This window comes from Lissotriton helveticus, chromosome 3_2, assembly GCF_964261635.1.
Source record: "Lissotriton helveticus chromosome 3_2, aLisHel1.1, whole genome shotgun sequence".
NCBI lineage: Eukaryota > Metazoa > Chordata > Amphibia > Caudata > Salamandridae > Lissotriton > Lissotriton helveticus.
Window position 1 is genome coordinate 225513036 of NC_136062.1, and position 144179 is coordinate 225657214.

Consider the following 144179-nt stretch of genomic DNA (forward strand, 5'->3'; position numbering starts at 1 on the left):
CCAACGAAACAAACATGACATTGCCACTCCTTCTGTTAGCATGAATTCTAGAACTGCCGAAAAGGACTCTGGTCCAAACTGCCAGTAATAGGAAACATTTCCCCCTGATGCTGCTTCCGGACTGAGCCGGCCCCGCCCAAAATGGCGCTGGTATCAATCGGAACTTACGAACACCTCGTGGTGTTCCTTCGCACTAATATAAACTTGATGTTCTGAGATTTTATATGATCCTTTGTACACTTGGCTAGGAAAGACAAGGAGAACTCACTCGACGAACAGTATGAAAGGATCCCCGTTACAAATGTTGATTACAAATGTACAATGTATTATATTTTTATAACTGATGTAAACCTCATTTATGACGCACACGTACGGTATGCATATAGGAAATCTGATTACAACTATTATGATTATGCTTCTAAATTATGAAAATAAATGCCCCCGAACCCCCAGCCAATTAATAGACGTTTTAGTTTCTTACAAATGAATGAGTAAAACTTTCCGATGTTTTTATTGCTGCAAACGACACCCCCCACTGTACGCACTTTAGCCATTGCCACGACCGGCCAAATACGACCGCACCCTCATAATCCTCATACTGAAATGATTTTGCAAAATAAAGTTTTTGAAATTATAGACGGGTATTGCATGCTTTATTTTAAAAATGTGGGATCGGTGGGAAAGTTCTTTTCTGTGCACCCTACTCTGCTCTCTCTTTAAGGTTAAAAGAAGATGGTTGCCCAGCCCTGGAGGACGGATCGGATCGACAACACGACACTCCGCCTTCAAAGTACGCGACTGACCCATGAACTCTCGCGCAGAGGAAGACCTTGACTTCCAAGGATGGGTAAAACGAACGGTGTAAATGAGGGAATGTAAAAGGAGGGTGAAATGAAATAATGTAAATGTTATAAAGTACAACGTTCCAAAGTATCAGGGAACGGAGCTGACCCAAGAACCGAAGAACCTTAGAATGTCACAGCGTTGAAGGAGGTTTAAGGATCCCGATAGTGAGATACATCTTTCGACTAGATACCTCGCACTAGGCACCTCTGGTTTCCTTTTTACGTTTCCCCGCACACGACCTATATGGACACACTGCCCCCCCCCCGACTCCAGAAACCATATCCCCGGGGACTCTGCCCCGAGGAGGAAAGACGAGTAAGAGGTAAGTAAAGAACTTATGAATCCATGTATTTGAATATGCGCGAATGCTGTCTCCCCCACCCCCCTTTTTCCCTCCCTCTGCAGGTTACATCAGAGATTACAGCCGAGGTGTGGCGAAGATCTGAAGCCTTGCCATGTCTAATACACGAAGCGGACTAGCGCCGCAAGGTGGTGTCTAAGCACGCCTGCAAACTACTCACGTATCGAACAAACCCGGAAAATTAGCACAACCTGATAAAAAGTGATCACCCTTAAACCAGACCGGACGAATGAACCCATGTCACGTATGATGCGAAACTATGAGGGAATGTGTGTGTGTGACTGAGGCGTTGACCCAACTGGTCGAAGGACCGAGAATGCGAGAAAGTGCGACAAAATGGTACCTCCTTTCTTCTTTCCTTTTTCTCAAGGCACGTCCCCTCTACCCTGTCTAATGCTCAAACTGCATGATTACAAGATTCTAACGCAGACCCGTGAATGCCCTTTACTGTGTAATGCACTAAATAGCCTTTCTTGAATACACTGCCACCCTCTCTGTTGCACGTGTACTATTTAGCCTGCCGTTGCGCTCTCTCTCTCTCTCTCTCTCTCTCTCTCTCTCTCTCTCTCTCTCTCTCTCTCTCTCTCTCTCTCTCTCTCTCCCTCTATTTTTGCACTCCCACTCTTCCGAGTGATTAGCCCCGAAATTGGCAGACTGCCACCCCTAGCACACCACCTAATTGGCTTCAAATACCGTCAGTATTTGCACAAAAACTTGTCTTTAATACAATCACCCTGAGGCCGCGTCATTACCTCTCCTTTTTCCGCTAGAAGTCAATGAACCGAGGTTGGGCCGTAAGGGAAAGGACAGGTAAGACGACAGAGGTTCCCTAATCTGACCCGAAATAAGGGAACTACATGTCAACGGCTCCTATGGTATAAAACAAGGACCTCAGAATACGCGACCCTCCCCTCCCCGAATTGTCGCAATACCCAAACCGAAAAAATGACCACCCCTGTTACCTCCCCTGTATCAGCCGCCCAAAAACTGGAATTATGAAACTACCCCTCATTTCCGGTTGTGAGAGATGGGTCGATTTATGCCCTTACCACAAGTTTCCTATGTCCCTGGTTGTTTCCCATAAAACCCCTGTCCTTCCTAATTAAGTAATCGGGCTGTAAAAGGTTACGTAGGATCCAGAATGATGTTTTACAAGGTTAACAGACTAGTCCAGGGTAAAGAAATCATCGAAATAAACCCCGTAGTAGTTGAAAAGCAGGATGCATCGATAGAAAGGAAATGTTTAGCCATGTTCATCTCTCAGCAAAATACCTGTGTAGTACCATGTTGACGACTCACAGTACCCTTTGTAAACGTAAAACTCTAGAGAACGGCATATCTTTGCCAGGTTCGTCTCACGAAGGTGGGTCACCATCAGATGAACTGTCGTGACTGTAATAAATAATTGTAAAGGAAAGTCATAGTAAATCCAACAGGCCCGTCACCGGTCATTCATATGCCAGTTGTGAACACTAATATAACGGGCATTTTTCATTCTTTGCCTGGAGCTGGGAGAGAAATAGACTTTTTGATTATCTTCATCTGCAAATTCTCTAAAGACTGTCTTTTCAAACTTGTTTAAGGGTACTGCTGTTGGAGGAGAGAAGGACCGGATGTGGGAGCACGAGGCCTGACTGCAGACTAAGGAACACCTGCGACATTAGCCAAGGCGAGACCACGACAGAAAAGAGCTGCAGGACGAGGCACTGTTTTCGACAACATGAGAAGAAAGGGTCGACCTGATGCCCCTGCTCGATGTCCAGTGTCTGTCGACAAGTCCCCGCTCTCTGAATTCGGTCACACGCCCGCCTATTTGAAGTCTCTCGTTCCCCTAGTTTGTTCCTAATTTGGCCTTGCTCCATCCCCCTTTTTCCTCTGACCTACCCTATGGACTGTTTTGTACGCTCTTCTTCCATCTGAACTTTCTGACAATCACCTCAAAGGACACAGGGCGAAAGGGACCTTTCCGACCAGAAACGCGAGGAAAGGGTCGTGCCCTGCAACGCAGAACTTAGAACAGAGCTGGACTTGTAGCTCCACCGCCGGTGCTCAACAGCGCCAACGAAAGGCAACAAAGAATGATGAGAACTCGTTAAACTTCGAACATTTGACATCCCCAATCGCCGTTTCTACTAGACCTCATTTCTCTCCCAGCCGCCATTGTATTGATCATGCTCCAATCCGAACCTGATATATATGTAATTATTGCATTCCTATGACTTTCCTGCTAAACAAATTGATCAAAGTTTATCAAATAGGCTCACCTCCTAAAAACTAGAAATGTTAAAATGTATTGTTGACAACTCTTTTCATCTAGGGTTCCTACCATTTTCCTTCTCATGCCCACCACAATAGAGAAAATGAACCAGCAAGATGTCTTGAATATGTTAAAGGGAGGACTGTTGAAAATTAGTACGTTTTGGTGAACATTATCTGCGCCATCTTGCCTCTTCCCCTGATGCCACACTTTTGTCGTGCGCGCCCGCCATTTCTTTAAGATGCCCCGATCAGAACGAACCCTTTTGCATACCGCTGGCCCCTGACATAGCCCTTCGCTTTCACTAAGCCTGCACGCTGACCACCCCCTGCTTGCACCTGCCTTGAGTCATAAACCCCTCTTCGGCGCTGCTCTGCCCCAGGCCCTCATCCTGTTCCCAGCGCGACACCCCCCTGCTTCCCTTTCATGATCTCCGGCCCTTAGATGCAAACCCCCTTCTTCCCCGTGTGCCCGTTTTGTCTTCCCCGTTCCCAGGCCGACACCCAGCTCTGCCGATACCATTTCTTGCCCCTCCCCGTACAATAGAAAGTTTCCCCCATCAAAGGATCCCCGGGTTGATCAAAGCCCCCACTCCATGAGATCCGATCAAACCCCCCACATTCCGTGAATCGGCGGAATATCCAGCTGCGTGATACTCATCACCTGTTATGACTAGGGTGGGGACTTCAACTGTAAATGTGTGTGGGAACGGGCCCAAAGGGGATTTCCGGGAATGTCTTTTCCATACATCAAAGCTTTAACATGAATGTGTAATCTACAATAAAGTCATAAACCAGTGTATAAGAGGCCAGGCCTCAGAAATGTATCTAGAGCACCTCAGAACGATACCTTCTGTCCGTTTCGTTGTGTTCTCCTCCGGAGAGAATAAAAACCTTGTTTCCTGCTTTCCAGTCTCCAGCGCCTGCCTCTTCATTGATTAAATAACTAGAGGGTCACAGAGGCAATACCGCCGGGCAAATATCGATTGTCCCCGACCCACCACAGGTTTTAACAGAAACCCAAGACGACCTTCAAGCCAAAGGAAAACTAGCAGCACCACCTGTTGGAGGAGTTGAACAGGTGGATGCGTTACTAACGAAAACTCCAGAGGAACATAGAGTGCCTAACACCTTACAGTCGGCGCACCTCATCTAATCCTGTCCATGGAAATAAGGTTTAGAAACATAGTATTGACTGGTGTCTCTGTGATGATCGATTTGGGCGCAACCGGAACTTATGTGATCTGAAGTTCGCAGACAAGGTCGGAATCCAATTGATTAAAAAATCTAAAAGTGAACCAGTCAGAGCTGTAGACGGTCCCAACCTATCTTCGGGTCCAATAGTGAGTCACACGGAAATGATTAATCTTATTTCAAGTGATGGACATGAAGAGAAGATCCAGTTCAACCTGATTGACGCACCTCAGTTTGAATTGATTTTGGGACTGCTGTGGCTCACTGAGCATAACCCGAAGATTAATTGGAGCACCAGAACGATTCAAATGAGCTCAAATTACTGTTTGGAAAATTGCTTTGGAAACCACAAGGGAATTCAAGAATTAAGTCCAGCCTATTCCTTGTGCCAGACGGGAGTGTCCATATGTGTCATTAATGCTCAAGGAATACCGGAAGAATACAAGGATTTTGAGGAAGTATTTAATGAAATGGAAGCTGAGCAACTCCCTCCTCATCGAGTTTATGATTGTAAAATAGAGATTGAACCAGGTTCAAATTTACCCTGCAGTAGAGTTTACGCTCTAACAGAAAAGGAAAAACAATACCTGAAGGAGTATCTGGACAAGTATCTAGCCAACGGGTTTATGCGACCTTCCCAATCCCCTGTCTCATCGCCGTTGTTTTTCGTGCCGAAGAAGGAAGGGGATTTGAGGACGTGCATCGACTACCATGCCATCAATAGAATCACCAAGAAGAATCGATACCCATTGCCCCTTATTTCAGTCTTGCTAGATCAGGTGAGCGGAGCCAAAATATTCACCAAACTCGATCTTAGAGGAGCCTACCGTCTGGTTAGAATGCGGGAAGGCGACGAATGAAAGACAGCCTTTCGAACAAGATTCGGATTATTCAAATATTAGGTCATGCCCTATGGACTCTGCAATGCCCCGCAGCCTTCCAGCACTTTATAAATGACGTCCTGAAGGAGTACATCGATCAATGTGCTATAGTATACATTGATGATATTCTTGTCAATTCCTCAAATACGGAAGAACATCAAGAGCAAGTCAAAGGAATTTTGAAAAAATTAAAAGAGAATCGATTGTTTGTGAAATTAGAAAAATGTGCATTCAGTGTTACACAAGTAGAGTTCCTGGGCTTCGTGATTTCCCCAAATGGAATTCTAATGGACAAGAAAAAGATTGAAGCAGTCTTCGATTGGAAGTCTTCAACAAGTGTCAAGGAGGTGCAGAGTTTCATTGGCTTTGCGAATTTCTACCGACGATTCATCAGCGAATTCTCGAGAAAGATTTTACCGCTCACCAAGTTATTAAAGAAAGGGATTCAATTTGAATGGTCAAGAGAAGCTGAAGAAGCCTTTGACGCCCTGAAGCGAGATTTCACTTCAGCCCCCATCCTACAACATCCGGACACCATGGAACCTTTTTATGTGGAGACGGACGCCTCGGACCAAGCGGTTGGAGGAGTCTTGTCTCAAAGAAATAAAATAACCGGGCAATTACACCCAGTTGCCATCGATCCAGAAAACTGACTCCTGCGGAAATCAATTATACCATTACTGAGAAGGAACTTTTGGCCATCAAGGATACCTTTAAAGAATGGCATCACTATCTCATGGGGGCACAGCACCAAGTGACGGTGTTCACAGATCATCGAAATCTAAAATTTTTGAAGACCGTCAGAACTCTTACCCCTAGGCAGCTGAGATGGTCCCTGTATTTTGCGGACTACGACTTTGTGATTACCTACAGACCCGGTGCTCAAAATGGTAAAGCAGACGCCTTATCCAGAATAGATACAGAGAATCAAAAGACCCCCCTGGAGAATCAATCGATCATACCTAAGGACAAGATAGTTGGAGCCACTTCAGTAGTCAATCTAGAAAAAGAAATCTCGGAGGTTATGGATTTCGAAGCCATGCAGGAATGGGTGAAGGAAGGAGATGATAGACGAATCATTCACCACCTACCTTACTTTCAGGATGCCATGTATGTACCCACCAAAGAGTTACAATTACAAGTCATGCAAGAATGTCACAATGCCAAATTAGCCGGACACAAAGGAGAAGCGAAGACTAAAGAATTGATCAAGAGACATTATTGGTGGCCTGGAATGTCCAAAGATGTAGAAGAGTATGTCAAGACGTGCGAGATTTGTGCTCTGGGAAAATCTGAACGGCAGGCCCGGAAAGGGCTTCTTCAGCCCTTGCCTACTCCACCCTACCCCTGGCATACAGTCACTTTAGACCTTATTACTGATCTTCCACTTAGTCAGGGTTACAACACAATATTAGTAGTAGTTGATTCATTCACCAAGATGACCCATTTCACTGCCTTAAAAGGAATTCCTAGTGCCAAACAATTAGCAACACATTTCATTACCCAAATTGTAAAAATACACGGGATCCCCAAAATCATAATCTCAGATAGGGGAGCCCAATTCATTTCCCATTTTTGGAGGTCATTTATGGAGAGCCTGGGAACCGAAGTGAGATATTCTACAAGCTACCACCCAGAGACTGATGGCCAGACTGAGAGGGTGAATCAAGAATTAGAGCAATACTTGAGACTGTTCCTTTTGAAACAGGAAGGAAATTGGCCAGATTATCTGTGGGCAGCTGAGTTTGCCCATAATAATGCCAAGAATGTGTCCACCGGTTACTCTCCGTTTTATATGAATTATGGCAGACACCCAAACTCCACCATCAGACAGACTGAGATATCCGTCCCAGCAGTAGCAGAAATTGTGTCCCATCTAGAGCAGGTTCATCAGAGCGCAAGGGAAAACCTGAATTTAGCTAAGGAAAAGTATAAGGTTTATGCAGATAGGAAAAGACGAGAAGGCCCCCTAATTGAAATTGGAGATAGGGTTTGGCTAAATACTAAGAATCTGAGACTAAAAGGAAACCGAAAATTCCAGCCGAGATTCATAGGACCCTACCTAGTAGAAGAAAAGGTAAATCAAGTAAATTATCGAATTACCTTGCCACCAAAACTAAAGGTCCATCCAGTTTTCCATGTTTCCTTGTTGAAAAAAGCGCCAACCAACCTGCGAAAGACTCTACCTCCCAAACCGGTGCAGGTGGAAACTGGACTTGAGTTTGAGGTCAAGGAAATTTTAGATTCCAAAAGGTCAAAGGGTCAGTTGTATTACTTAATAGACTGGAGAGGATATGGGCCAGAGGAACGATCCTGGGAGAAAGTGGAAGATGTTCATGCTCCCAGGTTAATAAAATTGTTCCATCTACGATTCCCTACTAAGCCAAGAGAGAAGGAGCCTGCTTTGTTGGGGGGGTACTGTCAGAACGCTCATACCTCAAGTGTCCACAGTCACGCATTATAGGTCACAGAAGAGAAGCGCTCAACAAGGAAGAGATTCTTGGTCCGCTTTAATGCGATTTCGGCTCTCTAAGATGGCCGCCGAAGTCGCGCTGCGTTTGGTAGTCTAGTCTTTCTCTGTCTTGGCCACCGCAACTCAGGTGAGGGGCTCGCTCTATTCGAGCTGCACACTTCACCGAGGATTTTGGCCAAAGCGGATCGTGAAGGAACGTGAGAAGTGAATCCTGAGGCGAACGAGCTTTGAACTTTAGTTTAGAGTCCCAAAAGATTTCTCCTGAATATTACCATAGAGACATTATTCCGGATTTCTGTTGCAAAGCACAGGAAAAACGCTTTTGAATTCTTGAAGCTGAGTAGTGAGGTAGAGGCTCGCTTTGAAACCGCAACTCTGAGGAACACGACAAACTGAGTAAATCCGGTCCTGAGCACCTGAGAAAGAAGACGTCGAGTAATCAGATGAGTGACGATAAAAACGTGTAATTTCAAAAGAGAAAAAGACAATTTAATGACAATAAGAACATTGAGAATAATATACTTACCAAGGTATCGGCAGTAATAGCGCTTGTTCTAGAAGATAGAAGAAGACTTAATTTAGTTCTAAACTTCAGAAAAGATTTATAAGAGAAGAAAGAAACACAAGGTTATTCTTTAAAAAGACTTCAGTGAGAATACATAAGTAAGTAGCTAGTATACATACACTAATTAGTTAAGGACTAGAGTAGGCTAAGACACTAACTCTGTGTTGTTTAATTATACAGGAATAGATTAAAAGACGAGTGAGAGAAGGTGTAGAATTACATTCAAGTCAAAACCAGCTACGCAGAAGAGAAGCTAGTTCCAGAAAAGCTATAGGTAGGTTAGTAATAATAATAATAGAGGAAATAGGGAGTAGAGCAGGAGAAGGCAAGCATTGATCATCTTTTTCCTCTTCAGGTTCCAACTACTAAATAGTCTGCAGGTCGGACACGAGGAATGGAACCAACCGGAACAGTCTCTTCGCTCTCTCTCTCTGTTATTATTTTATCCAATATCCCCCTTCCCCCCCCAGGACAATAATCGGGAGTCTCGTGTATATTGAGCTCCGAGTTGTTGTTCAGCGCGGATTTTGGAATCGGCATCTCTGTTCCTGTGCAGTCAATGCTACAGAGTTTTCTCAAGATTCCTGACACCCTGTGACGATGCCCGTGGAGTAGCCAACCCACCTCACCTGCCTCCCTGGGCTCTGTATGGCTGCATTCACCACCCCCACCTGGGTTCCAGAATTCGCACTGCTTGAATCCCCTTTTGGCCCCTCTGGAACGCATGCGCCTGCCCCTGGGCCCCCTACACGCCATCCGATCATCGCTTTCGCTCTCTATCATGCTGCTCTCATCGCTGCTGGGCTTTGTCTGTGAGGAACCCCCTGTTCTCCTGTGTCCTTTGCTCCTTGGTAACTCTGTACTTGCCACCTTCTTTGTTTTCATTTTTATGCCCTTGGGAGTCCGTTTTCTTCCCCTCTTGTCAGGGGGGGCTGACACTCTGGCTGAAAATCTCCCCCTTCTTGGCTCATTCTTTGCATCCTCTTTACCTCCTGTGCTCCGGGGCTGGGTGACCTGCGCTGGCCGGGGCATCTTCGCTGGCACTCCCTGCAGTTGTGCCATCGCTTGCTGGCTTACCCACTGGCGCCCCTTGCTGGCCAATAGCTAGAGTGCTTTTGCCAGCATCACCTCGAGGTCATCATCCAACTCAAGGTCCCCACCTCTGCCCTCTAGCTCTCTTTTGGCCGGGCCAGGACGTTTCCTTGCTGCCCCTTACTTAATGCTACATAATTAGCAGGCCGGTGGAGGTCCCGCGGCTCCCTGCCTTTTCCTGGCATTGCCGGTAACTGCTTTGGATGGCCCTGTGTAGGCTGGGCCCTGTGGGGACCGAAGTGGAGGGGCTTCAAAATGCCTTCGATGCTGCTCATCACCACGAGCAATGCTGGTGAGACCTAGGAACAACAGCGCCTTTGAAATTAAATTAAATGAAAACAGGATTTCTAAAGCCAACTAATACCTGCATGTGTCTACGCGCTGATGCTCCATGAAGAGGAGAAGCAGGCAGCGAACCCCCGACAGCAGTGAGGCTACCGAATAATGGAGGAACATGTTTGACCTAATTATTAACAAGCATTGGCATAGCCAATAGGTCTCGCCTTTGGGACCTTATAAGTGTTTAGTTATCCAGCACAATATCCTTGGTGCAACAACATCAACTGTTGCATGGCTGAACACTTATAAGGTCCCAAAGGCGAGACCTATTGGCTATACCAATGCTTGTTTCATCAGTTCTCACCTCTCGCATTCTCTTTTTAACTTAAGCATGTAACAAGGTTGTCATATTAAGTCCATCTTTCATCCAAGGCCTTCCTGGTCCGATGGTAGCCCTAACTTTTGATTCATAATACGTTTATGGTGCAGCTTGACAAACAGATGTACTTAACAAATTCCATTAATGGAGTGCCCATTCTTTACCACCGCCCAAACCGGCACAGCCAAGGATACCGGTTTTCTTCTAACTTTTGCCTCAAGGTGGTCGAGTGTCAGACTCGGGTCTTTCTGCCACAAGCTCAGTTAATAAGGCTTGGGTGACTTACATGATGTCGCAATGCTGCATTCAACCAGGACAAAAGCCAGATCAAAACCCTTCTCGCTTGGCTGTGGGTAATCAAGGGCTGCAAGATGGCCAATGGTCCTCCCAGTTCTGGCCCAATGCATGTATTAGGACATTTTATATATACATTTTATATGATGAATTGACCTGGTCCAACTAATGCTCGTCCTCACTGTTTTGTATTGTGCAAAGCATCCTGTGTACTGAAAGGTCGTCCAGTGTCGTGGTCCGAGCTTCTAGCCAGGGCCTTTTGTCTAGGGGTGGGCGTTTAACTGCGCTCCGTTGGAGGAGTACACAGAGTTTTAGCGCACAAAAAGAACTCTGCCAATCTCCAAGGAGCAGAGTTTACTGGTGCCGCCTCCCAACCTAATGCCGCATGTCTGCTGCCACCCACTGTCCAGGCCGGGAGGCAGATGTTGCTTCTAGTTCTAAGCTTCGATATTCGTATGTGTTTTTTCCCTCTCTAATGCAGAAATGCATTCATCCTGCTGCAGCTTCATTTAGACCTCAAAGTGCATGCGAGTCACTTTCTGTGCAAACATGCATTATTTGTAAGTGGAAGCCTTCTCTGTGCACTTGCTTCCACGGCGTCTTCATGCTTTCGAGTGTGGCCTCCTGATTACTATAGGCCACACATTATAAGGCACGGACTTCTGCAGATGCTGCAATGAAACTGACGAGTAATCAGGGACGACGCGTTTTGCCTGGGTTAGTTTTGCCTGGGTTAGTGGCTCGTTAGGCACCTGATGGCCAGCATTATCTATTCTGCAACAGTTGCTTTTAAAAAAAATAAGCCAGGGTGACGGCGCCACGCATTTGCTAGGGCAGTCCTCCCTTTTCAGCACCTGTTCTGGGCTCCAGCAAATTTCAGAACATTTAGTACAGACCCAGTTTTCCGAGAGCCCTTTGCACGTGCCGTAGTGCAGAATGAATTAGCAGCCGCTAGCAGTGTGTGTAAAAGGTGCAATGGATTGCCCGCCCACGGTCTGCGTTCTCTCTGACGATGAGCGCTGTCAATCATGCCACCGTGGGCCCCTGGGCGATGCCAAATTACAGCCGTGCATTTCTGTGAGAGAAATGTCTCGGTTTTTGGTTCTCAGAACCTGCGCCTCCTCACACTAGCCCTGCGCCGACTCCGACAATACTGCGGATCAAAGGAGAGGTCGGAACCAGAACAGACAGACGGAAAGGTTAAAACACAAAGTAAAAGAAACCGGCTCTTTGGACTACTGCATGAGACCGGAGGACGCGGCACCCAAGTGCACAACTGAGCGAACAGCTGCGCTGACCGGATCAGCCGGGCTCGGATAAGAGTGCATTAAGCAGGAGCCGCGGAGTTCATTTGACTTGTCAACTTAACCCTTGCAGTCCCCCTCCCCCCAGGCACGGCGCCAGCAGAGGCGCGGCTCCTTACGTCAGAGCTGGAATGACGTGGTCACGGCATGGAAGAGGAACCGGGGAGTCCCCTAGCTGACGAGCCTTCGGTTTCTGATGTTACAATGACGTAAAAGTGGCCTACACTGCTCCCAGAAGAAGGGGTGCGAGTGCGACAGCATTTTTGTTTTTAAGTCCGTCCTCTGTGACTGTTTAGCCCGGTGAGTTTGGGAGGGGGGGAGTGTGCGTGCGTGCGTGCGTCTGTCTGTGCGTGTGTTGTGTGCGCCTGCGTGTGTGCCTGCCTGTGCCTGCGTGTGTGCCTGCCTGTGTGCCTGCCTGCGTGTGTGCCTGCCTGTGCCTGCGTGTGTGCCTGCCTGTGTGTGTGCGTACCTGCCTGTGCTTGCGTGTGCATGTGTGCATGTGTTGTGAACAGCCGGCCGGGATCGGAGCGCGTGACCTGATCCGATCCCGGCCGGCTGCGTGCTCGTGACAGTCTGTTGTCTCTGCCTAGTCCTTGAACGGGAAAAGGACTGAAATGATAACAATAGATCGCTTTGCGACAGCAGGGGCTTTCGCCCCTGCATTCGCAGGCGCGACCTAAAAAGCCAGGTTTTTAGCACTTTGAGAAAGGTAAGCAGATTGTTTGAGGTTTTGAGAGTAAGTGGCCTAGTATTCCAGAGTTTAGCAGTTGTGACTGCAAAACTCTTTCCTCCCCCGGTAGCCCTCCTACACTTGGGGACAACCAGATTAGCCTGGGAGGCCGATCTTAAATTTCTGGCCAGGATATAGTGATGGAAGACTTGCCTAATGGAGACTGGTCCCTTGGAGTGGAGGGCTGTGAAGGCTAAGCACAAGGATTTGAACACAACCCTTTTCTTAATTAGGAGCCAGTGAAGTGTTGGAAGAGATTTTGATTCTGACTGATGTTTTTGGATCCCTAATAGCAGCCTGGCTGCCGGGTTCTGGACCAATTGTAGTTTGTCTAAGGCTTTCTTGTGGGCCGTCAGGAAGATCACGTTGTAATAGTCTATTTTAGCAAAGACTAGAGTGGTAAACACTGCTTCCCCCAGGTTCAGAGGAATGCAAGGAAAAATCTTGCTGAGAGATTTGAAGATGAAAATACAAGATGAGGTGATAGCATTAGCATGTCCCACAAAGGAAAGTTTTTCATCAAACTGAATTCCCAGATTGTCCACCTTTGGCAAGGGAATAGGGAGTGGACCCATTTTCTGAGGCCACCAACTGGGACCCAAAATGATGGATTGTTGCCAAACAATAGCACGTCCATTTTATTAGCGTTTAGTTTCAAACTGTTGGTAGACATCCATTTCCCAATCTGCAGCATACAATTGTGGAAACAGTTAGCTGTGTTGTTGGCGTTTTCTGTGATTGACACCACAATCTAGGTGTGGTTAGTGTAGGAGACAACCGAAAAGCCAAGGCCTTTGATCAATGAGGCCAGAGGTGTAACGTACAAATTAAAAAGAGTAGGACCTAATGAAGACCCTTGTGGAAAAGCACAGGGAAGGGTGAAAGAAGTAGATCTGTGGTTGTTACATTCCATGTAATGTGTTCTGTCAGAGTGTCGGAGAGAAAAGAGCTGAGGAGACTAAGTGCAGTACCTCCTACACCTATCTCGAACAACCGGTTGATCAGGAGTTGATGGTTTACAGTATCAAACACTGCCGACAGATCAAGTAAAATTAGGGCAGCTTTCCCTTGTTTGTCTGAGGTTGCTCTTACATATTCTGTGGCTGTCATGAAAGCTGTCTCAGTGCTATGTTGGCCTCTAAAGCCAAACTGTGAAGAGTCCAGTAGATCGTGTTCCTGGATGTAGAGAAAGCTCAGTGTTTATAGCTTTCGCTATCAGTTTGTCCGGAAAGGGGAATCGAGATATTGGCTTATAGTTGTTAGGGATGTCAGTGTTCAATTTAACCTTTTTTAAAAGAGGGAGCATTTATGCGACTTTCCAGTTTTTGGGGAAGTAGCCTGATTGAAGCTTTGAAAATTGCCTGCACCGCCCATAGATACAGAGCCCCCTCTGTTTCCCCTCCTGTGCTGCTGGATGCCCTCTCATGCTCATGGGGGGTGGCCTTGAGGTAAGCGGGGGCTAACTGCACCACCTCTTGCTTGGGCGGTGGGGAATGTCCTACTGTTTTTTGGCATGCCGCCTGTGCCCTCAGCCCCACCGCTTCAGAGCTTGCCTCTGGCTCACCTTCGTGGACTATGCCACTCCTTCGCCTCTTCCTCTCCGTCGCTGCTCCATGTTTCCTGCCACTGTTCCCTTATTAGCGATAATGGGATTTGCTGACGCCTCAGGAGAGCCTGAAGCCCTAATCCTGCGGCTTAGCCTGCTCGGCCCCACTCCATACACTCGGCTGCAGGTCACTTTGGCTGCGGCCTACACCAACATCGGGTGGTCAAGATTTTGTTTTCTTGAGCTTGAGGGGGTAAGCCAGCCTTTCTTTATCTCCCTTTGCCTGCGCCGAACCCCTTGGTTTGATTTGAGGGGGTTCAAACCCTGCTGACCAATTGCCATCCCCCTTGTTTCTAGGCTCCAGGCTCTTTTCGCAGGTCTTTTTTGTTGCTCAGTGAGGCCTCACCCTCGGGAGACATATTTCCTGGGCCTCCAAGGGATCTAGCTTCGCTTTGCCGGCCATATACGTTCAGTAGTTCTTGAGATTTTATTATTATTTTTTTTAAACTTTCTTTATCAAAAAAACATTTCCCCCCATTTTTCTCCCATGACATCAGCACATGTTCACTTCAAAATAAAACAACAGGGATGCAGGGATTAGTCGAGGAAAACATCAGAAACAAGACAATACATTAAATTAAAAGGGTTTGTAAGTCCATCTGCTAGGATAGAGACAAAAAATAAGAAAAAAATACAATTATAATATTAAGGAGAAACACAGAAAATTGCGTTAACACACATCTCGTTTTCAAATGATATTCGCCAGTTTAAATCAGGCTTATCCCACTTCTATTAGTTTCAATGAAACTGCTGCCTTGCATCTTATAAGAGGAGCCCAGATTTGCTGCCCCAGAAATTTCACTTTCTTTCCCTTCCTTTCATATATCGCTCTCTCCAACATAAATGTAGAGCAATTGAGCCAACCATTGCTGAAATGTGGGGGGGGGAAAGGATCTAGCCAGGAAGACGCAATATTAATCCTTAGCACTGCCATGGATACAAAGAGAAAGCGATAGGCAGCCTCTGTCTCACTCATACTACTTATCCCTAACAAATTTAATTCAGGAGTTAACACAACTTTTTCCCCGAGAGAGCGGTCTAAATATTCCGTGATTGATTCCAGAATTCCCTATAGCCGCGGACACGAAGCAAACATATGAACCAGATCTGCCTCCAGCCCATCACATCTGGGACATGTGATTCCAGACACTCCACCCCGTTGTGCAATTCTGGCCGGAGTATAATATAAGGAGAAGACAGTTCTAAAATGTTGAGCCTGAAGACTAGCAGAGCATAAAACCAACTGGGCTAACTCTAAAGATTTCAAAACTGCATTGGGAGCGGCACCCACCCGCTCTGCCCATTTAGCCTCATGTTTAGGCAAATCATCCGGTTTTAAATTGATCAATTCTCCATATATCACCTTGATAGCCCCCTTGGTCCAGCCTTTAATGGTGTCAATTATTATACTACTACCAAAACCGCTCGCCCCACCGCTTTTTTTTGCCAAAAAAGCTACGTAACTGTAAATATTTGAAAAAATTGACCCTTTCTAACCCAAACTCTATCTGCAAATCGCTAAATTAGCGAAACCCTACATTATTAATTAGATCACCAATCTTTCGAATTCTCTTCCTAGTCCACCCTGCCATTATCTCATCTGAGAAGATTCCTGAGAGTGTGGGATTCATATATAGGACCGTACAGTAGTTGAGTCTCCCCAAGCCGATCTTCCTTTAACCCCCCCCCCCCCAGATTTTGAAAGCAGCAATCATGGTCTTAAATGTTGTTCTCTTGTAATAACTTGGCTATATAAACTTAAAAAATCAATTCTCTGCATTATCTCCCAGTAACAATTTATAGACATCTGGAAGATCAGTTTGACCTTCCACATCCATATCCCCTGAGCTTGATCCAACCAGTATCCCCATATATTGTAAGACGGCTGCCCAATAATAACTTCGAAAATCAGGAACCGAGAAACCCTCTTTTTCTCGTGGTAAATTCATATATCTAAGTGCCCGCCTAGTTTTCCCATGTGCCCACATAAATTGATTAGCTAAACTCTCCAAAATAACAAACCAAGATCTCTGGAATTCTAATGGGATTGCCCTAAAGAGAAACAATATCTTTGGTAAAAACAGCATTTTAATGATGTTGCATCTACCGACGAGGGACAGATGGAGGTTGTTCAATCTATCAAAATCCCCTCTTGCTTTCTTAACCACTGGTTCCATATTTTTATCCACCAATTTCTCCAGATCTGCTGTAATCCGTATACCAAGGTATACTGCTGAGTCAACCACACGAGAGTCTTTGCAGCTTATCCACTGGTTCTTTATTATTTGGGTCTTAGAGCTGTTAAGTGCGTAGCCTGAGAACGTACCATACTCTGTGGTGATAGACTCAACCGATTCCAGTGCCATAAGTGGGTCAGCAGTGGTAATGACCACGTCATCCGCATAAGCATGGACTTTCGTTTCAAGGCCCTGACTTACGACCGGACAAATTCCATTATTAGCCATGAGTAGCCGTAAAAAGGGATCCATGTATATAGCAAATAACAAAGGGGAAGAAGGGCATCCCTGCCACGTCCCCCTCTGTATATTGAAAGAAAGTGTATAGTTGCCATTGAGTTTTAATCGAGCAGTGGGGGCCCGATATAACACCTGGATTTATTTAATATATTTATTAAAGTTCTTGAGATTTTAAAAGGTAAGCAAATTTGTATATCTAGAGATGCAGATCCCCTCGGTTTTGTGAATCCATGCGCCAACAGCAATGCCCTGATTGGCTGACTATCAGAAAACCAAAAAGGGGGAGTGAAGAGGTGGTGCTCCAAGAGCATAAGAGGTAGATATGTCCTTCTCTAGTCAATTTATGTTTAAACAAATGGATCCACCCTTATACAGATGAGAAAGGAAGTCCTTCCAGAAATCGTGTGTCTCCTACGTTCAAGGAAAGCACACAACTTTGTTAAAATACCCCTTACCCACCAAAAGGGCCCTTGGTGGCATGCTTCATCTGATGGATGACTGACTGCCTGCCACCTGTGAGAAATGTTGCAATCACCATTTTGTTGAACGGGACTAGGTTCACAGTGGTGAAAATAAAGTAAATAGAAGGGATCAGAGTAGACGTACCCTGACTCCACGTGACTAACAGAGGGGTTTGTGAGGGACCTTTTATGGGCAAGAAAGTTTCCTAAAACCTTGTTTTTTCCCTACCTTGCAAAGATCTGCAGATCCTCCCGGATCCTTAAAAATGTGGGTGGATTCTGGTGCCTACGTGTATCCAGACCCCAATTTAAAAAACCATGCACTTGCTCACAGATCCACACACCTACTCATATACCCAGTTAAACACCCACACAACCAATCACACACCCTTGCAGCCACTCACACACCCACTCACAGACCCTCAAAACCACTCACACCCACTCACAGACCCACACAGCTTTCACACACCCACTCACACACACCCACTTGCATACCCACAAAGTCACTCACACACCCATACAGCCACTAACACACCCACCCACAGACCCACAATGCCACTCACACACCCACACAGCCACACCCACACCCACTCACAGACCCACATAGCCAGTCACACATGCACTCACACACCCCCTCAATCACCGAGGTTGCATGGAAGTTATAGTTAGGAAATAGCATTAAAAACCATAGAAATTCACTGAAAAAACCCAAGATTACAGGGATATTATAGTTAGGAAATAAAATTTTAAAAAACTTAGAAATTCACTGAAAAAAACATAGGTTACAAGGACGTTATAGTTACGTTTCAGATTTTACACACACAAAACCATAGAAATTCAGCAGCTGTAGTTATAGTTATCTCAAGAAACTATTACTCATGCCCTGAGGTACCTATACCACACACTCTCGCCATGCGCTGCTAATTACCCCACATATTACATCACTCATGACATCTTCTATGACATCATTGATAATATCACTGCAACATTTGCAGTGAAATTATTGATGAGAAAACTGTGCATGGTGGGGGTGTGAGGTATAGTTGCCTAAGGGCACTAGTTATAACTACTTAAGATACTTTTCCAGGGAAATTCCCATATCCATGCCCATGCTGCAATTAAATATCAGAAGGTCGTGTCTTGGGGCTTGTGGGTCCGCTGACTCACAGGCCAGTGGAGTGCGGACTGCAGCCTGTGAGGAAACCTACCCTGCGTAACCTAGAAGGGCCTATGTTGACTAAGCTGCGCCATGGATCGGAGTAAGGGCTCTGGGGCTCGAAGCCTCGAGGCGACGCAAACTAACAAACTAGACCACTACACTGTTTTCAAAGACTCCCAATCGAGCCGACTATCCGGCGGGGCCCCCCCAGGCTGGCGTTGGTGAGGAGGAACAGGAACTGTCACTAAAAGATGTCATGGATGCTATCACTGGAGTCAAAACCTCCCTTGAATACAAACTGAACACTATCGCCATCAACGTGAATCTCATCAGGGCAGATCTGGGGAAAGTAAGCGAGAAGGTCAAGCAGGTGGAGATCACCGCCGCGAGTCTTGTCGGAGATGTCACGCAACTCCAGGGAGAGGTTCGCGATTTACAATTCTTCCGCAAATTCACAGATTAAAGCTTGATGATTATGAAGGCCGCCTGCAGTGCAACAATCTCCGTATCCTGGGTGTTCCATAGAAATCGGAGGGGCAATCCCCTGACCTGTTTGTCGAGGACCTCATCCTGAAGCATCTCTGGCCCAAAGGCCTCAGTAAGTTCTTTGTCATCGAGCGGGCACATAGGGTCTCAGGCGGCCGTCCCAAACAAGGCACTTCCCTGCGGCCGATGCTAGCCAGAGTTCTGAACTTTAGGGACCGAGACGTCATCGTCCAAAGTGCCTGGGGCGGGGCACCCCTCCACTATGAGAACGCGGACATAACCTTCTTCCCGTACTTCACGCAGAGGGTGCAAAAACTGAGGAGGTTGTTCCTATCTGTGAAACGAGTGCTGAGTGACAGAGGGCTGAAATATTCGATGCTGTTTCCACTGCGTCTTCTCGTCGAAGCGGACGGAAGGGCCTGGTTTTTTGAGCACCCTGACGAAGTGGTGGACTGGATTGAACATCGTGGACAGAGAAGCCCAGGTGGCCACGTCAGAAGGGAAATCGAGGGCAAATGCCCGGCCTGAGGAAAGTGCCGTATTGACATTTATTTCCAGATTGAGTAGGTTGGGCCCGGTGCGGGGTGGGTGTTGGGTGGGAATTTCTTTATCTGATCCTTCACGGGGGTGGGCTCTTTTAAACCTGATACCATTAGCTAAACGAGGATGTACACTTGACTTGCTGGGGACAGGGAGGTGGAGCGCTCTATTTTCCCCTTTTCCTCTACCTTTAGTTCTTTTAGGGTGACAGGCACTCTGCAAGTTTACAAGGGGCAGTTCAAGGCCCAGAGTGCAGGGAGCGGCGTGGTGGGTTGTTGGGTGGGGGTGTTTTGTTTGGTTTTGGTTATGTTCACAGCATCAGCGATACTTATAGTAATTACTGGGGAGGAGGTCGACGTCCATGTTGGGAGGAGAGCGGTCTCCTAATCAGTCATAGCTACGCAAAGAGACATAGGAATTAAATTATTAAGCTGGAATGTCAATGGGTTAGGGGACAAGATCAAGCGCATTATTGTTCTTCAGTACATCAAGCGTCAGGTCCCCGATATCATATTGCTTCAAGAAACCCATCTCATTGGCAATAGAGGCAAAGCCCTACATAGAGTGGGCTACATAATGTTGGCACATGCAGGATTCACCTCCAGTTCGCGAAGGGTGGGTATTATGATGAAGAAATACCTTCCTCTTGTCGTGCAGGTGACCTGGGTAGATGCCCGGTCTGGCTTGTGGGAGGGACGCTCCATTGCATTCTTTTCGGTATATGTACCGCCTGGCCTGCAGGCCACCACCTTTAAGGATTTATGGACTATATTATTGGCTATTCCGGAGAGTGTGTTGATACTGGGAGTGGACTTCAACTCAGTAGTTTCAGGTGAGCTGGATCGACATCCCCCCCAAGTAGTGAGCCCCACTTCATGTTGGCATCCTGACATTCTGGAGACCATGGGGCTGGTGGATAGCTGGCGGACTTACCACCCAAATACAGTGCAACACACCTTCCACTCTGGGGCACACGGGAGCCTCTCATGTATAGATTATTTTTTGGTCCCTGCATCTCAGGTGGCTTATATCCACGAAGTTAAACATCTGGCTAGGGGAATCTCCCACCACTCGCCAGTCTGGCTTCGGGTGTTTTTTCATTATAAACAGGTGGAAAGGGTGGCCCCCATCCACCCGTGGTATTTCAGAGATCCTAAAATCCATACAGCGCTACTCACTGCAATAGATAACTACTTTAATGAGAATGAGGGAACCGTGGACTCGCCGCAGGTACTATGGGAAGCCTTTAAGACGGTGATTCAGGGTCAAGCCTAATCTCAGGCAAGAAGAAAGACCACGACAAAGAGATAGAGGCCATTGAGGTAGAACATAGCCAATTAGAAACTGACCTGGAATCGAAGGTCACGTCAGACAAACTCCACTATATTAAGCTCGACAGCATGAATATAAAACATTGGCACTGATCAGGCAAAAGGTCTTGGGAAGAGCTGTGCAGGGACGGCTATGTGAGGTGGGAGACAAGGCTGGGAAATAACTAGCGTGGTTGGACAAGAAGGAGTAGGCAATCTGTCTAGTACCGGAACTCCATGGGAAGGGAGGTATCCCCGTTACTGAACCACAAGAAATTGTTGACCAGTTTGCTGCACACTTTAGCACTGTCTACTCATCGGCAGCTTCCTATTCCGTAGGAGACTCCCGCCTGATGCTAGCGGACATAGTGCTCCCCCAGATCTTAGTAGAGGACCGTGACTTTTTGACAGTAACATATCTAATGAAGAAATAGCGACGGCGATAAGATCCATCAGATCGGGAAAGGCCTCTGGCCCTAACGGGCTTCCGGTCGAGCAATACAAACTCAAACCGGACAGGCTGGCTCCGTATCTCAAGGGTATGTATGAGGACTCCAGGGAAAGGGGGTTCGAACCAATAGATCACTATTCACAAGGAAGGGAAACCTAGAACTGACTGTGGGTCGTACAGACCGATTTCCCTCCTGAATGCAGAGCCCAAGATTCTGGCTAAGCTCCTGGCCAACCGTCGGATTACGGTGATTGAAACTCTAGTACACTCAGACCAATCTGGTTTTGTTCCGCATCGTAATACGGCGCTTAACGTGCGTAGGGTGCATGGGGTACTGGGCAGAGCGGCCTCCATCTTGGAGTCAGCCCTAATATTTTCCCTACATGCCACCATGGCCTTCGACACTGTTGAATGGCCGTATCTTTGGGCAGTTCTTGAGAAGTTGGAGTTTGGCCCAAGATACATTCAATGGGTGCAGCTTCTGTATGCTACATCACTAGCGCAAGTTGTAGTTAATAACAAAAAATCAGCCACCTTTGAGTTGGGTCGGGGGACCCGGCAAGGATGTCCCCTGTCCCCCCTCCTGTTTGCCCTTGCCCTGGAACTGCTTGCTGCCTGGATTTGCAGAGACCCGATAATTCAGGGCATGCGTTGGTCTCCAGAATGGGAGGATCGCATTTCGCTCTACGCGGATGATATCCTACTGTATTTGACTTTTCCGAGGAGGTCCCTGGTCATTGTCCTAGATATTCTTTCTATTTTCTGTAGGTTCTCCAGGTACTCTGTTAATTGGAGTAAATCCTTATGGTTCATTTTGGCTGGAGAGCCACCCAACCCGCCGAGGGGAAGGCCCATACAAATCTGCACAGAAGGTTTCAAATACCTGGGGGTTTTTCTCTCCCTGAACCCGCTACTCCCAGAACATACTTCCTTCCCCCCTTGACTAGGCTGCATAAGGACATAACCAACTGGAAATCACTCCCGCTCTCCCTGCCTGAAGAAGCGGCGCTATTTAAAATGATGTAGTTGCCTCGATTTTTATATGCCCCACAAAATTCTTTAGACCCGGTCCCAGCGTCCTACTTCCGGGAGGTGGAGGATCTCCAACGGGACTTGTTGTGGAGTGGAAATCCGCATATCGCCCTTAGTAAGCTCACCTTGAATTGGTATGACGGAGGCATTAGCCTCCCCGATATCAAAAAGTATTACTGGGCGACCCATCAGGCTGCCATTAACCATGGCACCAACATGCGTACCGGGTATCCAGGCTATGACATGGTTAGGTGGCTCCTTTCGGGCGGTAACTAAAATAGAGCCTTTTATTCCAAACCACGTTGCTTTGCTCTCACAGGTCCTACCAAGCACTCAGTCCATGTTTGGCACTCGGCCACTAAATGCCTGGGATGGAGTTGCAGGCTTATTCTTGCGACCCCGCTATGGGACTCCGAACAATTGGGCAGCCTGTGGAACAGCAAAGGGTTTGACAAAGGGGACCTTATAGGTCTCTCGCACATAGGTGATCTTTGGGACAAAACTAATGTTAAATCATTTGCCACCTTGCAACAGCAATTCAAGTTGGCTAACTTTGAATTTTTCTGATACATACAGATCAGATACGCTTTGCGCACCCTCCTGCAGCGCGGTACCACCCTTCCTGAATCTTCCCCATTGGAAGACAGAGTCCTGGACGGTCAGGTCCCAGGTAACACAATCTGACTGATATATAAAAAATTGATAAACAATATGCCAGACCCTCTCCCGTCGCTACGGTAGAAATGGTCCAGTGATGGAATCGAGATGGACGACGAGGAATGGCAGGAGGCCGTGTCCTCGCCTAGGGTCGTGGCAATACCAGCATGTCTCCGATTAGTCCAACTCAAAATACTTCATATGACCTATTTTACTGGACCCCAGCTAGTATGGATGGGGAGAGCAGAAGCGGGGGACTGTAGACAGGGATGTGGCCAGGTGGGTTCTTTTATGCATATAATTTGGGAATGTGACAATATCCAGCCCTACTGGTGCAAAGTACAGGACATCATCAACACAGTATTATCTATGCAACTTAGCCTAGAAGCTCGTAGATGTCTACTGAATATTTGGGAACCAATAGATTTGAATGATTGCCTTACACAATGGGTTACCTTGGGGCTCATGCTCACCAAGAGAAATATAGCGCAGCAGTGGGGAGCGTCTCAACCTCCTGAGGTGGGTGACTGGGAGAAAGATCTGCACTGGTCAATGTTCAGGGAAAAAACAGTATATGTGGCCCGGGGTTGCCCTAAAAAGTGGACGCATGTGTGGGGCAGGTGGAACTCTTTTCGTGGGGATATATGTCAGCCGCCCCTCTCCCCTAACAGGGTTGAACCCTCCTCGCCATAGACCTTCCAATTGATATCTTGTACAGATTGATTTATTGTCATCTTGTAATTGCCTAATTGCTCCTCTGTACTGTATTCGATAAACTGATGTGGATTAACAAACATTTTTAAAAAGTTTAAAAAAAAAAAATATATATCAGAAGGTCGGCGGATGTGGTATCACCCCGCCCCCAGGGATATACAAAAACATTGGCCTTGGCGTAGATTATATTTTTCACCTGCATAGGAAGAAAGGCTAATCTTTTCTAAACCTTCTATGTTAAAGCAAATATCTATGCACATGCCCTAAAACTTTACATCAATTAAACCCTAGTAGGCGAATGCAGGGGTTGTCATGTTGCCAAAGCCACTAAACAGGAAAGGGGGGTGGGGGGCATAGTCTATCTCTAGCCTCCGATAGTGAATCTCGAATCTCGAGACCTCGAATTGCATAAACAAATATGCACAAGTGGGTGAAGGTCAGTGTTCCCACATTTCTGAAAAATAGCCAGCAAACTAAATAGATGAAAAGAAAAGAATCTGTTCGATACCCCATTACATTCTAAATGAGGTAGAAAAAAGATACGTAAATGGGCTACATAAATTTGGCTCTTTTGCGTTTCTTATCCGAATTTCGGCACCTGGAGCTCTTACAATGTAAAAGGACAAAAAATACAGTGAAAATCATAATATGGTTACTTTTAAAATAAACAAACCTAACACGCTAGGTGTTGGACCCGGCCTCGTGGCGCGGTCCCGCCCTCCCCGCATGGCGGACCCAGGACAGCCATGACCCCTGTCCTCCCCGACGAAACTACCCTTCACGTGAGCCGCCACGCCTGGCGACCCCCGGCTCTCCCCCCTCCGGAACACGGCGATGCCTGTTCGCCCCACTCTACTGGTCCAGACCCTACCCGGGCCACCCTCGCAGGCCCCGACTCCCTCTTGGACCCTCCACGTCCTGACCACATGGCCTCGGCCCGTCCCCGGCCGCAACCCCAGTGAAGCCCCGACATCGAGGCACCAAGATCCGACCAGGTGGTAAAGCGGCCACTTGATGGATCACAGAGGATGGGAGTTTCGATGGCCCTCCAGCCGTCCCCAGACGCCTGGTTTCGATCGCCAGCTGGCTCCACCCCCCTGCTGGGTGTCTGGACGCTCTCATCCCGGCCCCTCTGACCCCCAGGCGCGAGGGTCCGGACATCAAAGGGTCCCAGACCTATATCTGGGGCAGCTATGGAATGGGTCGGGAGTTGTATCCTGGAGTCGAGAGCCCTGCTGGCGCTGCCGCGGCCCAATCTCGCTGAAACCATCTTGGAGTCCTGCTGATGCTGCCGTGGCCCAATCTCGCTGAAACCATCTTGGAGTCCTGCTGGCGCTGCCGCGGCCCAATCTCGCTGAAACCATCTTGGAGTCCTGCTGGCGCCGCCGCGGCCCGACCTTGCTGATCTCAAGACTGTCCCGCTACCCCTTTCCCTCCATTACCGAGACTTTAAGGATCCCTCGATCCGTTTGTACATATCCCCGAGAGGACCAATCGATATTGCTGATAAAATTCCTAAGAAGTTATCCTTGTGTGGTGTCCCTTTGTAGTGGTGTGATTGCTCTGCTATTACGATTCTAGGAGAGGAACCTCACCCAGGAGGTCTCTCGACGGTGGTCGGCCAACTCCCTACGGAGAGGTAGGTCCCGGGAGGGGGCAGTCAGACCTCTTCTGCCTCTCCAAGGACCGCCTTTCTAACATTGGTGGCAGGCGGTGCGATCCGAGCCGACGCAAATCGTACAGAGAGTGACTCACCCACTACTGACAGAAACACACCGCGACCATGACGACCAAAGAAACCGGACCGACCACGGAGTTCCAGAAGGAACGATTAGAGGACTACAATCTTAAAGAATTGAAAAATTCTGCAAAGACCTGGGCATCGCTACCACTGGACTAAGCACCAAGGAGGATTTCAAGCAGGCCCTACAAGCATGGGTGGAGGCAGGAGCAACGCCACCCCAGAGCGAAGACAACACAGTTCCGAACATGCACCCGGAGACCGACGCAACCCCAGCGGGGGAAAGACCTACAAACATAGACACGGGCCTCTCCCACGAAGATGCCCGAGAGCGAGAAAGGAGCCGGCTCCACGAATTGGAGCTCGCCCGACTCAGCCTGGACGGAGAACTAAAACTAGCCGAAAAAAAATAGCCCTGGAGCAACTACGACTGCAAGGAGACCTCGAGGAGAAACGAAGGCAAAGAGACTTAGAGGAGAAGAAAATCACGTTCGAGCACGAGCGGGGCTTGAAAGAGCTTGAGATCAAGGCCAAAAATGGGGAGGCCAGCGCCACCGAGAACCGGGGCCCGCCTCCCCCTACAGACAATAAGGTCCACATTCCCAAAGATGTCGTCAAAGAATATTACAAAAACGACGACATCCAACAATGGTTTAAGGCTTACGAAGTAGCAATGATCTCCCATTGAGTACCCGTCAAAGACTGGGGCGCCGGCTTGTGGGGGAAGTTCGTCAACGAAGGGAGAGATGCCCTGCTCGAGCTCCCCGACGCCGAAATGACATCTTATGAACACATGAAAGCTGCCCTCCTTACCCGCTATGGACTCACCCCTGAGATGTACCGGCAGTGATTCCGGGACCGTAAGAAGCTCCCCGGTACTACATGGGTGGAGTACATGAACTTCTATAGTAGAGCCCTAGAAGGGTGGATCAAGGGCAGCCAGGTCACCACATACGAGCAGCTGTTCGACCTCATTGTATGGGAGCACCTCTCCAACAACTGCTTTATCGAATTCCGACAACATCTCCTCGACAGCAAACTGACCGAGCCACGGAAACTCGCCGTCGAGGCCGATCGATGGGTGAGCACCCGGGTCCCCAGGAGCCCAATGGGAGATTACGGTTGAGGTCCCCCGGGGAACCACCGGCCGCGGGGCGGCAGAGGAGGTCAGAACCGGACCAGGGACTTCCCCGCGGGGCTGCCCCCGACCCCCACTGCACCGTCCCTGGCCGGAAGGGGGACCCCCCCAGCACGGCCGGGGCCCTGCCCAAACGTTACCTGTCACAGATGCCAGCGGCCTGGTCACTATGCTAATGACCCCCTCTGCCCAATGAACCAACGACCCGGCTCCACCGGCCCTCCAAACCGCCAGATCGCTGCCGCCGCCCTGGGGGAAGAGAGGGGCGAAGAAGAGACCTACGACCCCGACCAGACCGAGTGGGAGCCCGCCGCTATGTCCCTAGTATGCCTAGGAGAAAGGGACATGATTCCCCAGGCCCCGATCCCGGGCAACACCCAGAAGTACCGCCAATGGGTCACCATTAATGGACACCGGGCGGAAGCCCTCCGCGACACCGGAGCCAGTGTAACGGCCGTCCGTTGCCACTTGGTGACCCCCGACCAAATCCTGCCCAATGTGTTGTGCCCAGTACGGTCGGCGGACAACTCCGAGAGCCTGTGCCAAATGGCCCGTATTCCCTTCGAGTGGGGAGGGGTGTTGGGCATGCTAAAAGTGACTGTCCGGGATGATGCCCCCGTGGACTGCCTCCTCGGGAACGACCTAGAAAGTTCCCCCTGGGCCCACGTCGAGCAGAGAGAGCATCCGGGGATGCTAGGCCTTCCCGAGTGGGTCTGTGCAACCACCCGCTCCATGTTCACCCAAGCCTCCGCCCCGACGGAGGACGCCCCGACTGAGGAACCAGAGTGGCCCGCACCTCCGCCGCCCGCAGTAGCAGAGGACGCCGAGCCAGACCCCGAGCCCCTGGGGCCCCCCGGGGAGAAATCGCTGAACTCGGCAACCTCCCAGAACTGGCCCAATGGCGCCAAGAAGGTGGCCCCACCCGAGAACAGTTCCGGCAGGAGCAGAAAACCTGTCCCTCCCTCGAGGGAATCCGACAACAAGCTGCCACCCAAGCCGCCGGAGACCCATCGGGGGCCCACTGGGTCTATTGGGACCACGATCTCCTCTACAGCGAACAAAAGATTGCCGAATTAGGGGCCGGCCGGGTGCTGGTAGTTCCCCTCCGATTCAGAGACTTCCTCCTGAACCTGGCACACGATGTACCCCTCGCTGGGCACCTGGGGCAGGACAAGACATACAGCCGCCTGGTGACCCATTTTTACTGGCCAAAGATGAAGAACGATGTGAGCAATCATTGCCGGACTTGCCCCACCTGCCAAGCCAGCGGGAAGAGTGGAGGGAAACACAAGGCCCCCCTCCAACCCTTCCCAGTCGTCAACACCCCCTTCGAGCGGGTGGGAATAGACATTGTGGGGTCTCTGGAGCCTCGCACCTCCCAAGGACACCGGTTTATTCTCGTCCTGGTGGACCATGCCACCCGCTATCCAGAAGCCATCCATCTCTGAACTGTGATGGCCCCCGTGGTGGGTCGGGCGCTGATGGGGATCTTCTCCAGGGTGGGCTTCCCTCGAGAGGTCGTAAGTGACCGGGGTACGAACTTTATTTCTCGATACATGAAGTCCCTGTGGCAACAGTGCGGGGTCACATATAAGTTTACGACCCCCTATCACCCCCAAGGGAATGGATTGGTAGAACGCTTCAATAGAACTATTAAGGGGATGATCATGGGCCTAGAAGAGCCCCTGCGACGCCAGTGGGACGTGCTGCTGCCCTGCCTCCTCTTGGCCTACCGGGAAGTCCCTCAGAAGTCCCTGGGGTTCAGCCCCTTCGAACTATTGTACGGACACCCCGTCCGGGGTTCCCTCAGCCTGGTCAAGGAGGGCTGGGAGGCTGCAGTCCGAGATGCTCCCCCCGATGTCTACAGATACCTCCTGACCCTCCGAAATCAGACTCGGAAGTTCCGAGCATTGCCCGAAGCCAACCTTGAGGCCAGCCAGGAGGAGATGAAACGCTGGTATGACCAAAACGCCTCTTCCATTGAGTTTGAGCCGGGCCAACAGGTCTGGGTCATGTCCCCGGTCGAACCATGTGCCCTCCAGGACAAGTGGACGGGGCCCTTCAAGGTGGTGGAGCGCAAGAGCCCTGTTACTTACCTGGTGGACATGGAATCCCCCAGGAACCCCCTCCGGGTTCACCACTCCAACCAGCTCAAGCCTCACTTTGTCCGCACGGAGCTTAGCCTGCTGATGGCAACGGATGGGGGGCCGAAGACGACTCGGAGCCCCTACCAGACCTCCTGAGCACCTCCGAGAAAGACGGCTCCGTCGAGGGGGTCACCCTCTCCTCCACCCTGAGCCCGGAACAGCCCCAGGACTGCCGCAACTTGTTGGGACAATTCGCAGACTTATTTTCCCTCACCCCCGGAGTCACCCAGTGGTGCGTACACGATGTCGACACCGGGGACAGCCCACCTGTGCGACACCGGGCCTACAGAGTTCCCGACCGAGTTCGGACCTGCATCCAATCCGAGGTCTCCAAGATGCTGGCCCTGGGGGTAGTCGAACCATCTGTCGTCCTGGTCCCCAAGGCCGCCGCCCCTGGCGCCACCCCTGAACTGAGGTTTTATGTCGACTACCGGGGATTGAACGCCGTCACCCAGACGGATGCCCATCCCATTCCCCGGGCCGATGAACTGATCGACCGTCTGGGGGCGGCCCGCTACCTGAGCACCTTCGACCTAACCGCCGGCTACTGGCAGATCGGGCTCACACCGGGCGCCCAGGAGCGCTCCGCCTTCTCGACCCCCGATGGCCACTACCACTTCAGAGTGATGCCCTTCGGGATGAAGAACCCCCCGCAACGTTCCAGCGGCTGGTGAATAAGGTGCTGGCAGGGTTAGAAGAGTTCAGCGCCGCCTACCTGGACGATATTGCGGTGTACAGCCTCCACTGGGCCGAACACCTCAAGCACCTCTGGGAGGTCCTGGCGGCCCTCCGACGGGCCGGACTGACAATAAAAGCCAGCAAGTGCCAGATCAGCCAAGGGTCCGTGACCTATCTAGGACACCAAGTGGGGAGCGGCCAGGTGGCTCCCCTCCAACCCAAGATCGACGTCATCATGGCCTGGGAGCCCCCGGCCACCCAGACAGCAGTCCGAGCCTTCCTGGGGCTCACTGGGTATTACCGGCGCTTCGTGATAAACTATGGGAGCATTGTGGGCCCCCTCACCGAACTCATCTCAAAAAGACAGCCCCAGAAGGTGCACTGGACACCCGAGTGTCAGGCCGCATTTGAGACACTAAAGACAGCGATCTGTACCGCCCCCGTGCTCCGAGCCCCCGACTACAGCCGGGAATTCATAGTACAGACAGATGCCTCGGAGCACGGTGTCGGGGCGGTCCTTTCCCAACGCAACGCCGATGGGGTTGATCAACCTGTGGCCTTTCTCAGTCGAGGTCTGCTGGCCCGAGAACAACGCTGGAGCACTATTGAGCGAGAGGCCTTCGCCGTGGTGTGGGCCCTCAAGAAACTCCGGCCCTATCTCTTCGGCACCCACTTCCGGGTGCAGACTTACCACCGGCCCTTGCGGTGGTTGATGCAGATGCGAGGGGAGAACCCCAAGTTGCTGCGATGGTCCATCTCCCTCCAAGGAATGGACTTCACTGTGGAGCATCGCCCCGGCAACGACCACGCCGACGGCCTGTCCCGCTTCTTCCGCCTCGACGAGGAGAACCCCCAAGTAGATGGGTGACTCTCCCAGCCTTCAGCTGGAAGGGACGCGTGTTGGACCCGGCCTCGTGGCACGGTCCCGCCCTCCCCGCATGGCGGGCCCAGGACAGCCATGACCCCTGTCCTCCCCGACGAAACTACCCTTCACGAGAGCCGCCACGCCTGGCGACCCCCGGCTCTCCCCCCTCCGGAACACGGCGACCCCTGATCGCCCCACTCTACTGGTCCAGACCCTACCCGGGCGACCCTCGCAGGCCCCGACTCCCTCTTGGACCCTCCACGTCCTGACCATGTGGCCTCGGCCCGTCCCCGGCCGCAACCCCAGCAAAGCCCCGACTACGAGGAACCAAGATCCGACCAGGTGGTAAAGCGGCCACTTGACGGATCACAGAGGAGGGGAGTTTCGATGGCCCTCCAGCCGTCCCCAGACGCCTGGTTTCGATCGCCCGCCAGCCTACCTGGGCGCTGGCTCCACCCCCCTGCTGGGTGTCTGGACGCTCTCATCCCGGCCCCTCTGACCCCCAGGCGCGAGGGTCCGGACATCAAAGGGCCCCAGACTTATATCTGGGGCAGCTCTGGAATGGGTCGGGAGTTGTATCCTGGAGTCGAGAGCCCTGCTGGCGCTGCCGCGGCCCAATCTCGCTGAAACCATCTTGGAGTCCTGCTGGCGCTGCCGCGGCCCAATCTCGCTGAAACCATCTTGGAGTCCTGCTGGCGCTGCAGCGGCCCAATCTCGCTGAAACCATCTTGGAGTCCTGCTGGCACTGCCGGGGCCCAATCTCGCTGAAACCATCTTGGAGTCCTGCTGGCGCCGCCGCGGCCCGACCTTGCTGATCTCAAGACTGTCCCGCTACCCCTTTCCCTCCATTACCGAGACTTTAAGGATCCCTCGATCCGTTTGTACATATCCCCGAGAGGACCAATCGATATTGCTGATAAAATTCCTAAGAAGTTATCCTTGTGTGGTGTCTCTTTGTAGTGGTGTGATTGCTCTGCTGTTACGATTCTAGGAGAGGAACCTCACCCAGGAGGTCTCTCGACAGTGCTCGGCCAACTCCCTACGGAGAGGTAGGTCCCGGGAGGGGGCAGTCAGACCTCTTCTGCCTCTCCAAGGACCGCCTTTCTAACACTAGGGAACAAGAGAATATGAGAGAAATAAGAAAGATGAAAAGGCACTTTTAAAATGTCTTTAAAACCTATGAGACCTATACATCGCATGAATGATAGCAACTGGTAGTGCCCGTAACAATAGAGGATACTTTAAATCAACTAGGGTGGACTGACAACTCTTCATTCAGATGCAATCCACCCTAGTGAAGGGTACCATATCCAATACTGAATCTTGATTCAAGTCTCCTTAATTTCTGTACTCTATTGCCCCCTCTTTCCTAAATTGGAATTCTGTCTAACACACCGAATTGTAAGTGGATGCTGTTCTTTTCATGTTTCAGCTTAAAATGTGTTTTCATTGGGTACTGTTTGTCTTCATTAGTGGTTGCCCTTTATGTTCTAGCACTCTCTTTTTAGCTCTATGGATTTTACTCCCAATGTAATACTTATTACCAGGACAGCATAACGCATACACACAAAAATATGATTTGCTTGTGAGATGTTTGGTTATTTTGTATGGTCGATGATCCGCTGAGAGTTGAACCATTTTAAAATTCTTGCTATATTTGCGGACTTTGCATGCTCCACATGTGAAGAAACCCTGTAGGTTGCTAGCACCACCCACAGACTTAACTAGGCTGTGGCTAAAAGTATCTTTAAGGAACCTACTTCTTCTAAAGGTGACGTGCGTTATCACCAAATTTATTGACAAGGCCGTCATCCGCTTTCAGTACCTGCCAGAATTTTATAAAGCTGTGTTTGACTTCACATGCCTGGCTGTGGAAGGAGATAATGAATCTTACTGGTTGTGTGTTTTTAGTGTTCCTGGTTCTTGGTGTCAGTAACTCTTCTCTGTCAACCTCTGTTGCCTAATCACAAGCCTTTTCTATTATTTTTAGGGTAATACCTTCTTTCTAAAAATATATGTTTAATGATTTTCATTTCTTTTTGAAAGGCCAATTCAGAACTTCAATTCATTATATTTGGCTCCGCCAGAGAACTATAACAGGTCAGAGAAGACATTGAATGATAATTAATCACTTTCTTGGTAAAGGAATCACTAAAAGATATGAATGCACTTCCAATAGTGTGTATGATCCTAACCCTCAAACTCCATTAAAATGAGGACTTTTATTAAGCATGCACTTTATAAAAGTTAGCCATCCAACACAGATTGTAATTTTTAACCCCTCGGCTGCTGGGGCCATTCCCCTGCCGTGCTGAGGGGAGGGGGGGCGCGCACAGCGTTCGTCATGACCACACCCGTTTCATTAGAACGCTCGCACAGCAGGGGAATTTGCCCAGCGTGCAAGCGTTCTAACGGTCATGACGACCTCAGCTCGTCATGAGCAATTGAGAACCGTGGCTCATGATGAGCTCAACTCGTCATGAGCGTGGGAGGGGTTAATGAATTTTCTTTGTTTAGTCTTGTGTACTGTTTACTACATGTTGTATAGCACTTCTCGGGAATGTTCTACTAAACATAAAACACATAACACAAAACCAAGAACATACGATGAATAATTTAATCAAAAGGGCTTCAAGGTACATTAAGAAATTAATATTATCAATTTATCAAAAATCTCTACAAGAGCATCAGTTCTTAGCTGTTTCCTAATGTATAGGATGGATGAGCAAAAATAGTTTGCCTTTAGCCCCTAAATACATTTGTGTGGCCTTGACTCTGATAGAAACAAAGGGGCATATTATCAAGCAGGGTGTTAAAAATGATTGCCGTTTTAGCTGCAGAAAACTGCCGCTAAAGCGGCGATAATGGGCTTGATAATATGGCCTTGTGAATTCCCATAGAAGCCCATGTTCTGGTGTGAACATGGGCTTCTATGGGAATTCACAAGGCCATATTATCAAGCCCATTATCGCCACTGTAGCTGCAGAAAACTGCAGCTAAAACAGCGATAATTTTAACTTCCTGCTTGATAATATGCCCCAAAGTGTGTAAGAAATTGGGTTATTAGTTGTGCAGGATATGAGTCCTGCACAAGTAATAGGTCCACAATTGTCTCCTTACTGGGAACCAAGTATCCCATTGTAGCACTTGACTCTCTCAGGGTAGTGAAGCAGAGCAGTCAAGGGCTACTCAAGGTAGATGTTATGGACTAATAATTTCTGTCCGCTGGCACGCAGTAACAGCACTCAATAACTGATTGTTCAGTCAGTGTTTTCTCTTTAAAACAAAGAAAAATAAATTTATTACATAACATACTACCAAGTACTATGCATTAATTTACAAATAGATACATGTTGTAATTAAAGTTCAGAAGCTGTAGTGTAGATTATACGTAGGTTTATTAGCTCTCAGTTTTAAGTAGATCAGTAGAAAGCTAAACCCCACCAGGAGCAGCATCCTGCTGCTCAGCCCATATCTCCAACTAACACTCCAATCTCACAAACACTCTCTACATTCTAGATGACCTCACAAACTGGCTAAGCAGTAGGGACCAGGAACACTGGGGAGAATGCATTAAGATACAACAATATATCAGGCAGATGGAATTACCTTTGGTGCCATTCTGAAATTCCATTTGAGCCCTAGTGGGTTATGACCCCTGAAATCACAGTACCGCCTCATCTATACCAGATAGAACATCACAATACAAAGGGGATATCATTTTGAATAAAGCACGCCTATTGGCTTTGTAACGGAGTTACCACATCCATATATAAGGCTAGCCTGTAGGTTTTTGTCAAGGGGCCACCATAGTAAAAGATAAGCCAAGCCCATTGGCTTTATCAAAGGGCCATCACATTATAAGTGCAATAACCACATTTTAAAAATCACCAACATACCAAACGAATCTGTAACCATGTTTACTTTAAATGTAATCATTGATGTTACTAAATACATTGCGATCTTTACTACATATCATTGTCAGGAATATACTTTAAGTAAAGCATTGAAAATCAGCATAACTTGAGTCTTTGTTTTACACATAGAAGCCACATAAACGGCAGTCATAAGACCAACCAATAGGGGCCCCACACTTCCAAGGTGCAGGGCTTTACCCACCAACTCCAGGAATGCTTAAAAATGTACTTGTCAGTGGGTCATAATTTCTGTGACCCCCCTAAAATTGGATCATTTTTAAAAATTACTTAGGGGCAAGGGCTTCTGGAATTTCTGCAGACCACCAACACTCCTTTGGTCTGTTGGTGGTGCCCCTGTCCAGATCGGGGCACCACAGAGCAGGGAACATAGGCAAATGAATCTTGCTGGGGCATTATGAGGCCCACCCTGTCTGGAGCATTGAATACTTAATTAGTAAGTATACCCACCAAGTGGCTCTGTGCGGTTTTCTTTCTGCTTTTGTTGTTTTTTTTTTATTGTAAGGATTCCTCGGTCGACGCCCTTTGTAATAGTAGGGGACACCAGGGGAGCCTGATAGCACTTTGAGTTAAGCGGCTCTCCGCATGCTGCACGAGCTGGAATCTCCTTTGTGCTCCTGGACAGGAGCAGTCCTCTTTCTTGGCTCCTGCCAGAGTTGAGTAACTCCTCCATGTCCACTGGACAGGGTGGCCCGTGGCGGCGTGCTTGCCCTTTCTTTGGTCTCCTCACGGTCCTGGGTTCCCAGGAATCCACTATCCACATGTACCTTCACCTTGCCACTCTTTCACCCATTACTACTGTGCCAAACCCAGGGGATAGCGTCCCCAGGCCGAGAAGGAGTCTGAGCAGGAGGTCGCATCCATGCTCTCTTCCTGTGCAAAGTTGCTAATTAAACACACAAGATGATGAACGGAATGTTTCACAATGGCAAAACATTCACTCCCAGTCACAGATCTGGGGAAGACATGGCTTGGCAGTTCAGTCTGGACTGTTCCCATGAGGCACAAGGTCAAGACTGATTTGAATATGGCCATGTCTGACCTGGGGTGGCTTGGTGAGCAAAATAACGATGGATTAAACCCAGATCTGTGACAGGGGGTGAATGTTTTGCCATTGTGCAACATTCCGTCCATCATCTTTTGTGTTTTGCTGTTCACCCTATGTGGGAAGGGTATGCCCAGATGTGGGTCCCGTGCTCACTACGCCACTGGAGTCAAGCTATCCTGGCTGATGAAGGCTGATAGCCAGAAACCGGTCCTAGGATGCTTGATTCCGGTCCAGGGAAGTCATGGCTTGGCAGTTCTGTCTGGACTGTTCCCATGAGGCGCAGGGTCAAGACTGATTTGCATATGGCCATGTCTGAACTGGGGTGGCTTGGTGAGCAAAATAACAATGGATTAAACCCAGATCTGTGACTGGGGGTGAATGTTTTGCAATTGTGCAACATTCCGTCCATCATCTTGTGTGTTTCAAAGTTACTAATTGACACTGCACCAAACCCGAGACATGAGGGTAATTTAAGAAATAGCAATAGAGCCCACACACTCCCTTTTGAGCAGGGGTTCAAAGGTCAAATTCTTTCAAGATGGATCTCTGTGGTCCCGTTGGCCCGATTTTAAAAATCAATGGCTTGTTTTACTCCATGGAGTGAGTTCTAATCAACTAGGGCCTTTCTAGCAGGTCTCCTGGCCTCCTGCCCTCCCCTTTGTGGGGAGCTGGTTTCAATGGCTCCCTGTGCCACTTTCTCCTTTGCCAGGCTCCTGGTGCCCCTCTCTTCCTGCTGGGGCACAGAAGTTCAGGACTTCCTTAACTGGTACTCATGAGATATAAGGGGGCCAGCATCACTAGCCCTGGAGAGACACACCCAGTCCTGGGGTTCAGCTGCAGATGGGGTCCAAGTCCTTCAGGGCATCAGGCGACTTGCCCTTGCAGCTGTCCAAGGTGTTGCTGCCAACGCCATTGAGGGACTTGCTCCCTTCAGGTTGTTGGGATGCCATTTTTATGCCCAGTCCCAACCTAAGGGTTGGGGACACCCCTACATCTTGCCCTAAAACTGTTTTTGCCCAGTTCCTCATTTTCCCCTTGGGTTGGACTCCAGCCTGGCTAGTGAAACAAAGGTACAGGTTCATTTGAAGTGTCATGAGGGCAGGGCACAGCTCATCCCCATTCTTCAGGTAGACCCACTCCCCTCTACACCCAGTATACTTTATCCACTACCAGACCGCCAATACACAGTTCCCAGTGGAGAGCAATCACCAGCCTAGGCAGCTGGCCACTCACAGAAAAGCCCCAGAAACTTTAGGCAGCGAAATGTCAACTTTCTAAAAGTGGCAATTCCAAAATAATTATTTTAAATTCCACTTTACTATTAATATTAAAGATGATTTTATATTTTGATAAAAATTAGTGGAAGCAGTTCTTCTCTCGCTCCTATCAATCAAAATTTAGCAATTAACAAATGTAACAATGTAGCCCAAAGATTTGCTTTGAGAGCAGCCAACTTTGCAACAGGGAACAATGTTTTTGTGGATGCTTCACTTTAAGGACATACTCAACATTAATTTTGATATGTCCTACTTTTAAATATCATGCACCCTGCATTTATGAGCAATTAGCAATAAAGCCTACTTAGGGGTGACTTATTAGTATCTAAAAGAATGGTTCAGGCCTATCAAAAGGGGGTGACTTTCATGGAAGTCATTTTTTGAGATACTCCTGGCACTTCCTTTGCGACCCCTGGCTTCAAAGAAGCCAAATGGTTTCGCTCCTCTGATGCCAGGGGTCGCAAAGGAAGTGCCAGGAGTAGCAGGGAGCAAGTTAGAGGTCTGAGCTGCGACCCCTGACTACTGCCCAATGGCATCCATGGTTACTTTGACAGGTTGACTTTGCAGTTTAAAGCTGCCACAGGTGGGTTACCTGTGTGCATTACCAGGCTGCACATGGTTGCAGTCTTTCATGCACATCCCACACAGCTGTGCATGAGTAACTACCCCCCAGCTGTGTCGCAGCAACCTTATCTTAAAAGGCAGCCACTATCAGTAAACACACAATTAAATTATTGTGAGTGAGATTCGGGTAGTGAGACGCACCCTTAGTAAAGGTCCACAAAGCATGCGATCAAAGAGCAATAAATCTGGGCATACTAAATGGGCGGAACTCATTTTCAGCAATGTACATGATCCAGCATCAGCAGTGCAAAGGTGGCAACTTCTGTACCATATAATTGGGTATTAAGTACTGTCGAAAATCTTTGAATTTATTTTGTATGCTATATAAAAGATCATGACTAGTATGACCATACTAATTGTACACGAACTCTTGCATACACAAATTAAAGAGCATATCATGTGCCTTGAAAAAACGTTCTTTTTTAAGAAGCACTACAAATGTTGCAGCAATTATTTGCAGTTATTTTCTCCTTGCCATTTTGGTCTGATCACACACTTTTCTTTTAAAATAATGTATATTTTTGGAAAGATAAAAAAAGATCCGGCACTTTAATATATGTTGGTTTCCTTGCCATGTGTGTGTATTGTTTTCCCCTCTGACGGCTTGATGAGCGGGTGTGAGTTATCCAGAAGTGCAAAACGCTACCACCGATTTCAGGGCCCAGAATGCCTCGTGCCAAAGGCGGGGTCCTTAAATAGGTGGCAGAGTGGCCTACTGCCACCTATTTCGTTTCACTAACACCGGTACTCTTCAGCAAAAATATTGATTCCCACTGTCAGAGTGAAGATGGAACACAACACCATTGTCTATTCGAACAAGTGGCAGCCGTGACTCAAACAGGCAAAGCAAATTGCAAAAGAAATGCGTGTTCCCTCACACTTAGAGCAGGTGCATACTGATAGCAGAGCATGCATACAACAACACTCTCTGGGCCTCAGTAGTGCATACTTCTCTCAAACCAAGCACATGCATCTGTAGGGTGCATGCTTTCTTCATACAAGAACAGGTTCAGCACTGGAGGTAGCAGTGCTCTGTTCATTCACACAGAGAACAGGCACTGTAGAGGCAGGACCAGTGCCAGCTGCCATAGAAAACAACAGTTATCATGTTAGGGGAACGAAGTGCCTGGAAGGTGTGTAAGAGATAGATGCACAAATTATCATTTATAATTAATGAGCACTAACCTTCTTAGCCACAGGAGCAGTGTGTGTACACCAGAATGGAGGTAATCAGAGAAGGCCCAGTAATCCATATTGTGGCATGTGTCAGGCAGAGATCCTGTTAAGGAAGGAAACGGAAACCAAAAGACAAGAAAGGGAATCAATGACATACGCATTATCTATGCACTAAGGTTTCCCTTTCCTTTTTATCTTTTCTTTTTCTTTTACACTTTTATGTATTCAAATAGAGGGATACAGCTTAGTGCTGAATAAATACACCCATGAAAGGGGATGAATGTGGAAGAGCAATCAAGACTAACAACCTGAACAGAAATTACACACACTTTAAATAGTCCCAGATTTCACCTAATCCTGTTAGACCGATGGAAGCCAACACTTTTGAGCAGGGGTTCATGTCCCAAGTCCTTCTCAAGATTTCAAAGGTGGACAAGCTCCTTCTAGGGCCGTGGCTCAGAGCCCAGTCAACCTGGCACCTGCGAGGGTGAAAGACGAAGAGTTTTGTCGGTTGTTGCCCTGACAGTGCAAATCAACCTCTTTTGTGCCTCCTTGCTGGCTTCACCCCTCCATGTAAGCCCAATACTTTTCTTAACTTCCTGAGTCCCTTAATCTTTCTAGTTTACATAAGAAGGCATTCTGGTGACTTTCTAGAATATCCCCCAAAACATATCCCACTTGGATTATTAGTATTGCATGACACTCTGGGGTAAAACACGAGATAATGTATTGAAAGGCGACTTACTCTCCTTCAATTGATGCTACTAGGACTGCAGAATGGCACTGATTTAGTAGATTTCAATTTCTTCAATCTTAGCCAAGGTCTTCACTGACCTGACCTGTGAGCCTTGCGAAAACTTTTTTTAATGTCTCCTCAAGTTAACGTCCCTCTTGTTGTCCTATGTCTGATCCCTTCCCACTCTCTACTTACCCTGCCCCCTCACTCCATTAACTTTACTAAGAGGCCTCTGAACAAAAACAATTGTAGCCAATAGGTGCCATTTCTAGGCCTTGGTGAAATTCAAATTACCCCAGCGTAATTCACGTACTTTATAGGATTTTGTCCACGCTTGTTACGAAAACTTCAGAAATCACACGATTATACCACTTACATAATTACTCACTAATTATGGTAACTATTTATCACAAATATACAATTTATTGTAAAGATTTAGTATGAACGCACAGGAACAACAGAACAAGAGCGGCTGTTGCTCATAGTGCTTTTGTTTTTTGCATTTATTTAGTGTGAAATGTATTCTTGCAACTAAAATTCGCAAAAAAAACACATTTTGCGATAAAATATACAGCTAAATTATGGATTTGCATTGTGCGTAATTACACATAATTTTCCTGAAATTTTGCAAATTTACAAGAAAGCAAATTATTCACATTTGCACACCCACAGTGAGTTGCTGTCATGGACAACTTCTTAATCAGTCTCCCTGAATGTCACCTTCAGCCAGCAGGGTGAGTAGATTTAGTATACTGGATACTGCAGCTTAAGTCAGCGCTGCGAGAGCAAAACCATTGCCTGCCTTGGTCAACTAGGAATTTTAGTCATAACAGTACATTGTAGGGCAGTGGCGTAACATAGGTCTCCGCAGCCCCCGCGGTACTGGGGGCCCCCTCAGCACAGTACCCCTGCTTTTAGAGCTCCTGACAGACCACGCAGCGGAGCCTACCATGTACTTTGCAGGGGCCCCTTCAAGTTTCGGTTCGCAACTGTTGTAGGGAAAAATAAGATTACCCCTTACTACTATAAGGCTGGTTGCAAAGCATTAGGCTAGCCTCACTGATTCCTGTGCACTTGGCTACATCCTGCTGACCCATCCATCCCCTTGTAAAGATGTCACATGCAATATGCCTTTATCAGCACTAGAGGATGAAAATACGCTGAGCCCTGTCAGAAAGTGATACATTAAAGTATGCTACCACTTTGAGGCAGGTTGCAATATCTAGGGCTTGCCACACTGATGAGATGATATGACCCTCAATCTACCTTTACTGGCATTAGAAGATAAAAGTGTTTTGAGCCCTGCCAGCCAGGGATACATTAAACTACCCCTGTTACGCTAAGGCTGATAGCAATGTCTCGGGCTAACTGGCTGATTCTGGGACATATGGTCGCATCCTGATGACTCTCCAATTGCAAAGATATGACCTGCAAACTACCTTTTGCGCCAATAGAAGGTGAAAGTACAATGCCCCTTGCTAGGCAAGAAAAAAACAACCTAGTCTCAAACAAATGAATGCTGGTCGTACTATCTTGCATAACGGGTACCTGCCCTATGGATTTGAACAGAAAGGCCTAGGAGAGGTCCAAATATATTAATACAAAAACCGAGACCAGCCGTTTCTACCTCTGAGGAGTCCGCCGACCGGGACGCCCGACATGATGCGACTCTAACGCCCCCGCTGATCCCCGCAGCCAAGAGCATGCCAGGACGGACCTCTTCTGTCCAAATAACAGCAGAGGGACCTCACTTCCTCCCGTGATTTCCTTTCGGGTTTCTACACTTCCCTGTACCGGTCGGCGGCGCGCTCCCTCCTCCCTGAGAACCCACCGAGGAGAGTATTCCCTGCCACTTCAGGGTCTCTGCGCATTCCACGCGCCCCAGGATTCCATCAGCCTCGCCCCACTTGAGCATATCCCCAGGGGCAGACCGCTTGAGAATCAACTGAGGAGAATCCCCCGCCATCGCTGGGTCTCCGCGCCCTCGACTTGCACCAGAAACGCCATCAGCCTCATCATACCTGAGTCAGAAATCCTACCTGTTTGTGGTTCCCCTTCCGCCCCTCCACTGTGCCCTGATGAAGGTGTAGTCCCGGACGGGACCATACACCGAAACGCGCGTAGGCGCTCCTCCCTATTTAGGAACCTACCCGGACCTTGAACCATCGGTCCCCATGTTATCTACAACCATCATCGCTTGGTGCTGTTTGATTTGAGAATGAATGCTGTATGAATGTTGTTGATATGCTAGAGCGGAATCTGAACCACTATTTACTTATTTTTATTATTGTGTTTATTTATTTCAATGTAGGTTAACCCACGAAATATATTTATATATTAGTTTATATATAAAAAAAAGCAGTCCCTTAAATAAATTCATTCCTGAAAAATAAATTTTGATACTAAATGAATAAACCTGTGTGTGCGGTGTAATTTGCTTGGGCTTAGGTGTTTTTGTATTAATATATTTGGACCTCTCCTAGGCCTTTCTGTTCAAATCCATAGGGCAGGTACCCGTTCTGCTTTTGATGTTTCTTTCCCCGTCTACCTGCCTTAGATCGATGTGGGGTCCCCCTCTGTATTGAAGAAACGTACTATCTTGCATAGCCATGCTACATCCTAGACAATTGGTCCCATCCGGCTGGTCCCTCCCATTGCAAAGCTATGGCCTACAATCTATCCTTATCAGCATTAGAAGATGGAAGTACTCTGAGACCTGCCATCGAGGAAAATCAAACTACCACCCCCTCTGACAATAAGGTGTGACACAATATCTCAGGCTAGCCCTGCTGACTCCTGGGCGATTGATCAAATCTTTCTGACTTTTCACATTATGAAGAAATTACTCGCAATCTGCCTTTGTTAATATTAGAAGACGAAAGTAAACCAAGCACTGCCAGCCATGAAAAATTAAACTATCACCTACCACTGGTCACAATTTATCACACTAACCTTGCCAATTTGTGGGCACTGGGTCCCATCCTGCTGGTGTTTCCCACTACAAAGAAATGACCCACAAACTGCCTTTATTGGCATTAGAAGATGAAAGTACACCTCCCTGCAAGTCATAAAAAATCATACTAACCCCTACCACATTAAGGCTTGTCACAATGTCTCAGTCTAGACTTGGTGTATCCTAGGCAATTGGTCCCATCTTGCCATTGTGAGATGTGACCCACAATCTACCTTTATTGGTATGAAAAGATGAAAGTATGCTGAGTCATGAAAAATTAGACACCCCTCTACCACTTCAGGAAAGGTAGCAATGTCTTGTGCTAGTATTACTGATTCATAGGCTCCTTGTCTCATCCTGACGACCATTACCATTTAGAGGAAATGTAACGCAGACTGCATTTTTCAACGTTAGCAGATTAAGCATACCGAGCCCTGCCACCAAGGGAAATCAAACTACACCCTGCCCCTTTAAGGCTGGTCATAGTGTCTCGAGCTAGCCTGACTGGTTCTTAGGCACTTGTCCGATCATGCTGACCCACAAATTGCAGGGATGCCATCCACAACCTGCCATTATCAGCATTTGAAGTTGAAGCACATTGAGACCCGCACATTAACTTTACAGATGCCTAACTTTGACCAGAATTATCTTGGTGGCAAGGGCCTCAGTTGGTGCAGTCGTCGTGGCTTTGCAGTTCAAGCCTGCCCTTAAGGAGAAGATTCTTTGCTCACCTGTATCATTGTAGCATTTATATTGCACCTAGTACTCCTATATGGTGCACTGAAGCACTCTCCCACACAAACAGCAAGCAATACCCAGTAAGGTGTGTGGTTAGAACCTAGGGGCCTATGCAGGAAATGTTTTCATTTTGAGCATAATGGCCACTATGGTGCAGTTATCATGTTACGTCAACTGTGAGAAATTGAGTTGTTGGAAGACCTGGGTGTGAGCCTGGTCAAGCAGCAACTACAATCTTTATTAGGATGAGGCACAAGCCAACCCGAAATGAACCTGTGCTCAACCCTCGAGTAGCTTGGAACAAGCAATCACGCTTAACTTAGAGGCAATGTGTAAAGTATTTGTGCACAGAAACATCCATTACAATGCAGTTATTACAACAACATACCTTTACAACGCAACTGTTACAACACATTGCCTTTACATCGTATGCCATCACAATGCATACCATTACAACGCATGTCACTACAACGCATGCCATTACAACGCATGCCATTACAACACATGCCATTACAATCCATTATAAGGGAAGTAATGGAGATTATTTTAGTATTAGGGTAGGTATGGGTTTTGGGGTAAATGGGAATAGCAATTTTTACCACTAAACTATCCAACACTTTCCCTACTGTTGCACTCACTGGAGTGGGAATAGTAATTTTTACCCCTACACTAGCCAACACTTACCCTACTGTTGTACTCACTGAAGTGGGAATAGTAATTTTTAGCCCTACACTATCCAACACTTACCCTACTGTTGCCCTAAAAGTATTCTGCTTTGTAATGGCATGCGTTGTAATGGAATGTTTTGTAATGGTAGTATAAAACAATTTGTTAATGGCATGCTTTGTAAAATCATGCAATGTAATGGTAGTTGCGATGTAAAGAATGTGTTGTAAAAGTATGCGTTCTAATTGCATGCGTTGTAACGTCATATATTCATTTGTGCAACCCTACAAACAGTAATAAAGTGAAAAACACCAAACAGAAAAGATCACCACACCAAGTTAAAAAATAAGAGAAATATTCAATGAATAAAACAAGACCAAAACAACAAATAACCAATCAGTAGAACCAACGTTATGTATTTTTAAAGATTTTAGTGAAAGTAGTGCCAAAAAGCACAAAGCTCCATCTAGGGATATCTGGTCATAGTCAAACCGGGTCAAAGTCACACCACATTGTCAGGCCGACCGCGATGGCGTGTAGGTTGACTCCAGTCACCAAGCTAGGCCAGTTGATGTTTACCTTCTCAAATTTGCCAAGAGTCCCGATAGTGATGGAGGAGGGCCGCGTGGAACAGGGAGAGTGTCGCGGGAGGATGTCAGTGTAGCGCGAACAGCAGGCCAGGTGTCCCGCTTGGAGTTTCCTGGAGTTTCGCTTTGGCGGTCCCTAATATTGGTCAAAGCTGTAGCATTAAGAGGCAGCTGCTGGAGCTTCATGTTAAATCGTGGTGCGAAAGGCGAGCTCTGGGTGAGAATGGCCCATTTGCGGTAGCGAAAATCAAAAAAGCTTGAATTCAGGTGCCTGGGCCACAGCAGAGATCCAGGGTCTGAGGGGCACCACTTGGAGGTCAGGAACTCACAGCAGCTGGGTCCAGGATGTTGGGGGGCCTTTGATGTCCATGAGGCTCAGATCAGGAGACCAGCAGACTAGACCTTTGAGTCACTCTAGTGTCCTGGGTTCAAGGGTGAACTTGCAGTTCCAGTTCTCTTCTCACCAAGGCAAGAGGGGAGCAGGTCAGTACAGCAGGGCAACAGTTCCTTCAGAGCAGCAGTCCAGCAGAGAAGCAGTCCCTTCTGCAGCACAGCAATCCTTCGTCCTTGCAGACTATCCACAGGTACAGAAGTGTACTAAGGAGTTGGTGTCTGAGGTCCAGCATTTGTGCCCACGTGTGCCTTTGAAGTGGGGCAAGCTTCTAGAGACATGCCTTTGAAGTGCACAGATGCCCTGCCTTCCTGGGCCTGGCTTCAGACTAACTAAAGGGGGTATACAGCCCTTTGTGTGGAGACAGTACACAGCCAATTCAAGTTTAAATTGTGCTGGGCCCAGCTCCTCCCTCCCATCCTGCCACTGATTGTCCATCCAGTCACCTTTGTGTGTGACTATCTAGGAGGAATACACAAAGCCCAACTGTCCCCCTTACCCAGTTATGTGACCCAGAGACAGGCTGATGGCACCAAATGGCTGAGGCAAGAAAATGCCAACTTTCTAGAAGTTTGCAGAAAATAAGGAGTTAGGTCCCGGGTTACAGGGTCAGCTGGACCATAGAATAATTTATACAAAGAGAAATGCTGGCCCTGCGATTTTTGATAGCTATATTTTGAGCAACAAACCAAATCCTTGTTATGATTTGTATGGTCGAATTTATTTAAACCATTTACTTTTTCATATAAATCTCATTAAGTTAAAGCATTGATTGCATGAGAAAAACACTACGTACATACAATTTATACAAAAACATTTGACAAAGAATTTTAACAAAAATACATAAATACATATGACAAAATGACATCCAATCATTAAGTGTACATAAATATACAAATACGGTCATACGAGAAGCATCAGTCGTTATGTAGTATTAAGCAATGAAGCTATTTGCAGTAAGGAAAAGAAAACAAAATGAATTGTAACAAATACAAATTTTCAATTGTCTGATAAATAAACTTGAATTCTTTCTGCTATTGCCAATTCCTTTCTGCTATTGCCGACGCGTTTCGAACTCGCTCTGGCATTTGGCAAGTTCTCATCAGGGCTTTCTCGTATTATTCTTCTGAAAATTATGTACAAAGAAAATGAGTGAGATTTTGCAATCCTCATTTTTGTCCCCTATATACATTGCCCCCTACCAAGACTTTCTAGAAAACGTGTACCTTTATTTTCAAGTTGGCAGCGGGTTTTCAATTTTCAAGAGATCCTATTCAATCAATGTAGATTCGGTTCTAGAAAATTACAACGAACCAAATTACAATATAGTAATGGTCAGGACAGCCTGCGCCTAGATGGCCAGAGGACAATCTTGGAAAATTACCTTCAAACCAGTAGTCTGCACTTCTGTTTGGTAAATATTTGAAACAGCCGTGCGTGGGACAAAAATCAGCTCCCACCCGCCAGCCGGCGGTGGACACGAGTTCGAAACGCGTCGGCAATAGCAGAAAGGAATTGGCAATAGCAGAAAGAATTCAAGTTTATTTATCAGACAATTGAAAATTTGTATTTGTTACAATTCATTTTGTTTTCTTTTCCTTACTGCAAATAGCTTCATTGCTTAATACTACATAACGACTGATGCTTCTCGTATGACCGTATTTGTATATTTATGTACACTTAATGATTGGATGTCATTTTGTCATATGTATTTATGTATTTTTGTTAAAATTCTTTGTCAAATGTTTTTGTATAAATTGTATGTACGTAGTGTTTTTCTCATGCAATCAATGCTTTAACTTAATGAGATTTATATGAAAAAGTAAATGGTTTAAATAAATTCGACCATACAAATCATAACAAGGATTTGGTTTGTTGCTCAAAATATAGCTATCAAAAATCGCAGGGCCAGCATTTCTCTTTGTATAAACTTACTAGAAGTGGCATTTTAGAATTGCAACTTAAAATTCGACTTCTCCATAAGTTATAATTTTAGAGATAACAATGATGACCTAGTCAGTTCAGTTCAGTTCAGTTCAACTTTATTCGGATACGATAGTACCCATAAAAGCACAAATCATTAATACATCACAAACAATCCGTACAAGTATAAAAATTCATATGTCTAAAGTGCACAGTGCGAAGAACAAAGCCATAATTTTTACTAACCCTGGGCGTAGTTCGCGTAGTAGCGCTACGCGAAGCTACGCGAAGTGCACTACGCGAACTTCACGTAGCACTATGCGAACTGCGTAGTAGCATGTTCGCACTGTGCAAGATGCATTTTCAATGATTGCACAGTGCGAACAAGCATCCGGCACTGTGCAATCATTGGAAACGGCATCTTGCACAGTGCGAGCTGTAGTTTTCTGCTGCTCGAGTAGATTTTTACTCGAGCGGCAGCTTTCTCAACGCGAACTGGTAGTTTCTCATCACGAGCGGTCTCGAGCATGCACGACCACTCGCAATGAGAAACCTGACCTCCCCGCATTGAGAGTCTCGCCAGGATGTCATTTTGCTTGCTCGTAGTCGCGAACATGACGTTGAGGACCGCGAACAAGCAAAAAATGACTGCTACACTATGCTACGCTGCGCTACGCGTGTTCGCACTGTGCTACGTGCAGCTCGCGTAGTGCGAAGTTGCGCAAACTTCGCAAACTACGCGAGCGTAGCGTAGTGCTTCGCCCAGGGTTAATTTTTATATAAAACAGTTAAAACATTTCCCAAATTGCATCTCAAATGCTCAGGGATCCATCATAGACCTACGTGTTCTGATCGCGATTTTAAGGAAAGTGCTAGTGCGGAAAATCAGTTCAACATCATCTAAAGCTAATATACACTGATATGCTACATCCAAGGTAATCGGTCTTCTCTTTTTAAAATATGGGTGAAGAAACTGCTTAGAGTATTTAAGATAATATTTACAAAAGAATAAAACGTGTATAATACATTGCTCACTCCTCTCGTCACAAGGGCACAGGTTTTGGTTACAATTTGGGCTATGGCCCAATGGAAAACAAAGTGCAAATCTAATTGTGCCTGCTCTTAATCTGACCATATAGGCTCCTCTCCCAACGGTTCATGGCTAAAGTCAAATACATATCGAGCGGGTGGCAATGCTGTTCGATAACCATATAGTTGTGCACAAGTGTTTTCCCTGACTCCACAACATCGCGTTCTCTGTTATAAAGGGAATATAAAGCATTCCGCAGTTCCTTTTTTGGAGCTGCTTCTGCTGAGATTGGGTCTAGGAAGAGATTCTCTCTTTTAACACTATGCAGACTTTGAAGCATGCCTCTTAGCCATGGAATTTATAGTCCTTTGTCACATTTTAGACAGTCAGTAATAATCTGTCGTGTCAGGGATGCCGCTTCGTTCTTCCACACTGATATCCAAAAAAGTGCAGGTCAGGCACGAATAAAATCAGTTATAAAATTAATGTTGAGCTCCTTATGACATATATATTGAGGGGTTGAGATTGGGGTACTCAGCAGTTTCCTACAAAACTTGTTTTCTTCCTGTTGAATACCTACAGGTTTGACTGTTCCCCAAATCTCAGCACCGTATGTAGCCACCGGAGTGCACTGAAGTTTATAGATTTTCTGAACTGCTAGAAGAGCCCCAGTGGTCTTAGGACGGGGCAGGCTCAGGATCAAATTGATGGGCTTTGAGAACTTGCTCCTGGAGTGAGCTAAATGCTCACTCCAGGAGCCGTTCACAGCAAAGGGCAACCCCAAATAGACAAATGATCTAACACAGATTAATTTTTGGCTATCTATTGTGATAGTGCCTATCTCACGCTTCCCTGGCCCACTGCACATTAAAAAGGATTTCTTAAAATGTACCCGCAAGTCTAACTCTTTCATGTAATTATTAAAATTTTGGACCAGGAAACGCAAAGAGTTTGGGGTGCGGCCTATAAGGACTGCATCATCTGCGTAAAGGAGCACAGGGATGGGCTTCCCATTTATGTAGGGGACAACTTGAGTGGCCATTTTCAAGGAGCTGTTCAGCCCATTGATATATATAATAAAAAGTAGGGGGGCCAGGACACAACCTTGTCTGACCCCCCTTGCCTACATCAATGGTCCCCGAAACCTCACCTCCCATGCCGAGCCTTACTTGTGCCTGGAGGTCTTTGTGTAGGTATGCTAAAAAGTTTACTAGTGGCTCATCCAGCCCTCCTGCCAGTTGGATTGTCCACATCTTTGCCCTGTTCACCAAGTCAAAAGCTGTGGACAGATCCATAAAAGCCATATAAATAGGAGACCTCCGTGCGATAGTATATTTCCCAACAATTAGATTTAGGTTGAGACATTGTTCGATTGTTCCAACCTTGCCCCTGAAGCCCAACTGACATGGATCTAAAATAGCATTCGCTTCTGTCCATGCCAAAATGTTATTGTACAGGACTCGTCCTAATATTTTAAGGGTATTATCTATTGGGGAAATAGGTCTGTAATTACATGGAAGGGATCTATCTCCTTTCTTAAAAATTGGGACTATTATACTCCTAGCCCAAGTGCCGGGTAATTTTGCCACAGTCAGACTGTTAAAAACTTTCAAAAGCAAAGGGGCCCAGAAATCCGGATTCCACTTGATTAAATCAATAGGGAGCCCGTCTGGCCCCGGCGCTTTATTTCCTAAGCTCTGATTGATGGCTTCTACAACTTCTAAAATACTTATTTCTATAGGTACAGGGCTACCTGGAGCATAGGTTGCCTCACTTGATAATGGTGTGGCATACATTTCTGAAAAATGTTCAACCCATGCATCACTAGAAATGTAGATGTATGGCCCATGGATCAGAGGTCCCTTACTGCTGCCCAGAAGATGTTACCCTTTTTTTGGTTGGCAGCCTCGGAGAGTTTTTCCCAGCGTTCACTCAAGAGATCCTTCTTCCTGCTTTCAGTCACCTCATTATACTTCTTTCTGGCCAGTTTGACTTCTATTTTACACCTTGGAGTATCTGAAAGTGCCCTGCGTAAATTCCTATTTGCTTGCGTGCATTCATGATTAAACCATCTGGGGGTGCTTGCCAATTGGAAAGTGGGTCTGGAAAGAAGGATGTTAATCGCTTCACACAATTTTGTGAAATCCTGATCATTACAGGTGAAGATTGCAATGAAAGACAAGAATCCATAAGATACATTTTATCCTTAGCCAATTTCCTAAATATTTTAGAACTATCAACCCCCTTCCAGAGTAATCTTAAATTGTCAGTTTGCAACGTTAGATTTGTGGCACCGCTTTCTATCTGGAAAGTCGGCCTGGGGACAGTAGTCATCAATATTATAATAGGGTTATGGTCTCCGAAGTCTGAGGGAATAACTTCGGCTGTAGCTAACTGTTTTTCTATCAAGGGACATATAAAAACAAAATCTATTGTAGAGCTACAGCCCCTACCCCTACAGGTCCCTTCCTATGTCAAAGATCACTCTTCACTACTTTCATTTCGAAATCATCTTAAGACTTGGCTCTTTAATCAGTAAGATGTCAGTGGAACCCCCGTAATCTGCAAACTCTAGCGCCGTAAGGTATTTGTGCGCTTTAGAAATTTTAAAAATAAATAAATAAATAAATAAGTTGGATGGTTAATCAAGGTTGACCTTGCTACCAGATCCATGACATTGGCCAGATAATGAGATCTTATAAACTGGCCAAGTTCTACGCCTCTGCATGCGTATTGACCATAATAGACTAACCCTCCTTCAGATTCTGTGCCGGAAATGTGGGCATTAAAATCACCCCCCAGAAGAATACCTAAGGGGTCCCCATTGTTAGACTGGGTATCCAGGTTGGAAATAAATTCAAAAAGCTTAATAAAGATGGCGCGTCCAAGATGGCGACCTGATCAGACGCAGGTCTCCGCGACTCCCTGCCCTGATCCCTCCTACAGCCCCTAATAGTGGCGTTTAACCTCCCCACACCATCACGCACAGCTGCCGCCGAGATCTGAACCACCCGTTGCCCCCTGAAAGCTATCGCGGAACCTGCGCGACCCCCGTGGGGCTTTGAATCGGAAGTGATATCCTGGCAGCGGCTCCCGAAATGGCGGCCACCCTGGTGCGGTGACCGGATCGCACACTCTCTAACCCGGCCCCCGATCATCGGAGGGGCCGACGAGCTGCCTGCAAAGCCTGCCGGAATGATCCGCTACCCCCGGCCCCGGGTCTGGGACCCACGCAGAGTACCGGTTGCCACCGACGCGGTCCGGGAGGCGGTGGAGGTGAGGCCGGCCGGACACCGTGAAAATTGAGCCCCGGTCTTGGGCCTAGTGGAGGGGCGCAACTGCAGTCTGCACCACGGCCTACCGATACACCCCTGGGGTGCGGAAACAGCACCCGGAAACAAGACCGGCGCATTACGAGGCCCACGGGGTGCACTGGCTGGATGTCCTGACGCAGGAGATCCCACCTTGAGGCCTGCAAAGCTATTGCACCCGGAGGGGACGGAAACCGACCTGGGCACGCCAGGGACCAACGAGCTGCACCGGGCTGGTGCGCAGAGGTGAGGAGAATAGAGGTGGGCACTAAGGCAGAGGCTCGGGGGGCGCACTCGAGCTCCCGGTGTTGGGGCCGGCTGGGCCTGAGGACCGCGCAGCGCCTGAGGACCAATGCTAACGTTTGGAGAGGGAGGCTCATTCTGATACACGACCTAGCTTGACCGCCCCTGCCCGCCCGCTGGTGGTCATCCGGGAGTGGCGGTGGGACGCCGGGGCTCCTGGAAAAGCTACCCACTGACTTGTTGCCCCTTAGCGCCGCAGTATTATTGAGCCGTGACCCCGGAGGCTTCCTAAAAGACTGGCGTTAACTAAGCCGGGAGGGACGGAGTGTGGACCATCATCGATTTGGCGCTGACTGCCTAGCTCTCCATCAGAGACCCCCGACGCAACTGCGAAAGCGCCATCCTCCACACAGCACACCTCGCATCTAACCTCGGGCCTGCCGGACCTCTGCACTTACATCTGCACCCTGAAGCCAAACGGGGGAACCGCTTAGACTACCGGACGCAACATGGCAGGCCCTGTGGGGGAAGAAACCGACCCAGACACTCCCAGAGATGCTGGCAAAATCCCAACACAAGGCCGGGAAGGACCCACCCTCTCCTGAGAACGCAAGAACGCAATCGGAACCATCCGGGGACCAAGTGCCCATCACCAGGTCCTTTCTGGAGACATTGTTCAATTCCCTCAGGGACGATTTCAAGTCCCTGAAGCAGGAGGTGGCAGGAGAGGTCCGAGAGCTCAGGCGAGACGTGGAGGGCCTTGGGGAACGAGTAGTCGCCAAAGAGGAGGCCGATCAAACAAGAAGTAACGAAATCGAACAGCTCCAGCAGGAGGTCCTGAGACTCACGGACCAATAACTGGACCTCCAAGCCCACGCGGAGGACCTTGAAAACCGCTCCCGTCGCAACAACATACGGGTCCGGGGGGGTCCCTCAGAAAGCGGAAGGGACGGATGTCACTAGCTACCTACGAGACCTTTTCCGAAGCATCTTGGGAGAACCTGTTGACTTTCCCGTCCGCATCGACCGGGCACACAGAGTTGGGCTTCCTAGACGCGCTTCCGCCCCACCGCCGGACATCTTGGCCTTCTTCCCTGACTTCCCGCTAAAAGAGAGGATTCTTCGGGAGGACAAGCGAGCACAACCTCTTCAATTCCAGGGCCACCCGGTCACCCTATACCAGGACCTCTCGGCCATCACACTACAAAAACGAAAAGAGTTCAAAGTTGTGATGGACTTTCTGCGACGGCAAGAAATCCCATATTCTTGGGGCCACCCATTCAGGTTGATATTTAAATGGAACGGGGCCCTTCACCAAATGCGCTCCCTCAAAGACACTTGCGTTCTTCTGGGACTTCATTTGGAGGAAGATGCACCTACAGTGAGAGCGTCGCAGGGGCCATCCAGAGGAGGCTGGCAGACAGTGGGCCGTAGACGATCCCCATCGCAACGCTTGAAGCCCGAGGCCCACATCATAACACAGGAGAGGGCTACGGCAGTGGCGGAAGTAGCCAGAGAGACATTACCCTCCAAATGATTTTTACGCTTGATGGGGAGATTGATCATAGCATGTACCATGCTCATGGGCTGGGGGGGTGCCGGGTGGGGGGCCGCGATGGCCGCCATTGGACATGACCCTTGTAAGTAACTTCACCACGGACCTGTGTGGACTGACAGGACTGGGACTATATCTTTTTTCGGTTTGGGGGTTGGGGAGTGGGCAGTGGGTGGGGGGGCTGCACCTTCAGGTTCGAGGGTACGGGTCTTGATATGGGGAATTTGGTTGGGGAGTTGGGGTTCTGGGGGGAGGGCGGGTGGGGGGTTTCAGTTAGAGTTGGTTGGGGTCAACGGGTGGGATTGTGGGTGGGAACCAGTGTGCCAAAAGGGATTTGTCAGTGATGGAATTGCTAAACTACATTTGTCTCCCATTGCTTCGCTTGCTTCTTCCGCTAACGCCTCTCTTTCGCTCACCTCTGGAGATGTCTTTCTCCGCACACAACGCTTCATGCACGCTCCCTCCCGGGGCCGGGGTTCCCGGGGTCCCCTCAGGCTGGCTGGTTCATTGCATCCCTATCTGCCACGAATGCATACCTCTGACTTTGCGCTACCCCACATGCCCTCCTTACCATGGCTGATTTCACTTTGAAAGTGCTGACCCTTAATGTGAAGGGGTTGAATAATCCTATCAAAAGAAGGGCTGTCATTTCCTACCTAGAAAACTCAGGGGCCGACATTTGTTTATTACAGGAAACTCACCTTCTGCCCAAAGACTGGCACAGAATGCGTTCCCGCATCTTCCCACAACAGTTCTTTTCGTCTCTCCCTACGAAGAGGGCCGGGGTGGCTGTCCTAATATCTTGGCAGTTCCGGGGAAGGGTGGGGGACAAGGCGGGTGAGGTCAAGGGTCGCCTTTTGGCCTATACATTCTTGATAGGCGACACACGCCTGACGATCGGCTCTATCTATGCCCCGAATACGGGACAGGAGGCGTTTCTGAAAGGCGCGACTTCTGAGTCACTTCAACCCTCTAACTCGCTCCTGCTCTTGGGTGGGGACCTCAACTTGGTTATGGACACGAACAAGGACAGGTCGGGACATCGTTACGGGGATTCAGGCACTCTCGGCGACCGGAATAGAGTGGCTGCAAGAGAGAGGCCTAGTGGACCCTTGGAGGGCCACACATTCTAACGCAACACAATTCACCTTTTACTCACACGTGCACCGCACATATGCCAGGCTAGACCATTTCTTGGGTTCCCCTGAGCTGCTTACAACCCTCGACAAGGTTTACATAGTGCCTGCGGCCATCTCGGACCATGATGCAGTGAACTGTTGCTTAAAATCCCTGCGTCCCCTCGCCCCCGAGGGTCGTGGCGCCTACGCGAAACCCTCCTACAGAGACCGGAAGTCACCAAACGGCTTCATAAATGCATCGTCGACTACTTAACCATTAATGATACGCCGGAGATATCAATGTCGGCTCTATGGGGGGCCCTGAAATCAGTAACCCGCGGAGAACTCATTGCAATAGCCGCCGCAGAGTCCAAAGACCGTAAGGCAAAGAGAGACGACCTCACCGCTCAGGTTTCTAAATTGGAGAGGGTCCACAGCCGTACCTGCGCTCCGCGTCTGGAGACAGCTGAAGGCCGCTAGGGCCCAATTAGCCAGCCTAGACCCTGAAAGGGCAGAATTCGCTGCGCTCCGCCTTCGCCATACATATTATGTCGGGGGTAACAAAACTGGCCGTTTACTTGCCAGTGCCCTGAAAGCTAGGACCCAGCGCTCCCAAATCTCGGGCCTTACTGACGATTCTGGTGTCGTCCTCACTGAGGAGATTCAGGTTGCGGCGGCGTTTCGGTCCTATTATGCCTCACTGTACGGAGCCGAGGAGGTGTCCCTGGAGGAGGTCGACGCGTATTTGGATACGGCGGCGATCACCGAAATCTCTCAGGCAAACGCAGATGCCTTAGATGCCCCCATCCATCTGGAGGAGGTGGTGGCCGCTATATCCCGCCTCCGCCCGCTTAAATCCCCGGGGCCGGACGGCTTCTCGGCTGGTTTTTACAAAACCTTTAGCCAGTTGCTAGTTCCTGTCCTTACCCGGCTCTTCAACTCCTTTGAAGGCCCTAGTTCCATTCCCCCAGATATGTTAGCAGCAGAAGTGGTGGTGCTGCCTAAACCGGGTAAGAAACCCACGCACTGCTCCGCGTTCCGCCCTATTTCACTGCTAAACCTCGACCTGAAACTCTTCACTGGCATTCTAGCTGCGTGTCTTGGTACATGCCAGCCTGGGATCTTGGAGCCTGACCAATCGGGCTTTGTGCCTAACCGTCAATGCAGCGATAATACCAAACGAGTACTCCACCTGATAGACAAGGCCCATTTCCAAGACTCAGATTCCGCACTGTTAGCTATCGACGCTGAAAAGGCGTTTGACCGTGTCGACTGGACCTACTTACAGCGGGTCCTGACGCGTTTTCGGCTGGGAGGCCGCTTTCATTCTTGGATTGCCTGCTGTTACCACCGCCCCCAAGCTCGGGTCCGTTTGAGTGGCCTGCAATCGGACCCGTTTGAAATCCAACGTGGCACGAGACAAGGGTGTCCCCTTTCCCCCCTCCTGTTTGTCCTGTACATAGAGCCCCTAGCGCAGAAGATCCGGGACAACCCTGACATCCGGGGCATCACCTTTGGCCGAGAACCCCACACAATCAGCCTTTATGCTGATGATGTGATAGCTGCTCTCGATCAACCAGGCCGCTCTGTACCCGCCTTTTTGGAGGAGTTAGACTCCTTCGGTGCTGTCTCGGGCTTTCAAATCAATAGGGGGAAATCCCTGATATTACCTCTGGGCAAAAACGCCCATTCCGACGGGTCTGCCTCTACATACGGGAGTGATCTCCAGTCCACCACACAACTCCCGTATCTGGGAGTCACCCTCACTTCCTCGACGGAGTCGACAATAGCACTTAATTACAAGACCCTCGCTGCCCAGATCCGGACGGATCTCGTGCGTTGGTCAAAGCAACCCCTCTCCCTACTGGGGAGGGTCGCAGCGGTGAAGATGTCGGTCTTGCCTAAGATCTTATATCTTTTTCAGACCCTCCCAGTTGGTCCCCCCCATAGGTGTCCTCGCGGACCTACAGGCCGCTTTCCACCGTTTCATCTGGGAGGGGAAGCTTGCGCGCTTACATAAGCAGATGGCGTACAGGAGCATGGATGAGGGGGGTCTTGGTGTCCCCAACCTACTGCAATATTTCCTAGCCTCTCAGCTCCGCTATCTGGTGGAGTGGTATAGGCCGGAGTCCGAGAAGAGGTGGCTCTTCCAGGATAGGGCTATGGCTCAGATGTCCCCTCTGGAGGGTTCCTTTCCTCGCCCGGCAGCATCGACCGCGATACATCTTGAACTCACCTATCACCCGTACCATCATGCGGGTTTGGGACACGATCGCTGTCAAGAGGGGCTTGACGACCTTCCCTTCCCCATTTACCCCCATCCTGGACAACCCGGAGTTTCCGCCGGGCAATGATCCGCATGCCTTTTTGCAATGGCGTGGTACCGCCTGCCATTCTGCCGGCGACCTTTTCGACCTACAGGGCTTTCTTCTCCTCTCGGATATCAAGCAAGGATATGAGATAGCGAACCCTCACCTTTTCCAGTACTTCCAGCTCCGACACTGGCTCACCAACCCGGTCACCGCCACTATGGTGGGACGTCCGATGACAGTTTTTGAGAAATGGCTGTTGACAAAAGACATGGACAGTCATCTTATTTCGGACATCTACAAAATGCTCACGCCCCCACTCACCCCAGGTAAAACAGCGGGTCAAAGGCGTTGGGAGGCTGAACTGGGTAGGGCACTAACACCTAAATAATGGAGCTACATATACTACAGGGCCTCACACACCACGCGTAACACGGCGGGCAGGGAAACTGCGGTGAAGCTGGCAATGTATTGGGACCTTACTCCGGTCCGGCTTCATAGGGGAAACCAGACGTGCAGCACATTGTTCTGGAGGGGATGTGGGGAGTGAGGCACATTAACCCATCTCCTTTGGGACTGTTGTGAGATCCGGAGCTATTGGGAGACGGTCCTGGATGACATTGACTCCACCTTCGATACCGAAATCCCGAGGTTCCCGGCCTATGCTATCCTGGGCCTCCCTAACGCACTCACTTTTCCCTTGAAATTGCGATTCTCCTATTAACATGAACAGAGAATCTGGATTTCATTAAAGACATGGAGGCTAACATTATGCATTAATCCTTTAATGCCACTCACAACAGCCGCTTAAATCACAAAGGAATAACAAGAATTAGATGACATCACGCCAACAATATAAGCCATGAGCAGAAGTAGAGCTGCCTCTTTTAAATGCGAGAGAACTAAGAAAAGTTCAAAGGAGCTGCAACTTGGTACGAGGAAGGTGAAAACCATGGAAGGAAGTGAAGTAAAAGCTGTAGAGATCCATTAACTTGAATTATCTGAAAATAAAATGAACAACATCAAAATTTGAACCGTTGACAAACGGGAAGAAGTCAGAAAGTTAGCAATAGCATTGGATGTAAGAAAACTTGAATTAGAAAATTGAATGTACATCAAAACTTTAAATGTTATTAAAGTCTAACTGAACAAAATATCCAAAATATCCTCCATACAAGGGAGGGGAGGGGGGGATAATGTTAGCCTCCGTGTCTTTAATGAAATCCAGATTCTCTGGTCATGTTAATAGGAGAATCACAATTTCATTACAAGACAAGGAGGCTACATTATGCACGTTGGTAGCCCTGAATAACAGCATCAGAAACATGTTCAATAGGTTTGCAATAAAAATGCGCAAAGGTAGAAGCATTAGACCAGTCTGCACATTTAAGGATAACATCCAACTTACCACCAGACCAAAAGGATTTGCTGGACATAGCACTTCTTAAAGAATGAGCTTGAAATTTAGAAAGGTCAATACCAGCAAGGTTCATGGCCAACTTAACCCATCTAGCAATAGAGCAGGATGAAATGGGTTTAAATGGTTTGACATAGGAGACAAGAAGTTGATTTGCATTATGTGGACGAAGGTCATTCATTCTTGAGTCATATTCTTTCATGCAATCAACTACACAGTTTTTTGCAGGAATCAAAACGAGGATAAAAAATGAAATCGGACATAGTCTTAGTTCTTCTGTGGATTTCAAATTTAACACCAAACATGTCATAACTCCTATAAGAGATATCTAAGGCCTTAACGTTAGAAACTCTGCGACAAGAAACCAGACATAAGAGAGAGGCAAGTTTAATTGAAAGACATTTTCTGTTAAGAAGGGAGTTATCAGGCCAGGAACAAAAAAGGTCAAGTAATAGTTTAACATCCCAAACAGATTGATATTTAGGTCTGGGGGGTCTCTTAAGTCTAATACTTTTGAGGACTCTACAAATAATACCATTCTTACCTACCGTCTTACCGTTGACAATAGAATGACCTGCGGAAATGGCAGACCTATAACAGTTAATAGATCTATAGGAGAGACCTCTGTTGAAAAGTTCCACTAGGAAATTGACTATATTACCGATAGGAGCTTCCACGGGATCCAAGTCCCTTTCCAACTAGACCATTTTTTCCAGATGCTATTATATCTGTAGTGTGTTCCGGGTGCCCAAGATTCTCCGAGGAGTGTGAGAGCAGATGATGAAAGTCCAGACAATTGGTTAGATTGCCTGACACTTTCCAGGCAAGAAGGTTCAGGTTCCCTGAAAGAACTAGGTTTGTGATCTTCTCCGTCTGCGTTTAAGAGGAGTACTTGAGAAGCAGGAATCAGGAGGGGAACGTCGCAAGAAAGTTCCAGAGCTGTGGGGAACCATGCTTGAGAAGACCAGAAAGGGGTTATCAGGATCAGAGAGCACTGTTCCTGTCTCACTTTCTGCAGGACCCTTTGGATCATAGCAAAGGGGGGAAAGGTGTAGGGGCGGAGAGGAGCCCAAGGTTGGAGGAAAGCGTTGACAGCGAGAGCACCCGGGTCTGGCATCCAGCTCAAATACTGTGGAAGTTGGAAAGATAAACGGCTTGCAAAAAGGTCCACACCGAAAGGACCCCAATAGTGGGCAAGAGAATTGAAAATGGTGGGATTCAGTTTCCAGTCGCTGAAATCTACTAGGAATCTCGAGTTCCAATCCGCTGAGAAATTGGATTTCCCGGGGAGGTACTCCGCCCTCAGGGAGATCTTGTGTTCTAGACAGAACATCCAGAGTTTCTTGGCCAGATCTGATAGGTCGGCAGATTTCGTACCGCCGAGACGGTTGATATATGAGACTGCGGAAACGTTGTCCATTTTCAGGAGAACGGATCTGCCCTGAAGAGAATGTCTGAAGCTCATCCAAGCATAGAGCCGGGCCGGCATTTCTAGGAAATTTATATGGTGGGAAGACTCGGAAGGGGTCCAAACACCACCAGTGTCCTGGTCGAGGAGACGAGCACCCCATCCATGAAGGCTGGCGTCTGACTATAGAACAAAGTCTGGATTTGAACCAAAGATAGGTCTTCCGTTCCAGGCGTCCAAATTGTCCAGCCACCAAGAAAGTTCCAATCTGGCTTCTACGTCCAGAGAAACTTGATCTCCGTACCAAAGTCCGGATCTGAGAGCTTTGGCTTTCACTCTTTGAAGAGCACGGTAGTTCAGAGGACCAGGGAAGATAGCTTGGATCGAGGAAGAAAGAAGACCAAGAAGCCTGGCCAACTCTCTGAGTGAGAGAGACTAATGTTTAAGGGCAAATCTGATCTCTTTCCGAATTTTGGCAATCTTCTTTTTGGGGAGTAGGAGGAGGCACCTGGACGTGTCCACAGTGAAGCCAAGGAACTCCAGAGATTTGGAGGGTAAGAGGATGGATTTTTCCCTGTTTATAATGAACCCAAGGCTTTCTATGAGGTTTGTGGAAGTTTGTAGATCTTCTAGAATCTGTGAGTGAGATTGGGACATTATCAGAATATCGTCTAAATAGATGATGAGACGAATACCCCTGCCTCTTAGGATGGAGACTATTGTTTTCATGATTTTGGTGAAACACCAAGGGGCGGATGAAAGACCGAAAGGAAGGGCCTGAAATTGAAAAAGGCCATTGTCCCAAATGAATTGGAGAAAAGGTTGATGTCTATTGCCATGGGTATGGTAAAATAGGCATCTTTTAAGTCTAATTTGACTAGCCAATCTCCTTTGAGTAGAAGGTCCCTGAGAAGATGGATGCCTTCCATCTTGAAATGACGGTAGACGAGGTACTTGTTTACCTCCCGAAGGTTTATTACTGGGCGCCAGCCCTTGTCTTTCTTTTTGACTAGGAAAAGGGTGCTTACAAAATTCTTTTGAGACCACGGAACCTCTATTATTGCGCCCTTCTTTATCATGGAAGAGACCTCTTCTTTGATGATCTCTAGATGTTCTGAAGAAAGAATTAGAGGATTGGGAGTGGTAGATTGGAAAGGAATCTCTGTGAAGTCTCTTTTGAAACCCTGAACTGTTTCGAGAACCCAAGGGTCTTGAGTCAAAGATTCCCAGATGTGAATAAAATGTTTGAGTCTGCCCCAGACCTTTGGAGGGGGAGAAGAAAGAAAGGCACTTACTTGAGGTGGTGTTGTTGGAAGCACCACGAGCGGGGAAGCCTCTTCCGTGTGAGCCTCTTCCTCTCTGTGGGAAGTACTGTCTGGTGTTGGAGGGATAGAAGCCTCTGCCTCTACCGGATGAACCTCTTCCTCTTCCGTAAGTGAAGGGCCGGAAATTCCCTCGGCCGGAAGAACGGCCTCTTCCGCTGGCCTGACCAAAAACACGTTTCATATTGTTTTGGGCTTTGTCCAAAGCTGTAAATGTTGCCACGTATTTGCCAAGAGTTTTGATCATATCCTCTCCGAAGAGGAGGCCATTAGGCTTAGATGATGGCTCTTTTTCAGCAGGATCCCCAAGTTTTGGGTTGATTCTAATGAGCACGGATTTCCTCCTTTCAATATTGAGTGAGGAGTTAGCATTCCCAAGGAGTACTATGGCTCTCTGACTCCAACCTTTTATTAGGTTAATATCCAAGGGTGTGTTGGAAATATGTGATTCCTCAGCAAGGTTGAGGATCCTAGTAATGTCAAGAAGACGATCTTGACAGGCTTTAAGGGCCCTTTCCAGGCCTTTTCTTGGGTCCTTGCCTAATTTGAACAGGAACTTGATCAGGTCGGGGTCTAAGTTAGGTGTTTGACAGACTTTACCCTCTATGAATGGGCGAGGGCACTCCGACCTCATGGTGTTACGCGATTCTCTTTCGAGAGAGTTCCTCAGCCATTTGGTGACAAATTTAGCTACATGATCATGAGGGTACCACTTTTTACTGTTGGGGTGGGAGATGTTTTTTGGGGAGAACATTTCCCCACCAGGAGGGTCGAGGATCGCGTCCTTTGACGAGGGGGAGGAATCCGCCTCTGAGAAAGCGTTAAGGTCCCAGTCATCAGTGTCTTGCTCATCAAGATCCAGGACGAATTCATCGTCAGGATCTTCGAAGAATTCATCTTCCTCGGAGCTGGAATTGACATGAGCACTGACAATAGATGCGTCGCTGAGGGCGCTCATCAAATTCGTGCCGCTAGGGACACTAAAACCATGCGTGCCGCGAGGGGCAACCTTACCTTTTGGGGCGCTTGGGCCTCCCATGCCTTTTGAGGTGCATGGACCTCCCATGCCTTTTGAGGTGCTTGGACCTCCCATCTCAATTGAGGTAGCGCGACCTCCATCAGTGCTTAGGGAATGTTTTTTTTTTTTATTAGCCTTAGAGTGTTCAGCTTCCGGGTCGGAAGTGTTCTCATCAAGTAAGAGGGACCTTTTATTAGACATGACCTCGCGCAATGTATTTAACATGCAGGACCTCATTTCCTGTTGAAGGAAAGATTTGAAGGCATCGCTGTTATGGTTGGGTGAGCTTGCCATAGCGTCATCTGATTCTAAATCAGACATGGCAGGTAAGTAAAATAATAAGGTATAAGGGGGTTATTTTTTATTATTAAACAGATTAAATAATTATTAATGAGGGTAAAGCTTAAAAGATATGGAAGTTTGGTTATGGATATAAGTGGGGTTAGGTAATAAATCACATTTCCCTTTTTTTTTTTTTATATTAAGAACCTAAATTAAACTCACCTCCTTTTTTTTATATATATATTAAGAACCTAAATTAAGCTAAAGTCGGGTATTATTATTATTATTTTCGCTATTTGAGCTAAGCTATATATCAGGTTAAAGACTCGAGGCAAGGAGCAGCTGTTTGATAGGAGCGCAGTCGGTAAAGCCTTGAAACGGCAACCGATGCGCTCGAGCTGCAAGAAATTGAGACCGAGGAATGGTCCTTGGCAGATACAGAGCGTTGCGTTGCTGTTGCCAAGGGTCATTCCTCGAATTGAAGTTAATGAGGGAGCGATGTCGGGCTTTGCCGGCTTAGCCAGTCGAGAGGCGGTATACCGCGGTATAGCGCTGGGAACGGCGGGAACAGTCCACAAGGAACAGGCAGAGCATGAGAAGGGAGAGGAGGTAGGAGAGAGTGTGCGCGACGCGCAGAAAAGGAAAGGGCGCGCGACGCGCAGTTTATCGGGGAAGACCTACTACGCTTGGTAAAGGATCGACAACCATACATTGGAAGTCGAGGGAGGGTGGGGAAGGGGATCGCAGGGAGTCACAGTGATCGAGGGAGGGATGTGGAGCGAGTCACATCGCAAATTCGGGTTGAAAGGTGCCATAGTTCTAAATAACAATAAACATGATCAACAATAAAGCATAGTAATAAAATATAAGCATATTGTATCAAATATAGGCACCATATGGGAATACAAAGGTAAACAGTAATAAGGATTGAAGAGGAGTTACTTATCTGTTGTGAGCCGCATTTAAAAGAGGCAGCTCTACTTCTGCTCATGGCTTATATTGTTGGCGTGATGTCATCTAATTCTTGTTATTCCTTTATGATGTAAGCGGCTGTTGTGAGTGGCATTAAAGGATTAATGCATAATGTAGCCTCCTTGTCTTGTAATGAAATCTACGCGGGGTCGCCAAATGGGGATCGCCATGCAGGCAGCTACACAACACGTTTTGTCACTATGGGGCTCGACCACCAAGCCCACACACACACGGGATGGCTACGCAAACTCTGGTTCACCTTGGGGATGGAACCCAGTCAGGCTACACTTACACATACCACTGCTGCATTTCAAAAGGTTTGGCTCCCACTGCTATCCCTCCTATCCAAGGAATTCAACGAGATCACATGCCCCAGGTATCTTCGCATTCTGCGCCTTACTGAAGCTCCGCATGAACCTCAGTGACCTCCTGTATAATCGCATTATCCACTATTTGACTACTCCTGAAATTGTCTCTGGTACGTGGCACACTGGTTGGGGTGGGGGAGGGGGGGTGAGTTGGGCATGGGAGGGGGGGTCTGGTTTCTGTTCTTACCATTCTGCTCTCTTACACTGTTTATCATTTGCCTTATTGGTATCATACCCCTGCTCTGGCATATGTACCTCGCATTCTCCTCAATTTCCAGGGAAGACATGTTTGTCTGTCCCGTTCGCTTTATATGCCTAATGCCTTTAAACTCAATAAAACACATTTGAAATTAAAAAGCTTAATAAAACTCTTATTTGGAACTGAATGAAAATCATTATTATAAAAATTTACCAGATGAAAATGGATCCGTCTCTTATAGATCACTACCTGGAAGTCTGGGCTCCAAGATGAAATTGCCTTGAAACTTCCCCCAGCCCCCACATTAAATCCCTATAAACAGTCCTCCTGATGGTCTACCCATCCTAGATATTTGGGCAGTCACGCTAAAACATCTATTCCCATTTCGAAATTGCACTTAAAAATGTAATAATGTAACTCAAATGTTATTCTATGGGAGAAGTAGGCATTTCAATAGTGAAAAACGAATTTAAGAGTTTTTCACTGCCATGACATATAAAACATAAAAGTACATACACTACTTTTTAAACACATTGCACCCTGCCCTTTGGGCTGCCCAGGCCTACCATAGGAGTGACTTAAATGTATTAAAAGGGAAGGTTTGTGACAGCTTAAAACTTCATACACAGACCTGTTTAAAGTGCTACTTGAGTGGGTGGGAAACATCCTTTACAACGCAACTTTTACCACGCAGTGCCTTTACGACGCAACTTTTACAACGCAAACCATTACAACGCATTGCGCTGGGGGGCGCTCTAGGATAGGGAATAAGTTTAATTTACTATCCAACACCTTCCCTAGTGTCCACGGGGACTGGAGTTGGAATAGTAAATTAAACTATTCACTATCCAGCCCCCCAAAGAGCTATGCGCTGTAAAGGTTTGCGTTGTAAAAACTGCGTTGTAAAGGCATGCGTGGTAAAAGCATGCGTTGTAATGTCATACATCCGAGTGGGTGGAACAATCAGTGCTGCATGCCCACTAGTAGCATTTAATTTACAGGCCCAGGGCACCAGTGCTGCCACTTCACCATGGACTTACAAGTAAATTAAATATGCCAAGTGGGTATAAGCCAATCTAACATGTATTAAGGACAGAACACAAACACTTTAGCACTGGTTGGCAGTGGTAAAATGCGAGTCCTAAGGCCAGCCAAAACGTACTCAACAAAAATGAGAGGTCTAAAGCCAAAAGTTACGGGGAAAGCAATGCCAAGGATGCCAGGTATGATAGGACACAGTGCCTGGCAGTGTGATGGGTGATGGCAGCTGAGAGAAAATGCACAAAATATAACTATACTGCCTAACCATCTTAGCCGCAGGGGTAGAAGGATGCTGTGTGCCTGTACACCAAGAAAGGGGGTATTTAGAGAAGGCCCATACAAATTATTAAAGGGCTATCAAATCAGGCACGAATGGGAATGTATATCATAAGCAGTAGCCATGGACCATTTTGATGCATTTTTTTTATGTATTAATTGTTCTAAAGGTAGGGATACCACTGCTGAATAAATACACCCCATGAAGAAGGAAGTAAGTGAAAGAGCATTCAAGGCTGGCAATCTGAGGAAAAAGTACACACACTTCAAAAGGTCCAGATGCCACCTATCATTCTAGGCTGAATGAAGGCAAATGTTTGAGCAGCACAGCTCTAGCACGATTCCATCATTCAAAGATCAGCAACACCACTGACAACAACATTGTACTCTTTTTCCCAGTTTTATATGGCGAGAACATAGCCCCAAGGGCATTGGAACACTTTGCATAAGCACTAGATTACAAAACATGAGATCAAAATAACTTTTCAGTGTATGCTTGCGTGCTTGCGTGCGTGTGTGTGTGTGTGTGTGTGTGTGAGATTTTTAGTCACAGGCAGATTAAGTGATTTGCTCATCCTCGGAGGATGTCCACTGATTGCAGGACTCGAGTCTGGATCCTCAGTTTCAAAGTCAACTCTTGGGCCACTTCTCCTCCCCTCCTTCCATCACCTACATACAATAGTTACATTGGGAGCATCACCAGTGCATGTCGCCAGACACACACAAAACAGGCACAGGACAGACAGAAGCTATGTGCACTTGCTTCACAAACAAGAAGTAAAGCTGACGCAGCAGAGGTGCACTCCCCTCATGCTCAATTAACATGTGCAGCACACACAAGAGTGCACACTGCTATCACATACACAGACCTGGCACTATATGGGCATCAGAGGACCATGCTCTCCCTGCACAAAGAACAGACCCAGCATATGAAACCGTTGTGCTTGCTTCCCTCACATTCAGCACAGGTACAACACTGGTAGCAGCAGTGCACTCTGCCCACACACACAGAAAGGCACAGCTCAAGCAGCAGCAAAACACACTGTCCTCGCACACTGCATAAGTAAGCTCATCACACGTGCAATGTCACTGTTTCTCTGGTTCTAGTACACATCCTTCTTCCCTTTCTTCCCTTCTCTTGCCTTTGCCAGTCTCCTCTTTTCACCCCATCTCTCCTTATCTCTTGCCTCCTTTCCTTATAAATGCTTTGATCATTTTCCATTTCTGCCTCTGTCTTCTCACACTTCTTCCCCCTGGTCTTTTTCTCAATAACTTGTCGGCTCTCACATTTTTCTCCACTTGTGCACACTTTCCTTCCTGTTCTCCCCAGTATTTCCTCTTCCTTTCTCCCTGCATTTCCTTCCCTCGCAGTCTGCAGCTACACCGCTTACTTTTAACTGTCACTCGCCCTTAACTCCCTCTGCTTCCGTAAAATGTTCTTTTCCATCACTTCAAAGCCTTGTCAGGAGTAGTAAACGCTATATAAATGCAATTACAATACTTTCCTACATTTCCTTCCCCAGTTGTGTCTTTTTATCCTCCGTGTATTCCTCTCAATCACTCTTTTTGCCCATTTTTCTTGGCTGTCTCTCCCATTTCCGCCCCATCTATCCTGCCCCCTCCCACCCCCGCCCCTACCTTCGTTACTCATCAATTACTGATATTATTTCTTCTTATTAGGAATGAATTATTTTCCAGGCGTGCCTCCTCCTCTGCACTCCCAGACAATCACTTACTGTGATTAGCACCTCTATTTATGGCTGACCGAAAATAGCAATCTCTTCTTAATAGGCCCATAAATTCTACTGTTTACCAACTCAACTGGAATCCGCCTGCTGCAGAGAGGCCGAGAGGGGAGCAGAGATCAGGGGGCTGGGGCCCCCGTGCAGCTGCAGAAAGCAATGCGTTCTAACAAGCTGCCAATTCATTAGAGAACAAGCATTGGCAATGTCATTTAGTCTGGTTTGCATTTTGAATCCTGGTTACAGCAGTGAAAAACTACTGTTTTCTTTTTACAGTGTATCTAGGAGATGGAGAATTTAATGTGTGATGAATTCGTATTTTTTTCACATATATAATAGTTCCTCAAAAGGAGGTGGAATGATACACCAAATAGCCAATAACAGGAGGTGAGAGGGTTATACTCCTCTAGGAAGAGCCATAGCCCAGTGTAAGTATATTGTAAAGAGCTGGTAACAATAAGTCATGCCGACAGCTGCGGTGTCCAGCAAGATTTTTTATTTTTTATTTTAATTTATTTAGTGCATTTTTATAGAGCGCGGACATTACCCGAAGGTGTCAGAGCGCTGTACAATAGAGCCAGTTGCCATACAAGAGAACAGTGGAAACACAATACAACATTAAAAACTAAAAATGAAGGTTACATGAACACAAAATCCAACAAAGCATGCAGGAGAGAGGAATGTACCTGAAAAAAATAATACAAATTTACAATGAGTGAACTTCCAAGAGGGGCCTGAGCATGACAGTATTAGTTCTGAAAGTGTCTTTGAAAGAGGATTTGAGATCAGCTTTGAAGATCTGGGTAGAGGAGGTGGCACGGAGCAATGGGGGAAGTGAGGTCCAGATTCTCACCGCATTGCCTGTGAAGGATTGTGCCATCGATCTTTCCCTTTTGAAGACGGAGGGCTCAAGCAGAAGCTTTTCCGCATTGCGGGAGGGTCGCGAGCCTCCGGACAATTTCAGTTTGTTTGCCAGGTAACGAGGAGAGGACGTGTGCAAGGCTTTATGCGTGATGCAGGCAGTTTTTAGATAGATCTTGCCTCGATCGGAAGCCATCGAAGAGAGGACAGGAAAGGAGTGTTGTGGTCATTTTGTTTAGACCCCTGTAATGAAGCGAGCTGCTGAATGGAGAATGGATTTGAGAGGGAAGAGGTGAGATTTAGGTAGGCCCGTCAAAAGAGAATTGCAATGAACCAGTCTTGAAAGAACCAGCGATTGTACCAAGGTTTTTAAGTCTTTCTCCTGGAAAAACCGACGGATCCTCCACAGAAGGCACAACTGGTATCGTGCATTCTTGGCAATAGAGTTGATGTGGGAGATTAGGTTGAGTCTTTTGTCAAGTATGACACCCAGGGATTTCGCGCTGTCGAGAATGACGGGTTTGTTGTTGAGTAAGTTCAGCTGATCCATCCACGATTGAATGGGAAGAGGTGAGTGAGAGGTAGAAAGGAGGAGGAATTCAGTTTTGGCAGGATTTAGAATGAGTTGGTGAGCTAACAACCAGTTGTGAATGGAGTTGAGAGTAGAGTTGAGTAGTGAGAGATCGTGTGCTGAAGACACCTTGAGGTAGATTTGAGTGTCATCCGCATAAAGATGGTAATGGATCTCAGAATTGCTTTGGAGGTTCCCCAATGGTTCCAGGTAGAGATTAAACAAGGTGGGTGTCAGGATAGAACCTTGAGGGACGCCTTCACCTACAGCCAATGGAGATGTAAGACTGTTCGCTATCTTAATCATTTGGGATCTGTCCGAGAGGAAAGAAGCAAACCCTTTCAGCACTGTGCCATCCAATCCCATTCTCTGTTGAAGAGTGTTTAGGAGGGTGCTATGATTAACAGTGTCAAAGGCTGCAGAAAGATCTAGAAGAATCAGAAGACACGATCCCCCTGAGTCGAGTATATGCAGCGCATCATCAATCACTTGCAGCAGGGCTGTTTCAGAGCTGCGATTTTGGATGAAGCCAGATTGGAAAACGTCGAGGAGATTATTGTCCATAATGTGTAGGGCAAGTTGTTTCGCAACACATTTTTCGGTGATTTTTGAAAGAAAAGGGAGGCTGGTGATAGGGCGGAAGTTGTCGAGGTCGTTCGCATCAGCGGAGGTTTTTTTAGAAGAGGGGTAACCTGACCTGATTTAAGGGCGACTGGGATGGAGCCTTGACTAAGGAAGAGATTAACTATCCTGGTCCAGTAAGAGAGAGTATGGGTGTAGAAATCGATGGCGAAGACACTAGGGATGGGGTCAGAAGAATGGTTGGATGGTTTGGTTTCGCTGATGCATTTGAAGAGTTTAACTTCCGAAATGACGTCAAAATGTTGCCAGGTGACTAAAGATTTCCGCTCCTCAAAGGGGGTGGGGTGGGCGACCTGATTCACCAGGTTTTCATCAAAGAAAATTGCGAAGTCGGCTGCTCTCTTTGTGTAGTCCTCTGGCTTAGTAGTTAGGGGAGAACAGTTAGGGTTTTTGATGAGGTCAAAAAGTTTTTGGGGTCTTTTTTTGGCTGATTTGAGGAGGGATTTGAAATGTGAAGCTTTTTCGTGGAAGATATGGTTTTGGTATTTGGATCTTGCTGAACATAACCGAGAGAGATTGGAGGTGGAAGGAGATTTTATCCAATATTTCTCCCGGCTTCTAAGGTTTTTCCTTTCTCCGTAGAGAGTTTTATTGAACCAAGGTGCTGAGGGGGTGGGTCTTTTCCTTTTACTTTGGAGTGGAGCTACCTTGTCAATTTCGACAGCTAGGACTGAGAGGCACTGAGAGGTGAGAACGTTGTCATCCATGTTGGGGTGAAGTCTAGGAAGTGACCGCATAGCAAAGTCACAAAAAGTGTCAAGATCAATGTTTTTAGTGTTGCGGAACCAGGTAGTAGAACTTTTAGGTTGACTGAGCGTGATAACATGCGAGAGATGAAAACGGAAAGGAACAAGGAAGTGGTCAGACTAGTCTACATGGATAGGGGGAGCAGTAGTCAGCAGGTCTGCTTTGGATATAACAAGATCCAAAACTGAGCCCTTGGAATGAGTGGTTTCTGAGCAATGTTGGAAGAAAACGTTAGCTGAGAGAAAGGTGGCAAGCTTGTTGGCAGCCACGTCGTCCAATGAGCCCCAATGGAGATTAAGATCACCCAGGAATATCTGCCTGTCACTTTGAGAAAATTGGTCACTGATGAAGTCAGTGAGTTCCTCCACAAAGGCAGAGCAGTTACCGGGCGGGTGGTAGATGGCATGGAATCTAAAGGATGAGCCATGATGTATTTGCAGTTCTAGGGATATGCATTCGAATGTGCGGAAAGGATGGTAGGGAAGGCTTTCATTTGAAGGGAATTCCTGAAGATGATAGCGACACCGCCCCCAATTTTGTCTGATCTGTCATTTCTGAGGATAGAGTAGTCAGTGGGTACCAGAAGATCAAACAGAGTATAAGAGGAGTCATTAAACCAGGCCTCAGTGAGGAAGAACATGTCAAAATTCTGGAGGGTGATAATGTCAGAAATTTCCAATTTGTGTTTGATTGCAGATCTGCAGTTGTGGAGCAAGCAGTGCAGTTCTGATGCAACCGTTTTGGTGACAGGGGTGTTAGGGCTGTTAAGGGAGATAAGGATGAGATTCTTGAATGAGGGTGCCTGGTACGAGGGAGGTTGGTAGGATCTGACAGAGGAGATGGTCTGAATAGTGAACTGCGTAGAATTCGTAGGAGAGGAAGGTGGAGGGGGTGACGCTAGTGGTCTTGTAGCTGGCTAGTAAGTTTGAGATGTCTGTAGAGGACAGACTGTGGTTGGCATTATTGGGGCGCGGGAGCAAGGAACTCCTCGGGAGGATATTAGGGAAGGGGGACAACTTGGTGCTTAAAAGTGAGATGGGCGCTTCAAGCTGTGAAATAGAAGAGATGAGAGAATCAAGTTTGCTTTCCAGATAGAGGAGAGCTGAGCACGGAGTGTTGGGTGGCACGATGGATAAGGGCGGGAGTGCAGAGGGTGAGGGGGACAGGGAGGGGTGGGGAAACGGGTAAGGGAGGAGGTGCAGAGGGTGATTGAGGACGGGGAGGGATGGAGGAGTATGAAACTGGAGGGAGAATAGGGAGTGAGGGAGGACGGGGCCAGGTGGGGGAACGGGATAAGGGAGGAAGTGCAGAGGGAGGGAGAGGTTGGGAATGTGTACTACAGTAGTAATGCTCTTGGTCTGTTGGGAGTGTGACCAGCCCAAGAGCGGTATCACTGCCTCATGGGATGGGAAGGCAGATCAAAACTAATCGCATCCCTAGTCAATGTTAATTGGGTCTGGCAGTTGACCTAGTATTTCTGCATCTCCAATCCCCAAAAACATATTCCTTTTGGCACATTTATCCTTTATGGGCTTTAATACATTTGTTTTAAACTTGATACTATTCCTGATCAATATTATCTCTGCTGTCATCATATTTATGATTGGCATTCATTTTCTGTGCTCTGTTTTGTTACGTTATGTTACTGCAATTTCTAAAGCGCACTTTCACCAAACGGTCTCTTGGCACTAGTGTTAGTTTTAGTTGAAAGAACTTTTGTTTTCTCACACAGTCTTGTATTGCATGCCAGGTTCTATTAGAGAACCAAATGCTTCTGGATATAGGAATGGTTTTTGAGTGTCGATAGAAAAGAAATGAATAAGTGACACTAGTAAATGTTGCGAGCATTAGGATAATTCATACAGTCCAAAACATATTCATTTTTAAAAGAAGATTATGGTAATATGGGAAATTACGGCCTATTGTTATCCTAGTAAGACAGAAGTAGCAGACCAACAGATGTGTCTTGAGTAATATATGCTTCATAATATATTCCAGAGTCCCAGTCTTGGGGGGATGAAAGGGTTCATCATCTTCACCCCCCCACTGCATCCTCTCCCCACACACAAGAACACATATTCCTGTTTAAAAGTGTCACTGATTGTTAGTATGTATGGCCCAAACATGTTTTAGAAGGGCAAATGCCTTTTTTTCAAATCATACCACCATAACCTAAAATTGATTTGAATTATTGGGTTTCAAAGTTATCAAATGATCCCTTTGTAATGGCAATTCCAGTAGGCATGAACAATTTTTTTCCACATATATTTTCACATGGGTAGATTTACCCTTACATTCCACCACTGACCGTAAGTTTCCTACCTCCTCTGTCGGGTTAGTGCCATATGCCATTAATCTGATGACTGGTTGGCATAGTCTGGCACTGGAAAACCTTTCAGCAAATTATTCCCAATTAATGCATATTTCACACCTGAATCTGTCATGACAGAGCCCACTAGCTCTCTAATTTTTACTATACAGAACGGTGCATCTAACTTTGTTTCCTCTATCTCAAATCTTTCTAACACACATTCTGCACTTACTTTTCATATCTCCTGTGTTACTTCTCTAATTTCGGCACCTCTGACACTCTTGCCTCCTCTAGAAAATTTACCTCAGTTTCCACACGATCTCACATAATGACTTTTGGTCTGACAGATCCTGCAAACTTGCCTAATGGCATGACATATTGTATCTTCCGAGAGGAGTCCAGGAATACCGCACTTGGCATAAACATTGTTTCTTTTGTTCTCATTGCCACTCAGTCTTGCGTTCTACTTGATGATATCACAACATACACCACTTTCCTCAGTTTATATTGCGATTGCCCCAATTAATTAAGCCACACAATAATCTCCTCCTTACTGTTCCGGGTGAGATCCTTAATTTCGTTTGCCATCTCCTTGAATTGTTGTGCAAGAGCTGTAGCCTTATCAAAGGTTACATTGTATAATCTCTCCTCTAATTTAGCAGTGGTGGCCGTGTGCACCAACTAGTGCCGAATCATTTGGTTGTGCAATGTTAACTGCACAACTTAGCTGCTAATACCCTTATTCACTCACATAGAAATCTACTGATTCATCCAGCATTTGACTCCTGCCTAAAGATATGTGTCTAGAAAGCACCATCAACCACCTCATTGTTTTTTATAAAATTCATATACAGTTGTATCAATACAATTTCGATGAGGTCTAATTCATCCTCTTCCTCGTCCAATAGAAGAGGGAGGAGATGCTTTAATATTTTATGTTCTTCTGCGCCTCAACAATCTTTAAGTAGAGGTAACATACTTATCTGGATATATATTTCCACATACAGCCTCTGTATAAAAATTCCTCTTCCTACTGCTAACACTGGTTCACTAGGATTTTGTAGGAATGGTATTGGTGTTCCATTCCTTTTCATTCTGAACTGTTGTTTACAGTTCTTATTGACTCTTACACCTGTACTTGAAGATTTTATTGGTCACATCTGTAGTGCTTGTCTCATGTACTAAATTTGAACTCGTGGTTGCAGGTGGGTCCGACAGCACTCATTTGTGGGGACTGGTATTTTTTTTTGTTCATAAGTCTATGGCCCAGAGCAAAAGAGAGTGGAAAAAAACTACAAAAAGGAGAAGAAGGAGGAAGCAAACGACAGAAAGACAGTGACAAAGGAATAAAGCAGGTTAAAAAAGGATCTGCAAGGGTGAGGTAAAGGGACAAGGACCGTATGATGAATGAAAGAGGTCTGGGATAGGATCAAGATGCAGAGCCTTGGTATTTGGCATTCCTGACATTCAGTAGTGCCGGCCATTGGCTTCTCAAGAACCTTAGGGGCCGATTCACAAAGGTAATCTGAGACAAAACTCTAACCGTACAACTTTTTGGTATTCACAGAAGTAATTAACGAGTCGTATCTTTACGTCCGCAGTCAGGCCGGAATCTCTGCACCCAGGAAGTACTCTCGGCAACCGAGCTGTACTCTCCTGCTTGGGCCGTACTCTCCGGCTCAAGCCATACTCTCCTGCTCAGACCGTATGAAATGTAATCAATGATCCAGAATGCATTTTTTACAAAAGGGAATATTAGGAATGTGTAACAAATGGTAGAGGACGTCATGAAAATCAGTTTGGGCAGGGAATAGGGTGTGGCCCGGCACTGCATTGTATCTCAGAAAGGTTTGCTCCTTTGCAGCATGAAACATCAGTGCACCATTTGCGCTCCCCTCAGTGTTGACTCTGTTGTCAACACTACAGTCAACACCAAAGGGGGGCAGCCTTAACGTTGACTGTAGTGTTTACATTACAGTCAACCTTGAGGGGAGCCCAAATTGTACCATGATACTAAGGAGCCATCTTTTCTGGGTTATAATGTAGTGTCTGGCCATACCCTTTTCCCTGCCCAAACAGTATTTCATGACCTCCTCTACCATTTATCAAGCGTTCCTAATGTTTCTTTTTATAAAAATTGCATTCCAGCCCATGGATTACACTTCATCCAGCCTTAGCCGGAGAGTACAGCTCAAGCCAGAGAGTATGGCACCAGCCGGAGAGTACGGTCCGGGTGCAGAAAATACAGATTGGGTGTGGAGAGTCCGGCCAGACTGCAGACGTAAAGATACAACGCGTAAATGACCTCTGTGAATACCAAAAGTCGTAAATTACTTCTGTGAATACCTAAAGTAGTAAAGTTAGACTTTTGTCTCAGATTATCTTTGTGAATTGGCCCCTTATATTTGACCAAGTAACCCTTTTTGTATTGTCATGGACATGTACACTTTCAGGGAAGACTGTGTTCTCTTATTTTCTTCATGTAGAATAGAATATAAATGTATTGGAACCTTTACAATACCATAGTTGTGTGTATCAGCAGAGAGCAGGATAAAGAGTGTGTTATTAATGATAGATCAAAAAAGTAGGTACCATACCATTATGAAACAATGTGTAGGCCAATCAGGGCATCATCGGAAAGAGTGTTGTTGGTCGTGCGTTCTTTTTGGTGTTGATCAATTTATAAAGTTTGCACAGAATGACATCTAGGCATATCATAGATGTTCTTGTAAATGTATTTTAGAGTGTAGAATTTTCCTAATGCTTAGTTACAGGTAATGGGGTCCAATTCACTTAATGTGAAATGGTGACATTCTTGTACAACCACAGCATTGAACACATACACGTCTGTTTATTATCCACATAGCAATGGGATAGTGGAAAGGTGGATTAAAGTGTTGAAGGATGGTGTTCAATTAGCAATTGCTAAAGGGTAAACATGACATGAAGTCTGGAGGTATTGGTTTGATGGTCCCACACAATTACCCGAAATGCAGGCGATAAATCTCCGCTTGGGCAGCAGAACAGTGTTATCTAATATAAAACAGGTGCGGATGTTGGATGCTGTAGGCAGTGCAAGGAAGGGAGTTGCCAAATATACATTCCTTGGAAACAAATGGTATTAGACCTGGCATCTTTTAGCGTGGTCTCCCCTGACTTTATGGCTTCCAACCTCCTGTTTGGAACTTATTTTGCTCGTTTAGAACTTTTAGTGCTTTGACATTGCATTCAGTACCAAAGCGCTGCGCTTCTCATAAACATACTGTTGATTAGTGTATACATGATTGGCTGATTTGAGTTAGCTGCAAGTCTCTAGTCCAATATTAAGACATATATCTATGGCATGTAACTGAAATGCTGCTTCTTGGGACTGCAGCATTGGTTGTGCTACCCACAGAGCTAGCTCTTCCAACTTATCATAGCTTTGTCATGGCAGGCCTGTGTGTGAAGGTGACTGTTAATAAGCTTGGCATTTAAAAGCTACTTGCCAATGTTCTGCATGTCTCTCGCTACATATGAGTACTCGGCAGGGTGCGGTGTAGGGAAGAGGTAGGGCATGTGATGTGCGCTACATACCCTAGTAGTGAGTACCACCGGATGGTGCGTTCAGTACTATGAGACCGGCTTCCCTCATTGATTAACATGGGGGGATCTATGGAAAGGCTATTGAGCTGTATTTCCTACGTGCAAAAAAGTAGCATTATGGTGTTTGGTATTGATGGATTGGTAACGGAAAATCCTCTTCGGTAGTTAGAGTGGATTTGACATTAGTAATGTGAAAATGACAATTCGGGAAAGTGGGCATTTCAATCCTCTTGGCTCTCTGTGCCTATCAGCCTGTTTCCAATCCACATCTGGGTGATACATTCCTGATAGACGGCCATAAACTAGGGGCACTCAAGGGAAACTGCAGACCTCTGATGTTGAGGGGCCTTCCTGGGATGAATAAGATGGGGTGGAATGGGCACCTTCATTCCAAGAGGCAGGGTCCTGGTCCCACTAAAGATATTGATAAAGCCTACCAGGGTAGTTGGCAAACTTGACTAAATTTAAAGGGGGGCTATGCATTTCAAAGGTTACCATTTGAACTGTAACACAACACAGATGGGGAGGGTCCGAGGGGAAACTATATTTAAAGACCAAATAAACCAGCCTACACCCCCAATTAAACTAGTCACAAGAAATAAAGACTGGTGGCGGTCTGTATTAAACCCTGAAGATTGAGCAACATTTTTTTTTTTGTAAAAGCAAGTGTATGAGTGTTAGAACCTACAGGTGTATGAATGGGAGGAAATGAATCCCATCAGCCCACCCATATGGCGGAGTCTCATCATCTGGGATTAAGTAAGGTCATGGTCCAGATAAGGAGACACACCTGATGATATTGTGTGTGTTTATCTCCAATTCTCCAAGACCACCTGAGATGGATCCGACCCAAAATACTATGCGTGGGTATAATGGTGTAAGAAAACAAATTGCAGTGAAAAAAGTGTAATCAAAGATCAAAAACAAGTGCTAGTTAAACTTGGCTACCATGATGTGGGGAAATCTTTATTCGGGGTAAATCATGGTGTCAAGATTAAAAAGAAAGTGTATAGCAGTCTGAAATAATGACTGTCCTATATAGTTGGTATCATGGTCAACATGTTTCTGCTATGCAGGGGCATCTCCCCTACCAGGCTTTCATCAGGACCAATTGGGATACACTACTGCAATAACGTACATATGATCAAAGAATCAAAATGAATGTTACCAAATTATAATACTGGCTATTGTGCCGCCCGCTAGTTACTCACTGCGTCGGTACTTCCAGTTTTTCAAAGGATTCTTTCCTGAAAAAAATTCAAAACACATATATAACAGTATCTAACACAAGCACAACATGCCTATAGTTCAAACCATGTTAGTTGCGCTTCAAACTCTACCTTAACAGTGATAATTGGTAACATTATTTTAAAAAGAATTATTTTTACTCACCCAAAGATTCTTGGGAGTAAACCTCACCTCTCCTGGCCACAGCTCAGGAAATGGAGGCCCGCTCTGTATTAATGGAGAGAAATTTTATATATATAAGTGGTGTCCTCAAAGGTATCGCCCTTCATATAAATTGACCACTACATGTACCTCCACGGGGAGGCACATAGACAACATTGGTATTGAGTCACTTTTAATTTGGAGGAGGCTGAAAAATTCAGGGTTATTGTCAAAAAACAGATGTATGTGTCCTAACACTCAATATTAGTGAAACAGTTTTTATCATTCACTAAAATAAAATGCAATATTTAAATCCATTCTCTTATAGCGTGATTCATTTTAATAAATCTCATTTTACAGGTTAACTGAATGGTTATTCTATGTTTTAATTTAGTCATGGACCAAAATTGGGTATCAGAAGCAAAAAAAAAGAGCAGAGTAATGCAGTGCACTGTTGCTCCTTACCTGTCCGTCGGTACCTCTGGCCTTGTCCTGAGGCTCGGGGGGAGGTACCGACTGGACTAAGCTTCGTAGTTAATATATCCAATTTCGACCAATCGTCAGGCCGTACTAGCACATATGACCAGAGGACCCTGTTGGAAACTGCAGTTATTAGGCAAGTAACTGCGAGCGGGACAAACCGATGCTTATTATTGGCCCTCTAAAGACCAATCAGATGTCTGTTTGAATATTGCAGGGCCGGGTTGTAGTTTTGAATGTTATGAGGCCGGGCTATAATCCCTTCTCTGCTTGTTCATAATGTTCAAACGAAAACCTGCTTATTGATATTTCATAAGCCGTCTTCTGTCAGTGTCAAATTATTTCAAACACCGAATCAACGTTCTATTTTCTACACACGGGAGAGAATGTTTTCTTTGTCACTGGGGCTTTACTATTGGATAAGAGCCCAATTCGAGAGCGCTGATTGGCCCCTGAGAAGTCAATGGGCTTTCATGTTACATCGCTAAGTGTACTCTTTCGGAAAAGGTCGTCTTCTAAAACATAGGTATACTTTACATCACAGGCCTTTTGATTGGATTAGAGCCTGAATAAGGGCTGCTGATTGGACACAAGCAAAATCAGTGATGTTTACCATTGAGACCTTAGATATGTGGTACGCGTTCGATGTTGAAACTAATCATTTAGTGTGTTATCAAAATATGATAGTTGCGTGGAATTAATAGCCTGTCTAGTGCCTGTCTAGTGCGTGGTTGCGCCGTCTTCTGTCAGTGTCAAATTATTTTGAACACCGAATCCACGTTCTATTTTCTACACACGGGAGAGAATGTTTTCTTCGTCACTGGGGCTTTACTATTGGATAAGAACCTGAATCGAGAGCGCTGATTGGCCCCTGAGAAGTCAATGGGCTTTCCTGTTACATCGCTAAGTGTGCTCTTTCGGAAAAAGTCGTCTTCTAAAACATAGATATACTTTACATCACAGGCTTTATGGTTGGATTAGAGCCTGAATAAGGGCTGCTGATTGGACACAAGCAAAATCAGTGATGTTTATCATTGAGACCTTAGATATGTGGTACGCGTGCGATGTTGAAACTAATCATTTTGGGCCCGATGTAGGTAAATCTTTTTTACCACTTCTTAAATACCGATTCATACCGAATCGGTATTTAAGAAGTGGTAAAAAAGAGGAGGGCAGATGTAGGTAATATTATTTTAATAATTACCGAATCGGAAGCAATCGGTATTTACCGATTCGGTACATACCGAATCGGTAATGCCCATTGATTCCTATGGGCATTGAAGCCCATAGGAATCAATGGGCATTACCGAATCGGTATTTACCAAATCGGTAAATACCGAATTTTGCAAGGGTGCAGGGGGTGTCACTTTGACACCCTCTGGCACCCCAATTACAGGCATGTGTGCCATGTGGCACACAGACATGCCCTAAGGGCATGTCTGTGTGTCACATGGCACAGGTGTGCATGCACAGATGTGCATGCACACCTGGATTCGGTATTTGACCACCCAATTGGATTGGGTGGTAAAATACCGACTCCTAAAGGCCTGTGGCACTGTTTGCAGTGCCACCTACATGTGAGATTTACCGAATCGGTAAAATTACCGATTCGGTATTTTACAGAATCGGTAAATTTACTGATTCGGTAAATTGACCAATTCTGTAAAAATGGTCCCCTACATCTCAATGACCCATTTACCGGTCGGTAACGGCCGAATTCGGCCGTTACCGACCGGTAATGGCCACCTACATCGGGCCCTTAGTGTGTTATCACAATAAGATCGTTGCGTGGAATTAATGGCCTGTCTAGTGCATGGTTTCGAGGCTGCTCATCTATATTTAATTCCAAGTTTCTGCAGCTCCTGAGTAAGGCATCTGATCGGCCCAAAACATAGCCAGTCATTGAACTGACACTAAACTACACCACAAACAGCCTATGTAAGCCTCAACCAGAATGATATTTATACCTATAGATGAATCTAGGGGATGTGGACACAGTCTCAATGCTTACATGTATATAGGGTTTATGGTACTAACCTTAGCATGATTGTGATCTTGTTGGTGTGTTGTCTCAGATGTATGACAATAAATCTGCATACTCCGTTTTGGACATGATACATACAACCATGAGGGATAACTGCCGTTTGACAACATATCACAATACTGGTTCTAAGCGAGCGTTCGCTATGAGTAGTAAAGACGAATGCCAACAATAATGGTACCCACAAGTGTAGTTATATTGACACCCATGGAATTTCGTCGTTCAAGCCTTCAATGTCACTTTTGAGGCTGAATATCCATTTTTGCTCTTTCAAAAATAGAAATCTTGAGACGTCTCTTTTGTGGGATGGCACGAATGGTTTCTCCAACACTGTCCAAATCATTTCCTCAGGGCTGTGTTTCAATTGGAGAAAGTGATTGGTTAGTCTTGTCGCTTGTTTGTTGCACCAGATGGTGCTTTTGTGCTCATTTATTCGGATTTGAATTTTTCTGGTTGTCATCCCGACGTAGCGTAGGGAACAAGGGCATGTGATAAGGTATATCAGTTTATCACTGTTGCAATTGGTGTGACTTTTTAAGACCCATGGCCTCGATGTTACGATGTCTACAGAGAGAGTCTTCTTTGTTTGGGGACAGGCAGTACATTGTCCACAGGGAAAGTGACCCTGTACTGGAGGTAGATTCCATAGGGTGTTGGCTGATGTCACATCGTTGCCTCTGCATCTCGGCCTTGTATGAACCAGGCTATCTCTCAGATTACTAGCCCTTTTGAAAGAAAACAAGGGTGTCTGGATAGACAAGCCTGCAGTATTCAGGATCTTCCAGTTCTTTTTCACCGTTTTCTGTAATTTATTGGACAATGTACAGAATGTTGTTACAAATGTCAGTCCGTCAAGTGGTGGTTTTACGACTGGGGGACATAGCAGGGTATCCCGATTATTATTCAAAGCACGCTTCTGTGCTCTTTTTATCAGATGTCTGGGGTAGTAGCGGTCCTCCAATTTGGAAGCCAAATCTCTTGAGAAAAGAGCAAAATCTGTAGTCCTTGAACAATTCCTGCGGACACTGAGAAATTGTCCTACAGGTAAGTTCTCACGCAACGCCTTCGGATGGTGACTGGCGTAAGATAGTAAGGAGTTCCGAGCCATCAGTTTGCGGTATAATTTACTCCCGAGACATCCGTTCTCTGGAAAAATTGTAATTTCCAGGAACGCCAACTCCTGCTGGCTGTGCTCGATGGTAAACTTTAGAAATTGATTTTGTTCATTAAGCCAATGCAAAAAATTGATGACAGTTTCGGATGTTCCATGCCAGACGACAAATATGTCGTCGATGTAATGTTTCCACACCAATACCCGATCAAAGAACGGGTTGGTGTGGTTAAGGACGCACTTCTCTTCAAAAGTGTGTACGTACAAGTTCGCTAGGGATGGGGCAAAGACACTGCCCATTGATGTACCTGATACTTGTAAATACAAGCCATCCTCAAAGGCAAAAAAATTCTCCCTCATAGCCAGACGGGCAAACTCCATTATGAAGTTGATCGGGGTGATAGACTCAAGCTCAGAATCTTCCAGGAGACTTCTTACAGTTTGTAAAGTCTCTTGTTGAGATATGCATGTGTAAAGCGATTCAACGTCGAAACTGACCAGAAGGTCAGTCTCGGCGTTGAACTCAATCTCAGGGAGAAGCCTTAAGATGTCTGAAGTGTCCTGTAGGAATGTTGGCATTTTCTTCACTAGTGGCCTCAGGAAAATGTCCACAAATGTAGATAGAGGCTCCATCAACGAGCCAATACCTGAAATGATCGGGCGTCCTGGGGGCGGTCTCTGTGTTTTGTGTATTTTTGGAAGATTGTAAAAATACGGGGTGACCGGATTGGCAATTGTTAAATAATGAGCTTCAGATTCAGTGATCCAGCCTTCTGTGGATGCTTCCTCCACCATATGTTTGATTTCATTTTGTAACCTGGCGGTAGGATCTTCTGTGAGGAGGCGGTAGTATCTTGGATCTCTAAGCTGTTTGAGGCATTCCTCTCTATAGGTGGTAAGGTCCATGATTACTGTAGCTCCCCCCTTGTCCGCGGGTTTGATTATAATGGTAGGGTCTTTGTCCAGTGTTCCAATGGCTGCTCATTCTTCCCGTGACAAATTAGAAAAACTCTGCTTCTCAAAATGTGTTAGTCGGGTGATATCATGTACCACTGCCTTCTCAAAGGCTCCAACCTGAGGTGGGACCTGATGTAAAAGGGGAGTAAACGTTAAAGGTTTTTTTAAACCTGTATTGGCAATCCTCTCTTCTGTTTCAAGTGTTTTATCTTTAAAGATGGGTGGGCTGATGGGATTCATTTCCTCCCATTCATACACCTGTAGGTTCTAACACTCATACACTTGCTTTTAAAAAACAAATTTTTTTTTGCTCAATCTTCAGGGTTTAATACAGACCGCCACCAGTCTTTATTTCTTGTACCATTTGAACTGATCTCATCTTCAAAGGCCACTGTGGGTATAACTACTGGAGCACCATCCTCAAAAAGTAGGAGCCGCTTTGGGATTGGAACCATACTATGCTGATTCGGCGCTGGGGCATTGATAAAAGGAACCATTGGGGCAGGGGGGATTGCAACTGGCTTATCCTCAGACTTGTGGTGGCCTGGGGCTTGTTGTTCTCAAAAAGTGGACTATCGCTTGGTGGACTTTGCCTGGACATTGCTGGCACTCAGCTAATTGTCAACCGTTGTGGCCTGGGTCCCTGAGCAGGCTGGCCTCCTGTCCACGGAATCCCAGGGACAAAAATGATCTCCCTATTTCCACAAGTTCATAAGGACCGCACCGTTTGCAGCGGAAATGGGTGGAAGTTATCATCAGTTGGGATGTCCTGATGTATGCAGTAATCACACTGTGCATAGGAATCTGCTCGTTAATATCGGTGGCCCACCTGTGGTGCCCTAACGTGAAGAGTCCGACCAGTGCTGGGAAAGTATGCAGAGTCTGAGAGACCCGAGCATGCAACTGGAAATCTGAGCTAGCTTGCACTTTGAGGCGTGTGATGACCGAGGTGTGTTGGGGGACATTTTCCGAGCCTGCAGGGCTCGTACTGGTAGCCTGGACTGTCTCCGACCTCTAAATCGGGACGACGACAGTGCCTGACATCACAGCCTCAGTCCAAGGACTCCGGCTCCCTCCCCCCTGGCCCTCACCACAAGGTACCCTGTTATTGGTTAGATCGTGACTTGACCCGAGGGGTCTCTATGTGCCTTGTGTGCACCTAGGGTTGACTGCCTGAAGCAACTGTGGCTCTCAACTCAACCTGGGGGGGAAACATCTCCAAATTAGAAGCGCACTAGCTTCCGCTGACACAGTCTTTTGTCTACGGAGGGATAGTGACCCTGCACTTGGGAAGGTGCTGCTGGGTGCCTTGATGGCCTAATATGGGTGGACGAATCCACATAACTGTTTCCTTCTGCTTTAGGTGGTCCCGACAATCTAATCAAAGTGTCGCCCGAGGGTGCAACATGAAGCGTTTTCTGTTATTGTTTGAGTGGCTAAGTGGCTGGGTCACAAGGCGTAGTCAAAACCTGTGATTTCTTGACCATTAAAACTGTACAGGATATGTGATATTTGGGAATGTTGTGGTTTATGCTAATGTGATGGCAGGAAAGTGGAATAACTCCGAACAGCCTGCATATATGTTCCTGTCATTTTTGATGTGAGAGGGGTCACTCGGATTGTGAATACCTCAGGGAAAGGATGGACATGGATTTATGTTGCTTCCAAGGCTGAGGGCATAACAGAACAAGTGAATTCCTATGAAGGCTAAATATTTGTTCACGCTGTTCTTCTGCTAATGGGAGAGTTTGGAAATTGCATATTACTGTAAAGCATATATCCAATATGTATGTTGTTTTGATTTCAATGTGTGTGTAATACAAAGACCAGTGTTTTTTACATACACTGAGGAGTATTTTTGTAGCAGTGTGTTGTAAGGCTGGTGCTGTACCAATATTTTACACTTTGACCCTGAGGATAAGCCTGACTGTTGCATGCCAAGCTACCAGAGGGTGAGCACAGGTTATCTGACAAGTGTTTGGTACTCATCCTATGGATGTATGTCGTTACAACGCATGCTTTTTCCACGCATGCCTTTACAACGCAGGTTTTACAACGCAAGTCGTTACAACGACTTGCGTTGGGGGGCGCTGGATAGTGAATAGTTTATTTTACTATTCCAACTCCAGTCCCCGTGGATAGTAGAGAAGGTTTTGGATAGTAAATTAAACTATTCCCTATTCTACAGCGCCCTCCAGCGCAAGTCGTTGTAACAACTTGCGTTGTAAAGGTACTGCATGGAAAAAGTTTCGTTGTAAAGGATGTTTCCCTCATCCTATGTAGGACGATGGATTCTGTCTGGTTTTGGTGCGGCCCAGCTAGACAGAAACCGCCGAATCTAACAAATGGTTTCCTGCTAGGTGTCATAATTCGACATTATCCAAAAAGAATCAGTAGAGGCTGGTAAGTGAGTAGGTTAGAGTTAAGAAGTTAAAGGAGGTAAGATGTGGAGTATTTAGGTTTATGGATCCATTGAGGGTGGTCAGGGTAGAGAGTTAAGAGGTGGAGTTGTCCGAACAGAATGTTTGGAACATGGGCGATGTTGTGAAAGTGCCTCAGTGTACCTTGACACAAGTGAATGGAGAGAGTTGCGCGAGTGTGAAGGACAGTAGGTTGGCTACTCAGAGTTTCCTAGCTTTAGAGCCAGTGACTAGAACAGGTATGACACTGGCAGCTGCGAGGTCCATTTATGATTGGAGGTGCATTCTGCCAAAGGGGTGGCAAGACTATGAGGTTACCTATGTTTATGTGTGTCTGCAGTAACCACCATCTGCGGACATTCTGCAAGAAATGTTATTTGTGTTTGAACTTTTTGTAGAGAATTCATATTATCTAGTCAATCTTCCCATAAGTATATACTGTGTACTAATATCTATAAAAATGACTATGCATATCAGTTGTATTGCAATGTTTACAAGGGAATGCGTGTCATCCCAAATGGGAGGTTTGTGTGGAAAGCGTGTATTCATCACCAGCGTTTTATGAGGCCGGTTAGACTCGGTTCTAATCTTAAGAAGTGTAGTCTTGTGCTCCACTAAAAGTTTGCTAAGAAGCTTTTGTCTGAATGTCAATAGTATCTTATTTTACTATTCGCGAAGGGTAATTTTTAATTATCCAAAAAGCATGCACCAGAACTGGAAGCTCTAGAACACTAGTGGAAAATGATAAAACTAACCATTGCTTCTATCCAGTACCACTGATTGCCCAGGAATCTCCATAAAGACCTCACACTTTTTCAGCGACTAGAGAATTTTCCATAACTGCTTTATTTTAGTCAGTTGACACACAGATGTCTTCAGGTATGGAGAAGTGGGCTCTTGCCAGGGCCCAAGCCTTTCAGGGCCCACCCACCCCCTGATAGTTCTGGCTCTGTCCTCCTCTTATGACCTTAAATGATTCTTAAACATAGATTGCTTTAAATATCATTTTACTTTTTAATTCATTTTTAATATGGGTGATGTGTGGAAGTCTATTACAGACATTTTGCAGAGAAATGTTTGTTTTTGAACACCATGCAACATCCATAAAAAAGTTTGTTTAGATCAAAACAGAATCTCACATATGAGAAATGGCAGTCAGTCACAGAGATTATTTGCAATAATATGAGTGAGATGCTGCTATATTACAATATTGAAAACACACATCAATATACTTCAATATTAGATGGAAACATATTTCGAATTTGGACCAGTGTACATGTGCAGTGTCAGCAACTTGGCCACAGAGGGCATGAAAAAGCCCAAATTGAATGATAAAATAAAAACTGCTCCGAACAGGGAGCCCCAAAATATGTTTGACCCATGGCCCCAAAATCCTTAAAATATCCCCGGCTGACAAATTAGTTGGCATCCCCAGTATGTAGAAAAGTGGCTTAATTGGGTCAGAGGACTAATTTGTTTGCAATATAAGGTACCCTCTATTTGAAAATATCTGGATCTGCTACAATGTCTTATATGCAGTGAACCTCAGTTCAACCCACACTGATGAGACATCATTGCGTGCAAGGACGTACCCTTTGCATTAGTCCCAATGTCTCCCTGAAGCATCGGACCTTCAACTCTGTCTAAATACAGGTAGGCTCCAGCGAAACAGGTGTCACGGGGTAGCGGAGAAAAAGAGAGACAAACGCTCCAGCACTTCTAGTGTTACAATGTAATGTGGTGCCCAAGTGGTTACCTCTGGGCATTTACCAAAGACACTGGAGAAACATGGAACAGGATGTTCCATGGATGATTTTGTGACTCCAGTGCCTTCCTTGAGAAAAAACATAATTACTGTCTATGTAAGGACTGGAAGTCTGCATTGTTTATTAACCTGAAGAACGAAGACACTTATTGATATGGTGATTCAGTGAGCCTATAATCAACATCCCCAAGTGTTTCACAAGGAAGATCATAGGGCTATGTACCTGTCAACCTGGATAAACAGTGGTCAAAGCAGTGACAGAGTCCATTGTGCAGAAGATGATGTCAATATATATATATTTTTTTTATGGAGTTTTATATAGCGTGAACTTGACCCAACGGTATCGGGTATCAGAGAGCTTTACACGAGCACCAGTTGCATTACATGGGGACACATTCATTTTTATTAGGCACGGGGAGATTAAGTGATTTGCCCAGAATTACAGGATGTTGCGCATCCTTGCCAATACTCGAACCAGGTTCCCCAGATTCGAGGTCGACTGCCCTAGCCGTTAGGCCAACTCCTCTCCCTGATCATTGCTGTTCATCATCAATTTCTAAAAGTACTATAATAACTGGTTTTTATATTACCAAACTCAATGGTATTGTATTGTAGCACAGTTATATTGCTTTCCTACTGCGAATGGGGCTTCAAGGAGCTTTTTGAGAGCGCGGGTATACGGAGTGTTGGTATGAGGTGTTGTCTCAGAGCTGAATGATAATCTTAATATAAATCATAGGAAGATAAGAGACTGATTACAAAGAGCGGGATTAAACCTGTGAACACTAGTTCAGCAATAGGTATCTACAGTGGGTGCATTAGCCCTCTGGGCTAACTTACTGAACATTCTAAAATGCAAGTTGGTGTCCCAAAGGAAGGACTGACAAGAAAAGAACTGCAGAAATGTTCTCCTGCCTGATTGGAAATACAAAAGCGAGCATGCAGGTCCACACATAGCCTTCTCTTTACTACCAACAAGACATAGCAGCATGACAGTATCTTGCCAATCCGTTCCCCATCCCTATTAATAAAGTGACACGAGTGTGTGCGTGAGAAAGAGAGCGACAGAGGAAGTGTGCGCGTGTGCTCATCTATGTGTATTGTCCGCAATTCATTTTGACGTGTTGAGTCTCAAATCATTCCCTCTTGACCCACAGAAGATCACATTCTATGAATTCGATTCTTTGACCCTGTCATCGGCTGTTCTGGAAACGGGTCTCAATGTAACATGACACGCCTGAGGGGGTCACGCACGTCCAGCAGTCACACTGGTGCAGACGCTCGACTGGGACTGAAACTGAATTTCAGGGTTTTCGTCGTTCCAATCGACCCGGTGTCACTCAGCGGCCCCCTTCACGTCATAGGCTCTGTGGCTCATACCCCCAGACTGCGGTGCGCGCGCGAGGCCACCGCCATTTGGCGCACTCAGCCTCTGCCTGTTAATGGGCTTGTACAGGACAGGCATACATTTACCTTGCCTAGCACATCCCCCCTGACAGCAGGAGGACCGGGGGCGCACAGCGGGCCTTGCAGCGAGACCCGCGGCCTGAAGTCCCTGCCTTGTTACGATGCATTAGCTCTTCCCAAGATGTTTACTGAGTTTGACAACTGCCGGCAGCAATAGGGTTGAGACCCGTGCAGTCTGTATGAGTGACGCTAAAATGTATGCTGCCTGCACGTAAACGGTAGTGATCAGGCAAACAGTGTGGAGGGCGGCAGAGCGGGAGACACCTGGCAAGAGCGGCTCTCACAGCGGACTCTGGAACCTTCCACATCGAGGAGAAACCTCTGTACCCAACAAGAGACAGGACCAGGTGGCTCCTCAGCCTTTCTTAGATGGCGGAACCTTTTCCGCAGTGCTTAATTTGTAAAAAAAAAAAAGACGTAGTGCCGGGGCCCTCGACAGGAGGACACTAAAGCTTGCACCATCCGTTGCCCCTGACAGCACTGCCAATGACCGCACCAATTCACTACTAATCATCACACTCTTAAAAGTGTAACAAATCATACTTTTACAGGCCCCCAAAGCTATAAGAATGGCTTTGGAGGCAAATACTAATAATTGGAAACGTAAATTGAAATAATAAACAGAAGTTGTTGTGCTCATACCTAAATTGGCAGACACTACTACCATGTGGGAGACAGTCATAAGCCCTGGTGCTGGCAATTAAGGGCTAGATGCAGGTAAATAGGTTTTACCGATTCTAAAATACCGAATTTTACCGATTCGGTATTTTAGAATCGGTAAATCCTATGTAGGTAATTAATCGGTAAAAAATACCGAATCGTTAAGATTCGGTATTTACCGAATCGGTAATTGCCGATTCAGTATTTGCCATTCATTCCTATCGGCCTGGAGGCCCATAGGAATGAATGTCAATTAGTGAATCGGTAATTACAGATTCGGTAAAATTGGGAAAAATTCAAGGGTGGCAGGGTGTCACTTTGACACCCTGTTGCACCCCTGATTAGTGCTGGTGTGCACATGTGGCATACATACATGCCCTAAGGGCATGTATGTCTGTCACATGTCACAGGTGTAAATGCACATTTATGCATTTACATAGGAATTCCTTATTTACCACCAACTAATAGTTGGTGGTAAATAACGAATTCTTAAAGCCCAGAAATACTGTTTACAGTGCTTCCTACATCATATTTACCGATTCGGTAAATACCGAATCGGTAAATGATGATTCGGTAAATACCGAATCGGTAAATACCGATTCCTTATTTACAGAATCGGTAAAATAGCCTCCTACATAGGAAAAGGCTTTTACCGGTCGGTAACGGCAGAAATCGGTCGTTACCGACCGGTAAAAGCTTACCTACATCTGGCCCTATGTGCTGGTGCTGAGCACCGGAAAGCACCCGCACAAATTAAGCACTGCTTCCGTAGTAAGAGCTACTTATCATCAGTGAAAACCACCCGAGCTACTAATATTAGTTTTGTAATAAAAATTAACCACGTCAGACAATATGACATAACTGGCCACCCTATGCAAGATTACCAGCAGTGCACCAGGTAGTGTTGCCAACAGTAATGAAAAAATAATTGCAATTGCTTTACATGGGTAATGCATAGCAGCCATCGATTGAACGTCCCTGCCACTGAGCTTATAATATTAGTAATGAGCCTCCCTGATGCCATAGAGTTATTACTCAACTATCAGCTTCAATTATATTTTCGGAATTCAACCATTTTTCTCTAAACATCAGTTTACCAGGTCTGAAAATACACACAATTTTGTTTCCGCAACACACTTTTCAATTTTGGTAAAAATGTCTAATGCAGTAGGCTGGAATGCAGGGCTGAAAATGCCGTAGAGGGCACCGGCCGTTTTCCCCGAGGGCTGGAAGGGTGCGGCTGTTTTTGATACATGGGGCCGGTTTTGCAGCAGTGCTGCAATATTGGCCCCCTGTACCCAAAGCAGGAGCAGTGTTTTCTATGCCCCCCCTACACCCGCCCCGGCACCCTGTCCGACTTAATTGCTAGGGCTGGTTTACTTTCCCAGTCCGGCCCTGCTGTTTAACAATATAAATATTTACTTCAGACCTCTGAACAACATAGTATCCAAGTGGCCTAGTTAAACACTTTATTGGTGTCAAAGAAGGGTCCTCTTAAAGGCTGATGTGTTTGTGTGCTTGTATGTGTTTGTAAAGGCAAGGTAACATTACTGCTGTCTATATTATCCCTAACACTTCTGTGTTAGGGACCTTAAATGCCAGCTTCACATGCTGTACTTGCGAGTAAAAGCAGGAACTGCTGCTGCCCTTGTTGCACCTGTTTGGCTTATCAGCGAAACATGCCCTTCTGCACTCTCTGATGCATCTTCTTTTGATTTGTGAGGTACGCTTACATTACTGTAGTCCATGGTACACATTCTGCGTGCAGCACCAGTGCTGAAGCGTGATAGACATTTTTTACAACACAAATGACAAAAATATTGGTTTTGCCAATGATTGTTTTCCTATGCCACATTCTGGAATGGACAATTTACTTTTAGCAACATAATGAGAGAAAAGGAGAAGATGGGATCTAGCAGCTAGAGCTGTTCGCTTGGGAACTGTTCGGAATCTATGTACTATTTACTGGCTACAAAATGCTGGTCGTAATTTACGACCAGTATTTTTGTAATAAGTAGAGAATTTTAAGAACTGCCCTATACACTAATGGTTGGTTATTAACATTTCAAATTGTAATGGATAGGAATCTGACCTACCTCATGCATCTTAATGAGGTAGGTTGTAAATTCCAACTCACTACGATCGAAGGCCATAAAGCCATGTCTGTGATTGCTTTTTAATAAAGCAAACTTTTTTTTAATGCAGCCCATTTTCCTTTGAGGAAATTAAATCATATTTAAAAAGATACGCTTTTTTAAATTATTCCTGAGACCACTGCCTCCCCTTAAACAAACTTTTCCATTTACAAAGGGGAAGGAAGTCCTAAGGTGATCTGTTACCTTTAGCAAACAAGTTACCACCTCCTTTGAGGTGTAGATAAAAAAATCAATGTTTTCTGATGGGAATTCAATTGCAAAAACTGATACATAGCATATCATTTCAATATTTGGCAGAGACACCTACAACATGCCCCTTCCAGGCACCGAATCGGTATCCATTCAAAATCCAATATTAATACTCAGAAAAATGTTTCTGACTCCTTTTTTTTTTAAAACACTTTATTCATGACTGTATCAAATATTACGTTGTATTGTGAGCATTTCACCATTTATCAGTCTTTTCTCATTTTCTTAACATATACTGCCTGCGAATTAACAGGTGTGTCTAGTCATTTTTCCTTATATGCTTCAAGGTATCGATCTTATTACATCAGGAAGCGTTTTGCATTCACATTACAGTATCACCTTTTAATGAACCTACATCCCACCCACGTCTATCCCACCCTCCCGTCTCCTGGCGTAACTATCATGTACATACTGTTTTCCTAGGCACATGGATCATAACTTGTTCAGAGAAAAATGTCGACATTTAGCTGGCTAACCCGCACCCTTGGTGTTCACATTCTCAACCCACAGTTCCTGTGCTTCGCACCCTTCGTATATAGTCATGGAGCGTTCCCCTGTGAGGACTCTAGGTCTACACTCTCCATCTCTATCAGCATTCGCTCCCAATCTTGCGCTACAGGGTGTTTGCGGGCCCCCTTCTCCTCCTCCCTGCGCATGGTCGCGCTTTCTGCTTGGCCCCATTTTAACAAATCAGAGCGCCACACCTCTACACTCGGTGGTCTGGCCGATTTCCATCTCATAGTGATAACTCTGAGTGCCAACAGGAGTGCCAGGTCTAGGAATTTCAGTTGTGCTCTGTGGGTCTTGGGCCTCTTCCTGTGTCCTATCAGACAGGGCAGTGCCCCCTCCGGGATCTGCAGGGCTGTGATATCGTGTAGTGTGTGTCTGACCATCCCCCAGTAGTTGCGTAGTCTCGGGCATGTCCATAGCATATGGAGGATATCAGCCTCATCCTCCTGACATCTGGGACAGTTGTGGGAGGAAGTAGGGTACATTCTATGGAGCTTATGGGGAGTGAGATACGCTCTGTGTAATATCATAGCCTGTATGAATTTAAATTTAACGTTCCTGGACACTCTCCTGTGATGCTCTAGGACAATCTTCCATTCCCCATCTGTCATAGCCTCTCCTGTGTCCTCAACCCAAGCGTCCCCGAGTGTGGTAAGGGGTAGGGCAGCGTGTTCCCTAATGCCCACATAGAACCATTGCATCAGATGTCCTCCCGCCCCTATATAGTGGAGGAGGTATACCAGTTCATGTTGTTTCGGTTTTTTGCATTGTGGAACCCATGTACGTCGGACATATTGAATCACTGAGGCGTGCAGTAAGTACAAACGTAATGGGGCTCCTGTGGCCTGTGGAAAAGAGGCATGATCCATCAGCGTGTCGTCCCCGAACAGGTCGCCTACTCTATCCACTCCCGCCTCCATCCAGGGCCGTAACCTACGTTGCGACAAGTTTCCCTGCGGTATTGGGAGCCCTAACAGGGGGATGTTAGGGGGTGGTCCCGGCCGTGTACGCCAGTGCCTTTCGCCAGCACCGCAAAGCAGTGCGCAGCAGGGGGTGACAGTCCCGGGGAACCTTGGCTGTAGGCAGCAAAAGGGAGTGTAGTTCCCCGCGTGCCAGTCGGTCCTGTGTAAAAAAAAATTCTGACTCCTAAAACTGGAATTAGTAAATAAGGTAAAGCATTTTAATGGCCACCAACACCGAATCAGAGAGTTTGCAACAGTGAAACTGCTTTTTACATTTGACCCCAAGTACAAATACCACTCTCGGCTCAACAACCTGTGATTCTGGGCAAGTTACTTAGGGCTGGATTACGACTTTGGCAGTCTTGCAGTAGGCTGCCAAGCCAGTGCCCACTGTGAGACTGCCAAAGCCACGTGCACAACACTCGCCAGATTAAGAGGTGAATCCTGGTCTAGGGGGTGGTCCTTGGCAGTCCCACAGCAGTGCCGTTCTAAGGCTCATATCTGAGCCTTAGAAAGGCACTTCAATGGCAGTGCCTGAGCACGTTCCTGCACGGTATGGCCTGTGCAGGCCATGCCATCCAGAAACTGAGGGTGCCTGCATAGAGGGTGGCACACCATGTGCCCCCCTGCATGCATTCCCTGGCCCAAAGGCATTGGGGGCCTTGTAGGGCCCCCTTAGTTTCCTCACTTCCACCATTTTTGTGGTGGGCTCACCGCCATGAAAAGGGTGGATTGGAAGAAACTCATTATATGCTTTGCGGGGCTTGTGGCATCACACCGCTACAACACCGAGAGATCATGGATACCTGGTGGTTGCAGTGGTCCTCTTGTTGTCCGACTGCAAAATTCGTAATAGGGCGATCGGACCGCCAGTGTAGGGGTGCCTGCACCACCACCACAGCAGTCCATATGACCTCTGCAGTCATAATGAGGCCCTTAATCTCCCCTTGTTTAAAAAATGAATATAGTAAACATATTTGTTACTAATCTGTTTCTGTTATATAGGTTTCTAATGCCCCACAGCCAAACTTGCACTATATAAAATTGCGAAAAAAGGTTGTAGAATATATGCATTATGACTTCACAGCTATACATTGCACACTAGTATTTAACCATCACAGGTATAATGGGTTGCTGGGGCAAGCAGACTGCCATGTCTATGATTGTTTTTAAACAAAGCCAACTTTTTATTTAATGTAGCCTATTTTCCGTATAGGAAATGTTTTTTTTAAGTATGTTTTTATATTCACAAAGGAGAAGGAAATTCTTAGGAGACCTGTTCCCATTTTGCAAATAATGTACGACCTCCTTTGAGGTGTTGATAAAAAAATCAATGTTTTGTGACTGGACATTGGTTGCAAAAACATTGGTATATTGCATACCAATTCGGCATCAGGGTAGGCTCGCCATGCCCACTTCTACCATTTATGTTTTTTCCCAACGCGTTGCTCAATGCACCGTTTTGGATAACTACCACCCCAACAGAAAAGCTTCTGTGACAAATGACCATTTAGAGTAGTGAATTAACAGCAGGCTGATGGATAGGCATATCTGCAGTGGACACAGCGAGTAAAAGCTCCTTAAATCAAAAGATATTTCTTTATTTTTTTAATTGGATTGGCAAATCCATGAAGGACATACTGATTAATGGTCCAGATTCTTCTAAAATCTTCATGAGTTGACTGGAAGACTTTTTAAATATTAATTTCTCAAAAATGGATTTATATCAATCCAAGCAAAAGCACTTCCTCGTATAGATTTCTGCATTCAAGACACATTTTGTGTAATTTCTTTGAGCTGTTTTATCTGTATGAAGAAGCAAAATGTTTTCTGAAAGTTAAAATGTGCAATACCACTTTTGGGACTCACCCTCTTTTGTGGACCCTGCTTGACAGATATGCAAAGAACATGCCAGAAGGAACCCAAAGTGGATGAACTTTTGTACTGTAACATTTCATGCAGATATGTTGAACAGCACCAAAGTTATTGACAAAACAATACATGAAAATCTGATATAACCATAACTACACAAGACCAATTGCTGCCTGTATCGTCTAATAACTTTGGTGCCATTTGAAAAATTTGCATGAAATGTTCCAGTACAAAAGTTCAACCACTTTGGGTATTTTATAGCAAGTTTGGTGCATATCTGTTAAGTAACTCTCTGTGTACCTATGGTTAGATAAGTCAGAATTTCCATAGGAAATCCATTTTGGCCTCTTTAAAACATATGGTGGCATTTGACAAATAAGCACGAAACATTGGAACAAAAATGTTCATCCATTGTTGATCCTTTATGGAACTTTTTGTGCCGACATATCGAGTGGGGGTGAAGAAAAAATGGGGATCCAAAAGTGCATTTTCTGATGGTAATTTGCATAGTAAAGGCTGCTCTCCAATAAAGAAAACAGCTGAAAGATTTACACCACATTTGGCAAAAAGATACAACTTTATTCAGAATACATGCTTTTTGTTATTTGAAGTAAATCTGTTCATCTTTTTCAGAGAAAGTTGCGTTTGAAAAGGTGCTCAGGATTGGCTTGAAGGACTTAACCCTGGTAGAAACCTAAACATCTCTGGACTGTTTATGTTCACATATGCTCTGATTAGCCCAAGTGGATGGTCTGGGGATTCTGTCTCGGAGTCCTGAAAAACAGACAAAAAACGACATAAGGGGGAACGGTGGCCAACAGCTGGCCCCTGGGCCCATAAGTCAAAGTCAAAATAAAAACAATATATATTTTGGGTCGCGGGTACCACCAGACCAGCAGAATACCCCAAAGTGGTAAAGTGGTACCGGTGCCAGTACTGCAGCAATGGCATTGCAGTGCAATGGAATCACAGTACCAACATACATTTAAAAAAAAGAGAAGCATCTGGTAATAGACCAGCCCATGTAGCTTACTGCCATTGTGCAGGTCGAAGACTGTAAGCAGCGGGTGTCGGCTTCCTGCAGTGAGTTGTGCATCCACTAGAGGGTTTGGCGGCCATGTGTATTGGGTCCAGAGCCTGGCTAACCAAGGTCTGTATCCAACACCCACTGTGCATGACCACAGGTTGTCCGCAGGTGGGCTTGCCCACCCTCAAGTTTCAGAAAGGGTGAAAAAAAAGGAACACAAAACGTAAGGCAGAGAAAGGTATGTGTGCAACAGTTATAGCCAAACACAGCCTGAGGAGTGCAGGGCCTGGATGCAGGCCAGTACCTGCACCAACCCCCTATCGGCACAGTCAAAAGTTGTACGCAGCAAATCTTCCCCATCCACAAGTTTCACAAAGGGTGAAAAAAGAGAGACAGCATGCAAGGTAGAGCGTTAGGGATGTGTGCAGTGGTGGATAGCCACTCAGAATAGATGGGGTGTAGTGTCAGGTCAAAGGCCAGGCCCTACACCAAACCCTGCAGTGGGCAATGATCATCCCCCCATCGTGAGTTGCCCATGAGTGGCAGGTTGGGAGCACTTGGTGGCAGAGTAGTTACTATGTTGAGCACAGGCAAAAGCCATCTGCAGCGGAGGTCGAATGCCTTTGGCAGGCTGGACACAGGCCCTGACCATAGGGCAACTCCTCCACACAAACCCCAACCGCAAGTTAGGCAGAGTGCCTTGAGCAGCGTGTTTTGGAATTTGCATAAGCATAAAACCACTGAAATTGCCAGTTACTGTTATCAATACATACAGCCCACCATACATTGCAATGACCGCCATGTTTTAAACACTAATTTGTCTGCAGTACCAAAACAAATAAAAAGCTTTCAAGAGAACAAAGTGGTGGGTGGCATGTGTTGTGTGTGTTTATAACCAGTATTGCTGAATTTAAGTGGTTTTACAGTTTTGAGCCAGAACCATAACTTTATTTTTAACTGTGGCTTTTTAGTGTAGCTATACAAATAGGAATAACTGGAAAATAAAAACACTGCTAGTAAATCCCTAACAATAAATGGTATACGTTCAGTGTCTAGAGTTGGTCTTTGGTACCGAATCAAAAAAAGTCTATTAGAACAAGATGCTGCATTATGGGTTATGTGTCACACATTTTTGGGAAGGAGTGGGAGTAAAAGTATATGGAAACTGTGTCTGTTTCACTCTACAACTGATTCTATGCTCAGAAAGAGGAGGAAAGAAGGAATCTCCATTAATATTATGTAGCATGTCTTTGGGAGGGAAAGTCCATCGTACTCTATGGGGCCCATTACGAGTCTGGTGGTCCGGGGACCGCCAGACTCGCGTGGTCGTGGTGGTAGTGGTCCAGCCACTGCCGCACCGGTGGTCCAGCTACTCCATTACAAGTTGGGCGGTCAGAACACCCTGGAACTACTGCTGCTGCCAGGGAGCCACCATTCCCTGGAAGCGGTGCGGCAGTCAGTGGCCACAATATGCTTTGCGGGACCGCCACTGTCCCACCAAGCATATCACAAATTTCCTCTTCGCCGACAGTGACATGGAGGTCCTTCCTCCATGTAAACCCTGGCGGAGAGGAAATAAAGACCTACAGGGCCCCCCTGTGCCTCCTCCGCTTGTGCATGCACAAAGGGGGACATAGAATGTGTCCACCCTGTGTGTATGCACAACAGTTCCTGCACAGTATGGACTTTTCAGTCCATGCCCTGCAGAAAACTTGTGAGGGGTTCCCACTGCAGTGCTTTTTTCATAGGCACCGTAGCCTTTGAAAGACACAACGCTCTGGGAACACCACACATAACTTGTAATCTGGCGGGCGGTGGTGAGTCTCAGCGGTCGAAGGCGCGGCGGTGGAATACCACCTGCCCTTGCACCAACAAAACTCGTAATCGGGCCCTTAGTGTAGTGAAGGCTTGACATAGTGGTAAAATAGCACTTAACTGTGCAAAATAAAGTCACTATGCGTCAAGAGCCTAGAACAGGGATACATAATATGCCTTATCTTAGAAAACAAAATGAGCGTGGCATCAAGTTGTCATTTAGACAACCACGTGACGGATGGGGGAAATAGAAAGTAAAATTGTGTCAAAAGTGTGCTACAAAAAGAGTCCCCTTAACTCTTGGCATACCCTCATAGCCCCTCACATTTACCAGACACTCCTGGAAATAAATGGGCAGGTAGGAATTCCGTGCCTATTCTGCCATTGGATATCTGTAGAATGGAATAGGTTTCTGGACAACAGTCTCTATCACTGGGTTCAGTTTGTAGGAAACGAATAAGCTTTGGGAACAAATGTTTTTGTTAAACTTTCTAAATTAAGGCTGTTTATTATACAATAAATACATATACTCTAAATTACAGAGAATAACTTTTTACATAAAGACTGCAGCTATAAAAAGGAACAGTAGGTCCAAGAAGACATCTACCATTATGTACCTCATTGTAACTTAGTACATGTAATAACAATATATGAGATATTCAAAGTAATTATTACAAATATACATTAGCCCATATTCCTGTGATCCATGTCTGCATTCACTTGTGCATGCTGGGCAAGCGTGGAGACTTCCTCTGAGCTTCAAAGGCATTCAAGTTCTTCCGCTGGAGAGCAGATCTAAAGTACGTGCAGAGCGTAGCTGTCGCTTGGACAGAAGCTATGTAATTTCAACACCTACACTACATGAAGCTCGCAATGGGAACTAATGTTCAAATTCAAGTTTAAAATTTGTATAGCGCACTACTCACCCAGAGGGTCTCAAGGCGCTTGAGGGAGGGGGGGTACTTTACTTATCGAATATCCAAGTTTTTAGTTGTTTTCTGAAGGAGAGGTGGTTCTGTGTAAGGCGGAGGTGGGGGGGGAGGGAATACCAGGTCTTGGCCGCTAAGTAGGAGAAGGATCTTCCCCCCATGGTGGATCTTTGGATGCGTGGAATTGCGGCGAGGGCTTGATTGGACGATCGAAGTTGGCGGGTGGGGGTGTAGAAGGACAGGCGTGTGTTGAGGTATTCAGGTCCTAGGTTGTAGAGGGCTTTGTGTGCGTGGGTGAGGAGACGTAACGTTATTCTCTTGTTGACGGGGAGCCAGTGGAGGTCTTTCAGGTGACCGGAAATGTGAGCTTGGCGGGGGACGTCTAGGATGAGTCTGGCTGAGGCGTTTTGGATGCGTTGGAGTTTTTTCTGTAGTTTGGCTGTGGTTCCGGCGTAAAGGGTGTTTCCGTAGTCCAGTCGGCTTGTGACCAGTGCATGGGTGACCGTCTTTCTTGTTTCGGTGGGGATCCAACGGAATTTTTTTTTGAGCATACGTAGGATGTTGAAGCATGATGATGATACGGCGTTGACTTGTCTGGTCATCGAGAGGGAGGAGTCCAGGATGAAGCCCAGATTACGTGCGTGATACGTTGGTATGGGTGCGGTTCCCAGGGCCGGTGGCCACCATGAGTCGTCCCAGGCGGAGGGGGATGATCCTAAAATGACGACTTCCGTTTTGTCCGAGTTCAGTTTTAAACGGCTGTTCTTCATCCACTCGGCTACTTCTTTCATCCCTTCGTGTAGGTTGGTTTTGGCGGTGTTTGGGTCTTTGGTGAGGGAGAGGATCAGCTGGGTGTAGTCTGCATAGGAGATGATGTTGAGGTTGTGTTGGCGCGCGATGGATGCGAGGGGACTCATGTATACGTTGAAGAGGGTGGGACTGAGAGATGATCCTTGTATTCGCAGAGTGCCGTGGGACGATCTCGAGATTTGAAATGAGGTGACCATCAGGATCCATTGGGTATAGGTTTCATGTGTATCTTTTTTAGGAAATTGATACACTACTTGCTGCAGCCAGAACCCCTATGAACAGGAGTTGAGTTTCATCACTCCTTCATACCAAAGTTGTTCATGATTTCATATACAGAGAACTATACTGGATAACATTAGAGACTAAGGATTTAGATTATGGGCCTAATTTAAGGTTTGGCATACTGTACTCTGTTCATACACACGGTGGAGAACATGAACTCTGCCACTCTAATGGACTAACCTGAGACAAATTTAGGGCCTAATTTAGAGTTCAGAGTATGGGCCACCATTCCTCTGTCACTGAATATCTCATGTTTCTGCTAGCCTGACGGTATACCCTCATCTCATTGTCCGCCGCATGCCTTGATGGGGTTGTTTTCATCATCCAAATCTGGTTACTCCATTGTTGGTCACCACTTCGTTGACACAGGTTTAGTGGACACAAGCCTGTCATATTTAGAATTGTACGCCATCACGGCCAGACCGAGTCACTAGCATGATTTAGTAGCTCTGACAAGTGTATATTTGTTGCACCCTTTCATCAAAATGGGTCTGTCAGATGCCTACATCAGTGAACACTCACACCTGAATATTATCACGTAAAATAAATTACCTGCTTCTCACAGCATAAAAGGGAAGCCTCTACCCTGACTGCCCTTTACTCTTTCTTCACTCACACTACGATTTAGAGGAGCAGCAGCTGTGTTTGTGCCTAGGCTAGATTTTAGTTTTTTACTTTAAGCAAGAGAACCCCTAGAGTTTCAGAAAATGACTTGACTCATATAGTCAATGACAGTGAGGGTTGAGGCACTGTTATTAGGAGCCCTAGTATAAACAATAACCATGAGTCTAAGAAGACAAATGTGGGACTGAATAGTAGATAACATCATACAAGCACTACATTTACATCAATGCAGAGTCTACCTGCAAGTGCTCACAACAGGAGAGTCACACGTTTTGGAATGACCTGTGTTGGAGAGTACTTTGTCTTGCTTCCAGGGCAGACAGAGAAGCCCTGACAACTGTCAGTAGATCTCCAAGGCCCCTCAATCTCATGTCTTGGGAGGAAAGGTTGTTGTCAATACTCCACACTGAAGACATTGCAGGAATTCCAGGTGGAGTGGAGACTGGTGAGCTTTTATTTGGGGATAATTATTACTCCCAAATGGAGATATATTAGAGATGTCTAATCTATGTTGAAATTGTACAATTAATGTATATTTTGTTTCCTAAATACTTTATTATGTGATGCTAGCAATGTGACTTGTGGCATCATGCAAAATGTGCTTAATTTAGGGCTCATTCTTTATTCGTTTACAGAAACCCTGTGTCATGATACTTATATATATTTGAAATTTTATTTTTTGGCAGATGTAGAAAATTGGGTTATTAGTTGTGCAGGATTTGTGGCCTACATAAGTAATAGGTCCACAATTTCCCCTTTCTGGGAACCAAGCACCCCACTGTAGCGCTTGACTCTCTCAGGGTAGCGAAGGAGAGTAGCCCAAGGACAACTCAGGGGATTTGGTGTGAGCTCATCATCATTATTTACTGGCACACAATAATAAGACTTAATAAATGGTTGTCGATTCCGTGCTTTTAATAAATGGTTGTCGATTCCGTGCTTTTTCTTTAGAAAAAGGAAAATACATTTATTACACACACACTACTAAATACAATGTACTATTTTACAAATAAATACATTAAGCATATTGAAAATGCAATCAATAATATGGCAAAGTAACAGTTGTCTCATTTGTTGTACAGTTGTCTTGGAGCTCTCAGATCTGGTTTTCTTGCATATGTTCTACCCAGTCAGTCAGTCAGAATATCTTTATTCGACTTATTCAAAGTCATACAAAGAAAAAACAATAAAACATTTCATACAAAGTATTTTTCTTAAGAGCGATAATATAAATATACAGTTTTAAAAAAAGTATTATACACAATAAAAAAATGTTACGTTCATAAAATGATCATACATAATGAAACATTTACTTTAAGGCGAAGTTTGGCAGACAGCTTTCACCCTTGAGGCGGCTACCAGGAAATTAGCTATGCAGAAAGTAATGCGGGGATTAGGCAGTAATTGTAAAAAAAGCAGGGCCGGTCTCACTTGGGTGAAGCCGGCCTCTTTCAGGATAGGGAACAAATATTTTTTCCTCTGCTCTATATACAACCCACAAAACATAACGAAATGCATTGTATCCTGCACAGAAAACTGGTCACAGCTACAGGGGGGGGGGCTAAATCCGGCTTCTGCCAAGTTTTAAAAGAACCTAGATGAAAATGTAACAAATTAAATCTAAACTTAGTTAATAAAAACCTGTGGAAGGGGATTGTGACGAAACTAAGGTAAGACGCAAGTGAGGATGGGCTGACCAGGAGGCAATGTTCCCTTACTGATGGTTTCACCAATTCAAATTCCTCACGACGTACTTCCTTCCTTACCCTGAATGACTTTTTTATAAAGTCAATGTCTTGTACCTTAATTTTCTCTGGGGAGGAAAAAAGCTCCGAACGTCCCAAGTCTGCGAATGTTTTAGCTAAATAGGCCAGCCATGGGATCTTGTTAAATTTGTCCAAGGACAAAACATCGTGCATAATTTTATGGTTCAGGGGAAGTTCTTCATTCATCCACATTTTCAGCCAAAAGATCAGAGGGGACATGCTCAGAGTATCTGACAAATAGGGTAGGCCCACTTCTTTGTGGATTGAGTAAGTTGGGGTTGACTGTGGTACAGAAAGCAGGGTTCTAATAAATCTGTTCTCTGCTCTCTGTATTAGATCTAAATTTACATACCCCCATAAAGCGGAACCATATGATGCAATGGCCACAGATTTACACTTGTAGATTTTTAAGAGGGCTTCCATAGGCCTAGCCCCTAACTTGCCAGCAAAGCCCAGAAGAGCTGATGACGATCTAATTACAGCCAACCTCTTTTCTCTTATCTGTGGCCCCCAGGACCCTTTCTGGTCAAACAGTACACCTAAGTAGGGGAATGTAGATACCTTGGAGACAATGTCCCCCCTGCAAGAAAATGTTTTATGACTTCTCTTGTTGCACTCTCGCCCCATTACCATTGTATGCGACTTAGTTACATTTACCTTAAGGTCCAAACGCTCCATGAATGAGCCGAAAGCGTCCAAAAGGTGCTGAAGGCCGACACCCGTGCGAGCGATCAGCACAGCGTCATCCGCATACAGAAGTGCCGGGATTTGGGCATCTCCTGCACGCGGGACGTCGGCGCCCTGCCCCCGCAGGTGTGCGCCCAACCCATTGATGTAGATGGTGAAAAGCAAGGGGGCTAGTATACAACCTTGCCGTACCCCCTTTACAGATTTAAAAGGGGGGGGTACGTCTACCATCATTTGTTACACGCACAGCTGCAGAGAGCTCCTGGTGCAAAGTGGCCATGAACGCGACCAAGGCTTCATCAATGCCCATCTCCAACAGGGTCAACCACAGCTTTGACCTATTGACCAAGTCAAAAGCCGAGGAGAGGTCCATGAATGCAAGATACACGGACCCCTCCTTGGCCACGGTGTATTTGGAGATAAGCAAATACAAATTAACGCACTGTTCAATGGTCCCTTTTCTTTCTCTAAAGCCATATTGTAACTCGGACAACCCGCCACAGCTCTCGACATTTTCCCTCAATCTAGCTAAAAGGACTCGGCCTAGGATTTTTACAGTTGAGTCCAAGAGGGATATAGGCCTATAACAGGCGGGATCATCCCGCTGACCTTTGTTTTTAAAAATAGGAACGATAGTGGATGTAGCCCATGAGGCTGGAACTGGGTTACCATTAACTGCATTAAACACATTTGACAAAACCTCTGCCCACAGTTTTGGTGAATACATAAAAAAGTCGGCAGGGACACCATCAGGGCCGGGTGCCTTGTGCTTTGTAGTAGCCAAGATTGCTTTTTCCACTTCTTGAGGGTTAAAAAGGATAGGGCAGACAGCTACAATGACCAACGGGACATCTTTAACTTCTTTATCCTCATCCCCGTAAACATTTTTAAAATAAGACAGCCATTTTTCATCGGGGATGACGCAGTCCATGGGTTCATTATTATCATCTGAAAATAAAGGCTGTTTAATGATCTCCCAAAATTTCCTGCTGTCCTTCAGCACTGCCGCTGAGAGGAGATTTTCCCATGCTTCGCCTTTGATGGTGTCCTTTCGTTTCTTTATAGCTAATTTGTAGGTTTTCCTTAGTCTGGTTATGTCATCTTTTACCCTAGGTGTATTTTTTAGGGCTACCAGCAGAGATCTGTGGGCATTTAAACATGCTGCGTCAAACCAGCGCATAGTTCCTGGAATTCCTTTTTTTGGCTTTGCTAAAAGGTCCTGTGACACCTGGCCACATATTAGCTCAAATGACTCTACTATTTCTTTGCCCTGCGCACAATGATTTTTGCAGATCTCGACCTAGTCCTTGATTTTGGGGAAATTTTTTGCATACAATTTTTCTGGGATCACTTTAGCCCATTTCACTCGCCTATCTTGGTCAGTAATCCTCAAGGGGTGGGCTAGATTTGCTATTGTTGGGGATGCTCCCATCTGGGCCCCCCAAGCCACTTCGAGTACTACCGGGTTATGATCGCTAAAGTGTGTTTGTACTGTGCGATAATCCATAATCCGGTTTAGAAAACCTTGAGAAACAAAGATGTAATCTATTATTGTGCCTTGCTGGGCACCAATAAAAGTTGGCAGTCTCACCCCGCCATCAGGTTCATAAAGGTCGAAGTTAGCTAGCAGTTCTTCTAGCTCCTCCCCCTCTGCAGAGTGTTCAAAATGAGGGCCCTGTGGTCCCTCGTCCCCATCGTCACTACTTCCCCTACAGGCTAGGTTACACAAATGAATGTTAAAATCGCCTAATAAAATAAACTCAAAAACATACTTGATATTCTGGCTTACTGTTTTTAAAATACTGTCTAAATTAGCAACGTTGCAACCTCTGTAATCACTGTTACCTGAATTGTAGAAGTTTATGTATATAGTCCTGCTGGTATTGTTAATCACCCTTTCAACCATTAGGATATTGTGGGAATCGGTGCTTATCTGCCTATACCTTCCCTTCAAGTCTAAAGAGAACAAGATCACTAGACCTCCCTTGGCTCTCCCCATGCGACTGGGGACTGCTGGTTTTGTGAAACTGGTGAACCCATCCCACCAGAGATTAGCGGAAGTATCCCAGGTTTCCTGGAGTGCAATGATATGGTGACTTAAGACGAAACTTGACCATGCCTTGTCCTGTCTTTTGACACTTAGCCCTGCTATGTTCCAGCATATCATTTTGCAGGAATCTGTGGGTTTCTTAGATTCTTGGTACCCCGCCGGGGTCCCTTCAACTATTCGTGACAGTTTTGTCCTCTCATTGCTTCCCACTTGCAAAAGACTCTGTGAGTTATCGCTGACAGGGCTCTGGGTTGCACAGTGCTCCGGCCGATTTAGTGTAAGGAGATGGTCATGATTTAATATGATTTGGCCCTCTAACACTGTCTGGGGGGTGAGCTCACTGAGGTCTTGGCCATTGGTGTGTTGACTTCTCTTGGGTGGTGGCATATTCAGAACATCAAATGCCAAATCAGTTCCATCTGTGAGTCAATCACAATCATTTAGATTCGATAAAGGACCATACCTGTTCCCCATTCCAAATCCCCAATCAAAAGGGGTAGCTACCTGGCTCCATCCACTGGCTGTTGTATTCCATATAGGACGTGGGGTGTTTGGGCGCATCAAAGACTGATCATTTCCCATCCGTGATATAAACCCATTACCCTGAACTCTATGATCGTAACCCAGAATTCCAGGACCCCAACCATTTGTAGTGGGACCATGCGACATTACTGATCTGGCAATTGGCTCGATCGGATAGTTATATTTTCTTGTCTCATGATTTGGCGTGGGCTGATAACGGTCATTATTATTATATCGGGGTCTTGTATCCCCTCCCCAGCTGGTGGTATTTATATATCTCCTAGGTCTAGGGATATTGGGGAAGGTAGCAAACTGGATCTCATTATAAAAGAATTTTAGGATGAGGGGGATTATAGAGCCATTTCGTCGTTGGGGTGGAAAGATGTTAGACAGGATGTTTGGGAGTACCTCAGCGTTAGCAAAGTTTAATATTACGCAGTCCCCTTTAAACGTTTTTGGCTTATTCCCAATCCATGAAACCCTCCTTGTCATAACAATGTCCCCTGCTAATTGATCAAACCCTTGATATGTCATATGCATATTGTTTGTGAGCCAGTGTAACGCTTTATCTTTTAAACCCTGGTTAGATTCTGTTTTGTCTTGTGATAGAACAGGGACATTTGCCAATACCAGTACTACTGGAGAAGCTTCCATGATGAATTGGGCTGAGTCATCCTCTTGTTGCAGGCGTGCTGATGCGGCAGATGGTAATGGTAATGCGGAGGCATCTCCTACTAGTTCCTGGCTGGGCACAGATAATGATGGTAATGATGGCGATGCTGTTGGCTGCCCTTGCGGGATAGTCTGTGTTTGGCTTTCCAATGGGATATCGTCCGCATCCGTGGCCACCAGTTTTGTAACGAGGGTAGATAGATTCTCCACCTCTTCAATCAGCTTACTTTGTGACCCGCCCCAACTTTTTAACCTCGGAAGTTAATTTATCCAATTTCCCGATCATAGGCTTTATAATTGTCCTAATTTTCATGTCTATCATGTCTTGAATCCTATTAAATAGGTCATCATCAATGATGCGTTTTGACTCCTCGTCAACGTCAAGCTCTATGGTTTTCCCTTCCTGTCTTGGTGATGTAGCCAGCTTTTTCCTACCTTGCTGTCTCCCCCCACGCTTTGCCTGAGACTTTCTGCAGGTTCTCACAGCCCGTACTACAGGCAGCTGGGATGGTGGAACTTCATCCACCGTGTCTATCTGATGGTTAGAATCAGAGACAACGTTTGAATACAGATCTGCTAGTGGGTCTGAGTCACCGTCCTCCATTCCAATATCTTGAGGATTAGAGTCTGGTATGTATATGGGAGGGTTTTCTACAGGTATGTCGGGCATTAATGCACTGGAGGGAGGGCTTTCTGGGGGCAAAGTTGACGATTGGCTCAAACCTAGGGATTGCCTTCTTTCATTATTGATCTTGCTGACAACTTGTACTAGATAAGAGTCTAAGGTGTTGAGTGGCTCAGTGGCAGCGGGTACCAATTTTTTACCCATGGTAACGATAGGCTTTTAAAGGTTATCAGGAGACTAAACGTTGCTCCGGGGATGAACTCCAAATATTTTGCCCGGTGTTAGCAGGGCAACAGAATGTGGCTATCGTGCAACAGTGTACGGTTTCTTATTCAACTCAAGACAACTCACGACGCATACTTAACTAAGGATCGAAGGGTACAGTACCTTTGCAACTCGGCGCAGGAAATATCAGGGGGATGGCCTTGCCTGGCCTTTTCGTGCCTCTGAGGGCCGTAGAGGGCCCGCCCTTTGCCCGGGCTTAGCCCCGGGCGTCCCGCTCGCGTCCCGCGACGCTGAGGGCTCGGTTCTTTTGTGGCCCCTCCTGGCGCGTCTACCGCGTCAGGGAACGCGCCGCCGCAAGGGCTGCCGGGTTGTGAAGTCCCGGAGCGGCGGCGCGGCTGGTGGCGGCTGGTGGCGGCTGGTATCGGCTGGTGGTTGTTTGGTTGTTGGTCAGGGCTCTCCACGCTGCCCACTCCTCCTATGCCTCGTCCTCTGCTTGCTCCAGGTAAGATTTACGTCCCCCCCGCTCCACCGAGGGCTCGGTTCTTTTGTGGCCCCTCCTGGCGCGTCTACCGCATCAGGGAACGCGCCGCCGCAAGGGCTGCCGGGTTGTGAAGTCCTGGAGCGGCGGCGCGGCTGGTGGCGGCTGGTGGCGGCTGGTATCGGCTGGTGGTTGTTTGGTTGTTGGTCAGGGCTCTCCACGCTGCCCACTCCTCCTACGCCTCGTCCTCTGCTTGCCCCAGGTAAGATTTACGTCCCCCCCGCTCCACCGAGGGCTCGGTTCTTTTGTGGCCCCTCCTGGCGCGTCTACCGCGTCAGGGAACGCGCCGCCGCAAGGGCTGCAGGGTTGTGAAGTCCCGGAGCGGCGGCGCGGCTGGTGGCGGCTGGTGGCGGCTGGTATCGGCTGGTGGTTGTTTGGTTGTTGGTCAGGGCTCTCCACGCTGCCCACTCCTCCTATGCCTCGTCCTCTGCTTGCTCCAGGTAAGATTTACGTCCCCCATATTGATGTGCCACTAAACTTTGTACGCCAAAGGGAAGCAAAACGGCACTGTAATTCAATATTCCCCCTATGTGTGTAATAAAGTGTCACTGCAGACAAAACAGTAAATCACACTCACTTTCCCTATAAGTGTACCCTAACATTATAAGACCTATCCCAGGTCAATATCTAATCCTGCAGAGTCCCCTTTTGTGCCAGGCTACCTGTGTGCAGTTACCTGTCTACAACGACAGTAGTCTCACACGTGCAACCCTCACACAAGTGCGCATGCATTCATGTGTGACCAGCCAAGAGCACTTTACCCTACCCACAGCAGCTTTAAAAGGCAGACACTGTCAGTAAACACGAGTATTCCATTTGCCATGAGATTACCATGGGTGAAACATATAGTGAGACTCACCCACACTAAAAAGTCCAAAAGCAGGTGATTCAAAAAGGACAAAGAAATCTGGGTGTACTGAATGGGCAGGATCAAATCGCAACAGCAAGCATTTACACACTATACCTTAGGTGCTTATTACTTTAGACCTTTGTGCACCCACCAAAAGAAATAAACACTTTCTTTGTCAGAGTCAGCGTTACAAGGCCTTAATTAAGCTGAACTTAATGCCCTGTGAGGTCTGGAACATAGCACTCAGGAATAACTTTTGGATGATCTTAACTTTATTTGAGCAGTTCCAAATTATTGAAAGTTTTGAATATAACATTAATAACTTCTCTAACATAGAAACAAACTGACTGGAGTTACAATTGTACATGTCTGATAAATGTCACCTTACAATAAATGCTGCACCTGTAATAAGAGTGCATATATGTTCATAATTAATTGTTCACCTAGAAGCACCATGTGCACATGATAGCCAATGTGTTAGGGTTACTGTGACATTTATGATATTTTTATAATTGATTTTTTTTTCAAGTATAATGTAGGTTGTATCTAACAACCTTGTTTGTCCTTATCTAATTTTTTTATTAAGTTAGAAGTTTAGGCCCTTAGTGACAATACTACACATGATTAAATGTATGAAAGTCGTCACTACTTCACTGGAGCGCATTACATATTTACAGGGTATCAGCCAAGGCCTAGCTGGAATCTCCAGTCTAAGTATGGTTGGCACTGGTCATCTTTACTTTTTATATAAATTACTACTGTAGGTTCTTTAATCTTTGTACCTGACATATAAGTTGTTCCTTGTAATGCACTTGTTTGTCCTGTGTACTAGAGTGTCAATGCAAAGGCTTTCTTATGTGTTGTAATGCACTTGGTTATTATTATGTGGGGCATAGTACCCACCTCAGTAAAAATCACAGTCCTTGTCAGGGTGTACCACTGAAGTTGCTAATTGAACCTGAGCGCAACCCCTGGTTAGCTATGCCACAGAGTTGACAAACTTAACTAAGAGGTAATGTGGCCAGTATTTCCACACTGCCAAAACAGAAATAACGTAAAAAAACAACACAAGAAAAATCCAAGGTTTTACAATTCTTTAGGCGAAGTACACTTTCACACTAGTCAAGGGTCCAGGAACTCAGGGACAGCACATGCATTTTATTACTCACTCTAGCAGAAGCCAGCAGCAGGGTCTAGGTCAGGTCCAGTTGGTTTGGCCAGCTGGGCAGTTGCAGAAAGGCCTCTTGTAGCATGTTTTGTTCCTGTAGTTCAGGCAGGAGGTCAGCATTCTGACGCTTGAAGATCACTTCTTTGTCTTAGGTACAAGGGAGAGAAGGTCCTGGCGTTCAGGGCTCTTCCCAATTTAGAGACAATAGGTTCTGTCCTCTTCAGATGTTTCTACAGGTCCAGAAAGTGTTAATAGGAGGGTATTGTGAGTGCCACATTTATGCCTAACACCAACCTGTGGGTGGCGGAAACTCCTGGCTACACCTTCACCAATAAGGTTAAAGTTTTCAGGGTTGACTGTTACAATCAAGGAAGGATCCTCTGTAGGCAGGCCACATGGATTTATAATGACGTTTATTTAAGGATAATGATCTCAGTTACAGGATAAGGTGATATTTCTATGCCAAATAAATGCCCCACGAGGAGCAGCTTCCTTCTGCTCAGCCCCCTCTCTCCAACTGATCTCCCAGGCATACATAAACTTACTATAGCATCACACAGAGAGGCTGAGAAGCAGGTATCCTGGCAACTAGGGAAAAAAATACATTATATCATATACAGGAAACGACACATTTCCCCCCTTAGAAATAAACATACACAATAGGTATCTTTCAACCTGTTATGTAATGTAAGTGTTTAGAGTTGTATCATACGCCGCGTGGAGCTTCTCGCATCATGAGGAGTCCCACGCGACGTATGACGATAGGATTGTGATCTCGTGCATAACATGTTGTTGTACAAATGTATGTCCACCCGTGCATGGACGTTGGATCTACGGTTGGCCTTAGTACGGTTGGCTTGCCGCTGATCAGACGCTCCGCTGCCGGGTGGAGTTTGTCTTTCGGAATAAATCCTTTATCTTCATCTACAATTGCTTCAGTAATTCATTTACTACATTTTGGCGACGCTGGGAACTAAACTCCACCCTTCCCCACGCAAAGAAGACATTTTATTTACTTACACTTGGATACTTCGTCTTCGCATTTGGCTGCACTTCGAGGATACGGAGCTCTTCAGCACGTCAAGCATTCAACACGTCAAGACGTCCAATAGGGTTTCTGATGTTTAAACGGGTTCATTGATTCGCCACATATCCTTTTTGGTGAAAGCGAACCTCACCCATTGGACAATTTCAAAAGCGCATTTCAATTGGACCGCGCTCGACGAAAAGAAACAAACAAAGAGGTAGACGTGTTTATCGTCTGGAACAAGGTACTGTTAATCTTTTGTTTGTTTGTACATTCAAGTCAGCGCAAATTATAAAATTCTGACGCGTATCCTTTCAGCGATACGCACGCTATTAACAATTACATTACAAACAGTTACAGCGATACACGCGCTCTATTATTCAATTGTATGGTTACCAACAACGCGCATGCTTGAATAAATTAACCCCTGCGCATCCCTACTGCGATACGCACGCTTCTACAATTCAAGCTCTATTATTCAATTACATGTTTACCAGCGATGCGCACGCTTGAATAAATTACTCCCTGCGTATCACTACTGCGATACGCACGCTTCTTCAGTTCAAGACTAAACTATCCGCTGAAGTTACATTTTTACAATCTGCATATCACTACTGCGATATGCACGCTTTGCACACGCTTGAATAAATTTCTCTCAGCGTATCTACTGCGATACGCACGCTTCTCCAGTTCAAGACCTATCTGTTGTTTATAATTGTACATTTATAAATTGGTGGGTTATTACAAATTGGTTTTCTATTCCATTTAAAGTCTATTAACAGTTGTTTTGTTTATCTCTTCGCTACTAAACATGTCTGACAACCAATGGCACCAGATTACACAGCCACCTCCTTTCTTGAGCAAACCAGGCACTCCTAACATTATTTGGTCAGAATGGTTCAATTTGTTCGAGAACCATTTGGTGGCCATTGACGCTACTGGTTACTCTGCACAACGAAAATTCGCGTTACTGTTTGGTTGTTTAGGTCAAGCTGGCCAACGAATTTTTAAAAGTATTGTTCCTATTGCTCCCCCTATTTCTCAAGATGAAAGTGGAGATAATACATGGAATGTATACATCGAAGCCATCGCTAGACTTAAAAAACAATTTTGTGATGAGTCTAACGTCATGCTTGAGAGACATAATTTTTATTCCAGGAAACAGAAAGAGGAAGAGAAGGTTGAGGAATATATTGCCGCGCTTAGAGTCCTTGCCATTACATGTAATTTTGAACCTTCCCCGGATAAATTCATAAGGGATCAGTTTGTGTTCAATTGTGTCTCTAGGAAAATCAAACAAAGGATTCTTGGATGTAAAAACCCATCTTTAAGTGAAGTTATCGACCTGGCTCTCAGTATTGAACTATCCACTTTAACCAGTAAGGTAGTAATGGAACTAACTAAACAAGGAATTAATGCTTTAGACTACTCTGATTCAGACCAGGAAGGTGCTGTCTGTGCAATTAATCCTAAAAACAAAAGTCTAAACAAAAATTTTCAAAAGAAAAAGAACGCTTTCTGTTACAGATGTGGTTCAAGGGATCATTTAGCAAATGCTACAAATTGTCCAGCCGTCAAAAAGCGTTGTTCAATTTGCAAAAAAATAGGCCATTTTCAAGGTGTTTGTAGATTTGCAAAGAAAAATCCCAATATTAATTGCATTGAAGTGGACGATTGTGCAAATTCTTTTAAAAACATAATTGTAACTCTCGATGCTAATGGTGATGTGAAATCTATTAAGGGTCCTTTATGCTCCGCCATTATTGATAATGTTCAATTACAGGTCATGGCGGATTCGGGTTCGCCATATACCATTCTCAGAGATTCTACTTTTTATGAGAAATGGGACAAAAGAGTTGTATTATTGGAATCTGATGTCAACCCAAGAGCATTTGGTGAGAAGGATATTAATATGTTGGGTTATTTTGAAGGCTTGGTTCAGTGTTTGGGAAGAGAAACAGTTACAAAAATTTATGTAGCTGAAAAAGGTAAAAACATTGTAGGATGGAAAGATTTAGCCTTGATGGGACTTTATCTGGTTCCTGGTGACGAAAATCCCATCAAAGTTGGAGACTTGCCAAAATTTAAAACAGTTTCTGATAAACTTTCTGTAGCTAGCATAGAGAATTCCAGTGTAAATATTCAAGACATTTTATCAGAATTCAAACCCATTTTTGAAGAGAAGACTGGGAGCGTGAAAGGATTCGAGCATAAAATTAGATTAATTCCAGGGGCTCAACCGGTCACTCACAAAGTCAGGTCAGTTCCGTTGAGCGTTAGAACAGAATTAAAGGGAATGTTAGATGGTTTATGCAAAGAGGGTATCATTTCTCCTATTAATTCTTCTCAATGGGTCGCACCCATCGTAGTCATTTGAAAAAAGACTGGAAAAATTAGGATGTGTGCGGATTTACGCTCTTGAAATAAGAACATTATTATCGACTGCCATCCCTTACCAAGAATTCACAAGTTACTAGCAAACATTGGTCAGGCAAAGTGGTTTTCACTGATAGATTTGAGGTCAGCGTATCATCAGGTTGCTTTGTCTAAAGAGTCACAAGAGCTCACCTCTTTCATTACTCCCTTTGGGGCGTTCAAATTTCTGCGCCTACCTTTTGGGCTGGCGTCTGCAGGTAGTGTTTTTCAAAAGTTGATGGATGAATTATTTCAAGGAATTACAGGCGTCCAAGGGTACCTGGACGACATTTTAATTTTTGCAGAAACTTTAGACGAGCATAACAAAATTCTTAAAAAAGTTTTAACAATTTTAATGTCTAGAAATATGACAGTTAATGAGGAAAAATGTAAAATGGCAGTAAATGAGATTGAATATTTAGGACATACTGTTTCAGACAAAGGCATTACTCCTAAAGTTTCTGTTGTTAGGGCCATTGAAGATGCAAAACCTCCTCCAGATAAAGACGCTCTGCGATTGTTTCTTGGTCTGGCGGAATACTACGCCAGGTTTGTGCAATCTTATTCGCAATTAGTTGAGCCACTGAGACAACTTTTAAGAAAAGGGGCAAATTTCATTTGGACCGATGATTTAAATAAAGTTTTTTGTGAGGTTAAATAGATGATTATTTCTGCAAAAGCCATTCATGCATTTAGGGAGGATGCCACTTCAATCATTACAGTAGATGCAAGTATTTCTGGTTTGGGAGCAATCCTTACTCAGAAAGTGAACGGTCAAGAACAAACTGTCGCATTCGCCTCAAGAGCATTAAAAGATTTTGAGCAAAGATACAGTACGATAGAAAGGGAAGCGTTAGCTTGTTCTTGGGCAGTTCACAAATTTAAAATGTACATTTGGGGAAGGAAATTCGAGCTAGTGACTGATCACAAACCCCTGATTTATATTTTTACCTGATCTAGTCCATCATTATCAGCTCGACTCATGAGGCTAGTATCAAAATTGCAAGAATTCAACTTTACAATTAGGCATATAGTAGGTGGAATTTTTTTTCGTGCTGATTGTTTATCCAGGATGGCTATGTCCACAGATGATGAGGAAGACTCGGTCGAGGAAGATGTAGAATGTGTCACATTAATAGATGCTATAAATGAAGTTAGTGCTATCATTTCAGAAGAAGACTGGAAAAATGGCACTAAAGATGATAATGTTTTGTTGAAGGTCATAGAATTTTCTACTCAACATTGGCCGGAACCGAGAAATTTGAGTGGAGAGCTTCGGAGTTTCGCTCAAGTGGCAGATGAACTTTTTGTGGAAAATGATATTGTTCGTAAAGGTGAGAAATTTGTTCCCCCTTTTAAGTTGAGAGAATCTATTATTAATTTGGCTCATCAGGGGCATTTAGGAATAACAAAGACTGCTATGCGAATCAAACAAAACTATTGGTGGCCGTCCTTGGATACTCAGGTCAAGAATCTAATTGATACTTGTCCTGAGTGTTTGTTGTCAGATAAACATTGGCGCACTATGAAAATGCCTTTACATCCCACGGAATTCCCTGATGCGCCTTGGGAAAAAGTTGGAGTAGATTTTTCAGGCCCATATTCCATTCTACAACAGGAGAATAAATATGTGATCCTTTTAGTTGACTATTTTTCGAAGTGGTTATACTTTGATTTTGTTAAGTCACCAGATTCAAACTCCACCATTACTTTTCTGAAGAAATTTTTTGATTTAGAAGGGACTCCAAAGTCTATAGTTACAGATAATGGTACACATTTCGTGTCTGATAAAATGCATGCGTTTTTAGAAGGGTTAGATATCAAACAACTTAAAGTTGCTTTATATTCTCCATCTTCAAATGGTCTCGTGGAAAGAGGAAATAGAGTAATTAAGGAGGGTATACAGACTGCAATCTCTTGTGGTTATAAAGTAGGAGAATTTGTTACTCGAAAAGTCTGGCATTACAACACGTCCCCTCATTGTGTAACAGGCGTATCCCCTTTTTCTCTTTTGAGGGGGAGAGAAAATCGTTCTGTTTTGTTTCCTTCATGGTTACAAAAAGATTCTGTGAAGAAACCCCTTGAGTCTCATTCAATCAAAAACGTGGTTCAAGAAAAACAAGATCAAATGAAATTGAATTTTGACAGGGGGTTAAACAGTAATCTTGTTGATGTTACAGTGGGTGACTAGGTGTTAATTAAAAGTCCCGGTAAGGTAACGAAAGGTCATTCAAAATTTGGTACACCTGTTCAAGTGTTAAAAGTCAGCAAAGGGTCCGCTTTCCTTAATAAAAGAGGTTGGTGGAATAAGCGTCAATTGGTAAGGATTACGGAACGCCAAGTTGAAATTATTAAAGGTAGAGTGAACTCTAACATTTCTGATGATTTAGACTGGTCTTTTTGGATCAAGGGTTCCCACATAGTAGATGATTCTAGTCGACCTAATGAACCACGTTCGGTCAGACATGAATTGGAAGTTCCATATCATTCTGATGAACGTCTTTCTGTTGGACAGAGTGTGGATATTCAAAACCCTGCTGTTAATCAACAATTTTCTTCCTTCGGTAGACGCATTAAAACTCCAGAAAGATACAATGAATTCGTGAAATTCTAGGTACCTTCTAACTTTACTTTGTTCGTTGTTATAAGGAGGAAGGTGATGTAATGTAATGTAAGTGTTTAGAGTTGTATCATACGCCGCGTGGAGCTTCTCGCATCATGAGGAGTCCCACGCGACGTATGACGATAGGATTGTGATCTCGTGCATAACATGTTGTTGTACAAATGTATGTCCACCCGTGCATGGACGTTGGATCTACGGTTGGCCTTAGTACGGTTGGCTTGCCGCTGATCAGACGCTCCGCTGCCGGGTGGAGTTTGTCTTTCGGAATAAATCCTTTATCTTCATCTACAATTGCTTCAGTAATTCATTTACTACACAACCCTAGTCCAAAAAATAAGCAACAGGTATCTCTCAACCCACAATCATCCCAACATAGGGCACCTTGAAATCATATAAAAGGGTCTTATTCAACCTCATAACAACAGTAGGCATGTACGGGTATCTTCCAACCCACACTCATCTCAACTCAGGGCATCTTGTGAACACATAAAAGGGTCTCTTTGAACCACATAAGAACAGTAGCAGAGGGACTCTACCTACTGACTCAGAAAATGGGCCTCTATCAATCCTCAACCAAACACTTAAACAGTAGGCAAAGGGTGTCTTTCAACCCTTGCTACTCCTTGCCACAGGATGCCACATGCATTCAGAAAAATAGGTCTCTTCCAACCTTCCCTCCAGAACTCAGGCAGTAGGCAAAGGGTTTCTTTCAACCCTCACTAGTCCCTGAAAACACAGGATACTACATGAGCTTAAAATTGATGGCAATTACACCCACCAACTCTATCTAGAGCAGTAGGAACATAGTATGCTGAACCCCCACTCATCCCAGCAAGCACAGGATACTACATGAACTTAGAACCAAGCCACAATCACTAATACAAAATAGGTATCTTACAGCCTTCCCTCACGCATAACAACAGTAGCCTAAGGGTAAATTCAACCCTCACGTATCCTTACAACAGGATACTAACACTCATCCCAGGCACAACACTTACACTCATCCGCTCCTGCATACATTGAAAAACTATTGACACTATATATGAACTGATTGTTATGTTGTATGTTTCTTTAATATCTCGTGAATAGAATATAGAGTGTATTGTGTTTGGGGTTCCATGTGGAACACGGGGTGTGTATGCTGAGCGGTTGAGAGGAAGACATCGCTTCCCTGGCTCTCACCTGTTTGTTTCCTGTATTTCATGTGAATAAATATATATCTACAATTCAATCTTGTTGGAGTTCTTCACTACAAATTGGCGACGAGGGAAACTGGAGTTCACATGAAGATTTCTACAAAGGAATAATTCATATTCAAGAAAATCTGAAGGAAATCTTATCGTTTAAAAGAAAAGGACCGGAGTGAACTAATTCTGTGAGTTACATGCCTACGTGTTGTTTTGAAATTGCCACCGCTTTTGCCGACTGCGTTTTACTTTAAGTTACATCTGTGGTCATATCTGTACTTAACGCCACTAACGGAGTAACCGTTAAAGTCATCGGGTACCTGCATTGTTTGACCCGTGTTCGCCATTCCTGTGCATGCGCCGACTGCCTCGAGAGAGACTGCGCGCGTCACTTGGCAACGCGACTGCTAGCAATTGCGCGTCCTCAGAAACTGACGTCGGACGCAGGTCACGCAGCGTGACCCCAACGTGGCGGCCATTTTGTAAACCAATGTTTACATTTTAAATACTCATTACGAAGAAGATCGACTTCGTGAATAAAGACTCCAAAAACATACGAAATTTCACAGCGCATAGAAGGCAGCAACAACACTTTAAAGAATATACAGTCCGGTCAAGACATTAAGGTGAAGTAGACAATACATTATTATTTGTGACACTATAACAGGTGAGAAGTCGGGAGAAGGTTGTTTTTTTTTTTTAATTAAGTTGGTATATTCACATGTACTTCACAGTGCATGGAAGAAGGTGACTGCACTGTGAGTACTGTTGATAAGGACAGAGGCATGGCGCAACAAAAATTTTCAATTAGTCCTCCTGAACCATTTTGGGTTAAAGGTGCTCAACCCAGTATAAAATGGGTAGAATGGAAAGAATATTTTGTTAATTATTTAGAAGCTGTTGATGAAACAAAGAAAATGAAACCTGAACAAAAAAAGAGACTTTTATTACATTCTTTAGGACCCATAGGATTAAAAACTTTTTCCAGGATGAGCAAGTCTGACGATTCCAATCTTGATGAATTTGAAAATGCGATCAAAAATATGGATAAGTACTTTGCACCCAAAGTATGTATTGGGGTCATAAGGCACAAATTCTTCCAAAGGAAGCAAACTAAAGAGGAAACTGTAGATGAGTGGATGGACGACCTTAAAAAACTTGCCATTGACTGTAAATTTGTCAATTTACATGATGACCTAATACGTGATCAACTAGTGATGCATAACAACAACTCTGCCCTACAAGATCGCCTTTGGGTTAACGGAGATGCACCTCTTGATGATGTGGTAGCCATCATGAGGAAATCTGAAATGTCTGGGAGGTGCGCCACAGTCGTGAAAGAAACTGAGAAAGATTTGTCCAAGACTTCTGGAACTGTTTGTAAGATTCAGGCTCCTAATAGGAATTTTCGCCAACAGCAACAACAAGGAAGATGGACTAGTCAACCTACAAGGGTTCAAAATAAAAACATAGAGGAGAGGAGATGCTATAGATGTGACAGCAAAGAACATCTAGCATTTAGTAGACTCTGTCCAGCGTTAAAGAAAAAGTGTGGTATTTGTGGACTTTTAGGTCACTTTAGTAAGATGTGTCGCAGACGCAGTAATGTGAAGTATATGTATGAAGATGATGTTGAGAGTATGGATGAGGTAGAAACTGAGGATGAATGTTGCGTAAAGAGTGTTCGTGGAAACTATGTAATTAGCATTTCCGAGGATTCTCTTAAAGGAAAACCAATTTGTGAAATATCTCTTGGTGGGGTGGTTGTAAGTGTATATGCGGACTCGGGTTCCCCATACACGATTGTAAATGAAGAGGTTTGGAGAAAGAAATTTGTAAATAAGATTGGTGAGCAATTGAATCCATCTGATGTTTGCCCAATCAGTTATACAGGTAACAGAATTGGAATGATTGGTTTTAGGTGGCTTACCTTTTTGTTTAAAGGCAGGTCCACTAGAGCGAAGTTATATGTGGCAAAGGTAGGACCATCGGTGTTAGGGTGGTTCGACCAGAAAAAATTGCACATCATTTTAGACCCTAATTCCAAGGACAAAGTACTGATTTTGGATGATTGCAGCAAGATGGGGGAAACACTGTCTGAGAGTTTTCCTAAAGTGTTTAGCAAAGAGCTGGGTGTTCTAAAGGGGTTTGAACATAAGATCATTTTAAAAGCTGATGCACAACCTAAGGTTCACAAGGTGAGACCCATACCTATACTGATAAGGGAGGAAGTTAAGAAGGAGATTCAGGGACTGCTTGCCAAAGGCATTATAGAGGAAATTGAGACGTCTGAATGGATTTCTCCGATTGTGGTTGCCCGGAAACCCAACGGAAAAATCAGTTTGTGCATTGATTTGCGCCACTTGAACAACAATATCGTGGTTGAAAAATTTCCCCTTCCCAGAATAAATGAAATGGTATCTTCCCTTAAGGGTGCTACATGGTTCTCGACGGTTGATCTCTCTGCCGCTTACCACCAGGTTATGTTAGATCCCAACTCAAAGAACCTTACGGCATTCATAACGCCTTTTGGTTGTTACCAATTCAGGCGTATGCCTTTTGGGTTGGCCTCAGCCGCTGCTGTTCTTCAGCGGCTGATGCATAAACTTTTTGGAGACATGGAAAATATCTAATTTTTCCAAGATGATATCCTAGTTGCGGCCAAAGACAAGGAGAGCCATGACTCCAAATTAAAACAGGTTCTGGAAACCCTACAGTCAGCAGGCCTGACTGTGGAGTTATCCAAGTGCAAATTCAGCCAGAGAAGTGTCTCATATTTGGGACACATTATAAGTGAAGAAGGTGTCGAACCCAAACCCACGTTGGTAGAGAATATAGTGAAATTTCCTGCACCTATTTCAAAAGATGAGGTGAGAGCATTTCTTGGCATGGCCGAGTATTGTGCCAAATTTATAAAAAAAATTTGCTGCAAAAGTTTATAACATGCGTGCACTTTTGAAGAAAAACACTAAATTTGTGTGGAGTGAGTTATGTGAAGAAGAGTTTAGGTTGATCAAGAGTGAATTGCAAAGTGTGAATGCACTGGCCAGCTTTGACCCCAATATTGACTGCCTACTGACAACTGACGCAAGTGACAAGGGCCTGGGTGCCGTGTTGTCACAACATGATAAGGATGGTAAAGAGAAGATAATTTTGTTCGCATCTAGGGCTCTTTCCCCTGCTGAGAGTAGGTACCCCATCATTGAGAGAGAAGCCCTTGCGTGTGCATGGGCATTGGAACATTTTTGAGCTTTCGTTTGGGGCAAGCCTGTGACCATTCGTACTGATCATAAACCACTGATCTGTATATTGTCATGCGAGGGCATTTCTGGTGCGTCAGCAAGATTAGCGAGACTATCTATGCGGATGAAGGAGTACATTTATAAAATGGTTTACCTACCTGGGAGGGATAACCGTGTTGCTGATTGCTTATCAAGACTTCCACCTCCTCTTGAAGAATGTGAGGATGATCCTTGGAGTGAATACTGTGTGGCATTGGTGCATGATTGTGGTGAGCCTGCCGTAAGTAAGACCGAATGGTTAGCGGAAAAGGATATTATTTTGAAAAGTGTATTAGAATACATTTGCAAGGGTTGGCCCAAGAAGAAAGGTATTCCTGGGTTGGATGCCTTTTGGCAAATCCGCACGGAGTTGTCCTCTGAAAATGATATACTCTTTAGGGGTGATAGAATCGTTCCACCTGTGTCATTGAGAAGAAAGATTTTACAACTTTGTCATGAGGGGCATTTTGGAATTATGAGAACCAAATCGATTGTTAAAGGGATGTTTTGGTGGCCAGGTGTTGACAGCGAGATAGAGGAATTTGTAAGGAAATGTGTGGTTTGCATGTCCGCTGACAAAACCCTTAGGACATTTAAGCCTAAAATGAGTGACGGTTTAATTCCTGACTTTCCTTGGGACACTGTTGCCATTGATATTATTGGACCCATTGGGGACTCTAAAGAATATGGGTTAGTTGCCATTGACCTTTTTTCCAAGTGGCCAGTTGTCAAATTTGTAGAGAAAATCGACACTCAGACGGTACTTAAATTTTTAGATAAAATGTTCATTGTGGAGGGTCTGCCTGTTTGTGTCCTATCTGACAATGGTGTCCAATTTACATCCAAGCAGGCTAAGGAGTATTTTGACAAATGTGGTATTAAACATAAGACAACTGCACTGTACAACCCTAGTGGGAACGGCACTGTTGAAAGGTTCAACAGAGTGATCAAGGGCGTCATTCAAGCCTCTGTGCATAGTAAACTTGATTGGAAAGTGCAAGTTCAGAAGGCGGTTTGGTCATATAGGGTTACTGTGCAAAACAGCACTGGCATGTCCCCGTTCACCATGATGAGAGGCAGAACGGCAAGGTGTAAATTTAACCCTGGATGGCTTTTTGATGGGAAAATAGCTTGTTGGTCTCCAGTAGATGTCAAAGATAAATTACTGTCTAGTCATGACAAGAGCAAGGAGTTTTATGACTGTCATCATAACACTAAAGAGGTTTCGGTCAAGGTTGGAGATTGGGTGAGAGTCAAGAAACCCTTTAAAGTGCCTAAGGGTGTGAGTCGCTTTGAACCGCCATGTAAAGTTGCTGAAATTTTAAGGAATTCTGTAAGATTAGATGATGGAAGGGTGTGGAATCTTAAGAATATTGCAATGAACCCTGATCAGAATTGTGTAGAGGTGTTTTCCAATCCTAATGTCAATAGTTTTGATTAGGTAGAAGATCATTTTGAGAATAGTCATCTTCAGTCTCAACTTGGTAATGATTCTGCTTCTGCTTCTTTTGAGCCCAAGCAATCCAGCCCACCTTTGTGTATTGAAGGGGGAGTGGGCGAGGGTTGCAGTTCTAATGTTCAGACTAATGCTAGTGCCACTACACGTTTGGACTCACGTGGTACTCAGGGTAAGGTCGATGTTTTACCTGATAAAAGAACAAGAGTTTTGCCCGGTTGGCTTAAGGACTTTACAGTGTAATTGTTGTCTTTTTCCTGTCACTTTATTCTTTTTATTTTGCTACCTCTTTTCCTTTATATTTTTATTTCCTTTCATTGTATAGGGGGGGGGATGTGTTATGTTGTATGTTTCTTTAATATCTCGTGAATAGAATATAGAGTGTATTGTGCTTGGGGTTCCATGTGGAACACGGGGTGTGTATGCTGAGCGGTTGAGAGGAAGACATCGCTTCCCTGGCTCTCACCTGTTTGTTTCCTGTATTTCATGTGAATAAATATATATCTACAATTCAATCTGGTTGGAGTTCTTCACTACACTGATACTCTTAAATAACAGGCTCTCCGAACTAAAGGGTTAATGATTACCATCGCTGAAACACAACTTAGTACTCTGCTGCATGTGCTCCCTCAGAACCTATAGGATGTATATGTAAGCAAATACACAACTTCTGCATAACATTTCACAATACTCCACAAGCATATATCTGTATTACATTTCATGTAAACCTTATTAAATATCACTGACAGCTTTACTCAAAATCAACATGACAACAAAACCATAGCAGGTAACACAGTGTTCAGTACACCAGGAAGCGATGCCTCACCCGTTCCTCCCAGATGCAGGGCATACAAAGGCTGTGCTTCAGAATGTTCACTATTAACATTGTTAATACACACTTATGCCAGTCAGTTCTCCTTATGTTTGTAGGTTTCAACACGTGTTGTATACACTTCTTCCTTACCCTTAGACACAGATTTTGCTTCCAGAATAGACTCTTCACATTAACTGCATTTAGCAATCCAGAACGCTGAAATGTGTTCAAAGCTATCTTTAAATCCAACACCGCAGCACCAAAACCTCATAACCCTCCATTCTAACGCCTTGTTCTCGCAGGGCCGAAACTGGCATCTTCCACCCAGTAACTTGTGTGGTTCTGGAATTTGCCGACGATAATGTTGAATGTTGTATAACACTGCATACACTGCGAGTTTGCTCGCCCTTGCTGCTGGAAACTCGGCAGCTCAAGTACTGTATTCTTTGTTCACCTGTGCTATCGGTTGACTCCCCACCGGCATGTCCCGGCAACACAATGTATGTATGTATGTATGTATCGGCATTTATATAGCGCACTACTTACCCGTAGGGTCCCAAGGCGCTTCGACCGCTGCGAAACCCTTCCTGGCTTCCCTGAGAGATGGTCCCTTAATGGGTATCTCCAGGGTGAGACCAGGCATCCCCGGCGGTCTGGTGGGGCCGTTAGTGAAGATGAGGCAAGCTAATGCCCAGAGTTGCCGAGTGTGATCGCTGATCAGAGTGGGCACCGAGGCGAGAGAATTATCGAGTCCGCAGACCCTGGTCCAGAAACCTGCCGCGCCGGGAATCGAACCCTGGTCCCGGGCCGTCCTCTGCTCTCGGGTCTGCCGCCTCTAACCAGTGAGCCACACTACTTATGACATCTGTACCAGCCTCGTTGACACCAAAGTCACACTAAAACAGGATGCACTTTTAAATCAAGCAGGTCAAACGCCCACGACGTCTGTTTTCTGCAGTCTCGAAGTTAAACAGGTTAAACACTTAAAAACCCTCCTCAATTCAGTTGACTGCAGGCTGTCTGATGGTGCAGACTCCGATGGTGCTTCCGGGGAGTTTATTTTCCCTGTAGGCATTAACTTATTTTTTCTTATTTTCAGTTGTGAATTCACTTAGTTTCTTGCAGATGTTATCTTCCTTCTGTTCCTCTTCACTTAGTTGCTTGAAGACATGATATCTTCACGCATAGGTAAGTTCTCCAGTCGTCACCATTGTTACAACCAATGAAGGATCCTCTGTAGGCAGTCATGTAGATTTATAATTACCTTTATTTAATGAGAATTGTCTTAGTTACAGGATAAGGTGTTATATATATGCCATATAAATGCCCCAGCAGGAGCAGTCTCCTGCTGCTCAGCCTGCTCTTACCATCTGATCCCTTGGGCATACATAAATATACTATGACATCACAAACAGAGGCTGAGCAGCAGGTATCCTGGCAACTAGGGAGAGAATGCATTGTAGCAAACACAGTGTATAACAATGACCCTAACCACTTTTGCAACATTTCCAGTGTGAACTATTGCAATAATGCCAATTAGTGGTTGAATCTGATATGTTACATTGGCCCAGGCAGGCTACAATGTTTGCCATAAAGCCATGTTGGATTAGTCCTGGATTGTATTCCATAAAATATCCTGCAGTACAGTATTATTTTTATTTGTAGTATTCCCTGTCTACTCTTAGTCCCGTATACTGGTGTGTTCTAAATCACTAACATTTGGAAAAAATAAATATGCAATAATGTAATTGTGCTTTGGATGTCCACACGATTTATATGACTGTTTAGCAATTCAATATTGTTATACAAAAATCCAAATACTTCTAAATTACTGACTTCTCTAGCCAGCACATCCATGGAAGGGGAACACTGTTGCTTCTGGAATCACATGTCACCACCTCCACTGTAAGAACTCAGGCTGCTCGAGTGGCCCTTTGGAAGGGTGACTCATCTGACCAAGTTGAGGACAACACTAAACATACCACCGTCAAAAGAGGGGAGCAATAACTGTTTCCTGTGAGTGGCAACAAAATACATGTATCCATATTCTATCTCACATTTGATGATTGACTCATAGTTATTTTTTTGCTTATAAATACTGTTGGCTCAACAACTTTCATTCTTCATTGAACATAACAGTCAGTAGTGTTTCTGAAATATATTTAATATTAATCTTTTGATGAATACACTGTAACTGATAATAAAGTAAAAATACTTTACATCTTTAAGTTTGTCTGTTTGCAGAAATGCTTACGATCCAAACACACAGTTTAGATTTTAGGGAAGGAAATAACCACTCAACAAACAAATTTGTCTGTGTAAAAAATAATATGTATATTAATATTATTATTTAGTTTATGTGTGTCCTTATAAGGAGTTAGGAGCATATCCTCCTTGACAGAAACACATCTAACAAGGGAGACTAGAAATCCATTGAAAAGACCAAAGATTTACCAATAGGGATACCTGTCATTCTGTTGATGCATGTTCATAACATCACCCTGGAGTTCTCCTTGATAATCATCATCAGGTATGCATATGATCTCCCTCCTCAGGTCAATGTTGTGCAGCATACAAAACAAAAATATTACTATGCAGACCTTTTCTGGAGGGTAAAGGAGTGATCCACCACCTCTATCCACGCAATGGAACTATGAGCCTGATAATGAATTCGGCAGTAAGTGACCCGCCGTTTAAGTGGCATCAGACTCCCCGCCACACAGTTGGCAGTGCACCTGTCGAATTACGATGTTGGCGGTCTAGTGAAGGGAAGACCGCAGTACTACCACCGATGCCACCAACCTTTCGCAGACTGCCGAACGGTGGTAGGAATTAAAGCAGCTGTCAGAGGGCAGCACAGACAAGTTCACCACCGTTGGAATTATGAGTTGGCTTTCTGTTGAGCCGAACATGGTGGGAAGACTGCCTGCTTCAAATCAGCGGAATCAAAGGAATTGAGATACATACTCACCCATTTTCTTTTCTTAGCGTCAGTCTCCCATGTGGATCCCTTCCTCCAACAGCATCCTGACCCCAAAGAAAACAACGCTGTTGGTGCCAAAATCCAGGTTAGTCTATTTTGCACTATTTACCCATTGACTGGAATGGGGACATTTTAGTCCAGACTCCAGCAATGGCAAAGTACTCATAATAGGTATTGTTTGTTTCACATGTGTCATGCATATGTGTACGTTTAACACTTGTGCAGTCAAAATATACACACCTGCATCAATATATAGGAAAAGTAATTCCCTGCCATCAGAAACACATTTGCTGGCCCAGCAGTGACATTGTAATACGTTGGGTGGGAGTCCGCTGGTTATCTTGGCACTACTGCAGGGGTGATATGGTGGTAAGACCGCCAAACTTTTAATCAGGCCTTATGTTTTTATGAGCCCAAAAGTTTGCATCACTCGTCTCCTAGGTCTGACTTGTTCCTCATTGAAGCAGACATCCTCTGATGTTGTGGTGTTCCGAAGAGGAGTTAATAGCCATGTATTACTAGGATATGCAGAATCCGCTGAAACGTAAATAAAAAAGGATTGAAATATACAAAATGTTATCATTATTAGATATTTGTTTATTTTTAATTAGGATTGTTTTTAGGTCAAAATGTAGTAGTAAAGTAACTAATAAGTTAGGGCCTCATTGCAACCAGACTTTCCATCTATTTTGGTATTCTGCTGTTGGGTAGCACTAGTGAGTCATGCATGCGCAGGTCCCACAATTCTTGTAGGCGGGGCAGCTAAGTGAGGGGCTCTTTTAAAGGTTTTAACCGTCAAGTGTGTTTTTTAGAATGGTTTAAGAGCAAATGTCTAAATAAACTTTTTTTTTTTTACCTAGTAGAAACACGTTAAATGTAGAATCTGGTAAAAATAGAATCTGAAACTAATGAAGTGATAACTTTTCTATTACAATACACTTGCTCATGGTCATGAAGTGGTACCGATGGTATGTGTGTCTAATCAATGGCACCAACTACACATGGATATTATTAAATGTTGCACTGTCCATTGGAAATTGGATGTAGTCGTTCATATATTGGAGCATAACAACCAAAAACACGACTGAGAATAGCTGAAAAAGTTGGTTGGGACATCCAGTTGGAGTAGTAAACAGTATACTGGAATGAACTAGTTGCACAAATGTAAGACAAACATTATTTTCAAAATATTAGCGATAGCTGTTGAATTCCTTAGTTCCGGCATCAATTCTCCTTCAAATTGTTGGCTTAATGCTTTAATAGTTGCCTTGTTTAAGAATTTTCTTTTAATGATAGGTCTCTCCTGCATGGTAGCCTGATCATGAAGAGGTCTGTAGAGTCCTTATCTCCTTTATTATCGTCACCACTGCAGTTCTCAATGGCCATAGCTGTAATAAGAGGAACTTCATTTTTTTACAAAAATATTAAAATGCACAAAATCAACAGTCATTTTTAATTGATTTTTTATAACAAAATATAACCCATATATTTTATGTGTATACATTATCAAAAAGATTAAAACATTCATAAAAATAATTTTAAAGGAAAACATGTGTGCCTCAAGGTTGCTGAAAAAGAAACATTTTTTGTTGAAGCATTGTATATTTTATTTAAAAGGATGCAGAAATGTATGTTTGCTGCATACATTCATTTTAAAAAGAAACACAAATGTAAATTAGTTACTATTCTATTACAAAATAGGGCCATTAATATGATAAAACTGTGTAAAATAATACATGTTACATTTGTTAAAAATATATACATTATCATTTGTTAAATATTTGTTAGTGCTGCTATTTCAACATTTTCACAGTAAGGATGATGTTCAATCAACCCTTTTAAACTTTTTAAAGTTTATAATTCTCAATAGGTTAGGCCTCAGAAAAAGAAGACGAAAATCTGGTCAGGCCATTTCAAGAGAAGAATGCCATGTTGGCGTCTATAGGTGCTGCAGTCTGCATTACAGGAAGTGGTGCGAGGACCTTCATCACTGGACCCAAATAACAGCTCAACAGAAGCTCCTTCCAAAAACAAAAGCATGTATGGCACCCCATGAACCCCTGGTGCTGTGTGTTCTGGTGGTAGCCTACCCTGAGTTAGCTAGTGACCTGAGGGCCATGGAACAACAACAAGTGTCTAGGTAACATTATTTTAACCTGTTTGATTTCGGGTAAGAATTTACTAATTTAACTAAAAATTCACTTTGCAGGAGGTATTTAAAAAGAAATGCAAGTTGTTTTGGAATATTGCTGAAAATATTTTTGTAGTTAGTTCCTATAGAGTGCCTTTGTTGCTTTAGATCTCAACTAATTAAAGACTGTTAAGTATTAGCAATATTTAAAATAAGAAAGAGATCGGTTTTATTAACAAATATTCTAAACAATGGTTTGCATAATGTTCATGATTTTTGAAGTGTGTAACAAAATAATTTATGTAAGGTCAGCTGACGTTTCTACCTAATTTTGACAACGCAGCAGATTTTTTTTTAAATAGCAATGTGCGTGCATGCATCGACAAAGTAAGGTCACAAGCCAGGTGTATCTGAACATTTGTCTGTGGCAGGGAAATGCACCATGCTTTTGAAAGAGTTCTAGGGGTATGAACAAAGGACATCCTATGAAGCAGCAAAATATTCATCAAAACACACAAGGCATTTTCCCATCTCTGGGATGTGTTTAACAACTTATCAAGGTGTATAATTGGCTGTCAGATGACTACTTGAGCTCTATGAAATGTGACTACTGTGTGTTTAGGCATAGAAAGGTGAATGTGTAGATGGAGTTTCTTTGGATATTTGAAACGAATTTCTTGATCTTTAAATGACAATTCAATACAATTTTTCTGTTATTTTCCAATCAAACATTGTGTAACCACACATAACATTAAATATGCAACATTAAAACATATGTTTCATATGGATCATGCAGCCTTGCTACACAGATAAAAGCGTTTTGTCAAGGTAGTACATTGCATAATGGGTGAATCTGTACACTATATTCAGTGTTCATACATGCACAGCTTTTTGATTTTTCATATAGCATGCATGCAATCAGATTTATTTTTAAATATGTCAAACATGTATATACCAATCTCATGTTACACAAAGGTTGCACATATTTATCAATTAAATGGTTTGTAGCTAAAAAGTGCACAGACATACACACTCATGACATCTATGATTGTATAAATGGATTGCTAAGTCAGGTTTAAGCTACAAGAACGTTGATCATAAAACACAAAAGAATGATAACAGTGTTTTTTTAATCTCAGAGAATAGATTTTGCTCAAAAACAAAGTGAATATTTTTTAATTCAGAAATAGAACAAATTACACATATATTCTTTCTTTCAGCACCTTCAGAAACAAGTGAAGACAGCAGTGTTTGTCCATCTGGTGAGGAACAGAACAGTCTCCGAGAATCAGAAAATAACATACCACTGCAAGGAGGCTAGCATTACATCGGCCTCATAGACCTCTAATATCTACCAGCCTTTTGTGGTGGTAGAGAAGACTGCATCCATTCTAATATTTGCCACCAACAGCAGTAACATCTCCACCCTCAGTTGTGTAACCACAGTAGTCATGCCACACCCAGTCAGTAGACGCAGTGGGGGTCACCATTGCCCCAGGTACTATCCCACTGCCCCCATGCCAGTATCCCTGATCTTGGTGAGGCACTTGCGATTTTAAGAGGCCTCTCTGTTAGAAAGACTCCATTGCTGAATTCCATCCATGGTGTTGGTCAACAACGTAATCAAGTGATCAACATCCTAGGTGACCTTCATACTGCCATGTCTGTACTACAGAGAGGATTATGTCCCCCACGCAACTCATCTGAAGCCACCCAAAGCACAACCGTAATTTCCCAGGAAACCAACATACATTGTACAGTGCTGTAACTATGCCTAAAATCTTCCCCTATTCCTAAAACTACCTTTACCAAAAAACCAACTACCTATCCTACTTCTTCCTACAACCGCAAACCCTCCCCTGTTTCTAAAACTACCCTCCCCAAAAGCCATTACCCATCCTGCTTCCTCCCATACTTCTAAACCCTCCGCTGTTCCTAAGGTTACCCTAACCCCACCCCAGCTACAACCATGTCACATACACATACACCTACACACAGAATACCCCCAAATGTATATCCACAATCATCCACCAAAAAACCAAAACACTCACATAAAAAGAAAAGAACAAACAGGCACACTGAGACAAACAACTGCACACATCAACAGAAAGACATACATAAGAACTTGCAGACACATACAAAGATATGCGCAGACACACTCACACAAAAAACAAACACCCGCACAAAAACACACTACACTTGCAAACACCTCCATACACTGATCCATACAACAGATAGCTCCATAATTCTTCTACCTACCCAGACACCAACACCTAACTTCTCCAATACTATACCGGGGAAACAACCTTTACAACGCAACCTTTACAACGCACTACCATTACAACGAAACGTTTACAATGCAACATCCATTACAACGCATGCCATTACAATGCAACCATTACAACGCATGACACTAAAACGCATACCACTACAACGCATATCATTACAACGCAGTCATTACAACGCATACCATAACAACGCATAACATTACCATCCAACACTTACCCTACTGTTGCACCCCCTGGAGTTAGAATAGTAATTTTTACCCCTACACTATCCAACACTTACCCTACTGTTGCACCCCCTGGAGTTAGAATAGTAATTTTTACCACTACACTATCCAACACTTACCCTACTGTTGCACCCCCTGGAGTTAGAATAGTAATTTTTACCCCTACACTATCCAATACTTACCAAAAATGCAATGTAATGCTGTGCGTTGCAATGGTATGCGTTGTAAAGGTATTAAGCGTTGTAATGGAATGCGTTGTAAATGTACTTTTTTGAAAAATTCGTGGTAATGGTATGCGTTGTAATGGAATGCGTTGTAATGGATGTTGCGTTGTAAAAAATGCGTTGTAAAAGTATGCGTTGTAAAATTGTGCGTTGTAACGTCATACATCCACTATACCGACCGAAGATTATCAGGTCCTTACCTCCTATAAGCAAGTCCCCAACATCAGCTCCTGAAAGAAGACCATTTGTTTGAGGAGAATGGTTGTGATAATTAGGAGCGAGGAAATATGGCAGGAACCATTTATTGGCTAACCATAAACTCTGATATAACACTACTTCCTACATTTAAAATGTTTTATTATTATATTTTTTATTTAAAACATCACAAATTCTGATTCTTTTTGTTTGATTTAGTACATCTTTGTTTATGTTCTTCCTAAGATAGTAAACATTCTATATTTAATAATGTACATATACATTATTAGATTAATAATAATACTACAATACAATATTTTAATATTGGACAGCCAGATCTTGGTCCTATTTCATTGTTTATATATAGTATATGTGCCACATAAAAATGTAACATGTTACACTATAAAAGATCATGCCTTTATGGGCGACAAGGACTACTTAAGAGTGATTTCTTAGTCTTCTATAGGAAGGTTTTTACCATGTCAAAATCGCTTAACTTGACAGTGGAAAATTCAGTATTTCAATTGCCACTGTCAGGCTAACATGATAGGCCTGAAGACATGTTTTGCACTGGTACTGTAGTGGATGGCAACTTAGTTGCTGCAGTCCACTGCTAACATCCATTTTATATGTCCCGTGTACACCAGTTAACATATAATAAGGGTTTCTATGTAAGTAAAATTTTTGATTCAGGGTTATTGAAATCATATCTAAAGTGGAAGCACAAGTACTTTAATACTAGTTAACATGAGTAAAGAGCACAGAGACTTACAGACAATTGATTTATCTAGTCTCAAAAATACAAATGTGAAGTATTGTTATAATTCAATTTAAGCAATACACATAATGAACACTTTATGATTAGTGGATAATGGAAAAGGATTCCTTCTGTTCAGTAATTAATTTGTAAAAAAAAAATAAGTGCCAGGTCTACCGTCAGGAGGCCACTGCAGCTTGCACCACACATTGCCTTTGCCGGTGCTGCCAATGACAGTAACAACACAACTACTAACCATCACACTCTTCCAAATGTGTCAATTCGGACTATTTCAGGCCCCCAAAGCTATAAGAATGGCTTGGGCAGGAGGTAACAGTTGTTTTTAACGTATAGTGAATTTATAATTAACTTTTGTTGTGGTCTGCTCTAAATTCTCTAGACAGCGCCACCATGTGGCAGACTTTAACAAGTGTCAGTGTTGACAATTATGTGCCGGTGCCTAGCACCGGAAACCACCGACTCAAATTAAGTACTGCTGCTGTTTATCCAAAATGTATAGAAACATTTTACACACAACTCGAAACACCTACCATTCGACATGTTTAAAAAGATCCAGAGTACTGACACTAACCTAGTTGGTACATCTGACCTGCATTACATGTATGTCCGCATTAAGATATATCTAAGTTCTGATACGGAACTCATGTTGTTAGTACTTAAAAGACAACTATAATGCACTTCAAATTTTGAGGTTGATTTGCTTGCTCCTCCTCCACCATAGTGAGGTACGATCTGTCGCCTTGCAGAAACAGTGGCATGCTTCCATGCTTCCAGAGAGGATTACTGTAGTCATTTGTTTTTGTTTTTTATACTTCAGTTCAATTGTCTCAAGTGTGAGGTGGCTCTGCCATAGTTACATCTACAGTAGCAAAATCTAAAGAGGGCATGTGGAGTTAAGGCTGATGTAACTACATCCCCTGTGATGGCTCGATTAGTCTGTCAACAGAGAGTTGATGGAGTTTTGTCCATCAAACTGCCAAACTTTAAATAGGGAAAACAAGTCTCCATGGTGGAGATGGATTTACATACGATTCCAGGCAAAACTACCTAATCCACCAGACCCTAAATCGCCCCCGTAGGGATGACCTCTGGCCTAGTGGTCATCTCAGTATATTTAAAGGAACCTGTGGCACAGTGGTTCCTTTCAATGTACAAAATGTTTGAAAGCCACTATGTTTTGAATGCTGTTCACCAAGCATTTCCCAAAGTGGGAGTTTGTTTCTGAAAAAAAACAAAAACTAATGGTCCCCTCACCATGTTAAGTTTCTCTAAAGCTGAGGGGTTCATTATTGCTTTTATTCTGTTCCTCACCATCAGATTTCTCCTGGTAGTGATGGGCAGAAGAAGAAAGATATAATGCCATCCACCCTAAATACAATTATGGGTAAATTTGACAGACCCTGCTTCATCAAGCCATCAGAGGACGTCTGTCCATCTCTAAATGAGGTGGGCATAGCAGGGGTTTGGGCACAGGGTACTTTGTCACATTTGCAGCAGAGAACCCAGTGTGTCAAACTATAAATCAAGCCCCATGATATGAACTCTATGCTGGATTCATATTGTTTGGGATGATGTGCTCTATACTAGAAACATCTTGTCTAAAATATGGGCTCTTAACTGGAGTCATCTTGTTTGGAAACACAAATTGTGTATTAAAGTCAGCTTGTTTGAGAGTATAAACTATGTGCTGAAGTCATCTTGTTTTGGATTATGAACTGCATACTAGAGTCCTCCTCCTTGGCTTAAGAATTCTATTGTACAGATTATGTTATTTCACTTGATTCACATATTTTTTTAAGGTATGACCAGTTGGTGGGAAGTGAATCCATAACATTAATGAGTACTTAATAAGTTGCAGATGATGAACTATGCGTGATAAATATTATTCAACTCACAGATGTAACTCCTAAACTGCTGAAGGTAGTAATATGAAGTAGAATGTTTATTATAGTTCAAGTTGTTCTACAAAATATTTTTAGTAGTTATTCCTATACTGCACCTCTAGGAAATCAACAGTCTCAAAAAGTGGAGAAGGCAAAGATTATAATGACGTATAGCATTCGACAAAGTAGAAGCAGTGAATTGTAAGTTTGTTGACTAAACCCTACAAGAGAAATCTCTTGTGTGGGAATCCTTTACTCTACAGTGCAGGTTGAGACCAGCTGAAAAAAGACATGTGATGTGAGGGTATATATACATTGTCTATGTTTAACCCCTTTGCTGCGGCGGCAATTTTTCCGCTGTGCGGTAAACAAAAGAACAGGGCGGGGCCGTGACGAACCCCAGCCGTCATCCGCTCACGCCCACCGCGGGGCATGACGGCTGGGGATCGTCACCCGCATGGGAGGGGTTAAATCTCTCTTGTTTCATTACCCGTTCCTCAAATCTACAGCCGGCTGGCATACACATCCTTTGCATGGTCATCAGTGGGTTCAAGGCAGTAATCATCTTAGCATTGCTTTGGTTGGATCGGCAAAAGACTTGAGACGAAATGGAGAAGAAATTATGACACAACAAGCAAACAGAACTACAGGGATTCTATTAAAATTTACCAATCTAAAGTGAAGGAGGCACAAGCACTATACTATAAGGAAAGTATATACTCCGCCTCAAACTCTCCATGTGAAATCTTTAAGATAGCTAAGCACCTCCTGAAACTAACAGCCAGGGATGTCCCATCAGACAGCTCAAACACACGTTGTAACAAACTTGCTCAGTTCTTTTACAATAAAATCAACTATATCTACAACTCCTGCCCCCCCTCCACCCCAACCATCAATCAGCGCCTTACAGAGGATCCCGTGTCTGGTGAGCATCTTCTCAGGGAGATTCCCTTGATGGACATGGACACACTAGTGAATATATGCGCCTCAGTAAAATCTGGCTCCCCCAATGATCCAGCACCTCCCCAAATCTTAAGTAAGGCCAGGGATACAATCTTCTCAGTGCTGCTGAAGCTGATAAACTCCTCCATCTCGACAAGTCTAGTACCCTCACCCTGGAAACACGCCATGGTGTGGGCGCTATTGAAGAAATCCAGTCTCGATCCTGATACACTTGTACATTTTTGCCCAATCTCCCTCCTCCACAGGGCAGGCAAAATGCTAGAGAAGCATGTTAACTCAGTAGCCTCAGATTTTCTTGAATTCAATATTATACTCCACCCATCACAAACTGGATTCCTCCCCCCAACACGGGATTGAAACAGCATTACTTGCAGTGGTTGAAAAGGCCAAAAAGATCCTGGATGAAGGAGGACCGATGACTTGTAGGAAGGTGGAATCTGACTACATGGTTGCCCCCACTTTTGTCCTGGTGTTTTGATGGTTTTGACTTAGTTTGGCTGGGATCCTGCTATTCAGCACCCCAGCCTATCTGCTTCCTCTCCAAATTGATTGCAAGTACTTTAGGTACACTCCAGTTTGGTAACTGGGGTACCCTTGTGAGTCCCTAGTATATGGCACACCAGGTACTCAGGGCATAGGTACCCCAGAAGCCTACCAGGGGCTGAAGCATGTATTATGCCACCCCTGGGAAGCCATCCAAAATGACACCACAGGACTGCTACTGCAGCCTGGGTAAGGTGGTGCCTGCACCCCTTACTAAGATATAGTTTACCTATATCTACCTTTAATCACTAACACATATAAGCCTATCAGTCACTCCTGTGGCAGGCCTTACCAATCCTGAAGGCAGAGTGCTTGGTTTTGTGTGAGAGGGTACCCATGCATGAGCTGGGCCCCTCTGCAGCTTTCGGAGCCTATTCTCTGAGGCTGTTCTGTGATGCAGCCAGACCATATACTCTTAAGTGCATATAACCTCGAGGTAAATGCTATCTTTGGAATGGCTGCAAGGAAACATGTCATGTTTGGTGTTAAACACTTTAGAATCCGACCCCTTCCCCCGCCAGTCCTGGGAGCGGGGGTATGATTCCACCCATCTAGTGGAGTAGACATATACACACAATGGTCATAAACGGTATTAGTTTAAAAGAGCGCTGTCATCACAAAATGGATGCTGCAGCTACAGACACGAGTCTGGCCTCCTGCTGCTGATCGAAACCCTGGCAGGGGAGGCCTGGACAATAGGTTTCCTGTCACAGAGAGGTGTAACCACCTCCCAGACATGCTTTAGTGTATTAGGCTGGGTGGGTGCACTCCAGGAGTGCTTTGAAAGTCTACACTGGGGACACATTTGGTGTCCCTGTGTATAGCCCAGTTAAAACCAGTTGCAGGGGCTACCAGCCCCTGCTCTGGTGTGAAACTGGACACAGTAAATGGGTGTAACCACCCCTCTTTCCAGACCCTCCTATAGGTGGGTCCCCAGAGCATGTCCAACCCCTTTTCTTAGTATAAGTAAGTGACCCCTGGCCACAGGACTTTAGATTACACCTGGATGAAACTCTGAAACCGAATCCTGGAACTTCAATGCTCTACTAAAGACTAGAAGACGGAAGAATCTCCCTTGGGGTCAAGGAGTGACTCCCCTGCTCAAGCAGGCACCAACAAAGCAATTGCCGGTCTGCATCTCCGAAGCTCCTGCCGGACTCCAAAGTAGTTTCAGCCCAGGAAGAGGATTTCCAGACTTCTCAGAGGCCGACTCCAGTACCCAGCAAAGCTGAGACCCGCAGCCCTCACGAGTGACGTGGATCTGGAACCCCTGGACACCGTGCACATTTGCTAGTGAATAAACTTCCCACGCTTTCCTGAAGTTGTGCTTTGGATTACTCATAGCCCAAGCCCGAACACCATCTGCACTGAAGATTGTGGGCCTACACTCCACGAGTGTACTGTGAGCCCGCTTCTTGCATTTCAACTTGAGGCTCCTTCGCGATCCCTGGTCCGTCGACTGGTGGGTCCCCTCAAAGTTAACTCTACCTTTCCTTGGGCTTCCCTGGTTGTTCCAGACATGCCCTGACTCTCCCTCAGACCTTGCTGGTCTGCACCAAAGCATTTCTTTGATTTCTGCGTGGGTTGCTGTTGCCAAGGCTTGTTGGGTCCAATTCGGAAACTGACACCGCAGCACTCGACAACCTTTGTGGGACAGCTCGAATCCAGAACCTGATTGTCATCGACACCTCTTAGGATTCGTGGCTGAAGAGTCAAGCTTCACCTTCTTCACCTGAAATCACCCGAGATGGGTGGGCATTCGACTATCATGCCCCTGGTCACTGGCAAGTGACCCAGACTCTGTGCCCTCTGCTTTCAGGTTCTTCTCATCTTTGATCCAGCCTTGGATTACACCAGACACTTTCCACTTGGACACCAGCGGCACTTTGCAGCAGCTCACCATTGAAAACTACAACGAAACCCGACACCAAAAGACACCTATGCACCCAGCTTCCCTGGGTGAGGTAACTCGAGTACACTGGTGCGCCTGCGGGTGTTGGCTCTAGAAACCCCTAGTTCTAAAGGGGTTTGCTCCAAGTCCTCTTCTAAGTTTCTTTTATCTTTAAAATTCCAACTGTGACTTTCCCATAGAAGTTAATGGTGCTTCGCGGCTGTGTTCACACACTGCACGACCCCCGCGGGACCCCTGTGTCACTACCTTGGGTGGTTCCTGGTGGCCCCAGCGGTTCTGCAGGCTCTATGCCTTGTCACGATGCAAGTCGTGGTTCTTATACCACTTTCTTAATATATGGTTTGGTACGCCCCAAGGGCTAAACGTATATTGTGCTAATTTACTCTGTGTTATTAAGTTTACTGAATGTACTTTTGCCTCTAGCCTCATAAAGGGACTAGAGGGATGTGTTTAGAATAAATACATATATTTTATATATATACCTTGTGCGGTTCTCCTTTCAGTTGATCATTCATGAGATTATAGACTTGTAAAACAAGCTGCTTTACATTCCTCCAAGACTTAGCCTGAAGGCTGCTCTCCACAGCTACCACTAGGATAGCTTTCTATTAAGGTTGTCTTTAACCTACCATCAATAAGGGTTGTTTGGACTGGTGCAAGGTGCCCACTAGAATAGTGGACAGCATATGCCAGGCTAACTTCTCACACGGCTATTGGCCTTTGGACCTCAGTGCCGCCTTCAACACTGTTAATTACGACATCCTGATCCACAGGCTGGGGGATGTTGGTCTATCAGGTAGTGTCATCACCTGGTTACAGTCCTTTCTCAAGGACAGGAGTTTACAAGTTTTTGAAGGTGTTAACTCCTCAGATCAAATCCCACTTGGATGCGGCGTCCCTCAGGGCTCATCCCTGAGCCCGACACTGTTCAATGTCTATACGAGCCCGCTGGCACAGATCGTCTTCCCCTTAGGGATTGGCATTGTTACGTACTCCGATGACACCCAATTAGTGGTGGCCCTAAACCATCCAGGATCCATCTTTTTTGTCAGTCTATGTGTTGCAGCTATCTTTACATATGGTACATTCCGTCCACCCCCTCCCTGCCTCCTATTTTTGGTACACCCTACTGAAGCTCACCTTAGAATGTTGGGGACGCTCTGTAGGCTGTTTAGTTGGAGAGTGGATGGTCGAATAAAGTTATCACTGGAGTATTCCTGTGTCCTTCATCTTTTTAACACTGGCGATGCCCACTGCGAAGGGGGCAGTCTTGACCATCTCCTCTCATTGTACTCTCTCCACTCCGGCATCTCCGTTGTCCTGAGGAGTCCCTCCATACTGCCAACGTGTATCCTGCCGGTACTTCAAGCCTCATTTCCTTGTCTTCTGACTGCCTGCATTACCATCCTGACCGGTACGTCCACAGTCTACCTCTTCCCTCCACATTATTCCGAGGGGTACGTGACTGCTGTTTTCCATAGAGTGCCTCGGTTCAAGCAAACCAATATTGCTACCTTGCTACTGCCGTAACATATCGAATGCCTCCGACCTCGTTTTTGTATAACTCATTAGTGGCTCCGCAAGCTGTGCCGTCCTGTCCGTGCTTGAAGAAGCTGTTCATCAAGCTGCAACCACGGTCGAGTGGTGATTCCAGGCTGTCTCCTTCGTCATCCACAGAGCGTTTTCCCTTCGAGTCTCCTAGCCTCTTGTATCGGTGTTCTATCCCGCTACAGACTCTTTCAGATCTGATGGCTCCACAGACCTGCCGGTGACAGCGGGTTGTTGTGATCAGTTACCCGGGGCTGTCTGGCGAGTGAGCGGTGATTCCAACCGGGAGCGCCGATATACAAGCTGCTGTGGTAATCGCCTCAGCGTGTTTCCTTCTCCTCAGCGAACTCCGATCGGCAGCAGTTCCAGGGATAGGACATTTTGACAGTGGTGAACTGTACTACACCGAGGGTCTTCTTTAGTGCACTAAGCGTTTCCCACGTCAGCGCAGCTCCTTGAGGTGAGGTGAGAGTCGCGACGAGGAATCCCTTTTCGACGAACTTCCTGTCAGCGGCAGTATTTTCTCCTACTTGACTGCTTTCCGTCCTGCGCCACAGTGCCCCGTGGGGACACCCATACGATTATCCTTGGTTCTTCACGGGCATGATTTAAGGTGACTCTTTCCCTCTGTGACTCTTTCTGTTTTGAGTGTCTCATAACTTTTCAAGCTAATTGGCCACAACCTTTTGACACAGACCTCATTTTTTTTTGCTTTTATTGCCATTGTGAACCCCTGCGTTTCTTGGGGGTTTATTTACGGATATCCAGCATTTAAGTGTCGTTCCTGGGATGTTTGTAGCGGTGGATTGTTACCTGTATCTGGAACTGATAGTAAGGTATTGTGGGGCACGAGTTCCGTCCCCATTTGCATTGTCATCCTTATTTCCTAGTGGTGATATTTGAATCAGCCTCATAAGATAAAGGATAGGAGTTCCCGCCTCTTTTCCAGTGGGACCTCTATTATTTTCCTATTCCTCGCTGTGTTGTATTTTCCATGTACTATCCTCCAATCCACCCTTTTTCTCCCGTCACTTTTTTTCTGTTGCTCTGTACCCTGCTAGGTTGCTGCACACGTCACTAAAGGTTCTTCCTGTTCTACTTTCTCCTTCATTCTCCTTCTCACCTTGACCTATGTCTCTCCCTCCTGTCGGGGCTTGTACTATTTTCTTCTGCCTTCCTACCTTCCCTTTTCTGGTGTTCTCTTCCAGGGTATCCATGATGGCAGCGGCGAGCAAGAGCCACCCGCCCCCTTTCCTAAATGAGATAGGGGAACCTGAAATTTGCTGGAAGGAGTGGTTCAAAATTTTCGAGTCATACATTATTGCCATTGGCGGTGAGAGATTTACTTCCCTGCGGAAGCAACATATCCTCCTTTACAATTTAGGAGTTCTTGGGAGGAAGATATATGAGACCCTACCTGAACCTGCAGGAAGGGAAGAAAGGGGTGATATTGATTTGTTTACATGCACTGTTGAAAAGTTAGAAACGCATTTTGGTGATAAGATAAATGTGGTACTGGAATACCATAAGTTTAACAGAGAGCAAGGGAAACAAGAGTCTGTCCAAAACTATGTTGCTGCCTTGTGGGTTCTGACAAGGTTGTGTGAATTTGGCGGTCTTACTGACTCTCTCATAAGGGATCAACTGGTGCGTTGCACTAACAATCCCCGCATTCAAGAAAAACTATTAGCTAGGAACCCTGGGTTGAGAGAAGCGATTGAGATTGCTAAATCTGTCAAACACCCTGCCAAGTGTGTAAAATAAATGAAGCCAAGTGGTGAGGTAGTAGATACTGTCAACACCAAAGAGGAAGAACTGGAAGTTTACAAGGTAGTAAGTAAAGAAAATGCGGGTAAGAAGGTTAACAGCAAAGAAATGCTATTCAAATGGTATAGATGTGGCAGCAATAATCATTTTTCAAATTTTCCTCAGTGCCCTGCTAGGAATGTAACTTGTAAAAAATGCAACAAACGGGGGCATTTTGCCAGGGTGTGCAGAGAAGGAGAGCCCCACACGAGAGATGGGAACAGAGAAGGAGTAGGCTGTTTAGTTGGAGAGTGGATGGTCGAATAAATTTATCACTGGAGCATTCCTGTGTCCTTCGTCTTTTTAACACTGGCGACGACCACTGCGAAGGGGGCAGTCTTGACCATCTCCCCTCTGTGTACTCTCTACACTCCGGCATCTCCGTTGTCCTGAGGATTCCCTCCATACTGCCAACCGTGTATCCTGCTGGTACTTCAAGCCTCATTTCCTTGTCTTCTGACTGCCTGCATTACCATCCTGACCGGTACGTCCACAGTCTACCTCTTCCCTCCACATTATTCCGAGGGGTACGTGACTTGTGTTTTCCATAGAGTGCCTCGGTTCAAGCAAACCAATATTGCTACCTTGCTACTGCCGCAACATATCGAAAGCCTCCGACCTTGTTTTTGTATACCTCATTAGTGGCTCCGCAAGCTGTGCCGTCCTGTCCGTGCTTGAAGAAGCTGTTCATCAAGCTGCAACCACGGTCGAGTGGTGATTCCAGGCAAGTGTATAAAATAAATGAAGTCTAGTGGTGAGGTAGTAGCTAATGTCAACACCAAAGAGGAAGAACTGGAAGTTTACAAGGTAGTAAAATGCGGGTAAGAAGAAATGCAATTCAAATGTTATAGATGTGGCAGCAGTAATCATTTTGCGAATTTTCCTCAGTGCCCTGCTAGGAATGTAACTTGTAAAAAATACAACAAAAGGGGGCATTTTGCCAGGGTGTGCAGAGAAGGAGACCCCCACACGAGAGATGGGAACAGAGAAGGAGTAGGCTGTTTAGTTGGAGAGTGGATGATCGAATAAAGTTATTACTGGATGGGAACAGAGAAGGAGTAAAGGTGTACAACAGAGAAGTTAAATGTGTGACAGATGGTGAAAAGAAATTTGTTTTGCAGTTGAAAAGTGATGCTGGTTCTGTCAATGCCATCTATCCTAAATGTGAGGTTCTTCTGAACAATAAAAGTGTGACCATGTATGCTGAATCGTGCTCGCCCTTCACGCTACTCAACAAGGTAGATTTTGAGAATATGGGAGAACAAGGGGGGACCGTTTTACAAAAAACGCACATTTTCCCCACTGGTTATAGTAAGGAACCCATACCACTCATGGGGATGAAAGAAATAAAAATTCAATAATTCAAGGACAGAGAAACATATGGTAAGATATACATAGTTGAGTCGGGATCCAACTTGCTGGGGTGGCAGCAGCAAAAAGATTTAGGCATCATCCTAGACACCGACAGCAAAGAGCAAGGTCTACTTACAGAAAAGGTCCATGGTGGAGGCACCATTTGCGAAGAATATCCGAATCTATTCCAAGAGAAACTAGGCTGCTTACATGACTTCCAGCATAAAATCAAACTCAAATCTAATGCCAAGCCTGTAGTCCACAAGTTACGCCCTGTACCACAACTCATGAGGGATCCTTTGGGGAAGGAGCTGAACAGATTGTGTGAGATGGGTATAATACAACATGTGGATTGCTCAGAATGGTTGGCCCCAGTGGTGATGGCGGCCAAGGCCAATGGTGATGGAATTCGATTATTTGTGGACCTTCGCAGTCTCAACGAGAACATCTGGATAGAGAGGCACCCTCTGCCGAATATTAACGAAATGCTCAGTACTATAGGACAAGCGAAGTATTTCAGTGTGATTGACCTGTCTATGGCATATCACCAGGTGGATCTTCACCCTGATTCCAGGCCACTCTCCGCTTTCATAACTCCCCAAGGGGCATTCATGTTCAGGAAGATGCCTTTTGGCCTGGCTTCGGCCGCAGCGGTTTTCCAGAAGATAATGCAGCAAATCCTGAGTGGAATAGACTGTGCGATGTGTTTTCAAGATGACATCTGGTGTACGGTAGCAGTGTGGAAGAACATGACTGTACCCTCAAAGTAGTGTTCCAGAGGCTTACTGATTCAGGACTGACAGTACAAAAGAACAAATGTAAAATAAGAGTCACGTCGGTGGAATACTTGGGCCACTCTATCTCGGAAGAGGGGTTCAGACCTAAAGATAGTTTGTTGAAAGCAGTGAAGGATGCCCCTTACCCGAAGAACAAGGAGGAACTTAAGTCCTTCCTGGGGCTCATGGAGTATCTGGCCAAATACATCATGAACTTCGCTGCAAAATGTAATTCGATGCGCAGTCTCCTGAAAAAGGACTCGGAGTTCCTTTGGAAAGAAGAGCATAAAGCTGCCATGGATGAGCTGAAAGAATAAGTCTTGAATTCCCAGCACTAGGGGTTTTTGATAACAAGAAGAAAACTATCCTCACCACAGACGCCTCGAATAAAGGGTTGGGTGCCACTCTCTTGCAAAAGGAAGGGAAGGAAGAGAAGATTATAGCGTTCGCTTCCAGATGCCTCACCAGTGCAGAGCAAAACGATTCCGTAATTAGAAAGAAGCCCTGGCCTGTTTCTGGGCAGTGAGACATTTCAAGTTTTTCCTTTGGGGTCTGCCTTTCACCATCAGGTCAGACAACAAGCCATTAACCTCCATTTTTACGGTGAAGGGTATAGAAAACAGCACCTCACGTATAAGTAAGTGGATATTAGGGCTGGAGAACTTCAACTTTAAAGTAGAGTACGTACCCGGAGCTGAGAACATGATTGCAGACTACTTATCTAGATCTCCTCTCCAAAATGTGGTCCAAGAAGAATCCCTAGACAATCCTATTATGGCAGTAGACAATCCCGCCATCACAGAAGAAGAATGGGATAAGTCCACGGAGGAAGACATGGCGTTATACAAACTCAAAGAGACCATCATAAAAGGATGGCCCGACAAGAGGAGCGGACTGGAAGAGGAACTGAAGGTATACTGGGACGTTAGGAACGAGTTGAGTATCATTGGGGGAAAAATCTACCGCCAATGTAGAGTGATACCACCTAAAGGACTCAGAAAAAGAATAGTTGATCTGGCTCACGAAGGACACCTGGGGCGCAGTATCACGAAACAGAATCAGAGCAACATATTTGTTCCCAATGATGGACACAATGACGGAACAACTAGTCAAGGACTTTGTGAGCTGTGCAAGGAGCAACAAGTCGGAATATGTTCACAGGGAACCCTTTTCCCCAGTCAAAGAACCCACCAAACCATGGACAAAGGTAGCCATGGACATCATTGGGCCCATGGACAGCCTAGGCGTTCAGAGGCGGTTTATGCTTTGTGCATCACGTTAACACCAACTCGGTGTTGGAATTCCTCAGAGAAGTATTTTCAAAAGAGGGCATACCCGCTATCCTCGTAACGGACAATGGGGTCCAATTCACGTCACAGGCCATGAAGGACTTCCTAACCAACATGGACATAAAGCACGAGCTAACTGCATTGTATTGCCAAAAAAAGCCAATGGCCTAGTTGAACGTGCCAACAGTTTGATCAAAGAACACATTCAACTAGCTGTGGTCAATGTTTATAACATTCAGCACCATCTAAGGAATTGCCTATGGGCATATCACACCTCCCCGAATCTGGTCACGGGCATTTCCCCTTTCATCTCGCTTCGCAGAAGAGAACCCTGCACTAAGTTTAACCCAAGCTGGTTAGGGGGAGGCAAGGAAGTGAACCCTGATGAAGAAGAGGGGGCGAGAAGGGTAGTCTCTCCTCAGACCAATTACAAGAATCGATATGACCAGAAGCATGGTGTGAGAACACCTAGTTGGGAAATTGGGGGAGAGACATAAAAGACTGGCAAACCCAGAGTAAGTTCTACCCTCTGTGCCGCATTACCAAGGTCCTCAAAAATGTAGTCAAACTTGACAATGGTCAATGGTGGAGTTGTGATAAAATTATAAGATCTGGAATGTGATTTATATGGTGTTTTTGTTCCCTACCCACTTGACACCCTTGAAAAGTGATTCTGGTTATGTTATATTATTTATCTACAATTATCTACAGGTTCCTGCTATGTACATCCGGGTTGAAATGCCTCTCTTCCTTGGGTTGTGTAGGAAGCGAGGTGTGTTGTAGCTATCTTTACATATGGTACATTCCGTCCACCCCCTCCCTGCCTCCTATTTTTGGTACACCCTAAGGAAGCTCACCTTAGAATGTTGGGGACACTCTGTAGGCTGTTTAGCTGGAGAGTGGATGGTCGAATAAAGTTATCACTGGAGCATTCCTGTGTCCTTCATCTTTTTAACACTAGGCCCCTGCCTGGAGAGCATCACCAAATGGATGGAACTCTCCTCCCTTAAATTCAATGGAGACAAAATGCAGCTCATGCTGCTGGGCAATTCATCTATTTCTGGCATTGGCCCAGCATGGCCAAGCTGTCTCGGCTCCCTACCCACACCCAAAAAACAGATCAAAAGACTGGGTATGTGGCTAGACCAGTCACTCACATGTGTTCATCAGACTAAAAAATTGGCTGCATCCTGCTACTGCATCATGCGGATGCTCCGTAAAGTTCTCCCGCTCCTTCCCTTTTCAGCAAGAAGACTCATGGTCCAGGCCTTAATTCTTTCTCGCCTCAACTATGGAATTGCTTTATACTTAGGAGCTCCCACGACTACCGCAAACAGACTGCAAGTCATCCAGAATTGTGCTGCACGGATGCTCTTAATGACTCCCAACAGCCACTCTGCAAAGCCTGCCATGAAAACCCTACACTAGCTCCCGGTTGCGGAAAGAATAAAATTTAAGTCTCTATGCATTGCCCATGAATCTTTCTAGAAGATAGCCCCCCATCCTCCAAGCTATCATCTCCCCATACCGTCCAAATAGATGCCTTTGATCATCCAGTCTCTACCTAGCCGCGGTCCCTAAAAATCAACAGGATGAGAAGTGGTGGTCGATCTTTCTGTTTTACCTCTGCTAGGCTCTGGAACACTATTCCCATCCACTTATGCTCAGAACCCAATCTCCTTCCGTTCTGTAAACTTCTGAAATCTTGGCTTTTTCAAAACTCCACCTATTAAGCTGCTGTGACCTCCCTCTCTCTGCTAGTGCTGGGACGCCTTCGGGTAGCCATGCGGTATACAAATATCCATACCATAATATGACATCTAAATAGCTAGGTTAGTGCAATCTTGACAGTGCCTTTGCCTTGTTACAAAGAGCAGTAGGTGTCTTGCTCAGGAATCCAGCATATTATATCAGAGTCATAAATTGGAAAACTGAAACCTAATTGGTTGCAATACAGATACAGAATGCTTCTGAAATGTACAGTGAGTCATCATAAAGAATCATTTCATTAATGGGTAGCGAGCTTATTGTCAAGGACATACAGCTGTAAGTTGAACCTGTAAAAGATAAACACACAGCTGGCCAAGGTCACATATCCACAAATTTCAAGTAGGAAGTAAAATCATTACTCTAAACCATCTCAACTGCATGCTACAGATGTACATTATAAACCATGACTAATCAAGTGAACATGTGCGCACTCAAATCCCTTAATGATGTAGCTAGGCCGAAAGACATACAGAGGACGGTTCTCGAAGTAACTCTGCTGCATGGCAAAGTTAACCATCGTGAAAAATGTAAACGAACATGCAAACTAAAAAAAATGAAAGAATTTGTAAAATAATTTTCAATAAGGTAAACCACAAACATATAGAAAAACGTGACATACACTCCTGATTGTTAGTAATACTGAGATGCATCTTCATGCAAGAAAATAGGTGTCAATGGTATTTGAAGCACAATTTTAGATCATGAGAAATAGGTTTTTACAGGTTTTTACAGATGAAAATCAAGGTGGAGAAGGCAAATAATAGGTAAAGAGAAACTCTGATTTGGAAAAAGCGGGTAAATCAAATCTATCAGCATATGTAAAAAAACACTAAGTTATCGAGAGGACTAGAAAGGACTGCTCATAGAACAGACATCAATAGGATAATAATGTGAAACATTGAATAACATTCTTTTTTTAAATTGAAAAGCAGAACATTTGTACAACTGTTACATTGCAGTCATGTTATGCTTATAGATAAATATGATGCACTATTGGTATTGGCAGAGAAGCAGCAGTAAGTTGTTTGACAGTAGAGCTATAAATAAATAACTAATTAGAGACACAGCGACTTATTTACTTGAGATATTATAATGAATGAAAGTAGCCATTTATGCCATATATGCATCTCAGCATTTTACTCAGTCTATATGAAATTATCTTGAGTTTTAAAATCCACTTGCTCTCCTTTTTCAGTCTGAGCCAGAAAACACTTTGGTTATCTCGCCAGCCTCATTTAATACAAATATGCATATAAAATGCATACATGTATATGGGGTGTTTTGATCAGCTCTTCATCCATTGTTCTGTTGGAATGTCATTCGCATTTGCTTCAACCCTCCACAGCTTATTGCCTGGGACAATGAGTTAGATCAGTTCAGCCACTGCAAAGGACAGCATTCTGCCTGCATTTTGATATGTACGTACACGTCCATTTAAAAAGTAGGGGAAACGGCCACTACAACGCGGCCGTTTCCATGAAAACCTTAAGCACGCATGCATTACAACGCATGCGTGGTTACAACGAAAGCCTTTACCACGCACACGTTTACTACGAGGTACGTAGTAAAGGCATGTGTGGTAA